Source organism: Molothrus ater, chromosome 3 (assembly GCF_012460135.2).
Source record: "Molothrus ater isolate BHLD 08-10-18 breed brown headed cowbird chromosome 3, BPBGC_Mater_1.1, whole genome shotgun sequence".
Classification (NCBI taxonomy): Eukaryota; Metazoa; Chordata; class Aves; order Passeriformes; family Icteridae; genus Molothrus; species Molothrus ater.
This window is the reverse complement of record NC_050480.2, coordinates 102,935,663-103,063,615: the sequence shown is the minus strand read 5'-3', so window position 1 is coordinate 103,063,615 and position 127,953 is coordinate 102,935,663. Positions and strand designations below refer to the sequence as shown.

At 38.3% G+C, this 127,953-nt stretch overlaps 2 protein-coding genes and 1 long non-coding RNA gene across 3 annotated transcripts in view; all 3 read right to left on the bottom strand.

The window, feature by feature from the left end:
* Positions 1–44,841: 44,841 nt before the first annotated feature.
* On the bottom strand, positions 44,842–68,369 carry FHL5 (four and a half LIM domains 5). The gene is made up of 6 exons (XM_036381424.1): positions 67,909–68,369; positions 55,219–55,400; positions 52,834–53,008; positions 50,438–50,607; positions 48,137–48,323; positions 44,842–46,940 (listed from the first exon to the last, which is right to left on the bottom strand). The coding sequence occupies exons 2-6, from the start codon at positions 55,375–55,377 to the stop codon at positions 46,789–46,791; spliced, it is 843 nt and encodes a 280-aa protein (XP_036237317.1). The 5' UTR covers positions 55,378–55,400; positions 67,909–68,369; the 3' UTR covers positions 44,842–46,788.
* Positions 68,370–71,379: 3,010 nt separating this feature from the next.
* Positions 71,380–92,933, bottom strand: UFL1 (UFM1 specific ligase 1). The gene is made up of 19 exons (XM_036380503.2): positions 92,852–92,933; positions 92,013–92,158; positions 91,123–91,151; positions 90,277–90,374; positions 89,333–89,447; positions 88,959–89,089; positions 88,261–88,319; positions 84,829–84,975; positions 83,557–83,732; positions 82,691–82,870; positions 82,267–82,387; positions 79,874–79,996; positions 78,062–78,182; positions 77,012–77,175; positions 75,795–75,925; positions 75,575–75,655; positions 74,734–74,819; positions 74,118–74,298; positions 71,380–73,424 (listed from the first exon to the last, which is right to left on the bottom strand). The coding sequence occupies exons 1-19, from the start codon at positions 92,926–92,928 to the stop codon at positions 73,212–73,214; spliced, it is 2,379 nt and encodes a 792-aa protein (XP_036236396.1). The 5' UTR covers positions 92,929–92,933; the 3' UTR covers positions 71,380–73,211.
* A 32,287-nt stretch (positions 92,934–125,220) lies between these two features.
* Positions 125,221–127,953, bottom strand: part of LOC118685421 (uncharacterized) — an 8,249-nt gene continuing 5,516 nt past the window's right edge. The window contains exon 2 of the long non-coding RNA XR_004979963.1: positions 125,221–125,665. This is a non-coding gene — a long non-coding RNA (uncharacterized LOC118685421). The remainder of the gene's footprint in view (positions 125,666–127,953) is intronic.

Here is a 127,953-nt window from a genome sequence, read left to right as displayed (position 1 = left end):
CTCACTGCTACAGTTTGAGCCCCGCTGTGCTTTTGGGTGTCAGTGCTGCTTTTTTCTTTAAGAGTAATTTCTTTCAAAGGAAGATAGATGAAATGGCATCTCTTACATCATTTCTTGCTTCTTTATTGACACTTTAACTGTAAGAATAGTAATTTTAAATTTGGTTCCCTGGACTTGGGTTTCTTTCTCTTCCTCACTGAAGGGGAATTGAAGCTGTCATTTATCAGGCTGTGTTCTGCATCTGATCTAGAGGAGAGGATTGGTACCATCAGCTCCTCCTGTGAATTCCTTCACACTTAACACTCCTTGGGCTGGAGAGAAAGGGTGAGTGTGGGAGGAAAGTGGGAGGATGTTTTCCAGCCACTGTTTGGTACCAGATGATGTAGAGTTTCACAGTTTGGCTGTCAGGAGAGCAGCAATGGAAGCCAGGCTCTCTCCTTCAGTGCAGTAACTACCCCAGCCCAGGTGTCTCCCTTCTGCTGAACCTTTAAGTAGTCTTTAAAACTGGAAAAGCTTTTACAGAGGTGAGGGAGGGTGCCCTTTCTGTTCCTAACTGAGATTAGGTAATAGGATTATCACTGATTCAAGAGGTGAGGAGAGACTGTTGAAAATCCCCTGTGATCCTGAGAACAACTGAAACCACATCTTCCTAATATTCTCACTACTGAATTATTAGGTTAAGGGAGTGGTCTGGTCTACCAAGACTTACTGTTTAATTTATGGGCTTTTTTTGCAGCCTAAGCTGTTGGTGGAGCTCTGAAAATGCCTATGGTTGGATCTTCTCTGTGGCATAGATAATGTAAAGCCTGTTTTGTAAATTCTAGTTTGAGATGGGCATGGCTTACTGCCATCAGTGCTGCAGCATTTCAGGACATAGGCAGAAGCAGGTGTACATGATGAGATACATCTCTGATACTTCAGCTATGTACAGCATAGATAGCTCCACCAATCACTTGAGGCTCTTTTGCAGCCAGTGGAGATGATTTGATGCTGTGAAGTTTTAAGCAGCTCCTCTGGAAGGCTGCCTTCCAAAAGGAGTGAGAGAAACGGCATGAAAAAGCCCTAAACATTTTTTTTTTTTTTATCTCTAGTGATAATTCCACTGGAAAAAAAGATTGGGCACTTCCTCTAGTGCTTCTTTGTAGATGAGATGCAAATTCCTGTACTTCTAACCATGATTTGGATTTTCTCCTGAAAAATTAAATTTGGCCTGGTTTGGTCCAATTTTTCAGAAGGAATTAGAGCCCTTTAGCTTCTATGTGAGAACTCCTACAATGAGAGTTAGTATTGTTAAACTAGAATGCCTTGCCCCTGTACCTTTAATTACTTGGTCTTTGATTTCTTGTGTTCCAATGTAGACAAGACTTTATAAAGTCACTTCTAAAATTACCCAGCCTTCTAGCATGAGTTTTTAAATTATACCATTTCTGTTGTGTCAAATTTAAAAATCCAGAAGACATCATTGCATAGGCTGAGCTGCTCTCAGATCTATTTTGTTAGACTAGATAGAGGGAGCAATGGAAGATTTGTAAGACTAAATTTAAGTAAGAACGAAGCCAAGGGACTCTCTTGAGGGGACTTGACTTTGCAGCCTACTAATCTGGGCAAGTCAGAATCCTGGGAGACAGTCTTAACAGCCCGTTTGATTTCAGATTTTGTTTGGGTATTACCTGATGTGAACTGCAGGAGCAATCCTGTAAATGTCAGTGGGAGCTGAAGCTTTACATGTCCTGATCTCCAGGCACCAGCATCTCATTCCCTCCTGTTCCCCTCATTCTGTCCCCACGAAGTTTTGTGGCCTCCTGCACTGTGCTGTGCCTCCCAGGTAAGTCGTGGGAGAGGCACTTTGATCTTGCTTTGCTTCCTCAGCAGCATCCTGCTGAACCATCCTGCTGAGTCCTTTTCCATGTGTCTGTGTTTTAAAAGAGATGAGTTTTTTATCATTAGATCCCTGCCTTCCTCCACATGAACTGGAAATGTAGGGTTTCAGGTAGTTGCTGTGGGGGATGGAAACCAGGACTTCAGCAGGAAGGTGTCAGTCCTGCCCACTATTTCTGCTGGACAGCTGCTTTTCTGTCTCCTGGAGGACCTGAGACAGCCTTCAGGGGTGGCTGACTCCCTCACAGGGCAGCAGGTGTAGGTCCCTACCTCTGACCCTCTCAATAGGAGGCTGCAGCAATTCTGGTGCCCTTCTGGTCCTTAATGCCTCATCTTTTATCACACAACAGGCGACTTTTTTTAATACTAAAGCAGGTCTTCAAGAAAAAAGAAAATTTCTATAAGTATTTTATATTTAGATAATTTGAGAGGTGCTTTTGTTAGCAAAATAATAATTCATGTAATTTATATTACACAGGAGGCCAGACTACATGACTGTAGTAACTTTTTCTGGCTGTATTCTATATGAGAGCCTGATTCCACCTACAGGAAACTTAGTTTTATTAGAGCCATTGTCAAGGTAAGCCTGACTATTGATAGAAAGAATTTCAAATATAATTTAAAGAGGACAAATAAATTGCACTTTCGAGAGGCTAATTCATCCTAGGTCAACATTGGTGGCACTTGATTCTAGAAAGTTTGCTTTTCTAATCAACTTTCTCAGAGGAATTCATTAACTGAAAACCTGTGACTAATGAAAGGTGTTTTGTTCTTTTGAAGTTCCAGCTAATTTCCATCAAGGTTACTATTACTAAGCAACAGATTCTGCAGAATGTCTCCTGGGGGGCTGAAACTGTAATATGTACAAAGAGTAAAGCAAAACACAGCACAAAAAATGATGAAATACTATCCCCAGACACAGAGGCCACAAATAGCACCATGGCCAGGGCCTGTTTTAGAGTATCCTTCCTTGAAAGCTGCTTTTTGACCAATGGGAAAGCTCCTGCAGGAGCAAAAGATCAGCATAAACCATATCACCATCTGTGGTGAACATAATGCAAGGTTCAGCCTGTACTCAAATGTAGAGGTACACCAGAGCATGACCAAGGGGAAAAAAGAACGAGTCTCAAATATATTTCAGCATCCATTATTCTTTGGTGAAAAGCAATCACCTGTAATATACTTCAGTGATATTAAAAGAAGAATGATTATTCCAGCTGTGAGAGCAGAGGGAAATGAAATACAGGAGTGCTTTCTTGAGTCACAAAAGATGGTGTCATCTTCTATGCAACTTTGTGTCAGAGTAGAAAAATTATTTGCACCTTGCTTAAGTAAAAAAGCACACCGGGATATTCAGCTTTTTGAGGATAGAAAATTTCATTCTGTCCTCTTAATTTGCCTTTATCCACCAGCTTAGCTAAATACAAGGTACAAATGATAAAGGGGGGAAAACCCCAAACCCATCGATTACTTCCAATAACCTTTTAAATGTTTGACTGAGCTCATTTGGTCTTGTTTTTTTCTTTCTTGTGTTCACTTTGGGTGACTCTGTAAGTGGTGTAATTTTCTGGTGTAGAATTTGCATGAGGTGAATTTCAATATTTGATCAATAGAATTAATGAACTTTACAATATCATGCAACTTGAACCACTAATCATGGTACATGTAGGATATGTACAATCTGGAAATAAGTAAAATATTCTAAATATTTGAGTTAAAAATCTGTCCCCAAAGGTAGGAACAGAATATACAAAGCAGTTGTTAGCAGAGATCCAAGTATTTTCTATCTGCTCTGGTTATTACATTCACAGTTTTTTTTTTCAAAATATATCTTCTGACACCATGAAAGAAAGGTTTATTATTATCCAGAATTTTATCAAGTGACCAGTGAGGCACAAGAGACACTAATTTTTAGAGAAATGAACTAAACATAACCTCTAGCTAGATGCTTCCTTGTCCCTGGAGGTCCTGAGGGTCAGTAGGTGTCTACACTTCCACGCTATGCGAAGCAGGTTCCTTGGACATTTCTAGGAGCAGCTGTGTCCTCATCTGGCTGTGATGGAGGTGCTTAAGTCACACCAAAGCCCTGCCAGTGTCCAGGCATTTAATGCAACTTCTGCCTACAGAGGTGGTACAGTTATCTCATGCCCACTCTTTTCCTCAAGAACCCAGGACTTTAATAAAACACATGTATTCATTACACAAGGACTTAAATACAGGTCTCTCTCCTTCCACAGAAAGCCCCTGCAGCCATCACACCTTGTAGCAATAACTGGTTTTGGGCTTAATGAGCATCTCAGCACAGTTTAGCATTGTCCCAGGAATACTCTGCAGCTCATGTTTGGCTGGCTGTTCTTGGAGATGCCTTGTCACATGAGAATGGCAATACCACCATGAAGCACTATCTCAGTACTCAAACAGGTAAATAAATTGAAAATAGAATTGGACTGACCTGAAGCTGCAGATAAGGGCTATGCTCAACTTCAGGTCTATTCTCATTTCAGACCTGAAATGGCTCACACCTTTTCCAGAGCGTTCTATATCTTGTACATAACTTTTGCATGATGGATTTTTTCCAGATGGCTGATTCTGAATATTAAACCTTACTCAGTGTAAAGGGATTGAGATTTTAGAAAGGGCAATCTGTTTCCCCATGACTTCTCTGTGAGAGTATATAAAGTAAAAATAATCAGGGACAAAATGCCTGGGAATCTGAACCCATTATATCTCTCCCACCCCAATCTATGCAGAAATTTTGCAGCTCAGTTTAAAGATCACCGCTGTCTCTGCTTCTATTATGTGTAGCAGGTGACTGGAAGGCTTTTAAAAATGAATATGCTGTTAGAAATAGGTTCTCTTCTTTAATTGTATCTTTGTTTTATGTTGTTTGCTATAAATCATTTAAGCAAGGGTTTGGAATAAGTAAGTTGTGAGAAGTCTGATTAATTGATTACAGTAACTATAGCTTTCAGTCTTACAGCAGTAAAGATTTTTGTGGTGTTCCCACAGGTCAATTGCATATCTGGAATGACGCTTGTATTTTATAAAAATGTTGAGAAAATTATTGGTTTTCAAAATTGTGATCCTAGCACTACTTTAAAATCAGTGTAAGAGTGACATAGAGCAGTTATTGTTTTTACTGGCTTCGGTACATTTTGTTATATCCAAAATTATAAGGAACAAAGAGAAATATGTAGTTAATATGGAGGGAAGTGCATAAGCATGCATAATCTGTAAACTGGGAAACAAGAATTCCTTATTTCTGCTGCTGGTGGAGTAATTATTCTCAAAAATAACTTGGCATGGAGGATTTTGGGTTATGTTTCTGCAGTAGGTCCTAGTTTTCTGAACTTAAGCAGATGCCAGTATAAAAGGTATGACACTCTCCAGAACAAAATAGTTTTTTGGATGATTGTACACAGAGCATGGTGCTAATAACACCAAGATTGTGGGCTCAATCCTCATATCAGCCATTCACTTAAGAGTTGGACTTGATGATCCTTGTGGATCCCTTTCAAATCAGAATATTCTGTGGCCTGTGATTGAGTGTGCGTGTACTTACATATTGTTGTTGTTGTCAATGTCATCACTGTCATTTATGTTTACAGACTTATCTACACTAAGCTCCATAAAATTAATCCTATAATTTAGAATTGGTCTTCAAAGATAGATGCAGCCACAGTGGAAAAGGGAAGGCTCTACTGCTACACATTTCTTACTGCATCTTGAATACGTAAAAATAATGAGATTACTACAGTCCTTTGTACTGGCCTTCTTCCCAGCTGGAGTGGAAAATGACAAAGCCATCATTCATGGTGATATAAAATACATGTCTTGCCCAAGGAAGGTGGTACCATTTTCAAATGACCTGATGTGCAAAACTCAAGCTATTTTGGGGTGGAAGGTAAAGAGCCTGAATCATCATATCAGATCAATCACTATCAGATAATATCATGATATCATGATATGTCATGATATATCATCATCTAATGATCACTGTGCTCTTACCCCCTAGAACCAATCTTCTGATTGAGGCCTGCCCTAGACAGAGGGACTAAAAGCAAGCATGCTGAAGAAAATATGAACCTGACTGATATTTCTGACAAGGAGGTATAATGGTTCTTGTAGAGCAAAAAAACCCTGGTATTTGTAATGCATTCATGACCTATGTATCACTTATCCAGACTTCATAACAATTTCTTAGTGAACAAGTCTCAAGAAATCAAATTTTGACTTTTTTTTCCAATGAACTTATCTAGCCAGCGCTATTTTAATTTAACTCATTTCCAGTCAGGAATATTTAATAATAGGCTTCTATATGAACTGTGCTTCAAACAGTAAGATACTTGGCTGAGCTCTGAGTGCAATAGAAAACTTTGGTTTACAAGTGTGTAAAATAGTAAAATATGCATAGTAAAATCTGTGCTTTTATTGCTTTTTTGAACCTTTAATTCAATTCTAAGAATGCAACCATTCCTGACAAATGGAGAGTAAATGCAATTATGGCTTAGGTTGTAATGTGCTTGAACTTCTGGAAAAATAAACTTTTTTCTAAATATACCAGTCAGAACATGCTTTTGTCCAGAGTTTCCTGCTGTTCCCTGATACTCCCGTGCATCTGGGCATCTGAGAAATTAGTTAAAACATGTTTGCCAGAAATTGGGATTATAGTCTTTCAAGGGAATATTAAAAACAACAAATACGTGACTTTTTAATGTCTCTGCTCTTTCCTTGCCTCCAGGAGGATCAGTATAACACAAGGACTGTGGCAGCCTCTTGGTGCCAGGTCACTCCTGTCCCATGAAAAGAGCTGCACGTGGAATGAAACCTCTTCCTGCTGAAGAAATAATTCAAGACACACATTGCTATGAAATATCCTTGTGTGAACCTAATACAGAGGATGCTTCATTTTGAGAATAAGGGCCTATTACTTCCAGTTTCTCTATATTATATCCTGAAATATTTTGTTTAAAAAAAGGGCCCTCTAGCTCCAGTAGGGATTAGGGGCTGGGAAACATCCACCATTGTTAAACCTGCAGGGGGTATATATTCAGTTCTACCACTTTGACACATTCATTTGACAAGGCAGTGAATTGAATTTGGATTTTTTTTCTTCAGTCAGTGTAGGCTGGTGGGTTTTACAGACAGGCTGGATATTGCTTGAAGTTCTTGGTGCCAGTGTCTTGGACCAGCATGATTTTGTGCTGGTTTTTATGTCTTACAGAGAAATGCACATTGCATTAAGAGGTTTGTATTTGGAAGTTAATAATAGGACTCATTATGGTTTCCTGAACTGTGTGCCTCCTTTCCACAATAGCAATGTGAGAAATAAAAGAAATGGTAAAATCTTACTTTGTTACTGTATTTATCTGCTCAGTACATGCCTCTTAACAGCGTTTGCTTTGAATTTTGTCAAGAATGAACTGTAACTATTTGCCAGCTCTGAAAGGCAATGTAGGAATGTAGGTCTAGGAGAGTGAGGCAAATTAATGAATCTTTTGTGTTGTTTTTTTGGGTTTTTTTTATTTCTTGATTCTGGGAAATATCAGATAATTACTGTATTACGGATTCATTTTGCCTAACTTTCAGCACTAAAAGATTAGACATCTAATCTAAACTACTCCCATGTGCTCTCTAGGTGTCTTCAGGTGGTGAATCATCTCTTCTATCCAAGAAACTTGTTTTAGGAGGATGAGTCATTATTCAGAAACGTCCACCTGCTTCCAGTCACCCTTGAGCAGGGTAAACTTAAACTGGGGGGGGGTTTAGCTTTTGTATCTCCAAAGTGTGGTAGGATGAAGTTAAGAGTTTGGTTCTCTTCATCTGTGATTTATTTTATCACCATGTTCATTTCAGAAAGAGAGAAGCACAGAATTACACCATGGTGATTATCCCATGGTACTTAATGGTTTAACTGAATCAAGTCCTGTGTGAGCAGGCAAATGAGGTACCTGATATGGCATTCCTATTGTCTTTTGAATATATAAAATAGTCCCCTCTACTCAGAGGTATAAAGAGGCAGTAAATTGCTTTAGTTCAAATTTTGACTGGCCAGTGTTGTCTCATCGTTGTTTTTTCTTGCTTCTGTGTCAGCAGCAGAAATAATGAGCACCCTGTTTTCCTCCTGTATGACATTACTTAAAGCTTGCAAATGACCCCTCAAATTTTTAGGTGAGAGTTCTCACACTCTTCAGTGTGATTCTTATGATAGGCCTTGCACTCACCCTCACCCTTTTTTCAGTACTCATCATATTTTACTTTCTTACAGTAACTCAATCCATTAGTTTTACCTGTGGCTAACTTACTGTATCTTTGCATCATTACCTTAAGATTTTGACTTTCAGTTGCTAAAAAAATAAGTCAAAGCTTCTGTTATGGCAGATAGTTCAGCATTATAATAATAACAAAAATGTTGCTACTGTCATGTTCTGTATCTAACAACTGTATTGTTAGTGACATTTAGTTAGATTGTTTTATACTTCTCCCTGTTATGGTACAGTTATGTGATAATTTTTAAAATATTTTTTAAAAAAATATTGATATAAAATACAGCCCAGAGGAAAACTTGTGTAAAAGTTTCTCTCTTAGCTCCAAGCTGTGTCCAGCAGCACTTCTCTCTTTCATCCTCCCTCTCCGATGATATTTTTGATATCTTCAGCAAATCAGTCTTTCAATTCCACCTACAGAGAATTGTCCTCACAATTCAGGACCTAAATATAGCTACAACACAGCTTGTGATGTACTGTGGTACAAGAGTACCATAATAGTTGCTGTAATGTACTCTGGGACCGTGGTGCTCAGCCCAGGTTGCTTTAACCTAGTGCTGTGTTAAATAGGAAGGAGAGAGACTGTCCAGCATCACAGCAGAGAGTTATTCCCAGCAGCGTGTGGGGTGAGCAAGATGAGTTTCCAACAGCTCCTTCTAAACTTTAACAAGCTGCCATCAACATGTTTGCAGACACATCAGAAGGGTTTCCTGCCAGATCTGTCCAGGGCACTGAGCAGGTCTTCATCTGTTGATTAGAGGTCAAAATGGGGGTCAGTGACTCGGCAGGAGCTTCTTCCTTGCTAGAGATGCTGAGGGCCTGACTGGTTTTAGCTCATGCAAGAACTGGTACAATTATTTGAAAAGTGTGGAAGCTAAAAGTAAATTGTTTTGAAAGCTACTTGTGCACGAGGAAGCAGTTTCTGATCTGTCAGTGTAGCTTTACTGTCTGAGCAAAGGTAAGTGTGAAGATGGAAATTATTTATCCAGAAATGGAGATTATATTATGGTTACCCTGCTATATCGGAGAATCATAATAAAATAGGATAATCAATGTTTCTGTGGGCACAATCCTATTAGTGAGTGTCAGCCGTGGGAATGTGGAGACAAACCCATTTGCCAGATATTGCTGCTTGACTCCCACTGAAGGCAACAAAGTCACCCTGTAGGAATGCAGTGAGGATAGTTTCTTAATTCCAGACCTTGCCATTCTAACCTCACTTATTACACTGTGTCAAAGCACACATTTCCATTGGTCGCAGTCTCATCAGGAAATGGTGACTGTGTTTCTAATACTCAGGCTGAACAGAGTTTAATAACTTTTTAATGAATTGTATTGGATACGTTTCATGGTTTCAAAGTAGATTTCTGAAGTTATCAAATAACAGGTGGGCCTTCCAAATGTAAGATCAATTTATTTTTAATACTCATTTCATATATAGATTCTGTAGCCGAGTAAAAAGTACAGCAGTGAACTTGAGATGCACTCATTTACTACAAACACATTTATTTCTTAACATTTAGAAATGCCATTGCCTTTGAGATAGCTTGAAAGCTGCAGAAGTGAAACGAAATTCTAATTAGGATTATAAATTTGAACCTGTATGAATAGTTTAGATTAGAGGCATCAAAGACCAAGATAAGGAGGGCTTTCAGCAACCACTAATGTTCTCAGAAATTGATAATGAGTTCCAACTACTCTTACTAGAAAAATCCCAAAATGGAATTTTCATATGGTTTTTCCCAGACCTTGATGGCAACAGAATCAACTCATCTTGTTTCCACTCTTTATTATGCTTCTACTAAGAAACAGACTCCAGCTTTTGCTGGAGACTGAAAATGATCACAGATTTTTTAGCTGCACTCTAAGGTCTCTCAACTTTATTTCACTTGTGATCTCCATTGAACATGAGAGTGCAGAGTCTCATGTGAGATTTCATATGCTTATGAAGCCCTTTGAGACACAGAGTGGATTGATTTGAAGATTGTTGTGACCTTAACTCTCTGTAGCTTTGCTCCATGCAGGGTGAAACTGGATGTTTGAAAAAGAACATTCAAAACTTCTTATAATATCCCACAGATATCTTATTGTCTAATTAGAGAACCTGATACTGGAGAAAATGTTGTTTGGAGGTTTTTTCCTACGTATTTAATAAACTATGGAATCATTATATGATGCTTTTCTAAATATGATGCCTTAAAGCAGAGTGCCCAGCAGTTAAACAACGGTCAGAGCATTTACACTGATCTGCCAAACAATGATTTAAACACTATTGCAGATAAGCATTATTTTTCCCAGAAGTATTAGGAAGGTCTCTAGGGAGATTTTTTCAGAAGAAATATTAGATAGGGCTCCAAGGAGATTTTCTAGTCTTTCCAGGACTGCCAAACAGGAAACAAATTTTATTCTATATTAAACCTGAATATATTACTGTCAAAGTGGTTATTACTGGTTTACCTCAGTGTACTTCTGAGTAGAAATTGGCACTATAGATTCTGTCTGGGTGGGTGCTAAAGATGAACAGATGGATGCTTTTGGCCACATTTTATCTTAAGCAGTGAATGAAATGGTAATGACGTATTTAAGTACGGCAATCTCTATAACTGAAAGTCTCAGAAGCAGAAAATGTTAAATCAGTGCATATGTCTTCCTAATTTATAAGCTATTCTGGTCTGCCTCAGGATGACTGAACTTTTCTGCTTTACATGCTAGTCTAAATTTACTTGTTTTAATATCCCCATCTAGGTTAGACCTGGAAAGCAATAATTATTCATCTGCTTGAAACCACAGGTAGTGTTTAGCATTAAGCTGGAGTGATTTATCTCCCTTAGATTAAACTGAATATTTTGAGTGAACGCTGGATTGTCCAAATCAAATAAGAAGCAATCACATTGTCCAGAAATTTTGTGGGGGGTGGTTGTATTGTTTTTGTTTGTTTACTTAGTTGGTTGACTTTTCATTTTTTCATTTGTTGGGTTTTTTAAAACAGCAAGTGAGAGTACAGGACATCCCAAAGGAGGAATAAGAAATACAAATGCTGCTTTGGTAGGGAAACACTAAGCAAAATTTGCAGAATAGGTGTGTGACTTTAAAGTGGAAGGAACTTTTCTCTGTTAAGATTAAGAATAGGTTAGACCTAAAAGATTTTCAATGCCTCATTGGTTTATTTAATTTTAGAGTTGTATTTTAATAAAGCAAATTAATGATTAAACAAAACTGCAAATTTACAGTCTGTTATACTTTTCATTAAAATTGAGTTAATTATCAAGTATGGCTGCCATCAGTTTCTCAAGATGTTTATTAATGTATTTTTTTCAGTAATATTCATGGAATAACCTTTAATGGTTGGTGTCCTAGATTGCAAGTAAAGGCTCTGTGTTAACTGTTTGTCAAAGTGTCAGACAGATGATATAGATGATGCAAATTGTGCAGAAAATGTGTGCAGGGACTAATTTGACTAATCTCTGCTTTTGATATTTTTATCTCCCATGTGTTTCAATTTTTAAAGAGTTTATTAGTTTTGTTTGAATTGGCAATGACAGAGGGTGAAACCGTCACCGAAATAGTGGTGATGAAAAATATCTCCTTATTTTAGCTATCTGACTGTGGGGTTTTTTTCTTGAGGTCCATCTGCTAGCACTGGCTCAGGAATCTTATTTAGATGCATCACAATGCCCTTCCATTCCAGAAACTGCATAAATGCAGTACTGAATCACAGTCTTAAATCTAAGTGGGTGGAAAGCGCATTTCATTACACTACAGCTTGAATTCTTCAATTTCCTTTCTCTATCTTCTGGGAAGCCTGGGTGCTTTGCTATTCTAGCAGTGAAATTAGACATAAACCTTAAAAAGCCTTTTTTTTTTTCGAAGAGAGCACTACAGGTTGCCTGGCTTTTGCTCTGGTCTCCACTTGCTTTAATCACAGCCATTTATCTCCAGCTTGCTTCAGTTGCATGCAAAGCCTGGCAGAAGTAAATCCCATCTCGCTGTTTCATGGACTTCTCATGTCTCCCCAGCGCTGGTTTCTCTACCCACACCTCTCCCTCAGCTTGTCTGCATCACCTCTCCAGTGTCACTTGTATCAGCTCTGCCTACTCTTAATGGCAAGGATTCAAGGGTTGCAAAATTCTCTCTTCTTTGACTCACTGCTCGAGGGGTGGGCACCCATCTGCAATGGAAAAAGGCTGTGCCTAAACTTGGGACATCCATTCAAACTTCGAGTAGCTTGTCCTCGTTCAGCCTGCCCTCATTGTCTGGAGCTCAGTGTTGATCCCCTCAGGGCAAGGGGAAGAATTGTTCAGGGTTTCTGTAGAGGACCAAGAGTCACAAACCTGTCTCCTCTGGTAGATGGATGCCTCAATTAGGCAAGCAGAAACATCAGGATCAGCTTGCTTATAAGCACTAACATCTTTTGGCCAAATATGAGTCCCATCTTTTTCAGTGCCAGACCCACAATCTCTTCCTTCTAGTGGAGTAACACCAATAAAGCCAGGCTATCAGCTTGTGATGTGCCACATACAACTCTGTCCTTTCCCCCTGGTTTCCTGCTGTAAAAATAGGAGGTCTCCATGTTCTCTGTCTGGATAGAGCATGCATTTAGATGCTTACCTGACATTTGATGGATTTTCCTAAATGTCCATCCTGGATTCCTGGATGGCCTGAACATTACATTGAACACCACTGAGCCAGCACCTATGGGGCCACTATCCTTTGGGTGTCCATTGTCTGCATCACCCCAGGGCAAGGTGAAGGCAAGAGTCTTGTCTTTACCTCCAGAATCAATAATGACTGTTATCACTGCCGGTGATATCCTGGGGCAGAGCCAGCCTCTTCACTTCTTTGCTCCCTGACTGCCCCATATAGCCACAGAAATGTCCTTTCAGGACCTGTAGTTTGGGTCACAGCAGAAGTCTGTCTGTGCTGATGGAAACAAGCACCTAAAATAGCTCTTGCTGTCGCCTTATATCAGTTTCAGTTCTGGCTAGGAGAGGGAGTTTTGGTGGTGTCCAGAAGGGCTACAGTGACCAAAACTTGATTCAATAGTTAAAATTTTACAGGGATCTCTAAAAAAACCCCTTGACATAAGCCAGCATTGTAAGCTTGCAGCCCAGAAAGTCAACTGCATCCTGGGCTGCATCCAAAGAATCGTGCAGCAGCATGAGGGAAATGATTCTCCCCCTTCACTCTGCTCTCATAAGATCCTACCTGGAATTCTGTGTACAGTTCTGGTGTCCTCAGTATGAGAAAGACATGGAAGAGTAGGAGCAAGTCCAGAGGAGACCACAAAATTGCTAAGAGGACTGGAGTGCCTTCCCTACAAAGACAGGCTGAGAAAGTTGGGATTGTTCATCCCGGAGAAGAGAAGGTTGTTTGGAGACCTCATGGCAACCTTGCAGTATCTGAAGGGGCCAACAGGGAAGCTGGAGAGTGACTCTTCACTAGAAACTGTAGGGATAGGACAAGGAGTAATGGCTACAAAGAGAAAGAGAGGAAATTTAGGTCAGATATTAGGAATAAATTTTTGAGGGTGGAACAGGTTGCCTGAGGAGGGTGTGAATATTCCATAGCTGGCAGTATTCAAGGCCAAGTTGGATAAGACCTGGAACAACCTGTGCTAAAGGGGGTTTGAAGAAGGTGACCTTTAATGTCCCTTACAATCCTTAACATTCTATGATCTTGTATCTTAGACAAGCAGATTTCCTGTCAGACTTCTTGAGTGTTTCAGTGGGACAGTAGTGTCCAAACACAGAACAGGAAATGTAATCCTAGCCCTCAAGATGGGAGCTATTTTTTTTTACTACTTAAATCTCGTTTGTCACTCTGTCTTAGTGTGCCCCACTTCAATTTATCCAAGATGTAACTTCATACTCCTTTTCAGACACTTTCTGAGTAGAAAAAAAAAGTGCTCTTGCTGGGTTTTTTCTTGGCAACTGGTATAGTACTGGAGAAGAAATGGCTCTCCCCCAGTAGCAGGTAGCTGAAACCAAGCATGTGTGGACCTATGAAGCTTGCTGGAGCCAGCTCAAGCTATTTGGGTGCTGAAGCCTCCTTTTAGGATCTAAATGACAGCCAGAACAGAGCTTGAGTAACCTAGAGGTGTGCATGTGCTGTTTGGGCAGGTGGCTACTACCAGTCCATGTAACACACCACATCTGACCTCTTCTCATTCTCTTTTCAGTGGGGTCTTTTTTTTTTTTTTTCCCCTGGGTCTTTCTCTAGCACATCTCATTGCTTTGCAATATTTCCAAGTCTAATTTGAGTGCTTCTTCCTAAAAAATCTCAAACAGTGAATATAATCTGACAGATCATGTAACAGAATTTCTGAAATAAAATGTTGATGCTGACTAAGGCAGCCTAATGCTTCCCACTGCAAGTATTATTTACAAGGTTTACCCCAGTAAAAGGGTGCTTTCCCAGCTGCTCTTTCAGTCCACACAGTTAACTGGTTTCATTAGAAACCAAAGGATCACAGATCTTCCCAAAACCATTTAGAAACACTGAATTAAGACCTTTGTGATTGAAAATAAAAACTAACATTGCTTCCTCGTGGAAGAAGTCTGATTGATAGATGACCAGTCTAAAGGGTTAGTCAAAGTTTGAAAGCAATTGCGAAAATCTCTTAAATATGTGCCTTGGTTCATCCAGCTTCTGAGAAGCAGAAGACAGTGATTGTGGCAAAAGGCCACTGAAGTAGTTGTATGAATTTCCCCAGGGTGCTCCCCTGAATGTCAGAGACATGTGCCCATGGCCTCCTTCAACTTATCTTCAGCCCTGGCTTCTTTTTTCCTCTTGTCTTCCTGTAAAACGAGAACAGGTGAAATTATAGATGCTGTACAGTAAATCCAAAGATAAAATGGGAATTGCCTTCTGTTCAAAGTCTAATTCTGGCTGCTTCATCTTCATCCAATCAACCAATGATTACCACTTTTCTTGTTCTTTTTTTAAAGTATTTTCCATCTAAAATTGCCAGGTAGAGTGCAGCTGTGGCCAGAGGTACATTTTTTTCTGGGAAAGTTTCAACATAATTAGACAATGCCTATTTTGCAGAGAAGGGCCTATAAAAAATGTGGGTGCTTCATTTTTTGAAATGCCTTGTGGTATATTCTATAAAAATCTTATCTCAGAACTGGCTTGACCTAGAAATGCCAGCATGTTGGAGACCCTTACTAGTATGGATTTTGGCAGTCCAGGGTGCCTCAGCAGGCTGTAACAACATTGCCAAAAGTCCTGCAGAGAAAATTAATCTCTAGCAGAGCCAAGTTGCTTTGGAAGATAACCCAGGGGCTTAGTTGATTTGCCATTGTGAAGTAATTTCAATATGAATATTCTGCCTTGCTCCCCTCTCATGCCTTTCTGAGTGTGCCCTTGACTCAAAACCATTTCCCACGTCTGGAAACCCCTGGCACCACCACCTCCCTTGTATGGCTGAGCGAGTGTTAGAGAGTAAAATCGTGATGATTTTTGGTTAAAGGCAGGACAAATGTCACTAGAGAAAGGTAACAAAATTGGGCAGACAGCTTTTGTCATTTTGTTACCTTGCTACATCAAAAGTGAAAAGAAGAAATCGAGGTCCCATGTGACATGTCAGTAGTAAATAAATGGAGAATGTTGCAAGACAACAGGTGACTCTATCAGCAAGAATGTACGTGGCCTTCTGTGTTCCTCCAAGTTTCTGTTTCACAGAAAGCCCTAATCATTTTGGATAAATAGAGCTGTAAGCTATAGATAGACAAAAAGGCATAAGAAGAAAATAATTCAGTGTGCAGAGAAAGCCAGCCTGCTCTCTTCAGCTTTTTTCCATCTGTTGGTGTCCATTAAGAAACCAAAAAGGCAGCTGCTGGGGAGTCCTGATCTTCTGGCAATCCAAAGTGATTATTTGATTTGCTTTCTCACTGTTGCAGTGCTGAGTCTGTGTTCCAGCAGGAGCTGGGTTTATCATTTTAAGGCTTTTTTAACCTTCACAGCCATTTGTTTTATCCTAAGGCTTTAGTTTCCAAAACATGCTATAATTGAACATAATGTAAATCTAAAATTATCAAAATTTAGATAACTTTAAACTCTGATGGGGGAGGAGAATGATATAGCCATTTTCAGTTTGTGCTATGTTTTTTTACCTTTGAGTTGCAGAAATAATAACAGTGTTTAAAGGAGTCAGCAAGGGGCTATATTAAGAAAAATGCCTTTCCTGGCTACGAACACACTATGTACAGTTGTGTGTGATTCATTCAAACTCACCATGTGACTCATTTTTTTTTTCTCATTACATTTGTTACAGTTTGCAACTGTTCTTTCTGCCAGAGAAATCCACATATTTACTTTCCTGAGGCAGTCGTTTCTGTGGAACTCTAATACTAAATTGAAATAGATGAAGCTGGTCTGACTGATGTTCATTTTCTCTACTCATTAATTGAACTTTCCCTTCTCATTTCTTACTGTGTAATGGTTACAGAACAACCCCATCCCACACACCAAACAAAGACATTTAAAGAGAACCACTTGGAAGAAAAATGTTGCCTTTCTCTCTAAAAAGCATCTTATTTCCTGGATTCATACTTTTAAAAATAAAGAGGATAAGCTTACAGTGGCCTCATTTTCACTTCTAATATGAGTAGACTTTGGCCTCTTCAGAGATCTGCTTGGTAGAGAAACCCTGGAGGAAGAAAAGTCCAAGAAATCTGGTCAATAAGGGTCACCTCCTCCAAGCTCAGGATTCATACATCCTGAAGATGCCTCCCAAAGAGAAGAACAAGATGCTTCTGGACAAACTCAAACACTAAAAGGAAGCCCACAGAGGATGGAAGCAAGGAAAGGCAGCTTGGGAGGAATATAGAGAAATTCTCTGAGCAGACAGGGATCAGGTCAGGAAAGCTAAAACTGTAATAGAAATAATCCTGGCCAGGGCCGTCAAGGGCAACAAGAAAAAGCTTCTATAGGTATGTCAATGATAAAAGGAAGACTAGGGAAAATTTGAGCCCTCTCTGTAAGGAAAGAGGAGAATTGGTTACCTGAGATGTAGAGAAGGCTGAGGTACTCAATAATATTTTTGCCTCAAGTGCTTCAGCCACACCACCTGAGTCACAGAAGGCAAAGTCAGGGACTGGGAGAAGGAAGAACTGCCTGATTTAGGGGAAAGTCAGATTTGAGATCATCTAAGAAACCTGGAGGTGCAAAAGCCCATGGGACTTATGAGATGCACCCATCAGGGTGAGGGAACTAGCAGATGACAAAAATTAACCATTAAGAAGGATATGAAAATGCTGGAGCAAGTCTAGAGGAGGGCCAAAAATGTGATCAGAGGTCTGCAGCACCTTTCCTATGAGACAGGCTTAGAGAGTTGGGATTGTTCAGCCTGGAGAAGAGAAGGCTCTGGGGAGATCTTATAGCATATTCCAGTACCTAAGGGGGCTTACAGAAAGGCTGGAGAGAGACTTTTTACAAGGGCATGTAGTGATAGGGCAAGGCAAAATGGCTTTAAAATCAAAGAGGGTGAGTTTAGATTAGATATATGAAGAAGTTCCTTACTGTGAGAGTGGTGAGGCACTGGAACAGGTTGCCCAGGGAAGCTGTGGATACCTCATACCTGGAAGTGTTCAAGGCCAGATTGTATGGAGCTCTGGGCAAGCTGGTCCAGTGGAAGGTATCCCTGCCCAGGGCAGAAGAGTTTCCTCCACCAGGAAAGGATTTAATGGGAGTCCACCATGATGGTGATGATAGGGTTGTGTTCTTATGGGTAAGAATCAGGGAGAGGGCCAGCAGGGCAGATATCACAGTGGGAGTCTATTAGGGACCACCCAAACAGGATGTAAACGTAGAAGAAATATTCTGTATGCAGCTGGCAGAAGTCTCACAATCACTAGCCTTGTTCTTGTGGGCAACTTAACTTACCAAATGTCTGTTGGAAACACAGCAGAGCAGAGAGGAAGAAGTCTGGGACATTCCTGGAGCATGTGAAAGATAATCTCTTAATACAACTGGTGAGGGAGTCAGCTAGGGAAGGCTCCCTGCTGGACCTGCTGCTCATGAACAGAGGAGATGGTGGGTGATGCTGGGCACAGAGATCACAAAATGGTCATTTTCAATTCTCAGAGAGGTAAGGATGGGTGCCAGCTGAACTAACACTTGGAATTCTGTGGGGCAGGCATGGTCTCAGGAACCTGACTGACAGAGTCAGAAAATAGTCCTGAAAAGGCAAAGGATTTCAGGAAGGATATTTTAAAGCACAGGAGCAGGCCATTCACATGTGCTGAAAGGTGAGCCAGCAGGGATGACCAGAGCTTCATCTGGAGCTTAGGGAAAAAACCAAGAGTTTATGACCTCTGAAAGATGGGGCAGGAACTCAGGAGGACTACAAGGATGATGCGAGATTATGCAGGGAGAAAAGCCAAACTAGAATTTAATCTGGCCACTGCTGTACAACACAATAAGAAATGTTTCTATAAATAAATCGGCAGCGCATTGAGGCTTAAGGAGACCCTCCACCCTTTATTGGGTGTGGGGGGAAATGTAGTGTCAAAGGATGATGAAAATGCTGAGATACTTACTGTTTTCTTTGCCTCAGTCTTTAACAGCAAGACCACTTGTTCTCTGGGTATCCAGCCCCTCTGAGCTGGGAGAAAGGTAATGAAACTGGTGAAGGGTCTGGAGCAAAAGTCTTTTGAGGAGCAGCCAAGGGGAAAAAGGAGGCTCAGGAGAGACCTTATTGTTCAGGTAACAAACAATAGGACATAAGGAAACAATCTCAAGTTGCTCCAGGGGAGGTGTAGATTGGATATTAGGTAAAATTTCCTCATAAAAGGGGGTTGTCAAGCACTTGGAGTAGGCTGCTCAGAGAAATGGTTGAGTCACCACCCCTGGAGATATTAAAAAGACATTGACTTAGGGACATTGTTTACTGGTGAATATGGCAGTGCTGGGTTAATGTTAGATTCAATAATCTGAGAAGTTTTTTCAAACCTAAAACATTAGGTGGTACTATCAATGGATGGTTAAGAATCAAGGGGTCAGAAATGTTTTTGTTTTCATGTTTGAAATAGAGAAATATTTAAAATTCTCCATCCTTATCTGAATTATAAAGTTCTGTGATTTTTGACAATCATCTAAGAAATTCAGGATGAAAATACATGACACATCTCAGTTATGAGGAATAAAACTGAGAAAAATTATGGATGAGTCTTATGGCAAGATCTGGGATAAAAAGAGGGAACAGGAACAGAAACCAGCTCCTGGCAGTACTGACAGCAGCATCCTCTTGACTCATAATGCCTGAGTGGGAGCTCCACATTGCATGGTGGGCTTTGTACATGCTCACTCTTCACAGGTGCAGTTTTCATCAGCTGAGCTCAAGTTGTGAGTTAAAATGCTGATCTGGGACTTAGAAAATCATAGGCAGCTGGCTTGAGATACCCATTTGAATTGGCCAAAGTCTTCTCATGAAGGCCAGGCACTGTTGAATTTTGCTGTTCCCATGGCCAAGGACTTAATAAATTGTCACTGTCTGTGCAGTGAAGATTTTTTGTAAGAAGGGAAGTGCTTTTCTTAATGATGCCAGATATGCAGGTGATGTGGCCAGGACCCTTGAGAACATTCTGTGCCTAAACCCAGCATCGAGAAGCCTAAATTAGAAGCTTAATCACACAGCCTGCCAATTTAATCAGTGTAGAGAGACAGACGCCTCCAGAGAATGGTATAAATCTTAGTGCAAGGGCATCCTAAAAATAGTTTTGAAGAATCACACCTGAGCCTGCTGTATCTAAGAGTGGCTTTTCTGAACTGGACAAAAGGAAATGTAGTGAGAAATTTAAAAACATAAGAAATTAAAATGACAGAAAGTTACTGCATATGCTGGGAACAAAGTAATAGCATATTCAGAACATCTCCTCCCATTTTTATCTCTTAAGTAAATCCACACATGCATAGTATTTGAGGAATTTAAATTTAAAATTAAATGATAATTGTAGAGTGTTATAATACATTCAGATAAAATAAATTCAAACAAATAAATATGCAGACCAGAACAAAGGAATAATCATTTACTTCATTTTGAATTTAAGTAAAGAATTATGACAGCTGTACTAAATATGGGCAAACACCAGAGAATAACTAGGATATATACACAGCAATGTATACTGTGTGACTTTTTTTGTGCGAGTATGAATGCACAATCCTTCCTTACTTCCTCACAAGATAACAAAGCAATGAGGTAACTAAGAATATCAAATGTACCTAGAGGAAGGCACCTGTACATGTGCCTGCAGAACCTTGTAATCTTATGGCCATGTTTCAGATACCTTATCCAGATGAAGTTATTATAGGCTTTTGAGTTTCAAGAGGAAGTTTGGATGGATTTTTTTGACACAAAGCCCTCAGAATTTAGCACATTTTTCTTCTATTAAGTGTACAAGAATATTTTTATGTGCAAGTAGTGGTGTTTGCAGACAAGCTAAGGCACTTAAAAGCAAATGACAGCAAGGTGCAATGAGCCTCAGGAAATCAGTGGTTTCATGTGCACAGTTTTTGTGTTCTTGCAACCATTCTGTTTCATTTCCAGTCCTGGATTTCTTTTGTGTTATGCCAGCTAATAAGCTGTTCTGGATCCATTACCTCTGTGCAGACTTGAAAAGTAATGTTTTAAATTAGGATAGGGAAGAAGGAAGATATAAATGGCATCTGGTAGTGCAAATCTCCTGCTAATAAAGAGACTCTTTTCAACTAAAAGAAGCACACTGCCTTGATATTTTTATTCTGACTGAGGTGTCAAGTCTGTGGCTGACAATCATACAGGAAGTTTCTTAAGGCTTATGTGGGCTTCACAGTATTCAGGGAGTTAAGAATGAGGAAGAAAAAATGCCATGCCATTAATGATACATCTGACATTTGTTTATGCATTCCTATGTCCAGTTTGCATGCAGCAAAGCTCAATATTCATTAAATAGCTTTTCATCTTACTGTCACTATTTAATCAGAGGCAATTTTAATGACATATACATACATATTTCTTTTTATTGTACATAAGGAAATTATATAAACTTCTCTGACATGTTTTATAAATTCTTGACATTTTAACACCTGAAGAAATTGAATAAAGTTGGCTGAAACTGTTCTATTTATCCTCTGTGGTTGTGTTTTGCTCCTGAAATTCAGCAGGGTTGCAAAAGCTCTTGAGGTCCCAAGACAAGCAAGGAAACTTTAGTGAGTCAGAAAGAAAAGTGCCACCTTGTTTTCTTCCAAAATTAAGATTTTACATCTTTTTCTCATAAGAATTGTCTTCAAAATGGAAAATTATACTAACCAGGAGCTAATGAATTGCACCTGGACTTTATTTCTACATCAGGAAGATGAGGGTGAGGCAGAACAAATACCATTGCCCTGGAAAAGCACTTTCAGGGCTTATACAATGAGCACAATCTAAAGCCAGGTGGCAGTATAGTGAGAGCATAGTGGAGGAAATCCAGCCATAATTTGGGGGATGTGGTGAGTCTGGCCAAGCCCCAGTAAAGCCTTGCCCTTTGGTACACAGCCTGGAACCTTGGCTTTGTTCAATGTCCCTCCTGTTAAAGGTTCATCCTGTTGTCAAAGGCATTGGCTGTTGTTGTTAGGCCCTCATAAGAAGAACCCACTCAGTGGATTCCTTGCCCAGGCACCTGTGACCCCCAAGGACACAGGAAGGCTTTCCTCCAATGCAAAAATGGCACAAGAGAAGGAGGGACCAGAGGTGGGGCCAAGCTTCCACGATTCTGAATAGTGTTTCCCTTTTCTATTGGCACTGTGTTGGGTAGAGCTGTTTGTATCCTCTCTCAGTTGTGTCCTTTCAATAAAACTATCCTAATTTAGTCAGTATTTCCTTGTCAGGAATCTATTCCAAAGCTCTTAGGAAACTATTTCCTATCTTCCATTGTTTCCTTTCTTCTACCCTTGCCTGTTATCTTCAAGGTGAAGTGACAAAAACTATATGCAGTGTTCAAGAGAAATGTAAGAGATTTTCTTCCTTTTCTTCTCAATTATTTCTACAATAATTCCTTATCTTCTATTTCCAGAATTGCATTGTTTGAGGAACATATTTCAAGTGATAGATTTCCCTGATTACCAATAGTAATTTATTAGAGTTCATTAAGGTATGTTTATAATTACAGCCGCAGAGAAACCATTCCAGTCTGTCTGAATTTTTATAAACTCCTCTAATATTCTTGGTCATCCCTCCCAGACATGGTCTTCTTTGCTGTTTAAACCAATCTTCTTGACATGGTTTAAGACATGGATTTAAATAGCTGATGCACATTATCTTTGAACATCTATTCTGCAGTAAGGTTACAAGACAGATTAATAGAAAGCCAAGACTCTCTTGGTACCCTGAGGTAATTCCACCTCAGGGTAGAAAAGGAAATTTCTACCTCAGGGTAGAAAAAGGAAAATTAATTTCCCAGTCCTCTTAAAAACAGTCTAGAGCATCTTAATAAACAGAACAAATGTCTAATTTGTCAGACTCCCATTTGCTAATGCAGAAAAAAAAGGGACACAGTTATTAGACAGGATTTTGTAATAGGCATCCATGTGAGCTAAGCTGGAGACTTAGATTTGTGTGCCAAATACAGATTCTGCAATTTAGCATCTCAACACATTAAAGGGTATTTTAAGCTGCCTTGGTAACTGTCTAGATGTCTAGATCTAATTCATTGAATGCCTAGTCTCTTTATATTTAGAGAGTTTCAGTCTGGATAAACATATCTCAGTGTTCCATAATTTGCAAGTCATGAACAATCTCCAATGATATGTGCTGCCTTTTTGTTGTTTTTTTATTGGTTTGTTTGTTTGTTTGGTTGGTTTGGTGGGGTTTTTTTGAGGAATGAGTTGTTTTTCTCTTCATAGACCTTACCCGGAGTTTACTTTAGCTTTATGCAGAGCTCCTGTTTGTGTAGTGGTACCATCTTTAAAACTAGAACTGACCATTGCTTTGAACACTGGATGTGTCCTGCCTTAGATTTTATGATGACATTGAAATTTTTTTAAAGTGAAGTGAGTTCCAGGCTATGAAATCAAATGATGGAATTTTTACAGTGATGTAATGAGACATGCTTGCAAGGTTTCCTTGATGCAACCCCCTGTGGAACTGTCATTACTGGAGGTGTATCAGTGAGCAGATGCTAACTCTGCAGTTCTGCTCCCCTCCAGATGGGAAGAAGAGCAGAGCATCAGTCTGACACCTCAGGACAAGTTTTACAGGCATTTATGTGGCAAAAGGTGCAGACAAACATCTGCCATGATGCTTAGGAGGAATCAGGCACTTAACACCTGAATTGTCAGGCACAATTCAGACTTAGGCATATCTGGAAAGATCAGCAGGTGCCTATCTTCAAACCTGTAAAATCCAACCCTTGCTTGGTGTGTTTCACCATATCTGTGCAATGGGGTGGTAACACCTCCCCACCTCAGAAGAGGGGCTTGAGAGGCCTTTTCAGTCTTCTAACAGGATAGACAGTGGAGCATTGCAATACAAGATCAGCTCTCACATGTGTCTGACTACAGCAGGTTTTTATCAATGTCTTCTTCCTTTACTAAGATCTGTGAGCAATCACTGACACTTAAACTGAAATTATGGATTATGTAAAGGTTTTCACATAATATATAACATTTTCCTTTGTATTTTATGCAAATGTATCTACACCTCTTCTGGCAGCTAAGCACAATTCCCCTTATGAAAATCTTTTAACATAAAAACATGCACTATTCTTCTTCTCACTAGATGGAGGTCCAGTGCCATTTAAACCTTAGCTTTCTTGATTTTTCCTGCTCTTGGTGAGATTGAAATAATTGCTGCTGTGATCTAGACAAAGCCTTACAGTGGAACTGTGTTCTCAATAGAGGACACAGAAAAAGGAATGCATATTTATAAATACCTTAAAGGACAGAATATCCTCTGGTAATAAAACATTTAGAAAAAGAATGTAAAAAATGTCATAAAATTGTGAAGATTTAGATGCAGATGTTTAGATGCAAAGAAGATTTTATAAAATCCAGTTGTACTGAATTGGTTCCTTTTGGCAAAAGCAGAACTGTTTAATAGATCACATCTGCCTGGCTGCTGCTGTATTAATCATGACAGTAAATTGCTGTAACTAAACTGTTTTAATTAGGGAAAGTAAGGGGCTGCCATTTATTTTGCTTTTCAGTTCTTTTACCAATCATTCTCCAGTGCCAGTGCATTTAGCACTCATCAACTCTGGTACTAGAACTAAAGGAAGCAAGACCTTTCTTGAGTGGTACTTCCCAATTGCACAAATGACTCCCATTTAACCTCCTCTAATCTTCTTTTCAAGCTTTGTCTTTCATTTCCCAGAAAATCTGTATCCCTTTTGTTCTCTTTAAACCTCTTTAATATAGTTAGACTTCTCTGAGAATCATTTCCAATACAAGAAATATAAAATCAAAATAAAGAGTCAAACAAGTAGAGATTGGGTTGGTATTGCTAGGATACTGTTTTCTGGGCTAGTGTGCTGTAAGGTTGGATGGGCCAGTGCTTTAGGTGACAGAGGAGAGAAGTCCAATTTCTTCCTTTCCTCCAGATGTTTCTTTATGACAAATCAAGTCATTTTGGCTCAAGTGTACAGATCTTCCTTAGTTTGTCAGTGATACAGCAAAGTCTTATAAAATTCTTCATGTCTACAGCTCTCAGTGTGGGCAGTATCTTCCTGGTGAACACTGTGTGAAACATGCCCACTTGATGCCCAAACCCTATAAAATTTCCCAGATTTTGAGTCCTTTAGTAATTTTTTTAATGCTCCTGTCTATTCTGGACATAATTTTTAAAAGATTAAGATTTTAATCCCACCTATGCAGAACTTTCTGGTTCTTGTGAATTCCCCCATCTATGGTGGGACAAGGATACATAAACATAGGCGCCAAGCACCAGTGGAGATGGCCTTGGTTACCAAGATGTCAATGTGGAGCAGACAGATACAGCACAGTAGGTTTGGAGGTGTGTTTCTTCCTGGAGTGGCACATGGAGACAAGGTGGGGTACCCCAAAACATTTAAGTGCACACTGTCTGCCCCAGTGTGGGCACTTAAATTGCTCAGCTTTGCAGAATGAAGAAATCAAGGACCTGCTGAAGAATCATGTCTCTTTAGGCACCTGACATCTGGAAATTTACTGCAAAAGTGCGGGAAGATTTTGCAGTCATCTCCCTTGGTGGAGGTAACTTTAACAAATATCTTATGTGTAAACTAGGAGCCTCTGCGCTTCACAGAGATGAAAATACAGAACTTGCAGTTTATGAGGTGCTGAGCTACCAAAGAAATATTGGCTGAGTAAATATTGTCATTAAAACAACCTAGGTAGGCAGCTCCACATTTCTGTCCAAGACTTTTCAACCCCACTGAGTCTCATGGGGCTTACAACAGACTCAGCGCTCACTGCAAGTCAGGGCTCAAGTTATGAGCTGTGAAAAACTTGTTTACTTTAGAAATTAATCAACATCTCATTTTTCTGCATTTGGGATGGGTAAAGAAATACTAATAATAAAACAGAGCATGAATGCTTCAACTTATAATCCTTTTAGACCTGAATTTCTATAAAAAATAAATTTGAAAAAGGCTTTTATATAATTTTCACATTGATCCCTTTGCCAAGTCCCTTCCCCCATTATTTTTGATGTTGGATAGTTTTAACTGGCTTTGAAAAATGGTGGAGTACTCAAAGATGCTTTCCTACTAGTCGAATGGAAACAAATATCAGGATAAAGGAGAAATTTATGACTCCTCTGAGGAAGGCACAGCTCAGTCATTGTATTCCTCTTTCCTAGCAACCTCCTGGATAATCAGGCATGCACGTTACAGGTTGGCCTATCCACATGGACTCTGCTCCAGATGAGTCATATTAACTGATCTCTGTTTCCCAGAGCATGTGGATGAGCTGGGGTGAGAAGTAGGGCAGGGAGAAGAGAAACAGCGTAGATTGATATTTCCAGGCCTCTTCTGTCTCTCTGTTCATGTAGCATTTTCTTTTGTTATTGCTTCAGCAGTTACTCTCATAAATTTTTCTCTCCCGCTGATTATACTGTATTTACTTATAAACAGTGAATGTTTTCAATGATTTGAAATGTAAATTTACTTTCAAAAATGCAGATGATGAAGCAACTACTTGATTATGAAGGCAGGCTCAGAGTTCTTCCAAGTAATACCTCAGTTATCATTATTGCTATACGAATTAGTTTTACCTGACATATACCACACACATGCCTTTAAAACAGAAAAATTCTGAAGTTTTTTTACAAATAGTCAAGGTATATTAGTTTTTATGACCCATTTCCAGTTGCGAAGATTTTTTCAAAATTTTCCTGAACCCATTATGTCCTTTTTCCAGATTTATACTGTAGCAAATGAATATGAATTTTAGCATTGTTTTTATTAGATAAATTAGTCATATCTTGCCATCCATTTATTAAAAATAATCAAAGTTTATGCATGTCAAAGCCTTGATTGTGTTTGACTCAACTTAATGAATCAGTTACTCAAATATGAGAACTCTTACGTGGGGTAGGACATTATTAAGATTAATATTAAAAGGACCATCTTAAACAACAGTGAAATAAAAACTGTGCAGTGGGGGAAATTCTGATTACTCCAAATTTGAGATTACAAGATTATTAATTTTAAAGATCAATTTTCAAAATCTCTTTAGAATATGCATTTAATCTGAGGTGTCTGAAAATTATTAGAACAATCCCAAATCTCAGATAAAATGCATGATAAAAAGGGAGTTATTTAATCAAAGGTCATCTGAGATAAATACACCCACCTCCATGAAACATTCTCTATATATAGAGTTAATAATAACAACCTTAAAAGGGTTTTTTTAACATAAGAAGTCATTGCAGGGCACACATGTGGAATTTACATCACCGTCTTCTACTGAGATCTGAAGGCTGATAGAAAAAATAAAGGATGTAACTCATATTTTTGGAAAGCAAATGAATTTTCTTTCTGGCTTTTTTATGGCAAAGTTCAGCAGAGTGTTATGAAGCTAGAGGGAATTGCCAGAACAGTGAGTGAAATCCAGACCTGAAACCCACACAGTAAAAATGGAAAAAAGGGAGATGTTTTTCTTCAGACAGATAGTGCTATGTTTTTGGCATAATCTTTGTCACATAAAGGGGAAATCTAGATTCTGGTCCCTAGTCCCCGGCAGTTTTGGAATCCAGCCGTTGGAGTACCTTTTAGCATACTCTTTGACAGACTAAATTCTCTTCATTGAACGTTGTACATTTAAGTGGATAAAAGAATGAAAGAAGAAAAAATTGTTGGGGCTTTAACATACATATAAAAATTGTCATGCTGTCAAGTGAAACTCCATATCCTGTGCTCCTTCAAACACCTACCAGGGAAATACTAAAGCTGGAAACCAGAAAAAAATGGCATTCAGATCTCCCTCATATCTCTTACAATGTGATGAGAATTACAGTAAAAACTATGAAACGCTTCATTTAAAAAAAGAAGCTATATGATTTACACTGAAATAATGTTTTCATCATAAACTCTGTCATGCTGCTTCCTACTCTTCTTCAGTTCACTTTAGGCCAGAAAGGTTTAATTTTCTTTGTTGACACAGAAAGAGAGCTAGCCTGTCAATGAATGTGCAAGGTGAATCTCGAGGGAAGGAAATGCAATCACGCTGAGTAACATTGGTTTACTTTATTTGTAATAAATAGGAAGGTTTATAGTGCCAAAGGACTGTGCTACAGTTGTCTAAAGATTGAGTATGAATGATAAAAGAAGAAGAAAATGTAGCTGAGTTATATTCTGAGCCTCTGTTTTTCCCCAGTTGCTATAGTAATGTTTAGCACCTTAGTTAGTTATTCCAGCATGCTCTGTCCCTGGGAGACTTGTCAGCTCAGGAAGACTGAGAATGATGAGCCTGCCTTGGATCTGGAGACAGACCTCACTAGTTTTGAGGATTAGACACAATACCTACTGCTGGCACAGGTAGTCAGCACACAAACATGGAGAGGAATCCCCGGATGCCTTTAATGAGGCCACATGGCCGGGCTATTGGATTGCTCTCGGCATTCCAAAGGCAGGTGGTTGTGAGGCTGCTGGGTGACTCTGCTCAAGCTGCCACCCTGACAATGGCTCTTCATTTGTAAACCCAGACAAACCAGCTCAAAGCCTCCTACAACTCAAGGGAGGTTGCCTTGCTACTCAGAGGACACCAAAAAACATAAGTACCAAAAGCTTGCACTTTGGTACCAAATCAAGTCTTTGGGACATTTTTGCTCTGACAAGTGTAACTTGCAGAGGAATTAAAAAGGACCAGCTCTTTGCAGCTGTTGGTTCTTTCCTTTTGTCTTTTCACTGACAGTGTTTCTGTGTCTTTCTGGGAAGGATGAGGGAAATGGCATCAGAACTGCCACAATTCCCATTTTCTGACCTGGTTTGTGGTGTATATTTTTTCCTTCTTAACCAATTTTTGTTGATTTTTTTCCTTATTAACCAATTTTCCTTATTAACCAATTTTCGTTGATTCAGTGAAAATATCAGATATTTTAGAAAAGATAAGACACATTTCAGCTTCTCTCTGCTATAGACAAGTGTCCTCCCAGCTGGAATAAAACTTCTGGAGACCTTGAAAGCTGAATACTAACAAAAGCTACAGTAGTAACAAAAAGATCTTTTAGTTCATCCTGTTGCTTTTAACTATTTTTAATCTCATGACTGAGGTCTTAAAATTTTGGACTCTGACATTGAACATACTTCATAAATTTATATTTTTTTAAGTTCCTTGGCAAATTGATGGAAAGATCAGTGATGGAAAAGGCATTTTGAAACCTCTGCTGTCAGAACTGGCTGCAGTTTCACTCCTTTCCCCAAAAACTTTAATCTGCTTTTAAAATTATTTGTATGTACACAAACCTGCCTGGAGTCCTAGTAAATTTCTTGAGAAAAGCTGAAGTGGGGGAGTAGAACTCCATAATCAGACACAGTTATTAAGCCCTCAATCATTCACAACACTGAACTTGAAAACCAATGCACCTTTACAAACCAGCTTCCAAAATGTGATTTCCTGTTGCATAGCCTGTTTAAAAGAGAAAATCATTTGGCAACTGAATGCTTCCCGTGTGAAGCTGAATGCTTCACGTGAAGCTGAATGCTTCAGCTAACTCTGAAGATTCTTAGCACTCATTTGAAGCTGGGTTTTACATGGCTTGGAGAGCATTGCAAGGAGATGCAGGAGGAGCAAGGGATGGTTAGAAATGGAAAGATACAGAAGCTTAAGAACGCCTGGGAGCAATTCAGTTGAGGCTGGAGGAAGATGTAGGAGGAAGGACAGAGAACTTTGGTGGATAATCAGAGCTGTTAAGGATTTAGTATGAAAGTATCCAGTGTAGGCTGCTGCTTTTGGTAAAATTCAGCTGCATTGCTCTTGAATTTGTCTGAATGTTTTAGGAAGCTCATACGTTCTGGAAGGGTGTGTATCTGTTCAGTAGAGCTGAATAAGGTACAGAATATATTGTTTGACTGAAATGAGGTCTTATGTTCTATTTAGATGTCTCCCTAGAAAAGTGGTGACAGCAAAAGCCTCATTTTTTTGTCCCAAATTAATAGTATTTGGGACAGGGTTGTAATGATATTGTCCCCAACCCAAAACTAGAATCCAGTTAAGAAACTTGGAAACACTTATTCATCAGAACAAATGTTCTCATATAGAGAAGAACATGAAGAATCATTTTTCATTTTATTTCAGGTGTATTTCAAATATCATTTTATTATGGCATTTTGTTGCATCTTTTATTAGGAACTTTATAATAGAACTCCTTTATTAAATTAGGAGAAATGTCATTGTAGGTTAAAAGGTAAAATTCTTTGATTAAGTGGCTTTAAAATGGTTTTCATTAATTTTGGTGTGAACTGAACAGCAATTGCCTCTGTGAGTCTTGCCTGGAGCTTGATTATTCTTGTCTTATACCTTTTTCTCCTTGATTGTATTAAACTTACTTTACAATTTTCAGAGAGTAGTCACCATTTTTCAATCATTATTATTTTCTTATTGTAACAATTATCTGATATTTTGGGAGTTTTTTGTTGTTTCTCTGCATGCTGGAAAATACTTAACTACATGAGACTTTAAAGGGGGAAAACACAGATCTCAGATTTTAAGATAAAATATTATTGCACTGCAAAAATTTTCTTTAGTTAATCTTTCTTCTCCTTGATGAGAATGCCAGATTTCTAGGTAACAAATTGTGGAATGGTTGTATTGGCTCTAGAAAAGGCCTTTCCCACTGTATTAGCAATAAACTGATGGCTTCCTGCTAGAGCATATTCTATTGTCTGCTTTAGAGCTTTTCTGCTTTTTTTCAAAACATCTGCGCTATTGGTTTAATGAAAGAGACACTGGAATTAACTGTCCTAATAAACAGAGGATTAACCACCAGAAACTAATTTTGGTGATGATGTCACCTTCCCTTTAGTGAGTTCTCAGGCCCAACAAGGCTCTGTTTTTCTTATCTACTTTTCCAGTATATTGTGGGGTTTTTTTGGCTAAGTATAGGTACTTCTTAGTGTTAGTTCCATCATCCACCAGGCCTCAGATGTCTATTTCCCTGCAGTCTTACATGGGATATAGCAGTGGCTCCAGACTGTGGTTTAAGCAGTAGGATCCAGCCAGACAATGGGAATTTTCTTTTGCTTTAGTAAATATATGGGTTTGTTTACTCAATACCACCTAAACTGCATCCAAGCAAAACTTAATTAGATGTTCTGCCAGGAAAAAACTGTGAGAAGAGAGGAATGGAGAACAGCTGTTTTTGCTATCTGCTTCAGTCCTCAGACCTACAAAGGTAAGAGAAGTGTGACTGGCTTATTTCCACCAAGAGAGTAAGTAGGTGAAGAAGCATGGGTCTTTCACTCATGTTGTCTTATCTAGTAAAACAGGAGGGAAGACAAGCCTATTTGCTGGTAAGCCAAATTGAAGCTCATGTGCTGGATCTAAATCCCTTGCAATTTTGTTATATCAACTGATTTCTTACCACAGAATTTCTCCTATGTCTAGGATATTTGTTTTTAAAACAAAATGTCTTAAACATATTTACTAAATAGGCTTTTATTATTTGGGATGTTATTGTTGTTGTTGTTGTTCGTACAGGCCTAAGATGCATTGTATTTTGGGATGCTCATTTTTTGCTACTTCTACTTTGTAGATAGTAAGAATATATTTTTACTATATTTAGATCTTGATGACTGTTTAAAAGATATGTTTATGCTTTAAACTTCCCTTTTCTTCTTCTTCCCCAAAACTTACAATGGCAGCTGCTACTCTGACTTGTTTTTCCCATGGTTACACTGCCACCCCTCCCATTGTTAGTGCTATGGATAGCTGTCATTTGGCTCTTCATATGTCATACTGATCAGGTTTGTGATGTTGTGTGAGCCAAAGGATCACCAGCTGAGAGCCAGCTGGGCTTTGTCTCAAAGGCAATTTGTCACCTGTGAAATACTTCAGTCTTCTGTCCCAGCATAATCTACCATTACCTCACACATGAGTATTCTTTGTCACCCAAAGGAAGATGTTGTATGCTGAGCTTACTTCAGCCAGTTCCTTCACCACAGTTGAAAGGGAATGGCTAAACTGGGGAGAAGCTGTATGAAGAGCAGCTGAGGTCACTTGGTCTGTTCAGCCTGGAGAAGAGGAGACTGAGGACAGATGTCGCTGCAGTTTTCAGTTTTCCCTCATATTGGGAAGAGGAGGGGCAGGCACTGCTCTCTTCTCTGTGGTTACCAGTGACAGGACCCAAGGGAATGGCCTGAAGCTGTGTCAGGGGAGGTTTAGGTTGGATATCAGGAAGATCGTCTTCATCCAGAGGGTGGCTGGGCACTGGAAAAGGCTCCCCAGGGAAGTGATCACAGCACCAAACCTGTCAGAGTTCAAGAAGCATTTGGACAGTGCTCTCAGGCACATGGTGTGATTCTTGTGGCTGTCCTGTGCACGGCCAGGAGCTGGACTTTGATAATCCCCATGAGTCCCTTCCAATTCAGAATATTCTCTGATTCTATGATTCTACAAACTGTTTTCTCCTTTTAAATTTTTTTTTTATTGCTCCAGAATTAGCATTAGCAAGTGCTGTTCAGCAATGAGAAAACAAGTGGTTAAAACTCCATAATTTCTGCTGCAGTAGTGTCAGGGCAGTATTGACATTCTGCGCTGGTGCAGAAGATCAGCCTCCAAGGCTGGCATAGCTGCAAAGCAAACGTCTCATATTGACAGATTGGCTACAACTGGGATTATCCCAAGGATGGTAGCTGAGAACATCCAATGTAAACATGCCACAGTGGTCCAAAATTATTTACTTTATGGCTTGCCCCATTCTTCAGTCAATCCTATTGTACTTCTGTCCCATTTTCGTTGTCACAAGCAGCCTCTTGACTGAAGTTTAAGCTTTGGTAATAAATTTATTTCTCCCACGTGTTTGTGCAACTGACTCACTCTACAGTGAGGTTTTACATTATTCTGCAATGTGACAAATATGTTAATGTATGCAGAACAATGATTCTAATTCTGGCAGACAGTTGCTGTGTTCACGTCAATAAAGACAAATTTTTTTCATGCTATAAAGTACTCTGATATGACTATAATGCCACAGCTCACTGAAATTGCTTTAAATTGACTTTCAGACTATTGATCAGATTATCAAAACCCAAAGAACTGTTCCCTTTGCTTTCCTGTAGCAGTAATTTAAGAAGGCAAAATACCATTGAGTTCAATGAAGCATGATTATCACTCAAACACACAGAAGTGAGAAGTCCATAAAAATGTGATCTTGCACTTAGCTATTATGTATCACTTATGTATATACCCACTGTGCTTCTAAAGGTATTTAGGTAGTTGGGAGAAAATTATTTGTGAGGCAGAAACTGGTCATCTTTCAGCTTTTCTATAAAAATCTCTCGCTGATATTGTATTTTGCAGCCAAATACTGTATTCACGTATAGTGGCAGTATAACTGTTGCTGAGATTTTCTATTTATGGCCATATATGTTTATCACGCCAAGCATAATTTATATCCTTGTGTTTTGCATATTTAAGACAAAATCAAGTTGACAAAGCTGATGGGAAAAAATCTCAATCAAATTGTGTTTCTATGTTGGTAAAATAGCCCTTGAGGAGACAGAATGTTCCCAGAAGATGCTAAAACAAACATGCAAACAGAACTCTAAAATAGGACCAAGGCAAGAGTTCAAGTGCTTTATTTTCTTTCTGAGGCAGGCAGCTTAACTGTTTGCTCCAAAGATACAGATCAAATAAATCTGGAAAGTTACATTGCCTTACTGAATCACTGTGTGAAAGGTTATTTTAAAGATGTTGGAACACAAGCTTGAAGTCCCATTTAGGGTAAGGTTTTCACTGTATGGATGAATGGCAAGGATAAGCCTTATACACTGGTAGAAATTAACTAGAAACTTTAATCATGGAAGAAAGGAATGTCCATATTAATGGGCACCAAATGGCATCACTTCAGCTTTATCAGTTGTGTTAAGGAAATTTTTATTATAAAAGGTTGCAAATACGGTGTTAGATGATGTTGACTGAGATTTGCAGAAGTGGCTCTTGAAAACATAGGAACTCTACACTGTGCATATTGAAGTATTTTGTAATGAGAGACTGTGGACTATATTCATCACAGAAGCAGTTTTCATGGTCTTGTTTAGAAGTCATAGATGTTCAAGCAATTTTAACCCAGTGAATTTCAATGAATGTCTGTACTGAATGGCACCTGACAAGCTTCACCAACATCTATGGGAGTGATATATTTAAAAAAATATGGGAATGCAATGCATCAGCCTGTGAGGGCTAATCCCATCTGCCAAAAAGGGTCATCAGACAGCTGCTGCACATTCACACTTGCTGTGCATGACCGTGGGCACATGTACAATGATTAATCTGGGTCAGAGTCTGGCTGTCTGGCAGCAAACTGAATGCAGCAGGGCTGACAACACAGAAGCCATTTCTCTAATCGTGGGCCTTGTTCTCAGCTTGTTGAGGGGCTCCTGCCTCTCTCAGGGAATTCTCATGAAAGAATCAGGACCAAGCTGACCTAATTAAGTATCAATGGTGGGAGGCTGTTGCCTCTGAGATGAATCTGGAATGAGCTGCTGGAGGAAATGATTCATCCTGTCTGTAAGCAGAATGTTGTGTGACAGTCACTGGTTTGTCAAAGCTTTTCTATAGCAACTTGAGTTTGAGAAACAGAAGAGAACATAAAGAGGAGGTTCTGGAGAACACTGGTTAAAATTACATTTTCTTCTATGCTTTCTCCCTTAGAATTAATTCTATTATGTGACATAGTAACTTTTTTCATCATGTAGAGGAAAGGAATTGAAGGAATTTTTCCATGCTGTTTCAAGTGTCTTCATTTCTAGTGTCTGTTTTAGAAATAAGAATGGGATATTGACCCATTCATTCCAGAACAGTGTGGTCTCTCTTGGACTGGGAAGCCCAAAGCTGGGCACAGGGCTGTGGATGCAGCATCACCAGTGCTGAAGTGAGGGCAAGCATCACACCCCATCACCTGCAAGCAGTAGTCTTTCTAATGCAGTCCAAAATGTGTTTGGCCTCCTATTCTGCAAGTGTATATTGATGGCTCATGTTCAGCTTGATGTCTGCCAGGCCCCCAGATCTTTTTCTACAACCCACAGTTTGCAGTTCAGCCTGTACTGTTGCGTGGGATTGTTCTGGTCTATTCTGCATTCCCATAATTTGATTTCACCAGGTTCCTGTTGGCCAATGTCCCCAGCTCCTCTGGGCTCTCTGGATGGCAATCCATCCCTCTAGCATGTGAATTACCCCCTCCAATTGCATGTGGTCCAGAGCCTCCTGGGGTACTTTCTCTCCTGCTTCTTGGGTCATTAGCAAAGTTAAGCAATACCAGTTCTAATGTCCCAAAATGTGTCTACATGGTTAAATGAACTGTATTTTTACATGTTGCTTTATTCCCACTGTGCTTCTAAAGATTTTGGCTTTGTTTATCTTGCTTGCTGAGGTTTATATGAAGGTGAGATTTCTGTTTCACCCCAGAATAAAGAACTGCAGTTACATGCCCATTTTCTCCCGCTTCCCAACTGCCCATGACTATAAATACATCAATCATTTTATTTAGCTGCTATTCTGTACCTTTAAAATGTGGTTAATATTTCTAAAGCACTGTGAAGTGCTGTGGTGAAAAACTGCCAAATATCATTAAATAAAGATTTGTGCTTCTGGAATTTAAAAATAAAAGCCTAATGTTTCAGATATGAAAAAAAAAGAAAAATCAAAGTTAAATAATTTTATGAGTATAACTCCAATTCTAAATGCATCAGTGTCAGAAAAGCCTCCATCTTCTCTCTTATGATGGTCCTAATGAAGCATTTTCTCTTCTATCCTGGGTGTTAAATTGATTCATGAGCATTTGCTGCTGATGATCTTCAGAAACAACCCCAGACTGGCTAGCCAGTACTGACAGGCCTTATGTAGAAATTCTCTTGATCTTGAGTAGTTCTCATCACAAGGCCACAAATCCACAGCTTTTGAAGACAGTCTCAAGTGTATTTTTTTCCTTTACAAGCAGAACATGCAACTAGATCTTATGTGTGCTGACAGTCGTCAGTGAGAGTTCACTGCTTGAAGAGGAGATGTACTCCTAGTCAGTATTAGCAAGACCTCAGCTGCAGGCAGAGCCAGAGCTCCTGACTCAGGATAGATTTATCTTTGATTTTGTCACTAGAGATGCTGAATGTTACTCACCAAGTATTATCGATACCTGTGATGAACCACTGGCTGGATTGACAGTTGGTAGGAAGTGAGAAATACTGTAGTTTTTCTCCACACAATCTCATGCAGCAAAACTGTCATGGCATTGTCCTGACTAATTACAGATGCTCTGAGGCTGATGGACTTCCTCTAACAGAAAGCCTCTCTCCTTCTCTATTCTTGCCATGGAATCTGTAGCGACACTAAGCTGTTACATTTCCAAGTAATGACTTTCAACCAAATGTAGAAATGGCAAAGGTATGCACTTTGAACTACTTGTTTCCAAGGAAGTGGAGTGTGTTTTATGATGAACCTAATGAACTTAGGGAAAATTTCTTGCAGTTGTCTGGGTTTAAATTATGAAGAGAGAGCCCTTTGTGAGAAGTACCATGGCTGACCTGACTGACACATGAATGACAGATTCCTGTGGTGGGAAAGAAAAGTACTGCACCGAAGGTGATATTTAACCAATTCTTTCAACAGCTTTCTTTAGAAAGTTTTGCATTTGTAAAGGATAATGGCAAATGAGCTGCATTTCTGCTTCTTCATGCTGAAAGTTGAATTTCTGGTCATTCCAGAGGGCTGAGCGTAAAAGGCACTTGTGCTGGTTTTTCATTAAACCTGTCAGAACTGCCACCTCTCTTTCATGACCTGACAGCTCAGGGTTCTGAGTTCACTGGAGAATGCACTCTGGAAGGCTTGTTCAGCACCAGTCTGATGTGCAGGACAGTGGGGGGCTGCTGTGTGAGCTTCATCTGAGCAGGTCAGGGTGGGTATCTTATCTCTGAGCCATCTCATGTGGCTGGCACATACTGTGTGACAGACTACATCTGTCACTGCAGTGGTAAATAATTTATCATAGACTCGTTTGAGCACAGCAGAGGATGGATTGCAAAGCTGGATTAAAAGTAGCTGTCCTACCAACTTTCATGCTTCTCTGGGTGCTGTGTAACAGCAGAGAAGCTGTTCAAGCTGCTTGTGTCCTGAGGAGCCTTTCTTATGTGCAGTGAGGTAAGGCAGGCTTATTGCTGTCTGACTGAGATCTTCCATATCCGAATGAAGAAACCAGCTCTTCTAAATTGCATAGTGCAAAACCAAGTTTTCTGCTGTTTTCCATGTCACATAGGACTGAGTTTCTAACTGTGAGAGTGGCCATAAGATAGGGTAGCCAAACTGTTGTTAAAATATTGCCCTAATTAAGCTAGACAGGACTAAAAAAAGCCTTGAAGGATTTGTTTTTCACAGATTCACTTCAGCAAAGAAAATCCCCTTTTTTTGTTGATGAAGGCTATGAAACAAGTGAGAAATAAATATGCACACATATTTACTGTTTCTCCAGTTAACAAGATAAAGAAATCTGTGTGGTACCACAAAATGTTTTCATCAAGCAAAAATAATCTCACCTAGCATGGATTATAATAATAGGCTTTTACACAGACTCAGCTATATGTGGCCTAAGTGGCAGAAGTACTAAGTATGCTGAAAATATATAAATTATTGATAAGGAGAAATGCATTTAAATTGTCATGGCACTTTATTAACTTCTCACCCAGCTGGAGACTGTTCTAACAATACAATAGACTTTTCTTGTTTGTTTTTTTTTTAATTTTTATGGTTTGTTTGGGTTTTTGCTAAAGATTACTGATTCATGTGGAAAGTCTTTAGATTTGACATCATCCTTCCATGACTAAATTGCTACATAATTTTAAAATAAGAAAGTTCTGCTGTCAATACTGATTGATGCATTATTATTATTTTCCTATATTTAATTTTCTTCCTTTCCCTTTTCTGTTGCTATGCTTGTCGCTCTTAGAATGTGTTCTGCATGTTTAATATTTGATATTCAGAGGAATTGCACCTATGATTTTGGTTCAGTACTTAAAGGCATTATTCTCATAAATAAATCTGTAGCTAGCTGCCACAGACCTATGTATTTATTTTCTGTCTCATTCTGATAGCTATTGCTGCATTTATTTTTTCATTAATACACCCTCCTTTTGTTGCTTACACCACATCCTTGTATTTGGGAAGTTTTCATCTAACTATTACCAGTTCTATCCCCTTTAGTATCCATCAGGGACTTTAGTAAAGACAGTCTCTTTTATCTAATCATTCAACAGAGTAAAATAATCCTTTTCAACCCATCAATTCCTCCTGGAACAGGCCAATTGAGTGTTTTTCTTGGGAGTTTTCATTCCATATAATTTTAAGATTCCCATCTGGCTGCGTAGATGAGAAGCAGAAAGTAAGTATGTTTGAAAGGTTTCCCAATTGTCTGATAAAATGTATGATTCTCCACCTCCAGAGTGCGCATGGGAACTTGGTCTAAAAGGAGCTCTCAGGTCCTTTTGTCACAGGTAGATCATGACAACCTTCTACCCCTTTCAAGGGACCCACCACCCCTTGTCCTGTCATTGTCCCAGCCTCTGGGAGTCCAGCAGCATCTCTGCAAACTCTCCTCTCTCCTGCTGCTCAGGACAGGTATTTGAAACTATGGTGATATTGATAGTATCTATGAATGAGCTAAATTTCTTGCTTCCCTTGTTTACTGTTCTGAGAAAATAAAGTAAATTGCTCAGAGTATTACAGCAAATAGTACTGGATAACCATGGCTGTGTACCACTATGCTGAAACATCTTCTTTGTTCTTTTTGGAGAAGTTATCTCAGCTAAATCCATACTGTGATGTCCATAGTGCAGCCTTGAGAGCAGAGAAGCTAAAAATGCCCCCACCCTAGTGCATGAATGTCTGCAGAAGCAGCCCTTCCTCTGGAAAATTGCATCCTAACTAATCCATGTCTGATTCTTGGGGCTGGTAGATACAGTCACATAGAGAATTGTCATCTGCTGCAGCTGGAATTGAATATTCCAGATTTCCCAGCTGAGCAATGGTTATGTATGGTAGAGGTCTTCTCACATTGTGTATGGTAGAATGTTTAATTCATCTATGGAGTAGGAAATTTTCTTCAGAAAGGACTGTGGTGCTTGTCTTGACTCCAGAAAGCACAAATAACCAGTGTTCAGGACAAGACAGTTTCTTAAGGAAGCTCAAGTCTTCAATTCAAACTGGACAAAGAAGAATTTTTCACATTCCTGGTGGCCATGCTCGCTGGGACTCCCAGCACTGCTTCCTGTGTGGCTCCATGCTGAACACTATTTTAATGACAGAACTGGGAGCTCAGCTTAGAGGTTGACCTCACCAGATTGCTCACAGCAGCCTGCTGTGGCAGTGCTTTCATGGATCACTTCTCACTGCTGTCTAGCTCGATTCCTTCATGGTAGGAACTGAGACACGTACCCATCCTCAAATGCTTACAAAGTGACTGTCACCAAGTACATAGTAACTGGACCCCATATTTGCCCTGGAAAATGGGCAAATGCAGTTCCTTAATGCAGAAGAGATACAATTGGGACAACTGGATTTTTTGGTAGGAGACACCTCCATGAAAGAAATTTTTCTTTTATGTTTTCAATTAAGTTCCTGAGCCAAAATCAAGTGAAGAATCTGAACTCTTCAAAGAAAAGGTTCAGGCTTCTTTAGTATCAGGAAAACATTGCATTTTTTTTGTGATTTGTTTTGTGAAAGGTAAGATTATTTTGACTGAAATCTTCTGAGGATGAAAAGAAAAAACATGAAGAAGAAAGCAGGACCTGGCCTGAGAAAGTCTGGCACAGGGCTCAGCACAAAGTGTTTAACATTGACAGTGTTTTATGGGCAAGTGGAAACATACCCTGAATCCAAGACCTTGGTAACCAATCACAGACATTGCCCCCCACCAGTCAGTCAGAGGGGGTTATTTTCCAGTGATTTGAGAGTTAAGATTACAATAAGAATTCTGTAGCATTTAAAAAAGAATCAAGCTAACAGGGAATAAGATGGCTATTGTGAGAAATTCTTCATGGTAGTAGCCTTTTATGGTCATCTGCATTCATAGCCATAAATTTCTACTCAGATTGCTGTCCTTCCAATGAAAATGTTTGACTAAGAGCTTGATTTGCTTTTTTTATAAATAAAAATCTTGTTCTCAAGAAATAAGTAGTCATTTTTTTTCCTTTGGGAAACAACAACAAAAAAATGCAACTCAGCAGAACTGGATAAACTGTTTGCATTACTTTACACTGTAGTTTTATTTTTTTTTAGTCCAGGCAAGTTGGGCTTGGATGGAAGAGATTTTATTTATTTATTTGATACTAAGTCTAGCAAGAGCTATTCCAAAATCTAAAGTGAAAACAAAGATGTGAAATGAGGACTTTCATCCAGGAACAATTTGGATACACCTACCTGAAGTATGTCTTTGTTATGAAAGTACTCTTACGATGAGCATTGGCGTTTAAATGTGAGCAATTACCTAAGGCTGGTGGGACTTTTGTTGCCTCCAGCTGGGCCTATCCTCTATTGAATAAGTCACCCATGAGATTCCTGAGGCTGAGTCATTGTGCCAGACTGAGATCCTTTTGCAGTGGTCTGCTCTCCTGGTCACAAGTGGAAATGATGAGAATGCCCTTGAGGACAGTTAGGACATGAGGTGCTGGGTGTGAGCTAAGAAGTGATTGAGAGAGCACTGAGACACTGGAGTGAAACATCTCAACCCCAAAAATCTTGCTCAGTTGTTTCCTGATTTTGCTAGGTAATCTTCTGCCTGACAGTTCTTGAAACATCTGGGGCCGTGCTCCTTAGCTTGCTCTATACGCGATCTTATCTGAGTGTTTTTGTGCCTTTGTATCTGTGCCCAGCTACAGAAAAGAGGTGAGTGGGGTTTTTTTTGTTTGTTTTAATGTGATTTGTTCTCAAAGTCTCACACACATCATGCATGAAAGGGATTCATGGCTCCTGTTTTTCAGGGATGTGGTGATAGTGCAGCTTCTTGTATTCAATGACTTACAATTCAGTTGGTGCTATGAAAAATCTGCAGTGAATTAGGTGAGTGCCTACAGTCTTGAATATCTTACTGGAGAGGACAGTAAAAGAGGTACAGCAGAGGCTCAAGTTAATAAAATCAGATATTGAATTATACTCAAGACAGAGATAAGGTTTATTAGCTTGGATATAGTGTTGTGCAATGGTTCTTCTGACATGGAATTGGTTTACACTGAGAAAACCTGGGTTCTTATGGGCATTGTGCAGGTCTGTGTGAGTGTGCTTATGTCTGGCCTCATCTTCAAGAAGCTCCAGTAAGGATTTGGGTGAAATATGCAGATGAAAGCCTACAGAAGTGTTTAGGTGGATGCTATTGGAGAAATATTCTTGCAAACAAACTAAGAGAAGCCTAATGACCCAGGCCAAAGCTGGTATCTCTAGATCCTCCACTGCAGCTGTGTACTGCCATTTGGATAACATACCAGCGTCCCTGAGTGCAAACATGGCTGTCCTCCAAAGCACTTATCTCTTGTATTGAACAACTCATACCTGGTACTTTTATCTCTTGTATTGAACTACTTGTACCCGGTACTTCTGTTCAAGATAATGGTACTTTAGAATATGATGAATTAAAACTTTGTGGTTATAGTATTCTCTAGCCATGCTAGGTACGTTGTACTTTGGTTTAAATTGCCAAGTTTCCCATGACTCAGTCCATTCAAGCTTTGGCAGTTCTAGTGTGAATGAGCATAGATGCACATACACATGTTTTCTTTGAGATATTATTAATGAGAATGTAGAGGATTTATTGCAGCTTTCCTGCTTGATTGATAAACAAGTTTGTTCTGGCCATACATTTGGATTCCAGACAACTTTTTTGTTTACAGAAATGATCTCTCAGTTTCCACTTAGGCAGTCATTTAACATTATTTTCCTTCACCTACTGTTTTCCATCATTGTATAAAAATAATTGTTTTTACTTTCTAAAATACAATACAGTGCTTTACACCCATTGTATGAATCAAGTGAGATTCATAAAACCTTGGAGCAGGTGCTGAAATTGCTGGTCAATTCATTGGGGTTGAACATGTACACACCCACAGACACTCTCATCAACCCTTCTTGTGACAGGCCTGGCCCAGAAAGTGTTTGAAACCACAAGTCTAGAATTCCTTGCAAAACCTCTTGATAAAGCTCCTCTGGTAGCACTCAGCCATGGTCAGCATGAAGAAAACCTGGTACCTGTCCACAGGCAGAGTACAAGAGCCAGCTGACCTTGCATGTGAGATACTGCAGAAAAACTGTGTGGTGAGGTGTGACATCCACTTCACTGACATGGCCAGGCTATGTCCTAGCTCTTCCCCAGTCTAGGCCCACAGATTGTCTCTCTGGAGAGTTAGGGCACATGGTTAGAGAATGAAAAACATCTGGCTTTCATCACAGAAATAAGCCATGACTCTGGAGTGCATGCCTTTGTTTGGAAAATGCAGAAGTGGTCCTGGGTTCCAGCATTACTACAGCTCTGTGTTGCCTGCCACAACATTTACCAAAAACTTGCCTGGATTTTAAAAGTAATTTTCCATGAAAGGGCTGATACCTTGCTCTCATAATATGACCGTGCCTCAGAGTAAAAAATGTGACATTCAGAAATATGGATAGAGAAGGGTCACTAGATAACAATGCCTCAGGGCTTGTCTGTATTTTCAGCACATTTGTCTCAGGGAGTTCTCTGACAATTAGGCAATTTGTTGAGGAACTTAAAATTTAGCCTGAAATATTGAGGGAGGTAATAGGGCACCTATTCACTCTTAGTTAATCCCAAAGGGCAGCCTCCCTTCTGGTCCCCTGGGATAGCTATGAGTACAGCAGAAATGTGACCAGGACACTAGAGACATCACCTCAGGGTAATTTATCTTGATTGTAACAAAAGCAATGTAATTATCTTAGAGCTGGGCTGCTACATACACAGGGAAGAACTAGATATCTTTTAAAATTAAACAGTACAATGTTAAAGAAAGACATATGACATTTAAAAATTTACTTAAAACTAAATCTCTCAAATTTTCCATCCTCCAAAGTTTATTAAAGAAAATTGAATTGTGCTGGAGTCTGTGTCCTGGTCATCCTGCAGTAAATCCAATGTTAGCAACACAGACTGAAGCTGATAATCAGGTTGATTTTTTTCTCATTGTTTTTCTACACCAGGCAATCATGTTCTATATGACATTTAACACACACCGATCAGGCATCACTTTAAAACTGCCCACGTGGCTGTTTCCCTCTTTGTTCTGGAAAGCAGCAGACATCACCTCCTGATTTCCAGTTTCCAATGCTGAGGAGTTTAGTTGTCATTGTCCTGGAACCAAATGTAGTCTCTTGACTCAGAGTAGCCACCTATCCCCTTCATGATCTGCAGTCCTCCTCAGAGACACACTGTTCCTCCTGCTGCCCTTCTCTGCACCTTTTCAAGTCGGTTTCATCTACAAAAAGTATAAAAGACCCAAACTGTGCAGAGTTCCCTTGGCCTCGTGTGAGCAGGTTTTGTTAGCAAGGGGCTCTGGGAGAGCCTTGTGTGAGAAGGTGCCAGAAACTTTCCCCACGCCTGACAGAGCCAGTGCCAGCTGGCTGCAGGTTGGACCCACAGCTGAGCCCATCAGGGATGGTGGCAGAGCCTCTGGATAACAGACTGGAGAAGGGTGGGGAGGGGAGGACGGAGAATGGCTGTGGAAACAGCAGCCAAAGAGAAGAGTGAGAACACGTGAGAGAAACAGCTCTGCAGACACCAAGGTCAGTGAAGATGGAGGGGGAGGAGTGCTCCAGGTGCCAGAGCAGATTCCCCTGCAGCACATGGAGGTCCATGGTGGAGCTGGTATCAGCTTTCTGTCCCCAGAGAATCAATCCCATGCCAGAGACATGATGCTCAAAGGAGACCGTGACCCTGTGGGGAGCCTGTGCTGGAGCAGGCTCCTGGCAGGGCTTGTAGACCTGTGGAGAGAGGAGCCCACACGGGAGCAGGTTTGCTGGCAGGACTTGTGACCCCATGGGAGACTCGCTGGAGCAGCCTCTTCCTGAAGGGATGCACTCCATGTGAGGGATCCCACACAGGAGCTACAGCCTGTGGGGGACACTCCAATTGGAGCAGTTCATGGAGGACTCTCTCCCATGGCATTCCCTCCAATGCTGCAGCAGGGAAAGAGTGTGAGGAGCTCTCCTGCTGAGGAGGAAGGAACAACAGACACAATGTGTGATGAGCTGACCACAGCCCCCATTTCCTCTTCCCCTGCATCACTGGAGGGGAAGCAGGTAGAGAATTCAGGAGTGAAGTTAAGCCAAAAATAAAGGAGGGTTGGGGAAAAGGTGGTTTTAAAATGTTATTTTATTTCTCATTATTCAATCTGATTTGATTGGTAATAATTTTTTTTTCCCCAAGTCAAGACTGTTTTCCTGTCACAGTAATTGCTGAAAGATATCCCTCTTCTCCTTATCTACACCCACAATCCTTGAGGAATGTTTCTTCTCTGTCCAGCTGCAGAGGGGAGTGATAGAGGGGCTATCATGGGCACCTGGTGTCCAGCCAGGATCAGCCCACCACCAGAGTATCACTGTACTTATATTTAGGCATTGGTAGCTGGTGACAGAGACTAGGAAATAGCAATTTGTATCTGATATAACTTCTATTCTGACTATTTAAAGCAATCACATTTATTTCTTACTATTTTTCTGAAGTGAAAATGATCAGTGTCAGGTTTGACTGTACTGTATTTACTGCAGAAGAAATAAGTAATTCAGTGGGTATTTCTAAAAATATAATTAGTTGATGAGTCAGAGAAGAATTTAATTTTCCTAAATGTTAAGGCTGGAAGACTGGGATTATCATGATCAGTGTGTCTGACCTGTGACTCTCTCATGTCTTAGGAGGCTGCCTGATAATTCCTGCATCAATTTGTAATTAAGATGTATGATTCTTCAGAGGAGACTGAATAAAGGGCCCAAACTACATTCTTGAGATGTGCTGAATGTAATTTCACACAACAAACAAAAGGTACACCCCACAGACAAGCCTGAATATTGTGATTCATCATTTTAATTTAAAAAATTGAAACCATTAACATTTACTTATCTCTGATATCTCAGTGAAAATTTTTAGAACATGATACATAACTGTGAACCACTATGTTTTGTGTGTGTATATATATATTTATATATATAAGGCAATGAAGCACATTCTATTTATGGGAATCTAAGCCTTACCAAGAACCTGTGTCAGCCATGGGAGATGTGTAAATAGAAAAGGAAGCAGCTGGGATAAAATGAAAAAACATAAACTAATCAAACTCTAGACTGCAATAAAAGCTGCCATGAAAGAAGAAAATGAAAACCAAAAATTAACACCACATAGAGCAAAAGATCAATATTTTATCGACTGACAACACACTTCTATGTACTCATTGGTCAATCATTATCCATATTGATTTTATGCCACTGCACTTGGGCTCTGGCTTAGCCATGCACACATATCCTTCCTTTTTTTTCCACTTTTCTACCTAAAATAATGGCTGTCTTCAATGTGAATAAAGGCCACTCAAGTCAGCCAAATAACTCCAGATCCGAGTCTGAAGAAGAATGACTTAAGGACACCCGAGATGAGGACTCAGACTCTGCTGGACAGGGCAGAACCTGCTGTTCCTGACATCACTGCTCCATCCACAATGGCCCAGTACAGGAACCAGGCCACTGCAACACACACTGTGGAAGAAGGAGGCAGATAGATGTTTGTAACTCAGTTCTGGATGGTCTTTAATAGTAGACATTTGAGTGCTGGAGCTCAGCAAGCAGAAATAAATGCTGGCTACTTGGAAACTAACTACTGTACTGCAAGCAAGCACTGCCCAACTTGCAATGACAATTACAAATTCTTGACATACTGTTAAAAAACACGTGTGGCTAATGGTGAAATGAATCAGGAATTGGTTCTGGAGAGTTGATAGCCTGTTGTCCACATGCAGGAATTTACAAGTAGAGGAATGAACTGTGAATCAAAGACCAAGCAGGTAAGGTCCTTAACAGGGCTTCAGTTGCTGGCAAAGCAGTTTTGAATGAAGGAAAGTACAAGGTTAAATGGAGCACTATGATTTGGCTCTTCAGTCAACTAATAAAAAAGTATATTTTAGGCCTGTATTGAAGGTATAGCAAAAACAGTGAAACAAAGTCTTAAGGCATGTTCGTTATGGGAAAATGTGCATCAGCACTATTCAATCTTGGGCATTCCTTACCTCTTGCAGTGGCTGAAAATATGGGTTCATTTATGTTCTAGAGCAGCTATGCCTAAAGAATTAAGTGCAGTTACCCAGTTTTGGGAAAGGACCTGTGCTTTAGTGTTTTGGGTGACTTCTTTGGGTAGCAATCCCATTAAGGGAAGGAAAGTGACCTTTTTCCCATTGAATTGGCCTGTGGAATGGACCTTTCTGACTGCGCTCCTCAATGTGAAAGCATCTCCTACTCACAATTTCTGCCTGCTTTGTCAGCATCTTTTTTGCCCAAAGTATGGAAGAATATAAGATTTACAAGGTGTTCTCTTCAATGTTATGATCCAAGAGAAAAATGCTTGTTCCCAGCATTCTGTAGCAAGATCTGCATCTGTGAGTCAGTGCTAATGCCTCATCATTATTCATATGCCAAACAGACGTTTCACAATCCTTTTTGGTTCAGAGGTGATAAAAGATAAATTTTTAAGCTTCTAACAGCAGAGTGCAGTGTGTTACAAGGAAAACATACTGGAGTTAGGCTAAAATATATACAAATCTTTTCTGCATTGTTTCATTAACCAGTATGGGGCAGTTGTTTAATTTTTGTTTATAAACAGTTGAGAACTATGACTGGCTTAAACTGCTGTTGGAAAGTTACTTGAATGACGAAATAACTGTAGTACTTTTATCTGGTTTTCTTACAGCAGACCTATGAACTACCTTGCTACAGAGTGAGAAATACTGCAGCTGTACAGCTTTCCACAGAACTATGAAGCAGAGCCACATTTGTGGCAGAGGATGTCATCCTGCCGAGTGAGGAATTCCTGGCCCACCAGGGAGACAGAGCATTTCACGCAGGTAAAGCATTCCCTGTGCCACTGGCGCTCCTCAAATGAGATGTATTTGGCACCTCCAAGAGCTGAAAGAGAGTATGAAAAAAAAAAAAGAAGATCTGAATCCAGTATTTCTGGACATGGTTCAGTAATGCAACAGATGACTTTCTGATGTGTGATCTGGTTGTAATTCATACAGCGAACGGAAAAATGAACAAAAATCCATAGTGTGAAATATTCTTTATGGGCTGAATTGAAAAATATCTTTAAAATTTAAACAGTGGGAAATATTTCAAGCAAAGCCACAAGTCACTTGCTTGCATATCCCATTATGAGATCTGAACACAGTGGGTTTATCAGAATGTCTGTTCAGGTTTGCTGATCTTCCCAACAAACTCTCATGGAAGTTATTTGCATTATTTGTATAGTTTCTATACAACTCCGAATGAAATTTCATAATTAAGTTTCTTCAAGATGGATTCATTTGGAAATTACCAGAGAATGGGATTCCTGGCAGAATTATCTGAAATAAAATCTTGAAGACTGGGGGAATTTGAATAGTTTTGATGCTTTTTTGTTGCTGTTGTTTTGTAGTTTGGGTATTTTTTAAATCATGCACATGGGATTGGGTATTCAATGATTTCTTTGTCCAATGACATATATAGCATGCACCTGTAAGAATAAGGAAGTACTTTTCAACAGCTGACTCCACACATAACAGGATTAAAGTGCAGAATACCAGCAAATGCTCTCAGAAAACTCCAGCTATCATAGACCAGTGACATACATGTCTAATTATAAATCATATATAAGTATACAAAGATTCATGAAATAGTGCTCTGCTGCATTTGGCAAGCTTTCTAATTTGACAGGTGTGCCTTACCAGCAGGCAGTTAATCTGTGTTCAGTTTGATCACATTTGCATTTAAAAACATAACCGAAGAAATCACAGAGGGGCTTGTGTGTACTGTCCTGGGAAGAGCAAAAAAAGCACCTTTTAAAATATTCTTAAGGAGGAATTTTCTACAGAAAAAAATTCATCAAACAATGCCTTTGGTCACATAAAACCACTCTTCATCTGTTAGAGAACATGTGTGATCAGTATGTCCTAGCAAGACACAGGACATGTGACACAGAGAGAGTCTCTCTGATAGTTAACTCATTCAGTCTTTCATTATGATGGGAGTAATTTTAACGGGTTTTTTTCTAAAGTGAAAGTCTTTTTTGAGAGGAGACTGATGATCCATTTCTGGCTGGTCCCCCTGTAGAAGATGAAACTCACCTGCAATAGGTTTCTTGCAAGCAGCACACTTCTTGGCATGAAATTTGCTGAAACAGTCTACACAGTATGGGTACTCATCTTTGGAAATGAATCTTTGTCCAGACAGCTGAGTGTTACACACAGCACACACAAAGCATTCTTTATGCCAAGGCTGGTCGTGGTAGGCCACTCCTCCAGAAGTTATAACCTAATGCATTGACAAACAGGGGCAGAGCAAAGAAACAAAGGTGTGGATCATGAAGGATTGTCCAATCCTTCATAAGTACTTCCACTTGTTTTCTCTCTTCCAACATGCACAAGAGAAGTGTGGTCACATCAACTTTTTTTCATCTGGATTATCCATTTAACTAATCTGCAGTTGAATTCCATGCGCTATTGGTTTGTTATTTTCAATTTCCTACCACAATAACCTCATAATTTGTAATAAGTATGTTATCTTTAAATGAAATTTTTCTATTACACTGTAGATAAGTGTTTAGAATCAGGCATGCTCTCAGAAGAGAAATTCTCAGTGATAGGCAGTGGGTGACAGAACTGATGCTGAGATAACAGTTAATCTCCAACCAGGATTTTGCTGTCTCTCAAGTGCAACAATATTTTAAATAGGAAGAAAGACAGTAAAGAAACAGAAGTAAAACAGAAAGGAGAGCTACACAGTCAGAAGAAGAAAAAAAATCAGGTTTATCAGTGTCATCAACTTTGCCAACAACACACTCACAGCTCTGCACTGGTTATTTCTGAAGAGGGAAATTTCCAGTTGTTCTGTGGGTCCCATATGTGTGGCAAGAAGCTGGTTTCACAGAATTTGTGAGAGATTGTACAGAAAAATTTCTATAAAGATGAGCTGTAAGATAGTGTTTCTACTATCAAGTCACATGCATGACAGGGAATTAATGAATGAGTGAATGAATGAATAAATGAATGAATGAATGCTGTTGGAATAGGAGGAGAAAAAGTTGAAGAAACTAAGTAAAAATAGTGGTATCATCAAATTTCCCCGGGGAATACAGTTTCAGGAAAATCAAGAATAATATGGGCTCATGTCAAGCAAGAAAGATATTTAAATAGTTTCCAATCCCTTTAACATTCCAGTTTTGGGCTATTTTGTGGTTATGTTTGCTTTTCCATTAAAATCTAAAAATTGCTGACAAAAATTCAAGATCCAGTTTGGCAATTTAATCTATTTGGGCTCAATTCTCATGTATGGGAATTGATGCAAGTTTCAGAAATAAAATGGTTTCAGCTATTATGTAGGGGGACTATTTGCATTCCTGGAATATTTAAGCAGCAAATCCTGATTATTTCATGTAGGTGGTGCTAATATCAATGCCTGTAATAAACATTGAGCATAATTACTATAATTGCCATGTGTTCATTTAATGCAAGTAAAAGGCTAGATGTAGAGACTTGGGAATATATAAAAGTACTTTCTAAAGTTTAGCTACTGAAGAAAAAAGTAGGCAGCATATTTCCCTGAAATTAAAAGCTTTTGTTAGAGGTAGAGATTTACAGGTAATAATTACATAACTACAGGAAATTATAAGTTATTTGATGAAGTGGAAAAAAAAAAAGCTTCCAGAGTGATGCAGGTACTAAAGAATAAGTAAATTTCTGCCCTAAAAAACAGCTTAAAACATTTCCCTAGAGGAAAGTATCACACTAGAATAGTGTGATGCTTTGAGTATTTTCATCAACAAGAGACAATCTTAAAACATGAGAAATCAAGGGAGGGAAGAATTGATTTATCTGTGCTTGGGGGAAAAAAGAAATCAAATCAAGCTTTCTGGTACCCACAAGGGTATCATCACATATTGCATCAGTGGGACTCCTGACTAGTGTTACCACAATTGATTGTTACTTGATCTGCTAATTGCCTGATACCTTTCAAGAAAAAATAGCCAAGATTGTGGATAATTTGCTCGTTTCAGGTGGCTAATTATGCATATGAATATATCTGAAAAATGATGGAAAGAGATGCATGTTTACAAAAGCAAAATCAGAGATTTTCAGGAAAGAAGGGTTTTATATAACTTTCCATTTAACCTTTGCTAAAAATCACAATCAATAACTGAAGAAGCCCAAAGCATTTGTTTTGGCAAATAAGATTCTTTCAGATCTAATCAGTCTTAGATTAACAAGAGTGGACAGCAGACACTGTCACAGCTGCCTTTCAGTGTCCAGTGCCATTGGGAAGATCCTGATCTTACTCTTAGTTCACCACACATTTCACACCATCCAGCCCTTTCTCCCATGAGCAATATTGGCTCACTAGGGCATTATTTGCATTGTGTGTTTAATTACCTTTTTGCAAGCATAGCAATGATGAGCAAATTGCTTCTCAAAACAGGGCACACAGTAATTCTCATTGTCTTTGGTGATTAATGGTTTTGTTCCCAATGGTTGCTGACAATACTGGCAAACAAAACAGGATTCATGCCAGGAACTTCCCTTAAATTCCATTTTACGTGAACCTGAAAAAAAACAAAGTGAACAATCCTCTCAGATATAGCCTTGTTGGGAATGCTCTTGGTTTTGAGCCTTCTAGCTCAGCATCAAATAACCCAAGAAAATATCTTCAATTTAATAGAGCTTCTAAGAATGCACTTGAAATTTCAAGAGCACATTCAATGCCATATATTCATCTGGCAAAAGATGTGCTGAATTGCCTAAGCTGTGATTTTTAGAGTCTGTTCTTATATGAATTTTTTGGGGTTTTTTGTGATTATGCTTAAATTGCTCAGTTTCTCTTAAACCAGCCAACTCAGTGATAATGTTCAGGTAGACAGCAATTTTATAAATTAGAAATTAATTTGTTGGATGCTTAGTATATTTATTATTGTCCTGTCTTGTATCTTTCTTAAACTAAGGCTCCTTCACTTATAAATGCATTATGTATCTTAATCAGTTTAAATTTCTAAAAGTAAATATTTTTTCTGTGATATAGCACATTACACTGACTTCTCCTATAGCTCACCATTTCTGTCCTAGACCAACAATTCTTTTTATCATGTTTAACTAGATGCTTTTGATATGGCACAGGGACAGAAAGTCACTCAGTTAAATGTTTGTCAGAAGAGTCTCAGGGCTTTTATCTCTGTGTACAGGTGTCCTATCTTGATATAGAAACGTAAGTCTAAGATATGCACATATATCTGGGAGCAATTTTTCCAGTGGATCTCCATCCTCAGCTTCCTATCTGTAGGTAGCATAAGACTGCACAGAGAGGTGCAAGGTGCTTTTCCATCCTTTCCACATGAAGAAGAGAATTGCTGATATATCTGATTAATCCCACTGCACCCGTTTCCTGATCTGTGAGGCCAGTGGAGAAACTACTGGTTGTATTTAGACGTAAAAGGCTTGCAGCTTCCTCCCAGTGATCAGAAGGCAATTTCACTGTCTTTCACAACTAGGTCTTTTCAATACAGAGCTAGCAAGCTGATGAGAAGGAAGTTAATGATATAGAGACTGGCTGGCATTCCCATGCCTCCGTTGCAATGTTTGTCACACCTTCGGGCACTTGCTGCAAGGATTTAGACTCTGTGACAAAACAAGCAGCATGGATTTACACCAGAAGATAATGATGCAAACCTAAGTGTGTTCTGGCACTTTTTTGATCCCATCTGTGAGGTGTGCCTATTTGACAAGGTTTTCATAAACTATGTACAATTTAAGCAGTTTATAATCCTTTAAATGAACACAACTGCATTTTTACAATATTTGTTTCCACTAATGCAGATTTTACTTGTAATGAAAAGGAAACAAACTGTAAAAATACAAATTAGTGTTGTAGGTTGAATACAACATGATTAATCCAGTACCAATAGTAAGACTATAATTTTGCACAGCCTGGATCTTACTGTTCGGCATTAAGATATACTGAAAAATAAAATTCTAACGTCACTGCCAAATTTACTGACGTTCTCTGTTCCAAAAGCTAGGGACCCACTTTCCTAAGCAAGCAGCTCCCTTTTGCAACAAATGGTGCTGTGGCTCCTCTCAGATGCCAGTGAAGAGGCAGCTTTTGGGTCATACTCTGCTGTATGAGCTTTACTGATGTGGTAGAAATGAAAAATCTAGAGTGTGTCCTGAACAGATACAATCAAAAGCTGAGAAGCAGCTTAGTGGAAAGTACAGAATTTTCAAGAGTGCTAATGGCAGGAAGTAAGCCTATTGTAAATATGGACAATATTGTAAAATGGACTTGTATTCATTTTAGTAAAAATGCTGCTAATGATTTGAAAGCAAATTGTCATGTTTTGACAATTTAAACAAAACATATTTCTGAGTGAAGGCACTAGTATAAAGAACACAAGCACAGGGTCTGTTCAATGTGGAAAACATGCAGATGACTTGTCTAATGTGTCACTTCTGCTCACAATAGCTCAGTTTGTCTACCTATGCTCACAGTGGGATATGCTTCCTAAGAACTGCAACAGAATCAAGGACATCACATGAACACATTTTACCCTGGACTAAACTCTTAATATTTTTATAAGGATTCATAAGACCTGTCAGTGGTAGATCAGAAGTCTCTGCCTGCCTTCTCTCCTCTGATGAGAGAATGCTACACACAAAGGAAGAGTAGTCACCTCCAAGCTGTTCTGAAAGTCAAGGACCTTGTAGCTTGGTTATTCCAGGAGGAAGGTATCATTAAAAATGGGGTTCCATTTCTCAGCAAAGGGCCCCTGTTGTCTTACCAGGCATAATGGTCTTCTGGCAGTGAAAACACTTGGATGAATACTCATCAGAGTAGCACTCAGTACACAGCAAGACCTCGTCCTTGGCAGCAAATGGTTTCTCCACGAGTGAGCGACTGCACTTGGCACACCTGAAGCACCTCTCATGCCAGTGGCGGCCTTTGTAGGCCAGATCCTTGGAGAAAATAAGTTCATGTTAGTGAAAACATGTATTTACAGTGCTTTTATCCTTCAGTTCCCTCCAGAACTAAAACGAAAAAGGAAGAGCATTGCAGTGGCGGATCCAACAAGAAGTGTGCTCAGGAAAGGTGCAGGTGCTCAATGTCACTGTTGTGACATTGTGACTGTTGTGTAGATCTCTTGCAGAGGCCATTAGGAGCTGCTTTGGCAGAATGTCCTTCCTTATGTAACACAGAGGTATGTTTTTACTGGAAGAATCATGTTATATACTACAGTTGTCTTTCAAGGAGAAACAAGTGATCAACATTTTTAATGTGCACAGACCACTGGAGAAGAAGCCCATATTCTATAGAATTTGAAGTGAACCTTATGTATTTTCAATGTTACTATTTCTTCTTCCAGCTGACATAACATCATTCTAATAGTTGTCAGAAAACAAGCAATTAAAATCTCATTGAGAACAAAATGACTATTAGCAATATTAAAAAAAAAAAAAAAAGTCATTGCTTTTGTTTACATCTGATATAAATCCTCCTGAAAACTTGACAGGAAAAAGTTTAAGAGTCAGTGGGCTTAAGGGATTAAAGAGCTAACAATATATATGTATGAGATTCTGACTAAGAATTTGAAAAAAGACCAAACAGCAGATTTAATTTTCCCACAATTAGAAAAACAAGGGAAAAATGCACCTCCAAAAAACCTTCCCAGCTTAAAAAATAAACCCTTCCAGGGCTCTTTTATAAGTAAGAAACACAGAAGGGCACAAGTCCAATCTCATTGTTCTCCTTGATCATGTCTCTGCCTTTTAAAGAGCTAAAAATAAAAGAAATACCATGCTTCGTTTCATTAGGTGCTGAGCACTTAGCATTTTCATTTGCTTTAGTTAGCACTCTGAACCTTGCAGGAACTAGGCTGTCAGCCCTGATCAGCCCAAGGCAAGGACTGGGTGAGGAGGAGAGGAAGAAAACCAAGCTCTAGCCCCTTGGCAGAGATGAGACAATCAGCTGTAGATCTCTGTGTGCCACTTTTCTAGATGTCTCTAGCCAGGTGCGCTCCTTTCTTACCATGTCTGCTTTTTTCTCCTATTTTTTCCTTCCACTCAGCCCAAAGACATGGCTTTTTGTTTATGATCTTCAATAGTAATCCTGTCACTGATTTAATTTTTGGTTTTAAAGGTGAAATTAAGTGAACTCAAAGCATGTGTTCTGGTGAATCTGACTGGTGCTATGGATTCAACGTTGGTGTGGGTGAAATGCTGATGAGACTTTGAGGAGTGTCTTCATCCAAATCAGCATTTCCCTTGGATGATTCCTGTATGTAGACTGTGTGCCTTGAAGTGCTTGGGCTGGGAAAACCTTCCAAGAGGTTTATTTTAATATCTTTCTGTCCTTTTATTTCTAAGGAACATAGGCAAAGAGAGAATGGGGAGAAGGTGGCCAGTACACACTGGACTTGGCAAAACAAGTGCTTTTTGATAGGTTTCATTTTACCTTAAAATTCAATGTCAAGTATATGTCCTCTAAATTAAAGTATAGGGTACTAGAAACCCTGTCAAAGACCACAGAGGGACCTGAATTATTAATTAATATTGTAAAAAATTGAGAGGTGAAAGGAAAGACAAGGTCAGAAAACTGCCACTAATACACCATCTGTGAGATGAGCAAGGTAAGCATGGAATTAAGCAGAAATAAAAAAAACCCCTAATTTCCAAAAGAGAGAGAGAGAATATGCAAACTATAAACATGTTGTCTTCTCAGCTTGGCATCTGCTTGTCAACACCTACAGTAAAAGTAATTTATTCAATGCTCAAAATATTTTTTCAATGAACGTCTCAGAAATTCCAAGGTGTCAATAACCTGATACACTGAATTACACCACCCACCCCATTGCCTCCCCAGCACTGTGCAGCCTCTGCAGCCAGTGGATGGATGGAGGTGAAGGATGGAGCCCAGCTGAGGTCCACACAGCCTTGCTGTGTGCGTGGGTATATGTGTGTGCAGATTTCCTCATCTTTGACCCCAGAGCTTTCCTATTCAGGGAAAATAGCACTGTTTCCCTCTGCTGTGTGTGGATGTACAACAGCTATGCTTAAGTCTCTTCAGTGATACAGGGATATGCAAAGGGGTGGGTATCACATCTACCACGAAAGAAATTGGATTTGTGTATAATTTAACAAGGAACAAAAAGTGCAAGCTAAATCTTTACCTTGGAGCTGCACTCAATGGGTTGCTTGCACTCTTCGCAGGGGTTGGCATACAGGCTGTCATAACACGGGACACAGTAAGCATTCTCATCTCTTAGTGCATATTTCCTGCCACGGAGAGACTGCAGGCAGAAATGGCAGTCTGTGTGGCTGCTGGTCATCCTGCCGGGGCCCTCCACGTGCTCTGCAAAAGATGGGAAAATTGGGCAATTCAGTGCATGGTGCTTGCTCAAAGACTAAGTAACACTGCATTACCTGTGAAAGTTGGACAGGCATTTCCCGGTCATTTGCAGTGCCCTGGATTTCTTAATGCTGGCTTGTTCAACAATAAAATGGTAGCCTTTAACAATATACATTGTGAATTGTATCACCTACATGATTGGGAGCAAGAGGGCTGCTTCAGCTTATTCTAACACTATTTCAGGTCAGACACCTGAAAATGAAGCCAACTTCACATTCTCTACGTAAAACTGCTGGCATTATGAGCATTATGTACTGGATTCTGAGATGTGGTTCATCCAGAAATTGGGTAATGGAGATAAAAGCAATACTTCAGAAATGAAACCAACTGAGGAGTTAAAAGGCCAAAGAGAAGAGGCAGGCACTTTGTAGTGTGTTCCTGACTTTCTCTTAATACTCCTGTCCTTCTGCTCCTTCCTTTCTTTTCAAAATACCCCCACATCCACCTGACCCAATGTAAGGAAGACAAGGGACTCCAGGATATATGACTGTTTTTTGCATTATCCCAACTGTGCTGCTAATATTTGGTGGCTTTGTAAGGTCACACAAATACCTCTGGAGAACACTAGAGTGAAATATAAAGAAAAATAGACTAAATAATAAGTCAAGCAAAATCAGAACTCAAAAAAAGTTTTCCTTGTTGTTATTGGAAAAGATTGTTTTTCCTTACATATTTCTTTATTTCTATATTGGATTCCGCATTGGCAGTACCAAAATAATGTGAAATAGTTTATATTTCTGTGCCAGACAAGTGCAGGAAATACCACAAATCTATTGAGAGTCAGTTGTATGAATTTCCCATCCTTCAGCTTTTCAGGCTAAAGAGGCTTGGACAAGCATCCAAAACTCAGCTGCTTATAGATCTGCAATAGTGAGTGTTTTAAGGATTGTGGAGATGAAGACCTATTTCAGTCTTCTTATTGCTGGTTGGATCATCATCACTTTGCTAAAATTGGGTCTTGATTCTTGAAATGATGGAAGAAGAAACCAAAAAGTTCATAGTGAAGCAACCCCAAAAACATCTGCTGGGCTCGTTGGGTTGCACTCTTCATTAAACCCAAAGGGTGTAGCTGCAGCCAGCACCAGCAATCATGAATTTTAGAGGAGTTGAAAATGACTGGGGAAGGTCTCCTAAAATATCCTAAAATATCTCTCACGTACCATTGACTTTGGGCAGCTGAAATTTTTGCACTTTGAAAAACAGGGCAAATTAGTTCCTCTTAACCAGATGCATAACCTGAGAGTAAGGAAGAGCAAACAGAAGACAATATTTGAGGGAGTTCTTAGCCATGACAAAGCCTCCATCTAGTCCACTTAGAGTTACACCCTCATACTTTTTTTTATGCACTCACTGTCTTATACCCGTGGTTCAGCTTTAAAAAGGCATAAAATCTTTTTCCTGGGTTTTTGCTTCAGTAAGCTCTAAACCAAAATGGTTGTTTGAGCTGTGAGAAAAAAAAAACAATTACTGCAGGTTTCCACTGGCACCTGTGCATAAGTTCAGGCATTTATTAATTAATCTCTTCTGGGAGGTGTACTAGTAAAACAGTGGAAAGGGGACAGAGAGCAAGGCTGTCATACTAATTTCAGACCAAAAGTAATGACTTGATCGGAAAACTCGTTGCTCCTGTAAATTGAAAATCTTTAGAGTTGAATTGATATATTTATTTCTTACTACCTCTAATATTACTACACCCTGTCAGCCAAGACAGGGTGTAGTAAGGAAATAAAACAATCTGGAACCCAGATCAGTGGGAAACATGCTTTCTTAAAAATATTTCTGATGTGTTTTATGTGATATCCTTGGAAAAATAATATAACAGGGTTTGAATCAGGACTTCCATTTCCTTAAGATCAAACAGAGATTTGAATGTGTAGCAAATAAACCCATTTATATGAGAAAATTGCATCCATCAGCTTGTACATTTACAGAACATGACATAAAACCAGGCAGAGCTCAGTGCATTTAATGCACAATCACAGTCATGACCAAAGTCAAGGTTAAGTTTTGTGCATTTTGCTCTTTGTGGGGGAAGAAGTATAAACTGGTGTCTAAGGACACAGTCAAGGAGTGTTTGTAGTTAACTGTGCTCCATAGTCAAGATCACAGGACAGGCTTGAAACTGGGTTTCAGAGGATTTTCATTTATTTTTTTAGTGGAATTAAAGTAATGAACTGCCTTGGAGGATAACCCCGAGTGAACCACCTTTCTGATGCCCTCTCTGCTGGATCAGTACTCCTGATTCCTGACAGAGTTTCATCTCGGCCTAAAAGTGGCAACAGCAAAATCCAAACAGGGTATTTATGAAAAGTTTTGTTACTTATAGAGCATTTTTGTTGCACAAAGCTCTCCAACAAATATCTGTAGAAACATCTCTGTTTTTCATTCTAATGAATGTCAATCAGGTTTTTAAGTTATCAAAAACTCTGCCTTCCAAGTAATTTTCTTTAAAAAGCAGTTCTCTTGATTATTGCTTTTTTTCCCCCCAGGAAGTCAGTCTGATCCAGGAAGCCCAGGCTGTGTGCACCAACAAGATCCACTACTGTAATACTTCAGAACTACTGAATTTGCAATGTAATTATCCTCCTAAACTCCTATATGGATATGGGAGCAAAGTGCTCCTTTTCTACTGATGAGAGTTGTTGCTCGAGAACTTAATACAGTACCCCCAAGACAGAGTCAAAGTCTGAGGGTGTCCTTGGCCTGCTTCTCTAGTAATGCTCAAAAGTTGCCCAAAACTTCTCTTCAGACAGTCTTCAGAGTTTGTATCATCATAAAAGACCATGTTTGGGAATGAAATAGCAATGGTGAGCAAAAGAATGAAGATTTTTTGCAATTCTTTTGGCAAAAAGTATGGGTAACCTTTGAGAACTACTTTTACCATTAGAAAATGCAACAAAAAAAGTGAATCTCGTCTCTCCCAGCACCACTTATCCTTGCTCCAATAAATAAGTAATGGTACGAGCGCCACGCAGTGAAGTAGAATGTTTTTCTTGTGCTTTGATCCTAATCTCTAGAGAAATATGTTTACTTTAAGTTTGCTGGAAGCTAGACTTTGTGTTTTGAAGGTCAGCTAAGAAATCTCTGGAGATCTGATGCTATTCACTCTCATGGAATGAAACGCTGACTCCTGCATTCCAGCTGCTAGCTCGAGTCCTAGGCACAGGAAAAGACTGCAATGTTGCCATTCCTTGGGAAAAGATGATTTTATTATTTAAATTGGAACATCTTAAATAGGAAGCTAAATACTGTTGATTTTTATGTACCTGCTTGGCAGGGATATGAGGTATCATTTTTAATGTTAAGAATATTCCAAGGAGGTGCAGAGAGATGTTGCCGAGGATGTGAGGATATTGTAACTGGAGTCCCTGGGGTCAGATTTGAGAATGCAGCAGTTTCATGGACTGAATGATAAAAGAGATGAAAATACAGAAAAGAGAGCTGGCCTGCTATTAAAGCAGATTAAGATAGAATTTAGCTACAACAAATTAGGACAGGGACTTTCTGGAGAGTCAAATTATTTCCCATAAAATGCAGAGCACTAGAAGACTTCTAGTGAAGAAAGCTGTAAGAACATGGTTGTGAAGTTGTGAATCCTGATAGACATGGAACCATCAGGAGAAGAATGTTTTTTTCCTCACTGGAGCTAAAAAGCAGAGCCAGAAGGTTAATATATGTTTCAATAATTAATCTTGATGTTTTCTATAAATATATGTTAATCTCCCTCACACAAACAAAACCAAAAAAGCCCAGAGACATTCATACTACTCAGAAATTAATTAGTATATACATATGGATGTAGATATGTACATAAAGATAAAAATGTTCTATCTTTCAATTTGTAGAAATTCTAATGGACTATTTCTCAATCTAAATATACCTGCCATTGAACTTCATCATTTTTTTCTTTAAGACCGCGCAGTTATTGGAAAAAGACTTCTTCTTAGAGAGGCATAAAGAAAAAATAGATGGGAAAAAAATCCTTTGAACAGCACTGAAGGATAAGAAAAACAATTTGATATCGTATGATGAGGACACCCCTGCAAGCTGCCGTAGGCATTGTTCATTTTCAGGTAAGTGCATGTTTTAATCTTCTAATGCTATTTGCCTTATTTGCATGAATTTTCTGACTTCATTTTCCCTATTTCTATTTTTGTCTCATGCATTTACATATATTAAAGGTTCTGTAATATTTGCTTTTCTAAAAATGGCTAGAGAAGCAATAGGAACTGGGGGCATGTATTACAGATCAAGTCAAGCCAAGAACCTACAGGAAAGAAGATACAGATACTAACTCTGAACTATCAAATCTCTGTGGCACGGGACAGTAATACAGCATCAGGTCCTGGAAGCATCTGAGTGAGTGCAGAGCTCTCACTGTTGAAATTCTCCTGTAAGCAGCCAGGATGGATGCCACAAGTGACACTGTTTTGGTGGGGTGTCAAGGCAAAGCAGATATTTTAGAGGTTGGTCTGGTAATTTGTACTGAATTGTACTGTGTTTACACACCCCTGACTACAAGCAAAAAGGGCAAGAGCTATGGCTTAACTAGGGAATCAAGCATCTCAGGAATTTTGTAATTTTTTCCTTAATTGGTATTGCTGTCTGCTTTGTTTACACCATACAAACTCAAACGGTGTAGTCATCTAAATTCTTCCTTTTTTTTTTTCTGAAAAAATTCTTACCCACATTTTTTACAGGTTTTCACACAGTCTGGTAGAGCCAGAGTTTTCTCCTGTGTCATTATGGAGCTCATTCCTTTCTGACTACTGTCAAATGTATGAATAAAATGAAGTGATGAAATAATTCAGCTGTTGTAACTTTCAATGTAAAATCCTGTCAGTATTCTTAGTTGTACTCCCATATTGAACCAGAACACAGGTTTGGGGATTGCATCTGTTACAAAGGGCTCATCTGATAAAGAATACTCAAATTAACTGGTGAGTTAGATGGGACAGAGTGGCACCCACAGCAAACTGGCAGATGACACCACTGGCAGTGGCAGGAGAGGCTGATGCACCACATGGATGTGCTGCTATCCAGAGGGACCTCCCCATAACCGGAGGAGTGGGAAGACAACGCTCATGAGGTTCAGCAGGGAGAGTTGCAAGGTGAATATGTGATGGACCACAGAAAATTTATCACTGCTGAATGGCAAAAGAGGGAGAGTAAAAGTATCCAAAAACCCTCAGTATTCTTTTATAGGCACTGGAACAGGAGTGGGGGCATTCTCATAACAACAAAATTGGTCTCTTGTAAATGCTTTTTTTTTCTCCAAGTACTCTGTCTTGCCTTGACACTCACCTACAATCCATGATTAGGGAATCATGAATGATACTTCAAAAAGTGTTTAAATAAACAGAAAGTGGAAATGTCAAATGAAGACATGCACTGAAGTCCTGATCTGAGACTTCCACCAGTGAGTTCATTCCTAATGTGCAAATCATAGACTCAGAGAATTTTAAGGGTTGAAAGGAATGTTAAGGATCATCTGGTACCAATTCCACTGGCATGGGCAGAGGCACTTCCCACTAGACCAAGCTGCTCAATGCCCCATCCAATCTGGCTATGAAAACTTCCAGGGATGGGGCATAATTCCTCTGTGCAACCTGTTCCAGTGCCTCACCACCCTCACAGTGAAGAATTTCTTCCTAATGTCTCTAATAAATTATTTGTTTAATAAATAAACAAACTGAAAGATTGTACCCGTTACTCCTTGTTCTATCACTACAGTTCTGATGAAGAGTCCCTCTCCAGCTTGCCCTAGGCCCCCTTTGGATACTGGTGGGGAGCAGCATCAGGGGAGCGCTTTGGAACCATCTCTGCATCTGCACAAAATGCCGGCACAGCTGGGCAGAAGTGCTCCAAGGAAACAGCAGCATCTCAGCCATACACTGACAGCACCTGGCAGGGACACACCTCCCTGGAAGTGACACAAGCCTGACTCAGGGACTGAAATCTTTCCAGGGAAAACAGTACTTACAAGAAATGATGCCTGTTGTACAAGGGTGAGTGGAGTGCCCAGAGGTCACTGATCAAAACAGTCTTGCCACTAACAAGAAGTAACAGAACTTCAATAGGGAATGCTGATTCTGATAGTAATCTTTAGGGTCTTAACAAAAAAAAATATGTAATTTCTCATGTTTGCAGATATCCTAGCTGTAGAGACAAGATTTCCCTACCCTTAAGTTTTATTTCAGGAATAGCAAGGTGGATGAAGATTACTCTGTTGTGTCAGAAGGGGTGCATCACATGAATTACAATAATTTAAAAAAAAAAATAACTACAACTGTCTACACAGCACAGCTTTTTCTAGAAGGGTTATTTAAAAACCTGTGACCTACTTAGAACTTCTTTAAGAAATAAAATTAACAAAAATATAAAGATCATCAGCAGCAGCATTGCTAGCAACAAGCTAAAATTGGAAAGGATTTTCATTACCCAATTTAAAAAAAGAAATACTTGCTTCCCCAAACCCAAACACAAATCCCCCAAATGATAATCAAGCATCTGCTGCAGTGGTTTTTCCTCTTATCTCCAGCTGTGCTATGCCAACCTGACCTAATTTCCTGAGAAAAAAGATAAACTGAGACACAGCACTCTTTTAATAAAACGATGACACCTTATCAAAATGAAGCAAATCTAAAATGTTCTAGTCTCAGCCTTGTTAAGAGATTGTGATGAGTTAGATGGCATTACAGCTTAGGAAAAGCAAAGGCTGTTGTCAGTAGTATTGGTATGCAAGATCCCTACTTCAAGTATCATTGTTTCCAGGTATTTTGGTTTGTAGGCCAAATATTCCATAGGCCAGTTTTGCTGCTTGCAGTGCTCCCTCGGGCTTGGCTGCCACCTTCTCAGCAAGCTCATCTCTGAAAATAGGGGTGATGTGGCTCTGTAGAGAAGCCCTAGGCTGCTTATTACACCAACAGAAATCACTGTTTGTAAAGCCACTGCTGTGCAGTCTAAGAAATGCTGGCCACTGCCAATGTAGCCCTGCAAATGTCTTCCCATGATATGTGAGATATTTGGGGCGACCACTGCAGTGTCACTCTCCAATCCATCCCATGAGAAAACAGGCTTCAAGATGGGCAATTCCAAGAGGCAGGATCAAGTAATAATGGAATGGTTTGGGTTGGAAGGGACCTTAAAGATCACCTATTTCCTACCTCCCTGCCATGGACAGGGACTCCTCCCAGGAGACCAGGCTGCTCAGAGCCCCATCCTGCCTGGCCCCATCCACACTGTCAGGGGTGGAACATCCACAGCTTCTCTAGGCAACAAGGAGAGAAAGCGTAGGCAGAAACATTGAAGAGAGCTAGAAACAGCCTGATCTCTACCTATGGACTCTGGCTTTTTGATGACAATTAACACAGTAGGTATGGTTATGATATTTAGCATTAATGATGCTCTGCAGTTGCATTGTTTTTGGAATACAGAGATATAATAATAACAGCAGAAGCATATTAAAATACATATGCAGATATTGCATCTTCTAGGTAGACAGACCATGAAGCATATAAGCTGGTAAGAAAATCTGAAAGAAGTGTCACTCTTTGTATTGTACCATTTTTACAGTAATGAACTGGTTATATGATATAACTGAGACAGATGGTGAGAAAGGTTTCTAGGGGAGCTCACAACAAACAACCAACATGAAAATATGCTGTGGGTACTCTTTAACAGGCTTGTTTCCCTTCCTTCTACTTCCCTCTAAGTGTTACATGACCACTTGCTGTGTCTTCTCTTAAAACAGATCACTTTGAACACTGACATCTATGTGCAAATTTATGTAACTGAATAATTTATCTCTATTCACGGATATCAAATCAGGCGATTTAATATTTTCTGGATTAGAGTTTAATTTTGCAGTTTAGGGTTGGTGTGCTATTATCTATTGGGCAGTGCTATGCACAATTCTGTTATGAAGTCTCAGCATCTGCACTATGGTTGCAGTTACAAAATAGTGCAATTCAGCTGTGTGTGCATACCACCAGTGATGTGGAATTATAGCAGGGTGACTTTTTGCTTTTATTTCCTGCCCTGGGTGCCTTAAACGCACTGTGGACAGGAAAGCCTTATTAGTTTATCTACATAGGTGCATCAGGGACAGGCTGCTACCTTTTGGGCTAGGGAAAAAATATTAAATATTCAGATATACACATTCTTTTACATCACATCCTACATTCACTGTTGATAGTTATCCAGCACATTTCATTCTAGCACAATCAAAGGATATATGTGTACTCACAATGTAAAAACACGTTTAGAATTGGTCTCACAAAAGGAATTTTAAAGGCAGAGAACATTTTTAGGAGAACCCTTTTAGGAGTGGGGCTGGTAGAAAAAAGAACATCAAGTGGCTTTTTGTTTGTCCTCTACCAGGGAGGAAAAATAACAGTGTCACTAGAACAAATATAGGAAAAAAAATGTTGGTGGTTTTCCTATTTTTGCTCTTTAAATATGTGGCTTTGTGCGTCATCCATTAAGCAGGCAAGAAATGTTGCTTAAAGACCTCTGGAGTCTTGAGCAGTGGAGTAGATAATGTGCTGTCAAACAAGAACGGGGATAACATGGCATTGACTCAGATTTAACTTGATCCCTCACATCCTGTGGCAGCAACAATGACCCGTCCTTACAGAGATTCAGCCCTGGCTTCCCACCAGTGACATTTGCCCCCTGCTTGAAGCCTTTGTGACTCTTACATTACCTGTTCTGCCTTTTTGCGAGATAAAATCTGCAGAACAATTATGAGACTGTGACTGGGTATCCTAGCATTTCCCTCAAGCCTTAAAGTCTCTGCACCACACATTAAACATTTTCTACTTAAAATAGTCTAGAAGTGGCTATGAGTTAAAATTAGTAGACCATCTTTCTTTATTATGATGTGAGGTTACTGACCCTTCAGTAACTGCCCTGCTGGGATTTTTGTAATGTCCTGATATGTGAAAAAGTCTTTTTTGTTGTTGTTGTTTTGTTTTTGGCACCATGACTTCAGAGTGAATTTCTTTCTATGATTATAAATACACACTATCTAAAAATTTGTTCCAGTGTAGGATTGACCTTATATGATTGAAGAAAAATTAAGGCTAAAGTTTATCTGAACACCCAAGACAGTCAACATTTGCTTCAGACAAATAAAACCCACCACTAAATCTTAGAATGCTGGAGGAAATTTGATAAGAATGAAGAAATTCCTTTCTGACATTAAGGAACATTTTAAGAACACATAATTTAACTCAAGGATATTGTGGAACAGTGAGCCCACTGATACCAGCAGAGTCTGGTTGATGTGGACTTATTCTAGTGACAATGTGAAGAGTGTGGCAACAACCACCTTTGCAAACCTCGAATGGATTTGATTGATTTTGGTAGAGGATGGTGCTCAGAGACCATAATCCTGACCAGCTGTGGTGAAAAAGGTTTATCTGAGGAGGGGGAGAGTGCAACACAGTGGCAGAAACTGCACCAAGCAAAAATACAATCCAAAGCCTTTCTGCTAACTTATGTAAAATTTATTAAAAGTTTTCAGTGAAAAATCTAAGCATGTGATCAAGCAAATTAAGAATTTGCTACTGTATTTTTAAAAAATCCAACAAACCCAGACTGTTTGAGCATTTAATTTGAAACATTTCTCAATGCTCTTTAACTTTCAAGCACTGAACTAAACAAAGATTGCCAATTGAAGACCAGCATGAAATAGTTTTTACTCTAAACATTTTTTCCCATGCAAGTTAGATTTTTGAACTCTAATTATGCCACAGTTTTGCACTTTTTAGTATATAAATGAATCATGATGTGGCTGAACTACAAACCTGAAGAACTCTTGAGAAGAGTGAACTTGATAGCAAGTTTAAGCCCAATACTGTTATGAGCTTCTGACAAATAGAATTAAACCTAAACCTCTGAGGTATTTTACAGCTTTCCTTTCAAAGGTTTCAGAATGCTTTTCTAACAACAGCAATAAAGTAATCCTAAAACACATTTGTGAGTTACTTTTCTTCAGAAAAGATTAATACTTGTCAAAGCAAAGTAATTGAATTCCTCAAGGTCAGAGAGCAAACCTTTGTGAGTGGGAACAAAAGAAGCCATTCACTGCACCTTTGCCATGAGATGGGTCGGTTCATCAGGCTGTATCCATGGCACTGGCCTGGGATAGTTAAAAGCAGTGTGCAAAGTTTGCCAACGGGACTGTTCCCAGTGCTAGAGGTAGAAAACACTTCCAAATTTAGCCAAAGTAATAAAATGTTCCAGTTGCGCACTTTGCGTTTGTCCTTTATGACCCTGAGGTTATGATGAATATTCTTATGCAAAATGTTCTGTCAACAACTACACCATCCTCTGGCACTTGGCCATTCTTGCTATTAATTCTGCTACCTATGCACAAAGACACATTACAGGAAGATTAACATTTTTCTGACTGATAAAGCCTCTCAAGTGTGAGGCCAGCGACCAGCTAGGACAGCCTGTTCAGATCATTATCCACACTATGCTGAGATGTGCAAGAATTAACCAGTCCTCTTACATGGACCTTGAAGAAATTCAAAGGCAGCCACAGCTGGGAAGAAAAGTAGCATACTAGCACAAGTAAAGTTGAATTAAAAAAACTTCTTAAGTTTAAGAAAGGGGAAAAAGTAGGGATGATAGCTGACATGTACTATATGGCAACAGGGAATGGGTATATTAAAAAAAACTAGCTTAAACCTGGTGAAGCTAATGAGTAAGGCACCTTTTTTAGCTAAAGAACAGATATAAACTCCTCTCCAGGGTGACTTCTACCAGAAATTAAACTTAGCCATCATTGTGAAGGAACCAAGGAAGTGTAGCTTCCCTTTGTGAGTCTTGTCCTTCCCTTTATCTCTGCTACAGAATTTTTGTCATGGGGTTTTATTAATTTGTTTCCTTGGAGTCATGTTTGCATATTTCCACAGAAATGTCCTTACTTGATCCCTCTGACATTTTACAGGAAAACACAAATGTATGAAACAAGAAGCTCACAGCCTCCTTTCTCATAAGAGCTGCATGCCCCATTCCCAAAAGAATGAATTTAGCTGCAGCAGCCCAAGTGGAGCATCAGCAGCATTTCAGTACACCAGCTTCCAAACTTAGGGCTCTAGAGATTTTAATAGAAGAGTTGAACTAGAAATGATTAATTTATGAGCATCATTTACCCTAAATTGGCAGGGAAGTGTGGAGTAAAACTCCACTCGGATTTACTCTCCAGGCAATCTAAAAGCCTTGACAACACCAAGAGCTTGAGTCGGCAGGAGGGCTGCGCCTTCGAACAGGTTTGGGGTTTCACCCTCTGGTTTTGAGCTTGATGTTTGGAAGCATGCTGATTAAAATATTTTTTTCTGTCTGTCCATAGTTAGGTAATACTAAAAGTTTTTAACTGTTCTTTCAAGAAATAAAATTCTGGTAGGGAAAAGAAATGAAAAAAGCTGGGATTATCGGTACGGAGCTGATGGAACACATGTCTTACCATATCAACCAAAAAATACATGCTTTATTAATTATGACTGTCTGAAAATAATTTGGAGAGAGCATACATCAGAATCTCTTTCAAGCAGCTTTTGAATTAATTTTTCTTTAAGCCTACAAGTTAGTTAGTGTCATCTCAATATTCTACCAGTTAAACACCCTTGAGTCAAAGTGACTTTTCTGCAGTAAAATTACATGGGTTAACCATCAGCAATCTGTAACAATGTTAATGTATCAAATCCACTATAGTTCCTTCTGTTACTGTACAAATAACAACTTGTTGCACAAAGAGAAGAAAAATATTAACACAAACAAAAAACAAAGGCATCTGAAACTTAATTTCTAAATGTAAATTCAAAAAAATTGTGATCCTAAAAAAAAAGATAACACAAAATGTCTTATGGAGGGAGAATTTGGAGATGATAATTGTTTACAGCAATATTTTGACTTCTTATAAAAGCCAGCTCGGAAAATGTTTTACTTCCAAAATCAAGAAAAATTCACATTAGCTGTTAAAAGTACTCATGCTAGAAACAAGTGACTTAACAGAAAAGACACTATCTAGAATTTTTTCTTGCAAAAGCAAATGAAATCTTGCTAGGAGATAAAAATGTAATGGGAAAAAGCACACATTTTTTGTTGGATGGTTCTTTGGGTTAAACAAAACTCATCCTCATCTCTTTAGAAAGGAAACCCCAGACAATCTTTCCACAAATTAGTGTGTGAGCCACTAACTACAATGGAAAGAATTAATAAAAAATTAATTTAAATTTTTTAAAAAACTCTATCTCTTTACGTACACAAAATTAAAAACATAATATATATGTGGAAGTCTGCATCTAATTTATTCAGCAGTTTTCTGAGGAAAAACTTCCTGCATGCTTGCTCAAAGCATTAAATTAAGTACCTCCTATACTAACAAGTTTAAAGCTTATCAGATGAAGGAATAATGGAAAAAAGCCTCAATACTCACATTTAGTTTTTAGCTGCTTCTCTCGGTAACTTGCGCAGTAAAATAAAGGAAGAAATAATTACACGTCTTCACAGAAACAAGCATCCATCAAGTCCAAAAGAAACAGAACACTTTGCCAGAGCTATTTGAGGGTCCCATCAGAATTTGCCTGGATGGGGGAGGCTGAGGGTCAGTTTGTTTCCCTTAGACCTCATGACATGCAAATATCTGGCTGCCTCACCACTGAATCAAATCATTCTTTGACATGCTGTGTTTACAAATGGCAAATACATACCATGTAGGAGGCTCTTAAAGAACATATTTCTGAGAGTTCTCAAAAGGAAAAAGGCATTTCTGTTAAAAAACAAAACTGTTCAGTGCAAGGGCAAAAAGAAAGTAAGATGGAACATTATGCGTCCCCAGATACACACTGGTTCATGCATAATGAATGCAAAAGGCCTCATGTGGGCTTGTAAATCAGAAAAGAAAAAGAAAAGTTGCAATTACTAAAGTCTGATTGTTGTGTACAGGAAACCATCCCAGAGGAGGGGGTGGGGGGGGACAGGAAAAAAACCTCCTCCAGTTTCAGGAAAGACGTTCAGGGACACAGTAGAACTCAAAATTCTGACACGCCTGAAGCATTTTCTGGGCTGTTACCATTTGCTGCTTTCCACCAGGTGGGAAGGTGATCATAAGGATTACCATCAGTGTGGCAGCAATGGACTCCTCTAGGCTCTCTCTCAGTATTTCCCAGTATTTCTGGCTTTTGAGTCACAGCCACCTCCTTTATTTTCTGCTTGGGCCCAACAGGGGCCAGTTTTCACAGACAGGCTCCAGCATGCACAGAGCATTCAGAGGTGCTTATACTTTGCACATGACTCTATGCAGACCCTTAACCAAATGCAGCTGAAAGTAAGGATATTGAGTCCATTTAAAAAAGCAGGCTGAGGTTAGCCAGAGTGAAGAAAGGATGGCTGCTTGTGGTATGAACCACAACTGACCTTGAGGCAGATTTTTCCACAACCAAGAGCCAATAGATCTGAATCACTCGGTCTACAACGTCAAGTGGGTGGGAGCTGCTCAGTATCACAGATAGAAGAAAGAAGGAAACGTTTGAATGGTTTAGATATGTATTACGTTATCTGAGTACTTCCGTAAAATTGCCAAATCTGGACATGTTCTGGAGGTCATCTGTGTCTAGATAGTGTCTCACAGTTAAGACTGATCCTCTGACTACTGTTGCCAGGACCTGATGATCTCTGCTTGCAGTCTTGTTAAACCTCTCCAGACATGCAGTCATTACTTAAACAAGACTGATCTCTTTCCTCCTATTTTAATTTGTTCTACAAGCTTTATTTATACCAAGGACCTTTAATTTCAAGCCTGTGGTTTTAGCAGATTGAGGAGAGGACTAGTTAGCTGTGAATTTGAGTCTAGAATGAGAATCGTAAATAGTTTTCTCATATTCCTTCCAGAAAGAAAAAAAACCAATAGTATAGTTCTTAACCAACTACCTTCTCAAGTTCATAAATCAGATCCAGACAGAAGTATTTCTCAAGCAGATCTGTTGAGACAGCTAATGACACTTAGAAATACTAACACAATCTGTTCTTGCCATCAAGGACGAGAAGTTCAGACACATCCTATTGCAAATCACTTTTCTTATGCTTCAAAGACTACCCTCAAATTTGTCTAAGCAGTAGATAGAGATTAACAACTGTATTAATAGAAGACAGGCCCAGAGAAACTTCTAAAACAGAATCAGGGTTTTCCCTAACAGGTACAAATTATGTACAAATGAGGAGGTCAGCAAAATCCTGCTGTTTCTTCAGACTATCAATTAGATGATGTCTCTTGCAGCTCCTGCAGCACTTCTTGAACTTTCTGAAATACAAAGCAGCTTATTTAATCTGTCTCCAAACTTGACCTAGCTTCCTTTTCATGTTGAAGGTTTGGGAAATTCATCATGCAAATGATGGTTCTACTTAAACTACTCAGGTTGCTCATTCCAATTTAGAATATCCATCGTTTAGAGAACAAAACCTCAGAGATCACATTCCTTAACAATTCCTAAAGACCTTGTTTTCTTGACAAAATATCTTTGGCATTTACTGAATATGTTCTGTTATTTGGGCTAGCAGAGAGTATCTATAATAAAGTACAATTGTTGTTCAAAAAGTTTGGGCAACATGGATTTGGAGGCTCAGAAAGCACCCAAAGGAGAAATACTACATGTCTTTGTTTTTATATTGCTCTCTGAGCAGTCACTTTTGGCCTCTGCTGGAGACACAATACTGGGCTACATTCACCTTCAGTCTGACCCACCACAGTCACTCTTCTGTCATCTGCAAGAGTACCAAACTTCCTATTAAACAAGAAATCCCAATCTACCCATATATGTAGAAACTTCCATTTTTTTTTTGCCTACTGTTACTTACTAGGAAAAACATTCAAGGAGAAACCACTGCTTGAGTAGCCTTACTCACAAGCCTAGAGGGAACAGAACTACTGTAGTTTTATCTGAACAAGCTTTCAGATGGATTCATGCTGATAACAAAACACACTGATATTATTTAGAAACCTGTACCAAATTTTTTAAGAAGCTGCAAAAGAGTTTCAACAAAGAGTTGAAAGTTCTAACAGAACAACAATTTGCTCAGTTCCAGCAGATCTGGAAGTAACCAACTACAAGTGTCATCTTTTGCCACGTAAAAAGAAGGAAAGGCAAGGCTGTTGCTGAGACAGGCATTACTCTACCTATGGCTAATGCATCCACTCCAACCTGAGAGCAGCAGCAAACAAGGTTATAAGACCATTTTTAAGTAGGTGTGTACAGACACATCCATGCGTCTATACATGTCAGTTTACGAGATTAAAAATGTAATGGTGGTGTTTAGACAGCACAAGTGAAGGTCAGAGGCTGACACTAACACTTGAAACCAGAGTAAAAGTGTTAATTTGTATACTTTGTAGTGCCTTTCATTTTCCTAGATAATCCAAAGGGCATTTTTGTTTTGTGAACTGCACCTCTGATTTGTAAGACAAGATTACTCTTCCTCCCACATACATTCCTCCTAGGGAAAGGAAAAAACCCCTGTGAATTAGCAAAATTACTTTTCTTTCTCTTTCAGAAGATATACTTCTGTATCATAAACTAAAGACTGAATTTCCAAATCAAGAAAAAACACCTGGGACAGTTTTTCAACCAGGTCTCCTCAAATTCCATTAGTAGCCAGAAGATATCTCTGAACTGAAGTGTTTCCATTGTATCTACTTCAAAGAATCTATGTTTTAAACCCTTCCTATAGCATAGGCTGGAATATAGCAAGTTGAACATATGATAAAGTAAATTCTGCAGTAAGTTGATTATTATACCAAACAAAAACACAGGGACACTCAGAATGGTGTGTTAAGTCTAACAGTGCATATTACCTACTGCTGTTTGAAAGCTGCAAGTTGCAACATGATCAAACACTGGAGATGTCAATAGAATGCTCTTCAAATACTTCATCATTTAATGTTATTAAAATAATTTCTTATTTGCATACAGAATTTCATATAGCATATTATTTACAAAAGAGCTCAATGTCATATAAAATTGTTTACATTCATTATAGGAACTTATTAATTATTCTGGCCAAATAGCAAGAAATCAAACCTATTCCTGGTACACAAACCATTTCTTAAACAAAGTTCAACAACCTGAATATTTATTGTCATTTATTCCCCACTGTCTTTTACTGTCAGCTGTTATAACCTCCCACAAAGGAAAGAGAAACAACTGCCTTTGCTTCTGCCTTATAATTCAAACTGTTCTTGCCTCATGGCTGATAAAAGATCAGCATTGGCATGAACATTGTTAAACATTACTGCCTTTTAAATATGTGTAAAATTCTATTGTTTACATCACCAAAATTACCTTAACATTTGTTACTCTGTTACTGGGGTTCCACACCTGGCCTCTTCAATTGTTGCAATTGGACGTGTTTATGATTAAGCTCACAAGAATATGTGAATTGTTGGAAAACAGAAAAATTTGAATGGATCAGAATTTGCACAGAATTTGCCCTCTTTGAGCACTAATTTTGGCAAGGATGAGTGAATGACATTTTTAGTGAAAAGAACGTTTTTCATTTCTTATTACTCAACCTCAATGTTATGCAAACCCCCTGAAATTACCTACATGAAATCAATGGGTATTACTGAAGTAACAAAAGTTAATTCAAATAGATATTTCAAATTTGAAAATTATCTTCTCTCCAAAATAAATTTAGAAGTGTATTTGCCATACAAGAATTATGGCATCAATTGTGATAGAACTCAATTTTTCACATTTTTGTACTTTCCTGAAGACAAAGTACCGTTAATGTAAATATAAGGCTCACAAAAACTTGAGGGAAGCAGTATTTCTGTCTATGAAGCTTATGTAGAAAGATCATGAACTACATTATTTTCAAGAAACTCAGGATAAACAGAACACAAGTTCTCTCAAGAGCTGACAGAATGCTAATGTTTCTATCTGCTATGGGAACCGGACTAAGCACCCAACAAGTCTGCTGAATAAACACACGGCATGTACAATATGGCAAGTGTAACAGAATTTATCTGCTCCCAAAATGCCAATGCAAAAGAGAGTCACCTCTTCTGGATTACAGGTTTAAATGAACAGCTATTCAGACATTAGCAGAATACATCAGTAGTATCAGTGTGCTGATGTTCATGAACTTGAATGTTCATGAAACTTGTATTAGTAGCGAGTCACTTCCCTTAAGTTTATTGATATCCACTCGTACTCAAAGTGTTTTTACTGTTGCAGTCCAGTGAACAGAAACTGAAACCATTCACTAATGATACCAGAGTAAAGATGGCCTTTGATGGTGTGCTGTTAGGTATCAGAATACGTTCTAAAGCCAATCTTTGAAATTAAGATAGACAGTTTATATGCGATCCTTATCTCACTACAAATCCAAATCAGAGAAGTAAAACTGTCAGCCTGTGTATGGAACAAAATACATTGTTATTTGAAGAGTAATTTCTTGAGGTCTCACATGAGGATGCCAATAAAACCCCACTGGTTTTGTACCCAAAGCATCCACTACTGCGTTCTGGCACATCTACATTAATGTGTGTTAGAAGTACACTGTAGAAGTAACAAAATTCCATTTGCCACCATCACCCAGCAACTGTGTTCCCTGGCTGTGATTTGCAAATTACTAGAGGCCAAATTTAAAGTCTGTCAAGCATTTTCAGTTGTCCTTTCTTTTCAGCATAGAAGAAAATAAAGTCTGACTCTATCATGGAGGTGGATGCGCTGAGTAGCAGTTTCATTCCTCTGTTCCAGAAAATTTCCTAGGTCTGAGAACAAGATCTTTGATAGAGGTAGTCATTTCCTGAAGCTCTTTTCGAATGCTTTCTGCTCCTTCCTCCTCTTCCATGTTATCTTTTGTGTCACTGTCTCCGTGTTCAGTTTTCTTAGTCTGGCTGGTCAATTGTTTCACCACTAATCCATGGTATTTGACTATCAGCGAATACTGATCCTGAGGGCAAAAAATGAGAAGAAACCCAGGGGATGTCAATGTTACAGAAAAGGTAGACAGACCTATAATTAAAGATACAATTTTTTAAAAAGCATTCTCCCATTCTTGGTCAAAGAGCATTAGTGATACAGAAATATATTTCTAACCAAGTACTTGACAACCTAAATTTCGAGAGACATTCAAAGAGGCAAAAAACTGAAAGCATCCAAGTGCTGCAAAAACAGGACAATAAACCAGTGAAGCATGAAAGCAATGCAGTTAATAAACATCACCAGTTTCAGCAGTATAAAATAGAGAATTTCAATGTATTTGCTCTTTAAGAGGTACATCTTTCTTTAAAACTGGATTAGAAAAGTTTAAAATACAACCATGTCCTGGCTCAGAGGAAAGACGTAAAAACGTTCCATTGTAAGAATTGTAATATCTCCCAAGACAGAGCTGTCCCTATGGTTAATTCAAAGGACTAATAACACATTTTTAATTTTATAAAAAAAATTTGATGACAGATCCCTGAAGAGATTGATCTGCAATGCAGTCCAGATCAGAGCAATTGTATATTCTGCACATAAAGTAATGTTTAGGCATGAAATCAAACGGTGTCAGGTTTATGCAGCAAAAATAGTGTAAGGCACAACTTTCATGTTCTGTCATAGAAAAAAGGTAATTTCCCTTTAAAAAGCTAGAAAAGAATACCTCTGGGATCTTGCCACTTAGGAAATTAATGATCTGTGGTACTGATCTTCCTGGTGCATGAAGCATGCAGTGAGTTGAAAACTGAAATAACAATACTGATGTCAGGTGCAGAACAAGAGCTGGATCTTCTGTGACTTTGAGCTGTTCCATCAGAGCTTGTCTATGCTGAAACAGGACTTGCCTAAGGAACAAGAATATATGAAACAAAAATATGATTCTATGATTTTATCATATAGTAGTTGATCACATATGCTAAAACTTATTTAGCATCAATTAATTTTAATTTTCTCCTCTGACCATTTATTTATGTGGAATTCCAAAATGTTAATTGAAAAAAAAACCCAAAGAACTATGACTGGCATAGCTCAGATTTTGAAAGACCCCTAGGGAATTTATATTATAGAAAGGTAGTGAGCCAACAAAATTAGCTAAATGTGAATTCTCCTCTTCTCCTTCTCCCATGGATTTAGAACTGCTTGACTTGCTATTTTTCAGTTAAGCAGTTTGGAAAGAAGGACTGCCTCTTACCCACCGAGTATGACTGCTCCCATACTAACCATCCTACATTTGTTCAGCAGTATAGCCACATTTCATAGAATAAATAAAATTAAGGTACCTTTCCTTCTTTTTGTCTCCTTTTTTCACCATAACACCACAAATATCCACTGCAGAATCAAGGCACGAAAGAAAATCTTCTATACTCTATTAAAAATAATAGAAATATTTAATCTGTGTTTGCAGATTATAAAAAAGTTTAACTACTGTTCACAATTAATCACACAAAAGATGATTGTGAATACACTTGAAATAAACTACAGAAGAAAAGAGAAAGTAACATGTATTTAGTAGAAATTACCTTTGATCATCTTACAACAGTTCATATACTTAAATACTAACCTGAACTGTAATTCATTAGTCTTGGAAATAAAATTAAAAATGAATACATGTTCTACAATTATTTACAGATACATATTTTTCTTAAGAAACACCTCAGTATGGTCTTTTGCATAAAAGAATTAATAAATAACTCTCCTTGTGCCTACACTGTCATAATCTGAACGTTTGGGGTTTCTTTAAATTATCCATAATTTTACTAGTTAAGAAATACATGGAAGAACATCAAGAACTCTGGGAACAAAATACAGAAACATCAACCACTTGAGATTGGAGATTCTCGCTCACTTTTCACTCTTCTCACCTGCCTATGAAAGGCACACTGGATTCCATATAGCAGCAAGGAGCCAAAGGTGACTATCAGTATCAAAATGTAAGATCACCTTTTCATCTCTGAACATTCACAGATACAAAACCACACTTTCTCTCACTGCCTTACAAAAATACAAAAGATTATTTTGCCTTCAACCTTCACAGCAGCAGTGATTACATCCTAAACTACGTGTGTCAGCTATTTATTAGCATTCTATCAGCAAAACAGAAAATCTGAACTTGATTTTTACCTTGCCATTCAGAGAAGTATGCAGTTTAGTTAAAGGACCTTTGGTATCTTCTGGCAGTTTACCTAAAATCTTGATTCTGCCCTGTATGGGACAAGAATGGAAATAATCTGTAATATTAATCATCTTTTTAGATGTTGGCATATTTCAAGTCAAGCAATTACTTACTGAAAAAATATCACTGATCTACTTGAGACTTAGAAAGGAGCTTTTATTTTTGTACCTCACTTGTGATTGTAGAGTAATTTTCTGTGGTCATCATTGACTCAGATGCCAAGAAGTTGAAAACCAGATTTGTAATGTCTGTACATAGAGTCTTCAATAGGTGTTTGGCAAGGTTAGTCTGAGTATCATCTGTTAAAACAAATAAGTGATTAAAGTAACTTATTATAGTCATCTGATTCCTATGATGTTATCACAGCACCTTCCTACCTGTGGATTCTATCAACCATGAGTAGTATGAGAAAGTTATCTGGATACATGAAGATAACATCCCTCATTTGCTGTGACATTCTTATGGAATGTTGTTCAGTGAAAAATGTGAGCTTTCAGGTCTGTAAGAACATTTTAATGCATTGCTAGTATTTCAAAGATGTATCTGTAAAAGCAGTAAACAACCCTGTACAATCCTCTTGAAACAGTGCTATTGATCAAGTCAAGAGCATACAAAGGAAAATTCTGCAGGACAAGCAGTTAAATAGAAGAACAGCCATGTAACTTCAAGACTGAAATACTGAATTTGGGGGAAAAAAAGAGGCTACAGAACACATGCCCAAGAACAAGGGCTAATGGGAAATAATTCTATATATTCCAAAATACAGGAATATCAGGTAGTTTTGCTAATGTTTCCTTCTGCTAGATTTCCACAGGCAATTTTCTAGGCGAAAGCTGAATACAGCAGAGAATCTTGGAAATGTCTACAGTATTTTCCTAATGCTAACTTTTCTGTCACACCTTACAGAGCAACCCCCTGCAAAACAAATCTGACAGACTATCCTCAAGCAGCAGCTACTTTCAGTATCAAACCTACGAGGTTTAAAGAGCAGCTTCTTAGAATCAGGTGGTATTCAATTTTTTCATTAGTGGCACAGCTGACAGAATAAAATGAGCATACTAATATTTTCCTTTTTTTTTTTCATCTGGACAGTGAACAATTGGAAAGAATGCAAACACTTGGGAAGGAAGGACAAGAACACAGTTACCTTGACATAAGGTAACAGAATATGGATATGAAATAAAGAGAATGAATTTCAACTACTATGCAAAGCTATGCACTTCAGCATAAAGGCAGTGTTATGCATACTAAACACATCTCTAGTTTTTTCTTTCTAGATTTTCCTTTTTAAACTCTAGCTCCTGTCTGACCTTTAATGTAGATTCTGGAATAAATTTAACATCCTTGAATGAACATAATCATTTTTCAAAGTATGTATTTTGCACCTGTGAAATGCTTTGCTCCCTTTTCAAATAACCGAATGTTGTTGTACAGGTTTGAGAATTCTTCCTGCAAGTCCTTCATAGCCTGTCTTCTGTTGGCTCCAGAAGAAGATGTTGAAGATGTAAAAACGGAACGCACAACCTCCTGATAAGTTTTTGTCAAAGGTCTTAGAACAGGAAAGAAGAAAGGAGAAAACATTGAGAAAACTGTGAAACTGTATGAGGTTTTCCAAAATACATCAGCAACAGAGAAAATGACCTCATTATGTAGTAAATGATGGGGACATGAATGCTACAGAACAGTGAGATAAACAAAAGGCCAATTATGAAAATCAGAAAAAAAAACCCCACAAGGAAATTAAAATATTAATTAAAATAGACTTAATGGCAGATGTTCTAATGTTATAGTATGTATGGTATGTAAATATATGCCAAGGTTTTCACAATCCTCAATGTGAAAGATAAAAGGATTTCCAGAAGCAATGCTATTCACAAACTTTCAGGGGCCTCTGGACAAATTTCTAAAGACGCAGTTACTGTGGCACTCCAGGTTTATTCAAGCTTGGCTATTACAGTCTTATCTCATGTTCCTTTTGCTCTGAACATACATATTCACATTCTCTCTGGTATGGAACATACTTAAAAGAAGTTATTCATCTTTGCATAGCTCAGTTTGCTAACATAACTTACTATCCAACTCTCATGGGTACCAGTGGAGACACAGATGCCAGGAAACATGATCAGGTATCAAAGGCTGTCCAGAAGATGGGACAGGTGAAACCTCAGCATGGATCCATGTAAGTGGGTGAAAATACACCTGTGAAGCTGAAAATGAGCTTGCAGGACCATGTACTGCTAAGCAGAGGCACATTCCTGTGTCAGGACAGCTTTCTAATACATAAGACGTGTAACATGGAGCTGTACAGAAAGAGACTATTGTGGTTCACATCTATCAACAAGGCCCTCTTTTCTAAGCAAGAAAAAAGACCAAAGAATAGATTCAACTGAAGTGAATCACAAATTTTCTAACTCCAGCTGAATTATTGAAATTACCTTCTTAGATGTTCAGCAATTTCTGTAATAAGCTCTTCAGGGCAATCCTGCATGCGGGTCTTTAAAACCTCCTCAATTTCCTCTTGTGACATGAAAGAGAACTCCAGCTTCTTATTCCTACCTGTAGTGGCCATAAATAACACTCACTTAGAAAACATTGCATTTAGTATTGCTACAATTACTCTGTGGCATGAGACACTGGAAAGCCTCAAATTCCAACCTCCATAGAAGAAATGCTTATCAACAATGGAAAAACCAGGATGATTATACATGACAATGGAATTTTACACATGTGAAAAACTGACAAAATCTCTCTTTTGATCACTTAGAAGTTTCTGTAATAGACAACTGAAGTAGTGTATGAGGATATGTAATTTTGGTGACACTTTTTTTCTGCTTGGCCCATTATTTTAGAAACCATGTCACCAAGACCAAATAAAGTGCCAAAACTGAATTGAGTGTTCCTACTTGAAGGATTTCACAACGCTATTGTTTTTATTATTTTAAACTCCATTTAGTAATGGTAAGGTACACAATCATGTAACACAGTGTCCTAAACTTGAGGTTACAGTATAAATCTGAAACATGATAAATTAAATCAGACAAGGTGTTCCTGTAATAAAAGCAACTTATATGCATACAATTTAGTGCATCTGTATTTCAGTTTCACACAAAACATGAACTTTTCCCGGGTGCTGTAGAATTTTTACATATAAGCATGAGATCAGGATGATGACAGAGAACTAGAAAAGGACAAGTTCCAGATGTACCTTAAGACAGGCTTATTGTGCACATAAGTATGGAGATCAATGATATTCCTTGTTGTGCTGCAGCAGTAATGAACATACAAAGTTTATAAACAAGTGAAAAGGGAGGTTAAATCAGGTTTTAAAAAGGACCTTATTTATATTTGAATGGTTTAATCTGAGTTTACCTTGAGATCGTGGTTCAAGCTATTTATTATAATAAAGCAATACAAACAACAATAAGGGAAGAACAGAAAGCCTACACCAAAAACCAAAAGTGACTGAACACTGTTTTACTCAGTAACTGAGTAGTCCTGAAAATAATTCTATTTATATGAGAATTACAGTACACTGTGAGAACAGTATCAAACAAAATTACTACAGTGTATTTCACACATCAAATATCATGTTTCAAAGTATTTTTCAGTCAGTATTTAAAGTCTCGATCCTACATAAAAAATGGAAGTACACATTTCTGGTTCTGCAGCAAACAAAAGAAAGAACATGGTTGCTTCATTTGCAACCATTGTTTGCTCTAAATCTAACAATGTTAGCTTTTACTTAGCAAGCCATTCCTTTTAATAGTGAAGATAGAGAACCAGGCACCAATAAGGAGCGATATTAAAACTATCAAAACATTAATTTTTACTGTATATTTTATCCCTATGAAGAAAAAAACTGTTTAATTGCTATTGTTAATTTAGGCCATTCATTTATCATATACTATGCAGCAGGTGTTATAAAAACCAAGTGTAACATTCACCCCAAAATCTATGGCATTTCCTACATAAAACAGAAGAATGAATATAAAATGGTATTATTTCTTTGAATTAAATTTCCTTTTTAAAGACTAAGTTATGCCGTTCAGTGAACATGTAATGTCAATTTCATTTAAATACCAGATCCATAGATACAATTTTAAGTACATAGTGTTCTCATCTTCTTGACATTTTAGCTGACCCTATCTAAACAGTGTGGGAAGAACAGACATGTAGGAAAAAAAACAAAGTAGTTAAACCCTGTTGAATAGATATGAATAAGTAGTGTCTAAAATAAAATTACAAACCTGTGGCAGTCCCTTGTGACTCTTCATCACTGTCAGCATCCTTTCTTCCTTTCTTCTTGGTTTTCTTGATCTTTATCTCTCTGGCATTCCCACCACCTCCTCCTCTCACGCTTCCACTGCCCTCTGGTGGGGAATTACTTGCTTAGTACACAGGAAACTTGTAGCACTTAAAAAGTTTACAACACCACGGTAATTTATCTATGTTACTTGTTAATGCTGCATTGAAAACCACAACCTGATTCTAAACACAACCTAGAACATATATTTCAGAATCTTAAGGCCATAAGTTTCATTCTTAAGAAAAAAGGCAACTGAAGCAAAGCTTTGTTTACCCTAATGTCATTAATAAACACAAACACTAATATCAAATGCACATATAATAAAGTAAGAAAAAATATAAAAAGAGCAGTATCTTGCTTCAGCTAAAAACAGATGAGATACCAGGGTCCATAATATAATGGGGGATCTCTATCGGCTGAAAACAGCACCTCAGTAAGCATTCAGCATTTTTAATCAATGATGCTAAATAACTGAGCTTATAAAAACTATGTTAGATAATGTAACTTTGTTAATTTTCAGAGAAAGAATCCTACACTACAAGCACTTACCCAAAATATTACTGGAAGCACACATTCAATTAACTCGAGCACTCGATCTTTTTCGACTTTTCCTAGATGACTACAGAGTAATGGGATGTTGCAGCTCTGACACACATAACAAATTACTTTGTGCAGAAGTCCTGCATCAATGTATGCAACTGCAGACAGAATCTCAACTTGCTATACAGTCCCTCTCCACAAGGCAAGCTGTTCTGCTCTTTCTTCCCTTTTTCACAGCCTCTTCTGTTATTTTTTCACTTGGAAGAAACTTAAAACTCCATGGTGCTAGACATATATACACTATGCCTTGAGAAAGTGGGGTTTTTTTCCATTTAAATATGGTCTCAGTTTCAAGTAACTACATGATGTAACTACTATTTTTTGAGAAAAGGAAACACAAAGACATGGTGCTCTTACTTAAAAAGCTAACTGCATCTGTTACATGTCATAGATGGATTTTTAAGCATCACTCTGCAGGAACAGCCAAAAAAATAGTGCTTTTCACAAACTTATTTGAAATGTGACTGTGTTACAGTAATTACATTACATAAAAACTGCTATGTTGGGGTGTTTTTAGGTAATGCACATAACAGTCCATGATAAAACATTTCAGGGTAGTGCTTGCTGATGGTGCAGCATGTTACCCTGTGGGTATGAATTTGTCTAGACACATGGTACAGGCTCAGTAGAGTCTCACTCCTCAAAGGGCTGGAAATTGAAGTCATTCTATTATGACAGCTCAATTAAAGATCCAAGCTTCTCTACCTTAGCTATGGCCTAGAAAAATCTGCCATCTCTTGTGTCAAGAATAAGTTTAATTTCCATGTCAACTCAGGCCTACTCATGCTCTTTTTTTAAGATCAGAATGTTCTATTTTGCAGATGAGTATATTGAATCAGGCCAGATGCTGATACCAGTGCTCTAATTCTCTTACTTTCAGAAGCACAATAACACTCTGCAAGTGAGTTCAACATAGATTGCTCAGCTGTGTTGCAACAGCACAAGAATCACACAAAGTTTTTGGGACTAACAATCTTCAGACTGAATACTGGTTTAAAAAGCAGAAGATTTCAAAGGGTTAAAGCCACATATATTCATTCTTCCTTCAACTGAAATCTATTCCAAACAGTCACCACACAAATGGAGTAAGGTTTGGGATTAATTTAATCCAGAATATACCTCAAAGTAAACTGTCGAAATCCCCAAGTAACTGTTACATGTGCAAAACCAGAAAATTCCATGGCATGGTTTTCTCAGAAAAGATGACAAGTATTCCTCAAAAAAAAAAAATCCCAAAAACTCATTCTAAATTTAGACAAAGTTATTTTGGAATTAACATCCAAAGACTAATAATAAGAAACATATTAATTTTCCTGGACCCTTGAAAAATGGAGATTAAAATTTTATCTATTCTGTGTAATAAAACATAGTACAGAGCTCCATGAGCTAATACTGCTTTTATTCAGTCTTGTGTGATCATACTGTATAAAATAATAAATGAAGCAAGGATTCCTTGCTTCTAAACACAGTTAGTTGTGTTGAACTAACTCAAGAGTCCTTTATAGTACTTCCTCTGCATTTCTAAGTCTGAAATTAATTCTCGTGGGCATAGCTGAGATGTATGCATATCCACAGTATAATGGTAAGCAGCTGGATTATTTCTTAAATATCTTAAGCAACAGACTGGAAGCATTTAATGGACTAAAAAATATACTAACTTTATATTTGAGTATTTAAGAGATAAAACAAATTAGGTTTGTTTCTTTTTTCTTAAGCTGAATATTGATATCTTACCTGCTGCTTTCTTTCTTCTTTCATCCTTTTTGTCTTTTTTATTAGCATATGAGTTCTCTAAAGAAGAAGCCTGTTTTAAATCCTCTTCAGTGATTAAATTAACAGGGTTGTTTTTAATTTCCTAAAATGAAGAACATGCACATCATAGCAAAAAGATACAGCAATGGAAGAAACATTTAAGCCAGCTGGCACAAATCAAACATCACATTTTCCAAGTGCAACACAAGACTGGACTTCCTGAGCGCACCAGAATATAAATTACACCCATTAAATATAGAAACCTGTTGTTCATTTGTCCTGCTTCTTCTCTAGTTGCATTTCAGATGAGATGTACAGAAATTTTAACAGTGACTGGAAAGTCCCATAAGCTTTACTCCAACACTCCATGCTCACTCTATCTTGACCAACAAAAAACCTACTGTACCTTTTCTGCTTTCTGTTGCATCAGATCAGAAAAGAGGTCAGCACAGCTGCTTAGAAATTTCTCACTGACTGCAATGGTGTCACTGAAGACTAAACCTGAAGAGCTTTTGTTTAAAGATCTCATCACTTGCTGGAGCAAAATCCCAACATCTTCTACTGACAATGAGCTGGGCAGAAGGGTCTAGGGTAAAGAAATTAAAATACAACAGCCTTGTAAGTGGATAAACAGAATAGACACAGGCCTTTTGACACCTACTAACTATTTAGAAAGCATTGCACTTTTCAAATTAAGCTACTAATTTAAGACTACACACTATTTTAAATCTTCTAACATGGCAAACCCACATTGCTCTAGAAATATGTGTTACCTCTGGGCAAATGCATGGCAACTTCTTCAAAACGAAGCTCAACTGCTACAAAGCAACACCAAACACACAACAGCAGCAGCATCACTTAAGAGCAACAAAGGTAGTGCTGTAAGGCTTAAAATTAGGACTTAGGACAAAGTGGCTAAGATCCCTCTGCTCACCAAAAGTGTTGTAAACATTTAGTTTAGACATTTTTTCAAAAAAAAAAAAAAAAGCCTAGCAGAATATATTGCTCTCTAGTAGAGAAATACACTAATTTTGAAATGAAAGTTAGTCTTACATATCTATAAACTGAATGCAAGTATGTCCTTCCCCTGTTTTTGTTCAGATCAATCAAAGGCAAATAATGCCCTTTTACTTGTCATTTTAATTAGACTGAATTTTCTTCTTTGATAACATTGAATTTCATTACACATAAATGTAGTTTTAATAAAGTGTCATTTGACACAAAAATAAGAAAAAATAAATAAATCCAAGAGCAATTGAAAAGATTGCTTACTGCTACATCTATCCAGTTTCCAGAGCTGATGGCTTCTTCCACAGAGGCTTCAACTTGATCCACAATCTCTTGACCAACACAAGCTGCTCTCAGAAATAAGAGTTGTGTAGACTTGTATCTTTTTTTAATGTAGCCTGCTGGGTCAGGGATGCCAAGTCTATACAATGCATCAAATTCTATAAAACAGATATATGTCTGTTAAAATTTAGTTCCTTCATATACATACAAGATCTTATGGGATGACTTTATTATGAAAGCAAGAAATGAAGTGTTACACATATTTTTTACACAAGTAAATGCAGCCATTAGCTAATGCTGACCTAAAACTTAGTTCAGTACAAGCTACATCTAAATGTTGCTAATAGAAGTATGAAGATTAAATCATGGATGTGACTTTGCTCTGAGTTTAGAAAATTGGTTTTTTTCTGATTCTTATACCATTAAGTTTATATTTGCAGTTGTATCTTTCCAAAGTATTCTAATATATAATGAACAATATTTACAATACATACAGTGTCCAAGTGTTTTGCTTTCAACTATTTAGCAGTTTATACTTAAGAGGTGGAGAAAACATTCAAAGACTGACAGACACTCCATCAGTCAAGCAGTATTACAGAAACAGTTAATACTATCATTTTAAGTTAGGGTGAACCTTTTCAATCTGCAAGAATAACTGCTACTTTGGGCCTGACCATTTGGGATCATAAGGGGACATTCCTCTCTTTATTCAGATCCACATTCTCCCACAGCTCGTGGTGTTTCAAAACACCATCATCCAGCATCACTCAGCTGGAAGTTAGATACAGTTGTCTGGATTCAAATCAGGACACTAGTGCTACTCACTGCAGTTCTACAAATATTTTGGAAAAAAATTCTTCCTGAGCACTGCATGCTTGGACTATTAGCAGCCAAAGTTTGGTTGTAATCTGGACATCTGGCCTGAAACTCCAGCCATGATGATCTGAAAAGTCTACAATGAGCAGGCTAATCAATGTCTTCAGAGCAGTAACAAAACCAGCATTTGTAATTGTTTGTGAGAAATAGTTACTGTTTACCAGTATGGTCCCCTCTGCTGAAATACAGTTCATTGTGATAAAGTAACACACATCATTATGAGCAAGATGGTCTTTGAGCAAAGGAGTATCAGCCACTGCATTGGTTTACACTTCTCCTTGTGAGGCTTCACCCTAAGCACTAGCTATATTAAGGTAAGACCAATTACCTACACTAGTTTTAGAAAGCTATTTTATCTGTAAGAGTATAGATAATTACCTAAGTAACCATTCTGCTTGAAAAAGGAATCCACCCATTTGTTCTGTGTTCTGGAATAGATGTCTGGAACAAACACAGCCTTATCCTGTCTCCCACCAACCACAGTGCCTTTCAGACGACCAGCATTAACAAGTTCTTCTAGCAAAGCTACAAGAGGAAAATAAATTAAGAGATGTTTCCTAAGTTAGTATATCCATTAATCAAAAGATAGTAATTATTTTCCCTGGTTTGTTTCTCCTTTTTTCCACCAATTAGTTTGTGCTTGTTCTTGTGAAACATTGCCAAGCTCTATCAATTATTTTTAACACTTATGAGAATTTCTTCACAAAAGCTCTGGAAATCAGACAATGTTTCTAAAGAGTGAGCCACAATGGCAGGATCAAAATGGTTTTTATTGAATAGGTACCTGGGCACTTTTAGCTTTTAATTTAAAAAATGCAGACATAGAAGAATCTTTCTCTGGCCAGAAGAGTAAAATATAATAGCATTTTAATCGTAATTTTTCTTTGAATTCACTGCTTGCACATTAACCAAAATGGAAAAAAAATCTGAATGCAGAAAATTACATGAAAAGTCATTACCTAAACTGCATAACACAGTGGCCAATAATAACCTCTTGAGAATACTGCTAACAAAAAGCATACTGGTAACTGGTAGTACCGAAGTACTAAGCACTTCTCAATGCTAAATAAGATTCTCTAAATCCATTTAAATTGCATAGGAATATCTGATTTGCCTCCTATGATCTGCTTCTGCCTTTCTGTAATACGAGAGATATATTTTAAAAAATCAGTGACATCAGCTGTTAACTCTGCTGATTTCCAGAGCTTTGCCAGATGGCTTTTTTCTAATACTCAGTTTATATTCATTTCTATTTCATTAAAAGATGTGTTTTACTCTGGAACAAAACATTAAATGGTATCACATGGCAAGACTTCTTCTGCATTAAATAGAAGCAGCAATCAACACTTCAACATGCTTAGTACAGCACACAGAGGTTTAGCTCACTTATGCATTAAAGTTTACCTGAAAGCCCAGTTCCAGAAGAAACAGTGCATAGCAAATCATGATAGTTTTTGTCAGATATGCCCATAGTGTAGATAAGCTTCTATAAGCTAGCAGCTATTGAACACAACCGCCACTAGCAAAGCTGAACAATACTTACACTGAAAAAATGCAGCAGAAAGAGAAACTGATTTAAACAAGATATAGCTTTATGTAATTTAAGACAAGAGCCAGAAATCATGTTCTGCCATGGTTCAGTTACATCGAATAAAATGGAACTTTTAAGACCAATTCTGGAAATAAATTTAGTTTTTTGTCCTTCCTAATATTTTAGTTGCCCTAGAAAATAGCGTCAAGCTGTCTGTTCCACTTAAGCAATTGTCAGATAATACATAATGGTTCTCTGTTTGCAATTTCAACTTCTTTTTATTCAAAGTTTTTAAGAAAAATAATTAGACTTTCCTAGAACTCCACAGAATTGGTTGAAAAATCTATTCATGAAGGAAAAGAAAAAAATCTATTCTTTATGGAAAGAAGATGTCCGAAGAAAAGAAGTCAAATGAAGACATCAATTAAATTCTGTATTTTATCAAGTGCCAGTTCTAAAGCTCCAGGGCAGAGGAGGTGCTCTCAGTAATTTCACAGACCATTGCTGCAATTATGTCTAGACAGTATTTTGTTTTAAAACAAAACTGTAGAACTACCATGAATTCTCATTTATTTTTAAAGGTGACCAAATAGTTTGCAGTGCCCTATTAGGTCATCATCAGTCTGACAAAGATGTTAAGTGCCCCTCCATGCCAGTCCTACACCAATAACATAATGCCCAGGAATGAATAACATCTGTTACTTCATTTTGCTTTCTAATTAGTGTCTTAACCTGAAGAGTTTCTCATTTCTAAAACTACTTTTTATTTTAACTTTATGAGGGCTTAAAATTAATAGCAGCCTATCTATGCGAAAGAACCAAAGAATAATATTTATCCTGTTTAAACTCAAGTATTGATTAAATAATAGCTGTTTGTAAATAATACAAATATTACACTGAACTTACATTTTTATTCTGGAAGAGATAGAAAACTGATGACCACTATTAAACACACGGCTAACAGCGACAGACATAAAAAGCTAAAAAGTAACATCATTAAAAGGTATTTTTCAAGTCTGCAACATTTGTGAAATAGAAATGGTATCTCAGCAAATGGACACAATAAAATCTGGCAGCGAATAAAAAGATAAAAAGCTCTTTGAAACTTAGAAACTGCAGAGGTAACGAGAGAAAGTAAAAAAAAAACTAAAGAAAAGAATGAACAAAGTCACTAAAAAAACCCCATGGAAATACTAGAAGAACGTATTGTGATGCTCAGTGGTGTCAGGAAAATACCAGAACTTCAAATCCAATTAACACTGTACATCATCAAAACATGATGATGTACTTGAGGACTTATCTGAAATAGACTGTAACCAAACACTGAAATTTGCTGGGTATTGAAACATTATTATAATGCAATTTCACAGATTTTCCCTTTAATCTATGAAAACTTGGATGGCACATAAAAAAAGACAGAAATTTTAAATTGATCATGTGAAAGTAGACTGTTTATATGATTTTATTTAAGTGCTAGGATTTTAATTTTTATAGAATAAGCTTGCGGTGGAGAACAACAGGATAAACAGAGAGATACTACAGTGGAGCTGAAGTGAACAATGCCCTAAAGGCAAAAATACCCAATCAAGAGAAGCATTAAGGTTCAGGAGAAGAGATAGAAAACCATTGAAGGATTTTAGAAGACCAGTAGCACTTGGTCAGCCAGCACAGAAGACTAATGATGCTTGAAGCAGCATTTTTGAGAGACTGGGGAGGGCACACAAAGTGACAAACAAGTAGAGCCTAAAGATTTCAGTAGCTGAATAGGGGATCTTTATGCATTTATACTTAGAAAAGGAAAATAAAAGCAAACAGTTTGAGGATACGTTTTATCTCTCAGCATATAAAGTCATTCAACTAAGAGTACAACAAAAGCTTAGCCTCCATTATCACAGAAAAAAGTCAGTAAATAAAATCCTGAGCAATTAATGCTATTTGGCTACATAAAATCTGTCCCCTTTTGTGTGCTTCACTGATAAAACTGCTAGTAGCTAAGGGCAAATAATGAAAGAGATGAATAAATAAGTACTGTACTTCTTGCATCATTCTGTCCCCAGAGGCATCTCGTCAACAAATGTTTTCATTGCTCTGGATATAGAGAACATCCCTTCAGTGATGGATAGCACAAAGGGTTTAATACTTTCTACACTAAAGAGAAACACATTGTTCTGTATTTCAGAAATAAGTCTATGTGCTAAAACGCTTCTTTGAAAGCACACTTTTAATAATGAAGAATGGATTTCCTAACAAAGACACAAAATATTCTGAATGAAACTCACAGTAAAGTAAATGTTCTTGAAATCCATACCGAGTGATCAAGCTACTTACAGGTGTAGGCCTTGGGAAAAAAAAAAGAAAAACAAAATATAAATTAATTATATGCAACTGATGTGGAGAATCCAGAAATAAGAGAGGTTGCTATAGATGAACACAGCCTCCGGGTACTACACTGATGTTTAAAATAGCTTACAAGGCTTTAATTCTGAATTACTGTGAAGTAATAACACAAAAGCCATGATAATTATTGCAAGGAAACTTCTGCTTTGTTAAGTTTTCCTCTTCCTACAAAGTGGCATAAAAATCTGATTTAATAAGAAAAACTTATCTATAATCATATGTAGTGTCCAACTAAGCAGCAGTGGAGTGACAAGAGAACAGATATTCTACAGATAGTAATAAAAGAACTACAGAGTAACAATTTCTTCAGCCAAAACACTAATATATGTTGTATAGTGTATATAACAATATAACAGTATATTGTTATATACAGTATAACAATACTTCCCTTGTTTTCCAAAAGTGAGTCCCTATTTCTAACAAGTGAATCTAATGTAACTGAGAACTGGTCCCAGGAATTTTACTACACTTAGGGGAATCTACCCATAGGTCCTTTTTCTTTTTCAACCACAAGTGAATCTGGACCATAAAGACTTACAGAAAAAATATTTTAATATGTGGTTGCAGCATTGCAATTTACCGAGTAATCGCGGTGAAGAGCCCACGAATGCGTGCTCGATGGCGGGACACGAAGGCTTCCGTAAAAATCACCCCACGGTTTTCCTGGTCTAGTTGTCCATGAATAATTCTGCCCAAACGCCTGGATAATGCCTGTAAATAGAAAAATTAAGCTTTTCTAAGCATGCCTTCTTCCATCAGATATATGGGTATCCAATGACAGAAAACTTTGCAGAAAACAGAAGAATGGTTTGCAGATGCACCATGAAAACGAAGATTTAACCTTTGTATTAATTTTGTACAAAATGGTGACTTAAAGCCATGGATATTGCAAAGATAAAGAAAGAAGGTGGTCACAACCAATCCTGCCTTTGCCAGGTTGATGGCTTTCATCACCTGTAACAGGAAGTCTCCTGGAAGGTCATATGCCTTGCAGAGTTCTGATATTGTCACCTGGCCAGTTTCCTGTAGTTTATCATTTATTTCTTCTGCTAATTGATCCAGATAACTCCTTTAGTAAAAACGAGAAAAAGAAAAGACAACATATTAGGTGTGACATTCAAAGTCAACCTCAAGATCACATACTGAATAACTGACCTCTTTTGATACACCTCTTTCTGTGACATCTTTGCAAAAATAAACTGAAAGTTATTTTAAATGAATAAAGCAGAACACTGTAAGGGAAAAGGTGTGGGTTTTTTTTAAAGCCTGCTAAGCAGGTAGCTAGTAGTAAGATGGGGCATTTATCTACTTGTATGAAAATTTCAAGCAAGAGAAAGAGGAAAACAATGTCAATGAAAATTGGAAAACAGCTTAAGTAAGTAAGACAGCTCTTAGATATTTCAAGAGAGCCAGGTACTTCATATTCTTTGACAAGAACAGATCCTGAAGCTCAATCAATAAAAAGGACAGCCCCATAAGAGTCTTACTTCAGTGGTAATCAGGGAAGCCATGAAATAACTAGCTCAAACATCTTAGGCTTCTGAGGTTAAACAAGAGGTAGGAGGTTTGTCAGTAGTTGAGGCAGACAGCAAAGCCAGAGACAAATGAGATCTGGCTGCTGTGCACAAAGACACTGGGTAAGAAATGAAACCTCTTAAAGGCAGGACACTGAACAAAGACGTTCAGTAGGGCCTTTACACCGTGGATTCACTGGATGCTTTGCTGAGATAGGTCTCACCTGCCAAGAGTAGCACTGATCACCACCAAGCAGCTCTAAGATCAGCCAAGAAAAATGGATTTAACTTCAGAAACAACAAAGGTTGGACACTAAGTTTTAGTCTGCATTTTAAAAAATAAGCACAGTATGAATTATACATATTGCTCCTGAAGGTACTCACTCATTTATAAGCTGTCCGAGTACAAGCTGAATACCTTTTTCAGATTTAACAATGTCATTAGCTCTGTTTTCAATGTGCAGAAGGTCCACATTTATCACCTAAAAAAAAAACCCTCTTATCAGAACTTTAAATTGAAAATCATTCTCAAACATTGAGATATTAGTTACACATTCCTATATCTTGAGGAAAGCTGCTCTTATTTTTTATACTATTGCATACAAACACAGTTTTGAACACAGTTTTGGAATAAAGCAGCAATCCTTTAGAGAAAAAACCTCTCTCTGCAACTGCTACAGGGTTAAAAGAAACCTATATAATAAAAAAATACCAGAAAGCAGTAAGACAAAATAGGAAACTGGCTTTTAGAAAGATTTTCTGTTTCCAAGTAATTTTGCTCAAGCCTGAAGGAAAAATTAGCCACAGAGGAAGACTACTGCAGGACAAAGATTAGTGGAGACACAAAGAATAATGAAGGAAGAGGACAGATTCAAAGAGGCATGCAAAGTTAATTATGCAGGCTCCTGCAGCTTTAAATTTAAATGGGTAACATATTTCTTTTCTGTCTGCCCTCCTTAGTTTACAAAGAAAGAGTTCATAAAGAAAAAGTGTATTTATCAGTAGTGATTTCAGAAGTCCTAGATGATCACTAAGCAGAGAGGTTTCAATAAAGCAATAAATGGACAGATTAAGTAATCTGCAGTACCCTGACATGAGCTACCAGCTCTTCATAAAATTTGTTCTGTTTTAAAAAACTAACTTAGCTGGAGTATAACTAATGAACTCCATATTCACATTATACATGGTGAAGAAAATAAAGAAGTATAAAGTTTTTATTACGAAAGTTACCTGTTGTAAGTCAACAATGTTAACTCGACCTTCAAGAAAAGATAAAACACACTTTTAGTACATGAAACATATTTGAATAGGTTTAGAATAAAGTACAGATCATTGTGCACAAAAGATTTAATTACTTTTTCTGTAGACCAATTAAACCAGTTCATGAGTGCCCAGAGATTGTTAAAACTTTCTACCTTTACATGATGCTACTAACAAAAAACCCAGCAAATTTTAATTCAGTCCAAGCTGTCTCACTGGTATGATACACCATGGCAAAACACAAACTGAGGCAAACCTGTGGAAACAGTGAGAAAATGGCTAACCTGTATGGACATAATAAGAAATTAATTTCTCTGAACATATGACTCTGTGAAATTCACCCTTAAGAACAACTCAAAGTACAATACACTGCCTGCTCATTAAAGCCATCAACAAAAAGCTATCTGAACTTCCTTATATATCTAAGTCATATCTTTCAATGCAAGTGGCTCTCCACATTGGTAAAATAAAAGAACTTCTCAATGAAAATTTACAAATATTATTATTACCAATGGTGTGAAAGGAGAATAAATTTGAAATTCCAAGACAGGGCCAAATATCCTGGCCAGCTACCAACTGTATTAAAACATCAAATTTCCTTCAAAAGGATTTTTATAGAACTTTTATGTCAGAAATTCCACATGGGTGAAAATAAACCAAATAGCCTATCTTGATATGCTTATCTAAGAGCCTGACACAGATCTGAAGTGAAAATAAAAGAGCAGTAGGAGAATTAATGTGTAGATGAAGCAAACTAACTTTTTCTGAAAGATTAAGAGTACTGAAAACTTTCAAAACCTTTCTGTAGCCTTCAAAATTAACTTCCAAATTCAAAGGAAGAAGGAAAGTGCCACACTTACCACCAGAAACATGGAGCTCATCGTGGATCTCCTTACTAATCTGCGCTGGAGTGACATACTCCTTGCCATCAAGTGTGTGCACTACTTCCAGCTGCTTTTCTGCTATCAGCTTTGTGACAATTTCTATACAGTTCCGTTCTGACAATCTATCAGAAGCAGAAGGAGTCAGCAGTTATTCTACGCAAGTACTTGCTAAAATTACCTTTAAAGTTTCAAACGCACTACACATGGGAAGTACAATGAAGATTGCTTGCAGTTCTTTGCGAATGTACTTTTTCAGACTAAGAAATTAATGTCTGTATCCTGCTTATCACCCACCAAATCATCCATATGGGTTTCACTTGAGCAGGCCATCTCTCCAAAACTTTTACTCTCCTCCTGAACAGCTATGAGAACCGTCAGCTATGAGAACCCACCTGCTGGTGAATTTAGGAACACCTGTAACTAAAGAATTCGTGTCTATGACACTTCTGTGCAGTTTTATTTTACTTTCGCGCATTTCGGATTTATTTTTCTTTAAGAAAAACAAGTTCTGGGCAACGGCCTCAACTAGTCAAGCAGATAGAAGGGAGAAACCGAGCGCTGAAGCCGTGATGATTTTGAGCAACTCCAACTTAGCAGTGATAACACACTCAGTCGCTTCCCTGGGCCTGCCCGTACTCTGGGGTCCCTGAAAGGACGCGGGGCTCCAGCACTGACACAGGGAACGGCAGAGGGGCCGTGCTGGGCCGGGCCCCGCGGGGTGCCCGGACCGGGGGCCGCGGGGGAAGGGGCGGCCGGCGCGGGGAAGGGGCGCGGGGAAGGGGCGCGGCAGGCGGTGCGGGCGCCGCCCTGCTCACCTGTGGGCTACCTCGGCGAACTGCGCCCGCTGGAAATCAGCCGCCAGCTGCCGGATCTCCTCCCAGGCCGCCGCCATGGCGCAGCGACACGTCAGCCGCGGCCGGGCGGCGGCGCGCAGCGAGCGGGGCCGGCCTCCGTCCGCAGCGCCGCCCCGCGGCACGGAGGCGTCCCTGCGCGGGCTGGGTCATTGAAAACAGACGGAACAAAAGTCAACCACGGGAAAAGGAGCAAAAAGCGATTTCCGCAGTCGGGGTTGGTTTTAGCAGCGGGGTCCCGGCGGGGCGGGCACGGCAGTAGCTGTGCTGTGCTGCCCGCGACGGCCCGAAAGCGGTCGCTCCGTTCGGCGCTATCGCAGCGGGGCCTTTGTTGTGAGCCCAGCTCTCAGCGTGAAGCGCGCTAGGAGATGCCACTAGCGAAACCTGAAATGAAATTTAGACCGCGAGTTGGGTCTGAGGTCAATAGTGTCGCTGCTTAGCGGGATCGCTGTTACGCGGCGAGCGGCGAGCTGAATTGATTTAGCTGTCAGACCAGAGGTGAGCCCCACAGACTTAAAGGCCTTTCGGGCGCTTATCTGGAGCTGACTCGCCTGTGGCGATGGCAGAGGGCACTGCACAGGGAGGGCTCTCGCCGCGCGGTGCGCCGAGGGAGCCTCAGCCACCAGAGCCTGGCACCTCCCGGGTGGGACAGCAGCAGGACACGGTGCCCGGCATCTCCCGGGGGGGACAGCAGCAGGACACGGTGCCTGGCACCTCCCGGGTGGGACAGCAGCAGGACACGGTGCCCGGCATCTCCCGGGGGGGACAGCAGCAGGACACGGTGCCCGGCACCTCCCGGGTGGGACAGCAGCAGGACACGGTGCCCGGCATCTCCCGGGCGGGACAGCAGCAGGACACGGTGCCCAGTACCTCCCGGGTGGGACAGCAGCAGGACACGGTGCCCGGCACCTCCCGGGTGGGACAGCAGCAGGACACGGTGCCCGGCATCTCCCGGGGGGGGACAGCAGCAGGACACTGCCAGCTGCCCAGCACCGGGAATGGGGTTTGTGCTGTTGAGGCTCTGTCCTTGTCCTTCCAGATTTCTTGCTGCTTCCTGCGTAGCTGCTGTTTCACTATCCCTGACAGCCACTCTGTGACTCTGCCTTCCAAAAGTCACAGGAAAATGTCTCTGGCAGGGTTGGTGTCGTGCTGGGTGCGGTTTAAATAGCGAGAACAAAGACTTTGCAACCAGGATAATAAGTTGTAGCAGCATATATAGAGGGATAAGCATGTGGCTTCAGTTTTACTGGTCGTTCCCTTTGAGTTAAAAAATTAGGGGCAGGATTCATTTTGCTTGGGCATCTGAGGTTTGCTGTTGAAGTCTGGTCTTGGAGCCTTTGCCGGGCTCCCCAAAGAGCGGCTCTGCCTAAAACACAGCTCTAAACCAAGCTCACTAATTACAGCAGGGACGTGTCTGTGCTCCTCCGCAGGCAAAGAAGACAGCAAGGGACATTGCTTAGCCAGGCCCTTGATTTAGGCATATTTCTGTGAATGAATAATGTAGCGGCAGAACAGGGAAAAAATGTGATAGCAATTTTGGGGACAGTATTTATGAAGATTATATAGAAATAGGCTACCACAGGGGACAACAGGAAAAAGAACTGGGGACTTAGAACTGTATCCCTCCTACCTCATCTTAAATGGATTTGAAGTCCTTTAATTTTATGTATACTCTACCAAGCAATAGAGAATCCCTTTCAGCTAAAATCTGAATCACTGGACTGGCCAAACTGAGTGTTGTAGTTAAGATTCCAAAGTAATGTATAATGGCTGGACCTTCACTTGTCTGTGTATGGCTTGAGTTCAAGCCACAGTTCCCAGATTTTTGGAAATAGTCATCTGTAAACAGAGCTGGGTTATTGTGGTTTTTGGTTTTTTTTTGGTGGATTTTGGTTGTGTTTTTTTTTTTTTTTTGGTTTCTTTTAAAAATTAAGCTTAGAGTTATGTTCTACCAGTATGCAAAGAAGGAGCAGATGAATCATGAATACACAACTGTTACAAGCATTTGATATTTCCAAATTTCAGGTTCTGAGTCCACAATCAAAGAAATTTTATAAGGACCCTTTTCTTTCAAGATGTATGTACACATGTGCAACAGATGCATACCTAATTGCTATTCAAGTAGCAGTTCAGATTTATTTTTTCTGTAGAAATCCATTTTCTTTAGACAGCCTTTAAGTAAAATCTTGTTTTAAAAATAGAGTAACTGATTAATTTTACTATACTTGCACAAACCTCTTGCAGTTAACTGAGCTCTAATGTTATTAGCATCTCTTTTATGCATGGGTATGATGCTGAAAAATGAAGTTGATACCATTTGTTTTTCTGCAATTCTTCTGAATTAACTGTTTCCAGAACTATCACAATAGCAGAAATGTTTTTGTTTCATTGGTGCAGGTATCTAAAATAAGTATGAAGGGTTTTGTAGCTATAATGAGGGCAAAAGTTTAAATAGACTCTTACATAGTTATTATAATATGGATTGATGGCTATATTCCATTGACACAAAGTAAATAATTTCTTATGAAAGCCATGCACAGTATTGCATTGATTCACTCTAGGAATATCAATTATCCTGTCTTAATTGGGGACAATAAAAGCAAATGATAAGGTTCTTACTCCTGTCAAAATGAATCAATGCTGACTGTATGACATAAAGTACGTTATGAAGGTTGTTATTCTAGTATTCATGTAATAATATAATTGTAATATAGCAGGTATTTTTAGGAGTACATAGAAAATACATAGAAAAAATGAGTAATGCAAAATAGAGAAGAACAAATTTTCCAAGAGTTGTGGTTTATTACAAAACTTTTTGCTTGGCATAAAAAATGAATTGGAGGAATTCTGATATGCACAGTATATTTTCCTTTCCCTCAAAAAGAGCAGTGTCACACCTCATAATGGAACCTTACCTGATATTTGCAGGGTAATTGGATTGTGTGCAGTCTGTGTTTTTGATACAGAGAATTTAAGACAAAGACAGCAAATAGCAGTGTAAGCACTTTTGATAAAAAATTAGAAATTATGCAGGTGGAAATGAATAAATAATTGTGTAATAGGATGTCTGAAAATGGTTTGTAAACTGAATGAAATGGAGTATAAATTAGAATTATTTTTAAATGGTTCTTTCCTTCCACATCTGTTATGATATTATCTTTATAACTTGCTGGACATCTTTTCCTGCCAAACAGGTGAGTTTGTGAATTTGGATGGTTTAGCTGTCATGTTTTGCTCATTAATGTGTTTACTTTGATCAGAAAGGTTACTTCTCATCTCATTTGTTTTTTATTTTTCTTATACACAAAATATTAGTAACAATTTTGATGTGGTGACTCATAAGGTTTATTTGATGAGGGAACAGGTGCCAAGTGACCCCTTCCTTTATCAGCGAGAGCTGGCAGGATAAAGCACAAGCTTTTTAAATGGTAACTGGCTATAGGACTTTCATTAGAAGAAGGGTTTTCACCCTGTCTGTTTGTGCTGTGTGTAGCTTTGGCTTTTTTGATTTTCACAGTCCCTTTTTAATGCACAGTTATAAATAGCATAATGTTTTGCTTTTCAGTGCACTCTTCTCTCTTTTCCTGTCATTTGCACTGTAACTGTGCTAATACGAGGGTGCTTAGCTCAACCTCAGGCAGCCTTTTCTGCATAATTGGTTCAGTTAGGAAACAACACACTTCCAATTAATTAGTGTGATTACCTACCTAACAGTAGGTAGAGGAAATTTGGTACTCATTTGGTTCTTTCTTTGCAGTGAGTATTCATATCAATAATAAAATCTTCCCTGAGCAACATATTTCTAGACATGCAGGGTATTAAACAGCACATCTATGTGGAAAATCTCACAAGTGAGTGTACTAAATGCATCAGCACCTGCCTCATTCATACACTTTATTAATGTGGTTCAGAGATGTGCTCATAAAATCATATTCATATAAGTACCATGGTTTTTGTACTATTTTAAGTAGCTCTTTCTGTTAATATATGTATAAAGCTAATGAGTTTTTCTAAGCTTTGAAGTACTGACTTCAGTTTATATCCTTGTTTGGAAAGGTAGTTCTCTGTTTGGATTAGAAGACTAAATGTACTGAAGTGTTCAAATGAGCAAATTCCCACATTGTGTTTGACAAAACTGCCTTTGATCTTTTCTGAGGAATGGTTAAACATAATATGCAGAATTTAGAGTAACCATTTGTTTGACCTGATCTTTGGATGTGATTCAAGGGAAGAGACATGTATTCCTGCAGTTTTCAGCCAAATGCCCAGTTAAAAATTAAATATTTGTAGAAAAAAATTGAAAAAACAGAAGCCGCTGTAAATACTCACATTTTGTCATTCAGCTGAATATTTTGATTAATGCTAAATAGAGGATCAATTTGTCAGTAATAGCATAGCATGTCATAGTGAGAAACTGCAAACATTAAATATATCTTCCTCTGATATACTGAACTACCATGGAACAAAGCACTGAAGTAGTATATAAAATTTTTATTCATAGTGTGTTAGAAGCCCTTGTGAAGTATTGCAACAGTACAAAATATATGTTGTTGGTGCATAAATAAACAAACATTTATGCTATCAAAGGGAGCAGAGAAAATTTTAAGGAGTTTGTCAACAGAAGGTCTCAAAATCCAATGGCAAGCAAATACTTAAGCAGCACTTAAAACTAGAGAATTAAAATAAAAGCCCTCAAAGACAGGAGGGAAGTACAGATTTATTGTTAATATAATTTAAAAATTATATTAACAAATGCAAAATGCAAATGGACAAATGCAAAAATAAAAAGAAAACCAAAATCTTTTATCCCTGGAGTGCTTTTTTTCCCAGTAGTATATTTCCAAATGCCTTTTATGTGATGCTTCGTTTGTACAAGGATTATGTTGTATTTGAGCTGTCACTAATCTCATCCTAAAGCAGAGAACTGAGGTTTTGCATATTCTTGACAGGTATCAAAAGATCAGCAGAGGTGCCAGCTCAGAGCACAGCATGGGTTCAGGTACTGAAGGTGCTGGAAATCCATTGTCATGAAATGGGAGAGAACTTCATAAAAGCATAGAATTCTGTATTTCACACAGGATGGGGAATTTTAATGGAAAGGAAGGAACCAGGTTTCAAGCCTACCTGTCTCTCTGTTATGCCATGACCTCTGAAATTGCCCCTTTGAACCATGTGGTTTCCATCACTTTACAGGAGAGAAGGCTTTTGACTGCAGTTTCTCTTGCTGTCCTGTCCTCCTTGGGATGTTTTCAGCCCTGAATGAGAATAGAAACTTCAGATCATTGCTTTGCCTTTGGTCATATCACTTCACAGGAGACCAGATGTTCCTCATTTCAAAGTACGAGTAGTAACTGCCTTCTTGTCTCATGCTCTCTTCCATCTGGAAAGCTGTTTTGGAATCAGTCTATCTAGATGATTTAATCTAATTTCCAGACTGACTTAATGAGCATTAGTGTTTGTGTCACTGTAGCACTTTAGTTGAATTTGTCCACAGAATCAGCGTGGCCTAAAAATGTATAATATTGTGAGAAGGATTACTATGATGCAAGGATGCTTGGGGTCAGATATTTCTGGTAAAGATGGGAGTGTTAATGCCCTGGTGAAGGACAATGCTTATCAGAATCATGTACAGTTCTGACTGTCCAAGTTAAAAAGAAAAAAAAACCTGTAAGATGTGTAAGTACAGTTTATGACAAGGGAATGGAGTGTCCATTTTACAAAAATGATCTGTCTTTGCTTTTAAAAGCCTGAAATATGATTGAGCTTTTAATCAGAAGGTAAAAAGCTGATCTATATGGAAAAGCTATAATTAAGATAGAGACAAATTTGGTTCAACAGAGCAATAAGGTTCTGTAACTACTTCAGGATGTGAGTTATGAGGCAAACAAGTGAACTGGTTTTAGCTGGAATTTTCTAAGGGAGATGAGATTCAATTGCCTAAAATGTCCAGGGTGAGGATCACTGTAGCAAATCTGTCCTCTGTGGTAACCTGCCAGGTTGCAGTAGCCCAAATGCTTCTGATTGTGTTCTTGCATACTATTTGTTAATCCATTTCCTGACTGCTCTTACCAACATTTGTTTATGTTTGTAAGTGAAATAAACAATCCTATGCTTTGGCTTTTCTTTTGTGAACTGAACAATACAATTACTTGAAAAACTTAATTTTAACATCTTTCTAGAAAACTAATTAAACAGACTCAAAGAAGTAGAAGGTTTTCAGAAAAAAACCTTCAAAGATGGATTTTTTTCCCTGTTTATTTCAATGCACCAAACCTCTGAAATTATAGGCATGCTCAAGCAGAACAACTCTATTTTAGTTCAACATATTAATTTATTCAGTTCTATGTTGTTTTATTTGAGGGTGCATTTGTGTTGTGCACACTGCAAATAGATCTTTTAGATGGGTATTTATGAAATGCCAATGCACACTGAGAAGCAAATTCATCCTTCTACAAGAAACAATACAGCTTGAAAAAAAAAGAAAATTAAATGCAAACCTTCTGCAAAATGTACATCTGCAGATATTAGGTTTGAGGAAAAAAAATCTTCCTGTGCACCTGCAGAAATTGAGTAGAATAATCTTCCTAAGTGCTCCAATGATAGCCACTGAACCTAAGGAGTCAGATATTTAGGGCAAAAAATATGCCTTAGATTTTGGCATTCTGCACAAAGTATTTATTATTGCATTGCTTTTCTCAGGACCAATGTAAATGTTAAAGCTCAGAAAATTAGTTTGTAGAGATTTTTCTCTTCTGTTTTCTCCACATGGCACATTGTCTCAATATTTTGGATAAATAATTCACTCTTTGCCTATAGAAGTCCCCATCTTTTAATGTCAGTCTAATTAAAGGGCAGGGAGAAACTGCTGCTGGTGAGTATTGGGAGAATTAAAAGCCAAAAAGAAAAAGTGGGAAAAAATCATAGAGTCATGAATTCATTTTATCCCTTCACTGTGGATTGACAGGTGATATCAAGATTAGTATATTTTACAACTGAGATGCAATCTACAATTAAAAAAAACCAATCTGTTTAACTCTGTTTCTGAGATCAGATTTTTAAATTTCATTTCAAATAGCAAAAAAGCTTTTATATCAGTTTGCCATCTATGAACTTTTCATAGAAATTTTGTTTTCTTGCAGAAGTTAACAGATTTGCCAGTGTGCAGAGAGCACTTGACAAATAAAGATGTGTCATGGTTTCACTGATCTCCATCTGCTATGTCTTGTCTTGTTATTAGCCTGCAGGTTTCTAGGGTCGAAATTTGCCCTTTTGTTGCCTATATATATATATATTTCTCACTTAATAAAATGGGGGCTCCGTTTGAGAAGAGTACCTAAACAGCTGCAACGGTACAAAGTAGCAAAACAATGTGCCTCAGTTTTTAGGATGGGTTTTAGAGATTTTAGTTGTTAGATTGTTGTCTAAGGAAGAGCCAGCAATTAACATTGATATGCATTTGAAACACTGGGCATGACATTGGCTCTATAACACAAGTACAAATTTTAGTCTTACTAGTAACAGAATAGTCTTCTTGATTAATGCTCTCAACTGAAAGTACCTGAGCATTTTATGCTTTTTTTTTTTGTTTGTTTTTTGATCTCTTCTAGCAACCTCCTAGTTAGTTCACTTTAAATATTAGATAAGAAATCTTGCTTGAGATCCAGTCTGAGATTAACATTTGTCACCTGTGTGGATGTGATAAGTATAACAAAAGGCCTGAAGTAGTCCTTAGCTTTTCTGAAAGACGCATGGAAGACTTTTAAACATCTCAAATGGTATTAGGTTCTTCTGCTTAGTCAACTAAAATAAGCATCTAGTCAATATTGTCAGTGGAGCCCAGAGGAAGCTTCAGGTGACCAGCTATGAGAGGTAGTTGTACAGATATTGAGTGTTTGAGAAAATAAAGAGCTACCCCGCTGGTCTCTAGTCACCACTCCAGAGGGGCACTGGTCTTCCCCAAGACCTGTGTCATATTTGGGAGTCATGAGTTTTGAATAGCTTATGACATCAGAAATAGTGCTCGGTGTCTACTGGTGGGCGATGAAATCAAGCTGTCAATATCTACTCAGTAAGATGATGCTTTCTAGGCTCCTTGGATTATGCTGGTTAGATCTTTATTAGTTGTAGTGAGACCTTGAGTATGCAGCATGATTGTAGGCACCTACCTTTGGGAAGGATTCAACTGCATGTATGTAGATCTCTAGTGTCATTTGGGTTTTGTGGGGTATTTCTTCTGCTCTCTCACAGTCCCTGTAGAAATATGTGTCTTCCTCAAGGATTGTGTCATGTTTACTCACCCTATGCAGGTGTTTTAAATAGCTGAAAGCATTTTATATGCATAGGATGTCTGTACTTACTCTCCAGCTTACTTAACCTCATGTGGAATTGCAGCTATTATCTTCAGCTTATACACAGAAGAAAAATAGTTCTTAGGATAGCCCCAAAATGCTGTGATCAGAAGCGAAAGTTCCAATTCCTGCAGAGCCAAAAAGACTGGGGGAACAGGGGATGGTGGTCAGCCTTTTAACAGAAAGGCTAACACCAGCTAATTGACCATGAGAAGTTAAAAACTTCAGCCTGAGGTACTCATGAGCCAACTGCCTCACTGTTTCTGTAGCACCTCTGTGCTCTTTTGCTTTGTGATGTGCTTATTCCCTTTCTCATGAAACATACTTACAGTACCAGTACTTTTGGCATTTGCTGAATAAGGGAACGTCACAATTACCGTGTCTAATATTGTGTATGCAGAATTCCAAGCATGATGATACTAAAATGAATAATACATTTTCAATAGTAAAACCACAAATTATTTGTGCCCTTAAAATGCCAAGTTTCTGCTTTGTTTAGTTTTTCTAACTACTGTAGCCTTGTCAACAGGTCCTCTCCTTGGAAATTGCAGTTTGTTCATTTTAGATAGGGTATTTGAAAAGTCTATTAGCAGAATTCTGAAAAGTCATGGATCTTTTTACTGAAGGCTCATATATACTGTAATGCTTTGTCATGTCTATGGATATTAGTAACTGCATGCTATATAGTGAGTGTGCTTTAAGTTCTGAAATATTTGCACTCAGAATCTGCCTGTCATTATGAAACTTATTTTCTAGGTGTTTCTGGACATATATTCCCAATGAAAATGCCTATGTAGATATCTGATAACAGAGTTCAGACAATAGGTGTTTTATGCAACCTTCATCCTATCTGATTTATAATCTTGCAAGTCGTATAGGTTTAAAAACTGAGTTTTGAGAATTTGGGATTAAGATTAAGGTGCATAGGTGGAAGGTGTTTCAAGATTTGTCTTTATTTCTCATTATCCAACTTTGATTTGTTTGGTAATAAATTAAACTAATTTCCTCAAGTCAAGTCACTCCTGCCAATGCTGTTAATTTCTGAGTGATCTCTCCCTGTCCTTCTCCTGACCTATGAGCCTTTTGTTAAATTTCCCCATCCAGCTGCAGAGTGGGGTGACAGAGTGGCTCAGTGAGCACACAGCATCCAGCCAGGGTCAATCCACCATAATATGAAGGAAAAATCATCTTGTGGGAAGGGAGTTTTAAAAAATGGAGAAAAAAGTCAAGTGGATTTCAGGATTTCACAGAATCTTAGTTGTGTAGTCAGAATCTGACATTTTAATCCAAATTCTGTATAATGAACACAAATATATTTCCAGTCTCAGAAATCAGCAACCTTTTATCCTCTCCTTGCAAAAAAATCCATCTAATGAAATCAGGGCTCTGGACCTTAAGGTAATCATTCTAGTTCCATATAGTTAAAAAACCTCATGACATGAGCTGTGAAGTACCTAATGAAAGAAAATATGTGTGCCAATGGATTAAATATGCTTTTACAAACCTCTGATTATTCTGCAATGGGTTATGAGGTGTGTAGGTTTCATGACAAAAATGCAGCTTGCAGGTAGCTGAGGCAATAACTTTTAAAAGACTGGAAAGCAGAGTGCACAGAAATCAAAGTAATGTTTATAGCCATTGAGCTGATAACATCTAGCATGATTTACAAATAAATTCCACTATTTTACTCTTGGATTTTGCACAGAAGAAATCTGTAAAATAAATGCCAATGAATTTGAGTGGCTGAGCTTAACACTGATAGTATGGCTTTTCATTCTCAAACATTTCAGAAGCTTGGAGATCTGTCTTATAGAAAATAAATTCACAGTAGTGAAGACTGATTGAAAGAGGAAAATTGACAAATAACTTATACATTTATAAGTTAATTCTGACATCAAAAGAATTACCCGCTTAAACATGTTTCTTTTCTGCATGAAGTAACATCTGTAAATTGGAGTCAAAGCTTGGATTCTCACATTCCATGAATCTAAATTGCATAGCTTATTTATATAAAATGAAATATCCCTGAGGTAGTGAACCTCTTGCCTTCTGGGATTTTGTTTGCTGTTTTTAATTTTCTTACGTTCTCCATGGCTAACCAGCTGCCTTATGATGACTCCAGAGGTGAGTAGAATAAATGCCAAATCAAATGGACTGACACTGTATAAGAGGAATAGAAAGGGAAATCTGAGACCACAGATGCTGAGGAAAATGATACATGAATACAATGGAAAGATTCACATCCTCAGAGAACAGATCTTTTAAAATGCAAGACCTGTCACAGAAGTTCCTTTGAATCAAAAGTCAGAATTTGTAATTCTTGCAGCAGTGTCTTTCCCCCGTGCTTCCCAGTGGGACTGAATTGATATGGATCGTGCAGTCTGCTGTTAGCCAAGGGATGCTCCGCATGCAAGCGCTGTTTGTTGCCTGTCTGTACTGCATTGTCAGCAGTAGTAAAGCTGTGAGTGTTGAAGAGGCACAGCTGCCCTACAGCAGAAATTTGGTCATCCTTTTTTTATATACTTCAGTTCTTGACAGAGTGCTTACTGGGAATTTTTACTGATCATCTCAGTTCAACTTATGGCAAGCCCAGAAGGCACTAACATTGTTCTCCTGTTCCTCAGCTCTCAGTTGAATAAAAAATCGAAACAGATATGAATATAAGGAAAGAATAAATGTGCTAAAATATTGCAATCTTTGCAAGTAGCTGATATTAGTGCTCAAGTAAAGAGCAATTAAAATGCTTCAATAAGGACACTGTTTTCAATAAGAAAACAGTCCTTTATGGAGTTAGGTTGTGTGAGAGCATTTGTCCACTTTAGGCACAGTCTTAGAGGTGTCAACTTATTGAGCACTAATGGCTTGGTAAACCCAATGTAGTATTTGCCTCTGCTTTTCCAACCATTTGGGTAGTGAAGTCCTTCATTTGAGAGTAGGGTGGGAGGAGTGTATGCCCATGAAATGTCCTCATTACATAATGAATTATCTTTCCAAAGAAAACACAGTAATGTTTTCAATTGTGTGCCAGCAATCCTGCTGGAATTGCTTTCCCATTCCTTGAAAAATGCTCTCTGCCTTGCTCTATTAGCTGAAAGTCAGATGTCTTTCAGCTTCATTGAATCAAGGGTAGGTTGCAAAGGCTGACTGCTGAAAAACCCCAGCTGTGCATCCAGCAAACACCCCACAGTGGCTGTTGGTTCAGGAGGTTTCACCTGCTGGTGGAAAGTGTGAGAACATCAGTGGCTTTTAACCACCCAGGGAATTATAGATCAAAACTGTTATCTAGAACAGCACAAAAAAATTATTTGCTGAAATAAATATGAGCCTTCTGAGGTTCCAGTGAACTTCATTATACTGCCACATGGAATACAGCAGCTCTGGCATTGCTCAGTGGAAGCAGACAAATGTTACTGAGAACACAGACCTGATACTATTTTCTCTGATCCTGTAAGATGAAGGGAAATTAATATTTCTTCCAATATGCAGTCTTGGAAATACTTTCTATTTTCTCTAAACAAGCAAGCAAAAAACCCAACCACCTAAAGACCTCTCAGAACCCTCACCTAAAACTTGAATGTATTCCAATTTAAAGCATTAAAATTTGTCTCTCTTGTGAAAATAATTTATCACTGCTCATTAGTGCTGGCATTTAATTCTTCCAGGCAGCTGCCTTTTGGCATATACATGTTGATCCTACACCTGTCTGAATTCTACCATATTTGTACTTCCCTGTTTATTAGTTTTAACTCTGGAGAAAAGCACTGTTATAAATAGTATTACAATATAAATTAAAATCTTAGGAAATATGGGTTTGTGGGGCTGATGAGAAAATGAAGAGTGAATATGGGCTCCACTGACTCTCATTTTTCCCTGAACAGAAGAATCACACAGGCCATTTTAGGCATTCTTTTTCAGTCTGCTAGTTGCTTGATTTGCCCTGAACACATTAGCCCCCCTAAATATCTGATACTCAGTCCTGCTCCTGATCTGTAAATTTTTGACATCCTTCTCCTGGAGGGTTTTCCTGGAGGTGACCAGCAGGAAGCCTAGAGGTCTAACAGGGTTTAGAAAGTTGAGCAGAATGGAAGATCTGCAGGTCAGGTTTTAATTTCAGACATAAGGGAAATACCTTCTGAAGGAAACATTTTCAGTGATATTATCTGGTCTAATAACCCCATATTTTTGACTTGTTTTGCTTATGAGCTTTGACAATTGTGTCTAATGTACCTCTAACATCACATGCTTTGTGATCCTGGAAAATGGTATAAAGGTGGGTGCTTTTCAAAAACATACCTATAACTTTAAAATTTATTTCCCCTATGGACTGATTTTCAGGATAACTTAATCTCATGTCACTGCACCTTGTCAGCAATCTTTCTTCCCACTCTCTCATTTGCTGAAGTAATCAGATATATCTGTAGGATATTGTCAGCTCCTTTGTTGCTCCTTATTGTCAACTCCTGACACAGTTAATGACAATTCATTGTGTGAGTCTGCTGTGAGCCTTTGGAATTGTTACCCGTATTTCTCACTTTCTCTTGTTCTTCTTTCCTCAGTTGGTTTTCCATTTCTCTGTCTATACTGTGAACTCTGGCATGTTTTTTACATTTTTTTCTTGCTGTAAATTTTGAAGAATTAAATTAAATCAAATAAAGGATTAACAAGAAACTAAGTGATCAGTCCAGGCTAAGTAACTGCGTGTTTTTGTTCTGTTCTTGTAGAAAGGAGTTTTTTTCTTAGTAGTGCACTCAATTCCATGGGTTGGTAATAGCTATCCAGAATACTGGAACTGAGAGGCACCAGATCTTCACTATGTTAAAGGATATAAATTAAATAGTAACTAGTGAATAGAAATGTGTTAGTGGAATGAATGGGCAGAATTTGTCATATTTCCTTTTAAATTCATCTGGTCTGGAAGACAGTTTTCTTTCCCTTGCAGAAGAGAAAGTTGGCCTGAATATCATGGCAGATGCAACAAAATTGCCAATACTCTGCCCCATTTGGCAAAATTATAAGTAGTGCATTGCCTGTGAGTCATTTCCATACTATTTGTGCCAGTGCACAGCAGTGTATGCAAATGGGGTTTCCAGTACAGTGCAAACTGAAGCAGACTGGTTCTGTAGGTTGGAATAAAATCTGACCATGTGTAATCCACTGACAGACCAGAACAATAGCAGGCCAGATGTCTATTGATAATAGACATCACCAACCACCACAATGATAGCTAAGGAGAAAAGGTAACTCTAACCAGTAAGGAAAGGTGGGGCAAGATTTACAAGAGCATGTAGTGACAGGATAAGGGGGAATGGATTCAAATCAAAAGAGAGTAGGTTTAGGTTAGATATTGGGAAAAAATCTTTACTGAGAAGGTGATGAGGCACTGGAACTGGTTGCCTAGGGAAGTTGTGAATGCCCCATCCCTGGAGGTGTTCAAGGCCAAGTTGGATGGGGTTCTGAGCAACCTGGCCTAGCTGAAGGTATTCCACCCCATGGCAGGAGGGTTGTAACTAGATGATCATCAAAATCCCTTTCCAACCCAAAGCATTCTATGATTCTCTGATTCTATGATCTTGTATGGGACTGGATAGATTTCCTGACATCATGCTTCTAAAAGACATTAGAACCTTGCTCTCTTGCCTATCCTAAGTGATTATTTTTTGTTTAAGTAACCATGCCCTTAGAGGGAGCCCAGGAGAGTAAACTGTCTTGTTTTCACCTTTGCCATTCAACATTCTTATTTTTTTCACAGAAGGCTATGGGCACTTAAACCATAGTTGACAAGCAGTATCTTGTTAAACTGGCATCCTGTTCAGACTCAGTTGCACACCTATTTTCACTGCTGTCTTGAGTTCCTGCTTTCTGAGGACACAAGACTGTTGAAGTCCAGGGCACAGATCCAAGTGAAGTCCAGCACTGTTAACTCTCTTTCTAGCATGATTTTAGCCCATGTCAGGTAATAGCTTTTCAGACTTCCAGGACATAGTCTGGAGAGCAGTACAGGCTGTGCAGCATTTCCATTTTGAATGAGGTCGTCCTTTTTGGTGGAGAGAAAATGCAAGTGCATTCAGGTGCATCAGTGCATAAATTGCACTTTGTTACATGTCTCTGTGACAGTAGTCTCTACTGCAGGCAGCAGAGATATGAATCCACTCATTAGAAGAGAACTGACCACAAAACATGTTGTAAATGCTTAATTTTGCACAAAGGGGCTAAACCAGCCTGCTACCTGGAGAAGAAGGAATCCTTTTGTGCATGGCTCTTCAGCAAGACTCTGGGATGCAGCCTGACAAAGAAGATGTAAGTGAGGCTTACTCACCTATTGAACAGTAGGTGTTGGGGTTTGGCTCTTTCAGCTGTCACCAGCTGGGAGGATCGTGGGGCTCACTGAACAGACACTGTCTTCTCAAGCCTGTTCTCCACCATGCAGCACAGACACAAGGTAAGACACTGCTGGTTTAGTTCAGTCAAGCTGTACCCCTACCAACATGGAGGCAATTGGCTTCACCCTTCTGCAATCAAATACAGTAAAGATCTATTCATTGTCATCCACCAGCAGGAGGAAGAATCAGCCTTTTACTGGAATCATGTTCAGAGCTCAGTGGAACTAGAAGCCATCAATTTGACAGCAGGCCAGCAAAGAGAAAGGAAAGAAACATAACATGAACTTGAGAAAAAAGCAGTATTAGAGTGTGAAGAAGCTGTAACAATGTCTTGGAGAGAAATGAGAGACCTTTCCATCATAGTCCTATTTCTTGCCCCAGTTCTGCTTGCTGAAGTATGCATGACAAAGTATTGCTTTGTAATGACTCCTAATTGAAATCTATAATCCCATTACAAATGCATCCAGACACATTTAATCAAACCATATCCTGTTGAGCAAATTGAGATCCAGGTTTGTAGCTCATTTTTAAAGAAATAACACACAGTGGGAGAGTCCAGGCATGGAATCTTGTAGCAAATGCTGCCAGGTCCTTCAGGTTAGCTGAGAAACTGGGTTGCTGCTATTTGCAATTTCTAAAGCATAGCAGGATAGATCATTTTCCAGGCTGCCTTGGATATCCAGTTAGGCTGCCTCATGGGGATATTTTGTCTTCTCCAATATTCTACTGATGGAGAGAGAGAGAAACTTAAATATGCGTTCTCAATGACTTTTTGAGAACTGGCAGGCTTTTTCATCAAAATTGAAGGCAAGGTTGCACAACTAGAACATCTCTTATTCTGCTGACCATTATTTTTCAGACCTGGAAATTGAACTGGAAATAAATCTAGTTTTTAGGTATTCTGATAAATGGACAGAATAGCAGGTCCAATTTGCTTTCCCATGCTAACTTCTACCGTTCCACCTTTCAGTGTAAGATCTGACTTAGACCATTACTGAAGGAAGACACTTACAAATTTCAAGGTCTAAAATTGCCTTCTGCTTGCTTGGCTACTCTTTAACCTTTTCCCGCTACCTACTCCCCCAGAAACTAACACCTCCACCTCCACACAAATTGAATATTCCTGCCTGAAAGTTACTCTATAATCCTTGTGTTCACCGTGTCATAATGCCAGACTCTAGGTGGCAGCATCTGTGAGTGAATATTAGATGTTTTCTAAACTGCTTATTTCAAACATGTCTAAGTGATAGCCATTGTAGAATAGTCTTCCTTAAAGCACTTTTGTTTTTCTTCCTACTCTTTTTTCTTTCATCCTATAAAACTTAGTAATGTACTTAATGTACAGGTGTTGAAAGAATTCATACCAGCATGTTAACAGAACTTCCATGATAGTTCAGTGCTTTACTGGGGCTTTAGCACAGATGGAGAACAGCACAAGGTGCTGAGCCATTACAGTCTGAAACAGAAAAGATAATGTTTGGGTAGAAAATATTCATTTTTGCTGCTGCCATAGAATGTAAGGCAGCACAACAAGCCTCTGTGTCTTGGCTCTTCATCATCTGCTTGTGCTGTAGCAGATGATGCCTTGTCAGGGTTATAAAAGCCCAGGCTGGGGCCATAGCTCTTTAAGTATTTTTCACCACAAAAAATAATATTCAAGCTGGGTACAACAATGTGCAGAGGGACAGCAATCATTCTAACAGAAGCACAGGTGTGGTGGATGTTACTGCAGTCTAATGATAATCTGAGACACAAAGCAACAAGAAACCAAGCTAGGGTCAGAGCTGAGCACAAATAGCCCTACAGCATAATTCAGCAAGGAGCTTAGCTGCATCTCCTGGACCAATGGGCATGGATGGAGGTCAAAGCAATTAAAACTTACTGATGTGCTGAGGACCATGACAATTAATTATCTAATTCAGACTGTTAGACTAGTAAAACTTTAAATGGAATAAAAATACATTGTTAGCCTCATTCGTATGTTATGTTCATTTTTGCCCATAATAGGAGTTTGAGTATAGCAACATGTCTTTTAATCCAGCAGCTACAGCTCTAATTATAGCCCCATTGCCATAGGGCAAGTACAGGGACAAACCTGTGCCCTGATATAGAATGAGCTTGACCATTTTCACTACCTGGGCTCTTTTCAGCTATTTTCAGTGATACTTCTCTACTTTCCAGTAGAGATTAAATCATTTCTTTACATCATTTGTACAGATACTGCCTGAGGCCTGAACAATTGGATCCCTGAGTGCAAGGAGCGCAGTCCCAAAATAGTTTTATTTTGTAACGATCTGGTGTTACAATACAGCCTAGCACTGTTGTTACTCAGGGAAAATAAAAAAAAAAAACCAAAGATGAGTAGCTAGGTCACCAGTCCAAGCCCTTACTTATGTGTGTAAACATACATGCAGACACATAATTAAAACTGAGGATAAAATTTACTTGCTATGTGTTCCAGAATGGGCGCTGAGAAGGGGGTGAGCTTGATATGTAAGTAAAATCAATTAACCTTTGTTTGCCCTCAACTAACACTCCTGCTCACCTGTCTCCACAACTCTGTAAATAGAAAGTTACTCTCTATAACCTACAAAAGATGAAAAATAACAGCTGCTGAAATTAATATTTATCCTTAAAATGTCATTTGTCTCAGGAGGTATCTATACTTCTCATTAATACCAAACAGACAAGGACTTGAAAAAAATGGTGCAGATACTTTTTTCCAGCTGTTAATGTGTTTAGAATTTCTATTGTGATATTCTTGCTTCTGTGATTAGCACATGGCTGGATATGCGCACATTTCCAGAGTAGAATCCTTAGAATTCCTGTGCAGTCAGAACAACAGACTATTCCACTGATGCCAGAATTATTTTTGTTTTTGTATTTCCTCTCTATGTATTCATAGCTCTGTAGACTATTGCTGTATAGTTACATAGTTCCTAGCTAACTCCAGTAATTTTCCTCCCCTGATAGGCAGAAAAACAAAATACATCCTCCAGAGGCTCCAAGCCAAGGGTGTCCAAGACTAAATTCTCTGGGAAGCAAGGATGGACTTCTCTCCCCAGACACTTTCTCATAAGCAAGGTGCTGCTAGTACCAAGGTGGGGCAGAGGGGGTGTCCAGAAAGGGGTTTAACCAGAAGGGGGAATTCCCTCACCAGCTATGCTTCCAATTGTGAATACTTGTCAATTATGCTAATTTGGTAAACTTATAAAACTGTATTCACCCTGTGCAAGGTGGGCATTTTTCCATATCTACCCCTGGAGGTCTCCATTAAAGACCAGCCTTTATATTATCTCCTATACTAATATTGTCTTGAAAGTCTGTTCTTTTATTTTTAGGTCCTTAGGGCATCATCACATATCTACCTTTGCCTCAGTCTTATACTCTAGACAACAAGAAAACAGTTGGAAGAACTTTTCAGTGTCATGTAGCTGAATGCTGCTCTGTCATGTTTTCCTGTTCTGTAATAATTTCATGGTAATAATTAGTGATATGACCAGTGCACATGGAGTGCTGTGCATGTATATTATGCTTTCCTTTAAATATATACAGTACTGAATAAAAAGATGTGAAGAACTCTGTATATGCATATATTTAAATAATAATGAAAATAGGTTAAATAGGGAGACTCAAGAAAATAGTGTCATACAAAACAGCATTTAATATACAGGCTCATGTACTTTACTCAAAATATGGCTGTGAAGTTCTAAAGATTGTAATGCAGAGTGTGAAAGAGGATTTTGAGTAATGCCTGATGCAGAAGGCAAAACAGTGGTCTGAATTCTGACTTGATTAATAGATGCTCTGCTCATAAAGCAGAAGCAAAATACATCTAAACTAGGTCAGCTTTGTGGAAAGTAGTCTCAAGAAGCAAACCAAATATGAGCTGTCTCTGCAATACTGTTAGGATTATTCCCACAACCACTGCTGCCATAACCATTCCTATTTATGTCAGAGCCTTTCAGAGAGATTCCTTGTTTTACTTACACTGATTTGCTTATACCTAGGCAGGAAGTTGTGGTAGGTCTCAATCAGGTCCTGGTACGGATGCACTAATCTTTATGATTATATTTAAATGCTGGTCTCTCTTGCTCTTAGTGAACTAAACTGAAAAACAGAATCTGAGCTCCCTCAAGTTAGGAAAATTAAATTCTGATTCTTATTGCAGAGAGCCCTAAGGCATAAGCATCTCCCTGAGAAAGAAGGGGTTTATTACAAAAATTTCCTAAACAGGCATGTTCAGGCTAGCATTGTTCAGTCATCTGCAATTTGTTTATGGAAGATTATCCATGCAGCCAGAAGCAACAGAAAAGTTATATTTATGTTCTCTCAAGTATAAGCTATGTTGTGTGTGCTAGGTTTACAATCATAAAGCTATTGGTTTGATGCTTTCCTTTAGCATATAACAAACATAAACACATAGAAGCTGTGATGCTGAGTGTAAGTCAAATGATACAATTAAATAAATGTGTTGAATAATAATATAAAATTTGTTTATTTTCTCCAAAGTCATTGAATATAATTTCAGTTCATTCTAACCATTCTTCATGGTTATAAGGCTTTTCAGTTTTTACAGATCTTGACAGAAAACTAGGGCAGACCTGTGTGTCAGCATGCATGTAATGCAACAGATACTCAAGAAAACAGTGTCATACAAAACAAGAACATGTAGGATTTTCACTGTTGAAATAATGCCAGCAAGATAAGAGTATTTGTTGCTGTATGTTGGAAAATGGGGGGAAGAAAATACTATTCCTTTACACAGGACCTTGTAACTTTGTCCTCCACAATTTTTGCACTTAGCGTAAGTGCATATATGCCTACTCATGTATGCAAGTCAGTGGTTATCACAAGAAATCCTTACTTGTTGTACCATGCAAACCACATGGATCCACCATAATTCTGTTGGCTAAAGCAAGTAAAAATGGAAACATCTTACATGTTCAAACAAATTACTACATTTATTTCAACAAAAGCCCAATGCAAGGGGAACCTCAGAAAAAAGGCACGGCAACCCAGTCATGACAAAAATTTCCTCATGGGAGAATTTCAGGGTTCTTTTGCTATCCATTAGCAGCTCCCCTGCCAGTGGAGTTCTGAAATTTCTTTTTTGCAGCTCTAGTCTTAGGCAACAACTGTGGTTTGATCTAGGACAGGGATAATATTCCAACCAAAAAGAATCAATATTCCTAAAAAAAATTTACATGTAAGTATTTACTCAACTGTAAAAGATATCTCCAAAGTTTAATTTGTTTATTTCTCTTTCTCAAAACAGTAACCAAAGCCCTAACACCAAATCCTACATGTCATGTGTCACAAAAGACCAGATGGACCTTATCTATAGTGAAAGAAGTTTTTTTTGAAATCACAATTCCTTCTGGTGGTCCCTTTCTAGACTTAGTCTCCCTGAAGTTCTGAGCTAATTCTTCTCCTCCACAAACCTAACATTAAGAGAGTGCCCTAAGCCTAGCCTGGACATAGGGGAGGAATCCCTCTCCATTGAGACAAACAATTAGATGGATATGATGCAATTCTCCAGTTGTAGTATCAGTTCTTACTAAACAATGGAGGATACATTGCAGCTTCACTATAACTTCATTTCAGATTTCTCTTTGTCTCTAAACCTCTCTGGCACTGACATAAATGCTTGACTGATGTATAAACCAAAACCTGTTCCATGCAAAGATTCACTGTTCTTCCAAGGAGAATATTAGAGTTTGCCCATTTCTTTGTCAGCTGCTGTCCAGATGGGATCAAACATAGCTGTGGACTTTCAGTCAAAAATAACCTTAACCCAAAACCTGAAATGAACCTCAGAAAATAAAAGGCCAGTGAAGATGAAAAATTCCTAAGGAAACAATTATTTTTGCACCAGTCACTTCCTTTTACGACTCTAATGATTGAGAGAAAAAGCCTAGAGATACAGCTTGGGTGATGCAGAAGAAGGGCTGTGTAGAAAAAAATAACAACCCTGTAGGTTTTATCTACCCCTGGAGTAAATCCTTTTCTGGGTAAAATGAAGAAGGAAAGTGCCTATACTTTATTCAGGATTATATTAGAAATTGCATTAAACTGCAGGATAGCTATGTTTAGGACACTGAAAAATCTTCTAGGAAAAGAAACAGCTGAGACTCGAATTTTCCTCCCAGGGACCTGGAGCCTCTGATAGAAGCAGGAACTGGGGCTGGAGCAGTCACCTTATCACTTAGGATTCTTAGGAGCCAAGAAAAAATAAACACAGAAAGCCAGTTGAAGGAGAGCTTCAAACAGGTTGCCACAAGAAAGATACAGGCTGAAGAGAGAAACCTGCACCTCTCTGGGTGGCCCCTTTGCAATGCCACCCCACTTCCAGCTGTAGGTCTCTGTGCTGACCATAACTCTCTTGCTGAGTTGAGCCTTCTCCTTGGCTGCGCCCTAGCTCAACGCCCAGTGCCACAGCAGGGATGAGAACATTTGGAGGGAGTAATTCTTTTGACAGCCTTGTTTTCCAGCCCCTTTGCAGCCTCTGTCTAATCTCACTGCTGCAGATTTTGTCCCTTTCCCAACCAATACCCTAACCCTTAACACTGGTCCTGGCCTTAGCTGAGCCTTTGTTTGAGACCCAGTGTCCTGGCCCAGATGAGCATGTTCTCAGGGGAGAATTATTTTTACAGCTTTGCCCTCTCCTTTTCAGCCTGTTTGCAGCCACAGTCCAGTGGGAGGTCTAGGTTTTCTCTTTAGCCTAATTCTAAGAGAATCATAATGCAAATCCTAGACACATCTATGGTCCCAGTCAAGACCAAGATGAGAAATTTTTCAGGGCATTTACCAATTCTTCTACTACTCCACCACCTTTGTTCTAGCTTTGCCTTTATAGCCCTCTTGCAACCAGATGCTTTCTCTCTTTCTTAGACCTAACCCCTGTCCATTGCAGGTGGTGCTATCAGCTTTCTCACAGGTTAAAACCTTACCACATTCTGACCTTTCTACCACTGTTCCCACAGACTCGACTATTTCTGTATGAGGATTGCTGCATCAGCCCATCCTTCCTGGTTTGCTGGAGATTTTCCAGAGCCCTCAAGGCTGTGCCTCTGGGGATTTCCTTCGTCTCTTTCCTTGTTCTTATGTACAGAGACACTTCCTCACCTCATGGGTGCTAATATTTGGGGACCATTCTGTCCATCCAGTCTCAGCTTTTTCAAATGTAGGATCCTTTCCTTGTCAACAAACTTTGAGTTTTCTTTTTTGTCTTAACTCTGAGCATGACCCTAAGAACAGAGGAAGTTTATAGGCAAAGAAATTCAACTCTTGTCCAGAAAAAATTTTCTCAGTACAGAGGTCTTTTTGTAGATCACGCTTTTCTTTCTCAGCCGCATGAACCTGGAACTTCGTATGTTGTACCTTTTTTTTTTTTAATGTGTATCAACTTGTTAATCTACCCTACCAGTTAGCTGGTGTGGGTACTCTTTTCCAGTGTGCAGTGTCTCCAAGTATGGATTTTACATGTATTCATAATTTCTTTCTCCGGCCTTGTCACAGACCATCATATTATATTATATTATATTATATTATATTATATTATATTATATTATATTATATTATATTATATTATATTATATTATATTATATATTATATTATATTATATTATATTATATTATATTATATTATATTATATTATATATTATATTATATTATATTATATTATATTATATTATATTATATTATATTATATTATATTATATTATATTATCTTTTGGGGTTTTTTTAGTTCTATGAAACTGTTACTTCTAATTTAAATGTTACTTCTGTTGCACTAAGACAATATTGTAGTTGTTAATAAAACTGACTGATAAAGGAACATTTTAGAGAGAAACTGGTTTCTGTTTAGGTTTGGCATGTTTGCTCTTCAGGCAAAACTGTGTCTGAATTCCACAATGGGCTGCATTCCATAAGAAAAGTAGTAATTCACATGGGAGTTTTGGGAGCCCCTGACAGCTCCAGCCAGGTCCTTAAATCAGTCAGTTTTGAGGCCATCATGGTTGTGTTGCAGCACTTGGTTATAAGGACTATCTTTGAGTCAAGTGATACTGCTTTTTGAATAATATAAACACTACTTGCTGCATTGATATATGGATAGAGAAGTATGCAAAATAATTTTTCTTACAATAAAAGTACAATTCTTGCTAGATTTATCATCTGTTTATAAGTTGTTTTTTGTTGCTGCGTTTTTCATTTAACTGTAACTCAGCGAGTTACATGCACATCCATAGGAAAGTCCAGTCTTGTAGGGCTGTCACTACAGAACCAAATTAAGTATCCATGAATTTGAACCTATGATATTTTCAATTTGACTTGTGGGGAGGAGCTTTTGATAGAGTAAATAACCACAAATTATTTTTTTCGCTTCTGAATTGCATAGAAATAATGGCACATAACTCTGTCTTCTCTGATTAGGCCCTTATTGATAGTATTTGAATTTTCTTTTGCTACATAATGAACTAGAATATAATATTTTCTTTAAATGGCTTGAATACTTTCAAGCTTGTAAGAGAATTGTGGACTGTGACTGTTGGCAGTGATAGATGGCATAATTTAAGCAATTTTCCTTTTAACCATTAGTTAAAGTCAAGAATAAAATTCTGTAAAGGTTACTGAAGGGAGGGTATTGTTTCATTTATGTTTTATCTTCTTTTGTTCAAAACTCTTAAGAGAATATTGGCAATTAAAATAAAGAATATTTCACCTTTTCCTGTCATTCTTCCTTATCTCTTCCCTATCTCTTCAGATTCCTTCAAAATACAATCTTCCTGTCTGAAACTGCAGTATTCTGCTTCCATAGTCATAAGGAAGCCAGCATTTCAGCAATTGTGAGGAGCCTTATTAATCAGGTGTCATTTCACCCATGCCTATGCTTGCATAACTTGTTCAGATGCCTGCATATTTTCATGCATGTTATTCCCCCCAGGTGGTATAAGCTTCCTGGCAGGGGTGATTATTTTGAGCAAGTAGAGGTTTTTTCCCAAATTATGTAGCTTCTTGCAAGCACTATACACTGTTCAATTTCTCAGCTATGATGAGACAGTGTTCATTTTTCTTTATGGATAGATGCAGGAAAATATGGAAAAATATTTTAGTCATTAGCTGAAGAAAGCTAGCTTAAGGCATACAAGAGAAGTCTGGAGTTTTGTTACTGGAAATTGGGAATGCTGTGTATTTTTCCTTCATATTACATCTTCAAATCATCTTGCTAACAATTCTCCACTGAAAATAAAATCTAACAGCAGAAGACACATATGTCTGTGCCCTTTATTGTCACAAAGATTATTTGTAAGATGGATTGAGCTGTTGAGAAAGAGACAGTCTAAAGCTTTCATCAAGAGAATATTTGCTGTGGTACTTTCAGTATTAGTTGTGACTTCATCAGAAAATAGATATAACTCACAGAAAACTTGCGGTGTATTGAGTCATTGCTCAGGGAAGTGAATTGCAACTGTATATTGTTTTCTGCTGTAAAATGTTTCAACATTGTAATGAAAGTTCCATATCATCATGGTATCCTCATTCACTTGATATCAAGGATTTACACTGGAATTTCATGCAGTGTCTGGAGATGAAACTTAGGCTGCTTTTGATTAGCAATTGTTTCACTCAGGAGAGATTGCTTCTTATTTAAACTTATTGGAGAATATTAATGAAATGCTTTTTTACACACATTGCTATTATAATTTTAAGTAAACTGGCAAAAGACGATTTATCCTTCTCTACATTTGATTTTGATCCTCAACTTTTTCCAAATATCAGTACAACTTCATGCATTTTAATTATCTATATTCTGTCTCTTCTGGTAGTACAAAGTTATTAGTTATAAAAATTGATGTAAATCCCTGATTTCTATAAGAATATGGAAAGCTATAATTGCACTAATTATGTTCATATAGCAATGTATACTGTGCTATTCATTTCCCATGGTCTGAAATATTAAATCATATTTGTAGAAGATTATATGTATGAGACTCCAATTTCTTAAAAAATTTCAGAAAATAGATCACAGAATCACAGAATATCACTGCTGAAAAGTACCCATTAGAATCATCAAAGTCCAACTTCTCACCCTGCACAGAACCCTCCCCAAAAGTCACACCATGTGTTTGAGAGCATTGTCCAAACACTTGAACTGAAGAACACTCCTTGGTCAGGTGTGGTGCTGTGACCATTTCCTGGGGAGCCTGTTCCAGTGCCCAGCCACACTGTGGGGAAAGAACCTTTTCCTGATATCCAACCTAAACCTCCCCTGATGCAACTCCAGGCCATTCCCTCGGGTCCTGTCACTGGTCACCACAGAGAAGGGATCAGTGTCTGCCCCTCGTCTTCCCCTCCTGAGGAAGTTGTAGACTGTGATGAGGTCTCCCTTCAGTCTTCACTTCCCAGGCTGAACAGACCAAGTGACCTCAGCTGCTCCTCATATGGCTTCCCCTCAAGGCCCTTCACAAGCTCTGCAGCTCCAGCACAATTGGTTTTGCAGCCATATCACACTGCCAAACCCTGTCTCATTCACTTTTGGATTTTGCTCCTGGGACTTCTATATCATTAATCTTCCACCAGACTGAGTATTTCTGTTTTTAATTGGATTTCTCCATGTTTATTGGGTTGACTTTTTTTTTTTTGGAAGAAGAAACTCATTTTGCTCCGTTTCATCTTGACACAGATTTCTAATCTTTCCAGATCTCTTTGTATCATATCATGTAACTCATTGCTTTTTACATCTCCATTCAACAGGACTGTTTCCAAATGACTGTCTTGTTCTCTCCAGCTACTCAGTCATCCCTGAAGAGCTGACCAGAACCAGCACCAACTGATGTCCAAGGCCAATCAGTAGGCCACTGCCTTGCACTCCTGCTTAGCACTTAATTGGTTAACCCACATAATAACCAGTTCCAATGATTCCTCAAAGCAATCTTTTTCCCATATTCTATCTTCATTTTTAGTCTATGACCACAAGTGATGATGAAATTGCTGGTACTAAAATGTCTGGAACATCCATAATATGTTTCTAGTTATTCATGAATTATTAAAATATAAATGGTGAGGAAATATTCTGATTTGCATAATAACATGCATGACTGCTTGTTGATTTTTGCATATCTGTAAATGGAAATAATTTTTATTTATTTATTATTAAAATAATAATTTTTTCCTGACATTTAAGTGAGACAAAGCTTGAATTCCAAATGATTCTTATGCTCTTGAGCTGCAACACATACAATATAAAGAACTTATTAGAGAGAAGAAAAATGTGGAAGATTTGTTTGATTGAATAATTAATTTTTTAATCTGTTTTATATTAATTGCTTATGTAATTTTAAATGGCTACATAGAAAGAGGTGAATAAAATCAAATGAAATTTGAAGTAATAAAAGGTCTTGTATTCTGCACCTTTGGAGTTATTAATTTTATCCTAAAACCATATAGGCTGGTTTTCATCTATAAGTGCTTCAAATCTGAAACATGTCACTTGGACCTAGCATTCTCCAGTTTAATTCCTGCACTGGAATGAAAAGCCACAAAATTGTGCTATATAATAATGTGAAAATATCAGATGCTATTAATTAGTTTTGTTTTGTTTTATTTCCTTCTCATCTTCAAAGGCATGGTTTAGGTTCTGACCTGCTGCAAGGCTGTGTGATGCCTTGCTGTCATGCAGACAGTGATTGTAGTGATGGATTGCAATTGCATTGAACTAGACTGCCCATATTCACTTTTTGTTATTATCTGCCTATGGATGTTTTAACTGTGCACTGGAAACATCCTGAATGACACAGGCATCTTCTGCTGTTTGATTTGTATGTGTGTACGTGTAGAATGGTGGAATAGCAGGTAGTCAAATGTGAAATTCACCTCAGAGAAACAATGTATGTCAGAAACATCAGTTTCTACAAGACCTTCTAATTGCAAAGAAACCATCAAAACATCCATAGCAACCACTGTCAGGGTGGCTGACCAAGTGAAAAAGTCTGCTGTGAGCTCTGTTACTATGGATATATATGAAATGCATGCAGGAGTTTCTAGTTAAGTTTGATTTCTTTTAAATTCCAGACCTTTGCTATGTGCTTATAGCCAAAGTGAAGAGATAGATCTTTGCTGCCTGCACTGTATGCTTCATCAGTTGCACAAAGACAACAAAAAAACACTGAAAAGGGAGAGAGAAATTCTCAATTAGGACGTGTTATGGAAATATGGAAGGGAATATGAAAATAATCAAGGGAGTGTAACAGGCAGAAACAGCATGAGACCTCAGATGAAGTGAAAAATGGATAGCTGTATGGCATTGCTGGGGATTAGGATGTGTCTCCCTCAAGGAGAGTACAAGTGTACCCTTCTCACCTATGTGGTACCACACCTTAGAACACTTCAGTTCACACTGTGTATGGAGGAGCAAACTTGTCTGCTTTTGATAGCAGGTGGCTTATGAGCACTGGAGAATGTGTCCTTTGAGAACTGAATTTACTAACAATTCCTCCTACCACCTGTTGCCTGCTGCAAATAACCTTACGTGTGTCTCTCAACTCCTTAGGATGTGGAGAGTCTCATAATTTTTAAAGTACAGAGGCTTTTTTTTCTTGTTATGAGGTGACTGGGAAATAGTGGATGTATTACTGATTTATATTTTCTCATCTCTGAGTTCAATGTGTGAAACACTAATGCATTAGCAATATTTATGGATGCTATAAAGAAGATTAATTCACTTGTAATGACCACTGATGAGCTGTTTTTCCTTAATGCTTCATTTTTTTTTCATAAGAAGATTTAAGTACCTAGCACTTTGTATTCCATGGAGAAAATACAAGGATTTTATTCCCTTCTTACATTTTCCAGTACTGGCATGGAAGAAAGCTGATGGCATCCTGTGCTGCAGGAGGCTGAAGATTGCCAGCAGGTCAAGGTGAGGTGATCCTTCCCTTTGCTGAGCACTGGTGAGGCTATATCTATAGTACTGTGTCCAGTTCTGGCCTTGCCCCTAGAATAGAGACATGGGCAGGCTGGAGAGTCCAGTGATGGGCTACAAAGATGATTGGTGTGACAAGAAATGAGGAATCTCCACTATGTGTGACGAGTCTTGCAGATCCTATTAATTTAGCTAATGTCATCACAACTGTACATTTATCCTGTGTCCTCTCATTAATTTAAACTTTCTTCTGTTTCAGCAACAAAGGAATGAAAAGTGAAAAATACTGGCAACAGGTCACTGGCTTTCTATCAATAGGATTGGTCATCCACTGACTACAGCTGATAGAAGTAACACTCCTCTATGAAGATTTGCCCGTTGTTTCTCTCCCTTAGCAAATCCTGCCCAGAACATTACACTAGTCATCACTACACTTTATCATCATTCATGTGCTGAGTGCTTTAAAAAGCTAAAAGGATGCCCAAGCATAGGGGTAGCTGACAATAAGGACACACATAAGGCCAAAACAAAGGACCAGCTGGCTGGAGTCCTGTTTTCGCTATCCAGTAGTGTATGACAATACAGAAAAGAGCAAACGATCTGTGGCTGCTGCTTTCCCTTAGAATCTTGAGAAGGTATCTAATTTGGTGAAGGTTCCTGGCATATGCAAAGATAACTCTGAAGGGTGCTACCTATTGTGTTTAAATAAGCAGTCTTTCAATTCAGACAGAAAGAAGATAGTCCTCAAGATTTCAGGTTTGCAAGCATAGAGACATGGGTTCTGACAACCTGAATTCCAATTTAGGCTGGTTGTTCAGTGGCTAATAGCCACTCATCTCTGAGGGTCTACCAGTGAGAAACAGAAAATGCTGGGCAGGAGAATCTCAATGGAATTTACACCACCTGAATCTGTACTAATGAAAAAGTTCTAATGCTTTCTGTCAGCTTTCAGGAATCCTAAAAAGACATAAACCCCACAATCAACAAAGCAAAAAATCAGTCATGAGCAAAGTGCATGATAGAATCATATTAACTCAGAATAAATACATGCCACACTTGCTAGAAGATCACTTCTCTTGGGGAGAGAATATCAGACAAAAAGTTTACTTCTGAGGCAAAAAAAGAAAGATAGTAACATCCTCAGCAATCTGTGTTTGTGATTTGTGGATTGCTGGAGGCAAAACACAATATTTTCAAGGAAAGCCACATTATTGTGACAATTTTATGATAAAAAATGGAGTAAAGAGAAACAGAACAAATAATAAATCTTGATTTTATTCCAAAACCTAAATCTCAGGCTCTATTTCTGTCACCAGTGCTAATAATTTGGTGGTCCTTGCTGAAGAAAGGTCACTGTTGTGGTTTCACTTAGAGAACAAAAAATATCATTGAGCAAACCTAAGGAGAACAGAGATAGAAAGAAAGGAGGAGGTTTTTTTCCTTCAGTCAGGGAAGTGTGTAAAGCTCAGGGGTGGAAAAGAAACATTTTAACTTCTGGACATAAACTGTTTCAGGGCTTCCAGCCACTAGTTTGAAAACAGAAGCACAGAGAAGGACCCTCAGTGGTTTATTCCTGAGGAGCTGATGTGCTGGATTGCTGTTTTCAAAGTTCAGTGAACAGCTTAGAGACTGTATTGCTGTCTCACAGACAGACGAACAGCATCAGCCTGAGAAAGGGTACTGGTGTGATGAAGCTGCCATTTGCACATGTGATCGCTTGTTGCATTCAATGAAACATCACTAAGCAAATGGGAATTCCCTGTTCCTCCTAACTGTGAGTACCATTTAATGAACTCAAATTAAATCCTACCTGTGGAAAAACCAATGCTATTTCTGGTCAATTCTTCTTATTTTACCTTCTTTTGCTTCCCACAGATAGTACTGTGGTTTTATACTATTAATTGTTTGTTATAATTAAAAATTACCATTTATTTTCTTCAGGTATCTGAGATACACTTTGTTTTGTCAACTTAAGACAGGGACTGAGAAAGTATTAAAGATGTTTTACACTTATTTGTAGTGCCCTGAAGTACTTTTCACTTGTTAATTAATGCTATGAAAGTAAAGGTTCAAAGTGTTGATGGTTTCAAACAGTGATATGAGTTTCAAACACTCATAGAATAGAAAATTACCTTACATATAAAACCTCACTAGTGTATGGAATACATACATTGTATTCTTATATTTCACTATTTTTGAAATTTAGAGTTATTTTATGAATCTGTCCATGTTATCTGTGTGCCAAGTACAAAAATAGCAAGAGAAATTTTATATCCACTAAATGATACCGAGGCTGATTTGATCCTTATATTAGAAATTTAACTTTTTTGGAGATTCACACTTCCAAATGAGTTTTTAACATTTCCAGAAAGTTTTGATTACTTTTTCCTTCCCTATCAGCTGCTATTCAGCTGCTGCTACAGAAAAGAAGTCATGTACTGAGAATGTTAAGGGAATTACTAAATTATTGGTCCATAAGAAGAACTAAAGCTACTGAACACTGGCAATGCTGCTACTTGCTTGTTTACCATCTACTAAACTCTGCAATAATTACAAATTCTGGAAAGGCATTAGACACAGCTTGCAAAAGGAAAGGGGACTGAGAAGATAACATGTGCCTAGAATGCTGGCTACTATTCTAGAATATATCTAAGTCTTAATAAAGAGGCAATGGGCCATAAGAAAAAAGAATCTTCTTATATTTTACTTAACAGGTGATGCAAGAAAAACATATTCAGTTGTCTAATGTTCATGCTTAGGAAGACACTGATAAATTGCTGAACACTACAGTCCTGAGGGGGAAAAAAAAATCACATAGTTTCAGACTGAACCATAGATACAAATATCTTTGTGTAAAAGAATGGATGAAAGAGATGTGTGTATACAGATCTCCCTGTGATAAAGATTTTTAAAAATTGAGATAATTCCTTTTAAATATTTTGATGAGACAAAAAAAGTAAACAAAGAAGTGGGACACCATTGTTAGAAATGCTGTATGAACACAGGAGAGAGCAATTTGATAAGTTCTGAGACAAAAACTGCAGATCACAAAATATTCAAAAATGTGCACAGTTAAGAATTTGTATATTCCTGTATGATATCAGAGAAAGAAATCCCTAATCAAAAGCTGAATCTCTTGTGGACTATGTGAATCCACTTTGCTAGGGAGATTTATGAGAGGAACAGCTTTATCTCTATAAAGATATCTCCTATTGAATTTCAGCGAGAGCGCTGAAGTAAAACAGCCATCCGTTTGGAACAAGTGTATCAAGCTAAAGGAAGACAAGAAATAGGACAAAGATTGAATAATGGAGAAAATAACCCTCACAGGCTAGCATGCTGGAAAGAGCATCAAAAATTCAGGAAGAAAAAGCACTGTGCTCTGGGCTATTGCACAGATGAAAGAGGGAAACAAATCCAAATCAAATCCTAAACTGCAGGTAGCCCAGGGATAAGAAATTCTCTATGTACACTAAATGAAAATGTGGAGCTATGTAATGAACAGAGTGCATGTCTAGCAGATCTATATGTTCTCAGTGCACAGGCTTTGCTGTCAGCAATTCTTCTAACATATTTAAGACCAGTTCGGTGATCAGTTAGATTCTTGCTGGACAGTTCATCAAGCTGCAAGAGCCTCTCAGCAATAATGATAAGTGGTAGTATTAGCTTAAAAAATGTGATGAAGTAGTGTTGACATTTATTAATGTCTAGACAAATAAAGAAATCAATAATCTCATGTAAAAAAAACCCAAATCAACTAGATTTTGGGAAAACCTTCTCACACAATTGTCCTGACAATAGAAATTTGTTCTAAAAATTTGGATGTCAGCTAACTTAAAATATGCTGAAGCTTGCTTTTTAGAGATAAAAATAAAAGAATAATTAATAATGAAACATTTTATGCTTGCTATGGAAAGAAATACTTGGGATGATATGATACATTCATGTTTCAGTGCTAACAGACTTCATGATTCTGCTCTTCTATTGTAATTTTTCATATAGCTGCTGCTGCTGACTACCATTTAAGTGAAAACTCATAATGTGTTTATCCTTCCACTCCTAGCAAAGAAGTGTTCTTAAAGCATCTGGCTAAATTCCCTGTACAGTTAAGGTAGAGAAGTGGGTGCTTAAGAGATCTCTCTGAAGAGAGATCTTGATGACTGTAGTTTAGGCACAGAGATAAGGTAGACAATAACTTCTGAAGGCCTTCAGAAACACCTACTGCTTTCCATTCAGTGGTTATTGTGCTAGGGCACTGAAACAGAATCACTAGTTATCTAAAACTGAGGTTCAAATGACAGGCTTCAATTGGCTTGCCTAAACTGAAGGCTAGATCTCTAGTTTCATGAAAACAGCTGGAAAGTGTAGGAAAGTACCTTGCATGTGTAAAACCTGAAGCAAAGTCACCTCTAGGAGCATATCCATTGGAGCCACCAGCCAATCCAGGTGGATAGGGTCTTGAATTTCTAGCTGGAGTTAGTATTTTTTTTTCTTTCTGTTTTTTTTACACATCAGAAGTCTAAGATGTAGCTTAAAAGTCCATGAGAATCTAGGCTTTCTTAGTGCCAGAGGCTATGTTTCATTTTGCTGGAAGTGTTGAAGGCTTGTTCCCATGCAATCTCATCAAAGATGGGATTGTTTCCAAAAATCAGTAAAAATACAACTCCTTAGCACCAACGTAACATTAAGAATCAGGCATTCTTTATTTATCTGGATGCACAAGGGGATATGTTCTCCAAAACATCATGCATACCAAGTACAGAAAAAGTTTTTGTTTTTATACTATATTTTACATACATATTCATTGATTTTCCTGGAATAAACATACATTTGATGATAATTTTCCCAAAATTTTCAACATTTATTCTCTCCCATTTTTGCATGAATTCTTCTGTTCTGAGAGTCTCTTTCATGGCTCCTGGTGGTTGGTGACCCCAAAGTCATACTTGGCTGCTTGGTGCACTGGTGAAAATTTGGCATAACTGAACTGGTTATTTTCCATTCTTCTCCTTGGTTAATGCTTAACATGATCCCACAGAATAAGCATGGTGTGGTTCCATAGGCCAGTGGTTTTTGAAGAATAAGCATTGTGTTAACCCAGCAGGTGTGCAGACAGTTCTTCATCTGGCAACAAGAACACAGAAGCAAATGTTACTAAGAAAGCATAGAAAATTTTTGGGCTGAAACATTATTTCTCTTGAAGGTATTAAATGCTCACTTGAAGACCGTGATGGAAATTGAATTCACTTTTACCCCTCTATTGATATAATTACAAATGTAAGACTTTTTCCCAATCTGAATAACTAATTTTTTCTGTTCAGTTTGAGACATCTTTAGTAATTATTATTATTCAGAAACACACAGTCTGAAAGAGTCATCTGCATTCTGAGCAGGGCCTGCATCCATCCTCAGCTGTAGTAGTTAACTCAGTGGGAATCCTATGCCCTGCTCACAGCTTCTGTGGCCACAGAACAGTCCCTCTTTCAGTACTACTTATATTATGCTTCATACATATTTTAGTGTAATGTATCCTGCCTGAATGGACTCAGTTTGCTGAGCAATTTACCAACCATGATGGTGTTTCATCACCATTATTTAGCCTTCCACTCATCTTTGCATCAGTTGTTACAATTTTATCAGCGGTAGGTTTATACTATTTCCATATCACTGAAGAAGATACTGATTAGTGCCAGCTGTATTGTCATGCCCTACCAAATTTCCATAGAAAACAGTCATAGGCCAGTATTTTTAAAGATCTTTCTCACTGGATTATACCAGTATGTTGGAATTAAAAGTCATTCATATATAAGAGCTGATTTTGATAAGTATTACAGAGAGGTTTCTCAGATTCAGGTATATGTAATAAAAACTAAAGAATTGCATTCCAGAGTATTGATAAATCCGCTTTGTAGTAATTAGGAGAGTCTAAGTGCAGATTTATCTCTTTTATTCAGGCTAAAAATTGGATTTCAACCCAAATTACCCATATCCCAAATGTAATCTCTTACCTTACTGTAGTCAGTCTTAAAATGGTTTCAATACCTGTTTCTTGTTTTATGCATAGACTTAAATATTCTCTGAGGGAGAAGGACAATATGCTCTGTCGTGAGATGTTTTAATTTTGTAACATTTTTTACCACAAAATGCTAATGCTTTTTGCATTGCATTGTATTTGTCATGGACAGGAAACCCTTTCCTAGTCTATTTTAGAAGAAGTGCTAAGAAATGTTCTCCACTGACTTTTGAAGGTTTATTAGTTGGATGATTAATTCATTACTCATAAATACAGCTAATTTTTAAATTGGTATTTCAGATGTCAATGCGTAACTATTCAATTATACTTGTGCAGTTATCTTCATCAATCAAACCTGTAATTTCAACAAAAATGAAATGTTATTTGTTTGACAAGGCCTATTTTCATTCTAGCCACACCAAGGGACATTAAGTATACTCTTATCATTTAATTCTCTCTTACCTCTCTCTCGTTCCAACCTTTTCATAACAGCAAAGGCAAGAGGCATGATTAAGAAATGATGAGCTACTTTATTAGATCAAATAAGAAATGTGATGCAATAAAGGGTGAAATTGCTTAGAACAGAATGCTGTGTAAGGAAAGAGACATGATTCTTTCATGGTCTCATCCACATTTTCAAAAATAATAAGAAAGAACCCCCAAACAAACAAAGCCCCCCAAGAAGCAGGAAAAAGATCCTGTAAAATATATTCATTTTTGGGAAAGAAATCTGGTGTTCAAAAAGCAACTGCATAGGAAAAGTATCAAAGAGCATAAAAAGACCTCTCTTCTTGAATTTTCATTTTGGACTGATTAGAAGATTATCTTTCTTTGCCTTTGTTGTTAAGTGGTGATAAAGCATAAAGCAACACCTCAGTGACCCTTGGTTCTCCACATGCCCTCAATTTTATTATGCTTTGATATGTCATAGTTCTTTGCTGATGTGATTCTGTGTAGCTCACATAATTGGGTTGCTCAGATGAATTAGGTGCTTTCAATCAATTTGTAATCTAGCCTGAAATAGATGACTCCTGTTACAGAGTTATCAAACACAAGAATACTTCAGTGACATTGCCTGACATCCTGCCATCTGACTCTTTAAAATAGTCCAGCCATTAATGCCTGTCCTGCCTTTCTGAGGCAGTGCCTTGTCTAAAGTCTCTAGACAACCAAAGAATCAAAGGGAAAAGGTTCTGTCATTCTTTAGAACTATTTCACATTCTCCTGCACTAGTCTAAAATCATAAACTTGCACCATACCAGGAGGTGGACAAGAAAATTCTGGTTTGTTTCTTTCAGATAGAGGAGGCCTTCTTCTACACAACATACATTTTCTATAAAACCATGTTTTTATGTTGATGATTTAAAAAAAATAATCCATTAGGGATGCCTAATCACTT

What these genes read in the sequence shown, in the direction of transcription:
- FHL5 (XM_036381424.1), bottom strand. Translation starts at nt 55,377, where the DNA reads ATGACCAGCAGCCACACAGACTGCCATTTCTGCCTGCAGTCTCTCCGT. An exon ending in ATTGCTATGCTTGCAAAAAG is followed by an intron (nt 48,324 to 50,437) that starts GTAATTAAACAC and finishes TCAATGCATTAG; the next exon opens with GTTATAACTTCTGGAGGAGT. An exon ending in TTGCAAGAAACCTATTGCAG is followed by an intron (nt 46,941 to 48,136) that starts GTGAGTTTCATC and finishes ACTCTCTTTCAG; the next exon opens with CTCTTGGAGGTGCCAAATAC.
- UFL1 (XM_036380503.2), bottom strand. Translation starts at nt 92,928, where the DNA reads ATGGCGGCGGCCTGGGAGGAGATCCGGCAGCTGGCGGCTGATTTCCAG. An exon ending in CTCGGACAGCTTATAAATGA is followed by an intron (nt 89,448 to 90,276) that starts GTGAGTACCTTC and finishes TTTTTACTAAAG; the next exon opens with GAGTTATCTGGATCAATTAG. An exon ending in TAAGTGGCAAGATCCCAGAG is followed by an intron (nt 73,425 to 74,117) that starts GTATTCTTTTCT and finishes TTTTGCCCTCAG; the next exon opens with GATCAGTATTCGCTGATAGT.